Genomic DNA, 144179 nt, shown 5'->3' on the forward strand with positions numbered 1-144179 from the left:
TTTGACAGATTCGTTATCTAAAACTATTAATAGATCACCTCACACTCGGTCGTTTTATGCACAGGAGTCCGTATCTAAAAATAGACGCCCTCATGCATATTCATGACCATCTCCACAAGCGAGCCCGAAGGGCGTGTGGAGATGGTCATGAATATGCATGAGGGCGTCTATTTTTAGATACGGACTCCTGTGTTTTATCACAGGAGTCCGTATCTAAAAATAGACGCCCTCATGCATATTCATGACCCTTCGGGCTCGCGTGTGGAGATGGTCATGAATATGCATGAGGGCGTCTATTTTTAGATACGGACTCCTGTGTTTTATGTAATGGCATTATTATATGGCTATCAGTATTACCAATTAGTAATACAGGTTATCGCCTCGCGTCGTTCGGGTACGATCTAGGTCAGTGTGGATTTTCTTTGCTTTTTTTTGTTTAAAGCCGCCCTCGGCAGTTTTCCAGGTATATGACATCAGGGTCATCGATCTACGCAATTGGGATCGATGACATGCATTAACAAGTCAGCATTTTTGTGTTTAACGCCGCACTCAGCAATATTCCAGCTATATGACGGCGGTCTGTAAATAATCGAGTCTGGACCAGACAATCCAGTGATTGATATCATGAGCATCAAACCACGCAATTGAGATAGATGACACGCATCAACCATGTCAGCGAGCCTGACCACCCGATCCTGTTAGTAGCCTCTTACGACAAGCGTAGTCGCCTTTTACAACAAGCATGGCGTGTTGAGGACCTTTTCTAACCCGGAATCTTAACGGGGGAGGGCAGTATGCAATTCGTACATAAATCTATATTTTAATGGGTATCGTCACATTTGTTACACAGCATAGCGCATGGGTGAATTCACCTTAGATCATCTGTCTCTGACATACAGATCTTTTTTTATGTTTTAAAATTCACAGACATTAGACTTACCTTTATTCTCAAATACACATATATAAGCACTGAAACAATAGATGAAAACATTTCTACTTGAATATATATAATAGAACCCCAATGTAGAATTATATTTTGTTTATTATCTGACATACATATTATGAAAATATTAATGTTCTTAATATTCATAGAAATTATATTTATTTTGATGCACTAGTTGTTAGTAACACACATAAACTTAACACCTTTAATATTTTCTTTGAACTTCAGTGTTAATAGAAGTGATATTTTCATTGCAGTTAACATTACACTTGATATTTCACTACAGTGAACGTAATACTTGATATTTCAATGCAGTGAACATAAGACTTCATATTCTACTGCAGTGAACATAACACTTGATATTTCACTACAGTGAACATAATACTTGATATTTCAATGCAGTGAACATAAGACTTCATATTCTACTGCAGTGAACATAACACTTGATATTTCACTACAGTGAACGTAATACTTGATATTTCAATGCAGTGAACATAAGACTTCATATTCTACTGCAGTGAACATAACACTTGATATTTCACTACAGTGAACATAATACTTGATATTTCAATGCAGTGAACATAAGACTTCATATTCTACTGCAGTGAACATAACACTTGATATTTCACTACAGTGAACATAACACTTGATATTTCACTACAGTGAACATAATACTTGATATTTCACTACAGTGAACATAATACTTGATATTTCACTACAGTGAACATAACACTTGATATTTCACTACAGTGAACATAACACTTGATATTTCACTACAGTGAACATAACACTTGATATTTCACTACAGTGAACATAATACTTGATATTCTACTGCAGTGAACATAACACTTGATATTTCACTGCGGTGAACATAATACTTGATATTTCACTACAGTGAACATAGCACTTGATATTTCACTGTGGTGAACACAACACTTGATATTTCACTGCTGAGAACATAACACTTGATATTTCACTACAGTGAACATAACACTTGATATTTCACTACAGTGAACATAACACTTGATATTTCACTACAGTGAACATAATACTTGATATTTCACTGTGGTGAACACAACACTTGATATTTCACTACAGTGAACATAATACTTGATATTCTACTGCAGTGAACATAACACTTGATATTTCACTACAGTGAACATAACACTTGATATTTCACTACAGTGAACATAACACTTGATATTTCACTACAGTGAACATAACACTTGATATTTCAATGAAGTGAACATAAGACTTCATATTCTACTGCAGTGAACATAACACTTGATATTTCACTACAGTGAACATAACACTTGATATTTCAAAAAATTGTAATTTCAAAATACAATCTTATAATTGTGGGTGTTCTATAACTTGTTTTGAGTAGTATATGATGTAACAGTGTGTCATACTGTTGTCCGTAAATATTCCTTTTGACATTTGATGTATGATCAACTTATATTGTGTCTCCTGTCTTGTGCAAATCTACAAGTATGTGTACTTGCATATAGTAATTTGATAAACAGTGAGTGAGTGAGTGTACGTTTACGTCGCTTTTAACAATAATCCAGCAATGTCACGGCAGGGAACACCAGAAATGGGCTTCACACATTGTAGCAATGTGGGGAATCGAACTGGGTCTTCGGCGTGACGAGCGAACGCTTTAACAACTAGGCTACCCCACTGCCCCCATCGCTGTGGCGTTATCACAGTTGATATGTGTACGTATGTAAACTACACATAAGGAGAGACATCCTAAATAGTGTGACCACATAGTTAAAGTTGATGCGAGTGAGTGATTGAGTTTGGTTTTACGCCGCTTTTAGCAATATTCCAGCAATATCACGGCGGGGGTAACCAGAAATGGGCTTCACACATTGTACCTATGTCGGGATTCGAACCCGGGTCTTCGGCGTGACGAGCGAACGCTTTAACAACTAAAACTCCTAAATAGGACCAGGGCTATAAATCAATCACCAGAAAGTTACTACAAAGGGTTACACCCTCCCTGGACTTTAAAACCTCCCAAAGTTGACACTGCTTTAACATCAGAATCACTTAAAGAGAAAAACCAACCCTACTACGATCAGTAGCTATCACTAAAATTCAAACTACCTGGGACAGCTGGGCCCATATATACATGTGCTTGTTGTAAGAGGTGACTAACGGGATCGGGTGGTCAGGCTCGCTGACTTGGTTGATACATGTCATCGATCCCAATTGCGTGGATCGATACTCATGATTTTAATCACTGGATTGTCTGGTCCAGACTCGATTATTTACAGACCGCCGTCATATAGCTGGAATATTGCTGAGTGCGGCGTTAAACAACAAACCAACCATCCAATATATACACATTCAGTTCGCCTGCCTGATGGTCAGTCAGTATTCACGGCTGAATTGGAGGCAATTCATCATGCACTCAAACTCATACCGGAACTCCCGGAAGCAAAGACAGTCGTCCTATCAGACTCGCTAAGTGCACTTCAAGCCATCAGTGGAAGAAAGTCAAACTCCAGGCCAAACACATTCAACAATATTCTATACGAATATACAAAACTATCGGACCAATGGCAACAGGTGGAGCTGTGTTGGATCCCCTCGCACATAGATATTCATGGAAATGAAAAAGCAGACACTGGCGAAGCTAGCTCTAGACAAAGCGGATATACAGCCTATTCCCTTTAGTAAACTAGAGATAAAAAGCAAAAGCAAAGCGTCCATAGCAAAATGATGGCAAACCCAATGGGACGCAAGTAAGATCGGCAGATGGCTATACAAAATTCAACCCATGGTCCAACAAAAGCCAAACTCATACTCAAATGAAAGGAAAATTGAAATTGCTATCTCACGCCTCAGACTTGGTCACAAAAAGCACTATGACAAGGTTTGTTCATCTTGCAATCAGGCTGAAACCATTGACCACCTGTTACTAGAATGTCAAGACCATGCCCCAGCCCGGGCTAGGTTAAAACAAGAATTGCAGTTAGATCCGCTATCTGTCATAGATCTCCTAAAGCCAAGAGATGCAATAGCGAAGGCCAAACTAACTCTAATTTCTGAGAGATGGACAGCTACTTGAACGCATATAAACAGAGCAGCCAAGGATAAAAATGAAATCATATCAATATAAGAAAAAAGAAATCATTTCAATGCGAAAACAGAAAATATGTGAACACCGAACTCACAATAGATGTGTGTACCCTTCTCACACACAGGTGTCCCAAAGAGGGACAGGTCAGCCGAAATTGCCTAGGCAGAAGGCGACCTCTAAAACACTTAATGCAACAACAACAAATGAACATATCTTGGAGGGAGGACGTCTGTCCCAAATGGCATCAAGAAACATAAATAGAAAAGTGAAGTTGTATTATGATTTTGGGCTTGCACCAACAGAAATATTGTGCTTTCTGGCATTAGCGGACAATGTTGCAATCAGTAAACGAACTCTGAAACGGGTTCTCCGTGGACTGAATCTTTCATTTTGTCAGTTACAGACTTTTCAATGCCCAGTTCATCTAAAAACATCCAAAATTGATTATCCTCGTCCATACTTCTACGTCAGTCCTTCAGGCAATACAGAACTTCAAATGTTTCGATCATTCAGTGAAATTTCACATTTCTAACTCATAATTACACATTTTCAAACATGCTTTTACACCTTTCAAAACTTGTTCTAAACTTGTAATTACGCCTTTAAATCTAGTTATTACACCTTTTTATAAGTCGTAAGTACACCTTCTTAACTTGTAATTACACCTTTATAACTTGTAATTACAACTTTACAACTTGTAATTACAACTTTACAACTTGTAATTACAACTTTTAAATAAAAAATGTTATCAATGAATTTGGCCCTAATAGGCTTTCGTAATTTTCAAAATTTCACGTTCTGAAGTAAAACTGTACACATTATGTTACACGGTTAAAACTCAAACCGCACGGTTTATTTATCATCGCGTTAAAAGGAAAAGCTAGCATTGAAACATCAACTATGCAAGTCGGGACAGGGTTGAATAAGTGAACGCCCTCTATACAAATGGTTCACAATAGTAGGCAGCGCGGATGATTCGAAATCCGGCTGCCTTCAGCGTTATAGTCAGTGCAGGGTGACATGACTACCTCGTTGTTGCGCGCTAAATGTAAACTACACCGCTAGCTTGCTGATTGTGTAGTCTTATCTATTTTGTCTATATTTTTTTCTATACAGGTTGTCTAAAGTTCATGGTGTACAACTTGTAGACCGTACAAGAGGAATTCGATCCAGCTAGACGTACATTTTTTATTCCTACATTACCCGGCGTATATCATGTTGACACAACCCGTCTCTATTGTGGTATGATGTACTTTCAACACACACCCTGTATTCATCAAACCAGGTCGCACGCTCCAGCGAGCGCTGGTTATTTGAAACGACGAGGCCAGGTGAGTTGTCAAGCGCGATCAATTCATAACTGGGCTGACGGGTACGGTCGGTCTATTTAGGGCAGCACGCTATACACATAGCTCTATTCATAACCCTTTACTTTTGTTTTCTTATGAATTCTTTTCTGCCTTATAAACACACCTTTTCATTCCCCCCTTTCCCGACGCGCTGTTGATGCATGAGTCATCACATCTGATCACATGACTTGGATCAGCCAATCAACTTCGGATTCGCCTGGATCAACCGGATCAACCAAAACTACCTTCTGCGGACTGAGACTATACTACTGATGATAAATCTAAAAAATCTTATTTTGACCTCCACTACTTAATAATAAATATAATGTCCCAGATGTAATTTTTTACACGTTGCTGTTTCACGAGAACCTTTTTTATATAATTTTGGACAAAAAGGGATTCTTCCAACTTCATCATTAATCATGCAGTTTGGGGGCACAGTACTATTCTTCATTCTTTATTATTCAAATTTAATTCCTCAATAATTTCAAATCTTCACGGGGCGGTCGGGTAGCCTAGTGGTTAAAGCGTTCGCTCTTCACGCCGAAGACCCGTGTTCGATTCCCGACATGGGTACAATGTGTGAAGCCCATTTCTGGTGTCCCCCGTCGTGATATGGCTGGAATATTGCTAAAAACGGCGTAAAACTATACTCACTCAAATCTTCATAGGGCGCACAGGTGGAACTGTTGTCTTAGGCGCCGCATTTCGCAGTTGTGTCCCTTCGACATGCAAGTAACCTCTGATGTGGGTTCGAATCCCGTTTCGCACCGATTAAGTTTCGGATTTGTTAGCACCATACCCGCGCTGGTGGGTTTCATCGAATTGGTATACAGTACACTACGGTTATAACGAACACAAAGGGACCAGTAAATTTAGTTCGTTATAACCGTAGTTCGTTATAAGCTCATTTACAGCATATATACAGCAAATGGACGGGACCAAGAACAGTTCGTTATATCCGTCAGTTCGTTATAAGCGTGTTCGTTATAAAAGTAGTTTACTGTATATGTCTGAGACCTGCATCAGGTCGGACTTTCATCCCACATCAAGCTGGCATGCCGTTATGTAACTGGAATGCAGTTTAAAGCAAACCCACAGTCAATCAAATGCAACAAATCCACAGATTTCGAAGATGTATGGTAAACTTGGTGTTGTCATGCCATTACATCGAAACCTGAAACAGTCGAGGGGAGGTTGTACCGGCTTGGTTTTTTTAAGTCACAGACTGCGTCCGTGGTCTTTTGGAAGAACCCCCGCCCGAAGAGCGGAAGGTAGAGGGTTCGATCCCCGCCGCGTCATACCAAAAGACGTTAAAAGATGGTACTTGTTGTTACCCTTCCTTGCGTTCGGCATTAGGGGTCTAAAACAAGGACTTATCGGCTCGGAGTCAGTATACTGTGTCTGAGTGGGGTATTCATGTTAAACTGCGGCATGGTATCTCAGTGGGCTAAAACAAGGACTGGTCGGCTCGGAGTCAGTATACTGTGTCTGAGTGGGGTATTCATGGTAAACTGCGGCATGGTATCTCATGGGCTAGCACTTTAAAATCGGCATCAGTCGGGACTAGTACAAGCAGACACACACACACACGTGCATGCACGTCGCTATATCAGTGCAATAATCTTGGACCGACGTTAAACCCCATTTCACCTCACCTTTAAAGTCAAACAGCAGCAAACAACTGTCAACAAAATTCTCTCAGGTCACATTAAGTAAGTTCATGTACATATTTCTTTGTTTTTGTGTCTGAATTAACAAGCATGAAATACTCACATCCCCCGCCAATATGACATGTCGGGTTGTGTGCAAAGCATTAGCTCCTGTGAACTATGTTCACTGGGCCTTTTTGTAAATGGCCTAATTGCAGCACTACAAAAAGTTATTAGTGGTGTTGTTTTGCCATCTGCAGTTTATGATAGAATACGTAACTGAATTTGTAATGAGTAAGGATGAGACATATGGACGAACAACTTCTCTATTCCAATTAGGAGCGACGTTTCGGTGTAGGTTCCAACACCGTTATCAAGCAAGTGAAGTACAGACTATGGTTGACAGGAATATATACAGGAAAGGAGGCAGTGTTTATACAGTTGAGTAGGTTTAAGATCAGTTACACTGTTGTATTTGTAATGAGTTGTGTTATTACTTAACAATAATCAGAGAAGTAAGGGAGTTCCTACTTTACTGAGCGATCATTGAGAGCAGGGGTCACCATGAGGTGTACTGAGAAGTACAGCACCAATCATCTGATGATCTGAGTAGAAGACTGGAGTCTGGAATGCTACAGCACTGGCATGATCAGTAAACAACAAGTCCACTGTAGCTCCAAGACAGTGAGTTGGAGAGTGAATGAGTTGAGTCAGTTTCAGCACATTAAAGAAATCTTCAAGTTTCAGTTTTTCCCCCAATTCACAGTTGAAATCCCCAGTAACTAGGACATGTTCACACTCATGCTGCTTGGAGAGATCCTGAAGTTTCTGCATGAAGTTAGTCAGTGAATGCAACAACCGTGTCCATGACACTTTTGGAGGAACATACACACAAGCAATGCAGAACTTACCAAAAAGAAAGGAAATGTATTTAATACTGCGAGATGACATTATGTGCCAAGTTTGGATAAGAAATGCTGTACGGTTTTCAAGATCTGCTCCGGAAAAGAGGACTAGCGCCATTTTCACTCAAAGTCAAAGTCGTTGCCATGGAAACTCGAAAATATATTTTTTTTAAAATCCCAATCTATCAAAAGGCACCGGTTCAACACTAGAGCTATCTTATGCGCCACGTTTGGTGAGGAAATATTGTACGGTTTTCAAGATCTGCTCCGGAAACGAGGACTAGCGACATTTTCAGTCTAAGTCAAAGTCGTTGCCATGGAAACTCGAAAATATAATTTTTTTTAAATCCCATTCTATCAAAAGGCACCGGTTCAACACTAGAGCTATCTTATGTGCCACGTTTGGTGAGGAAATATTGTACGGTTTTCAAGATCTGCTCCGGAAACGAGGACTAGCGACATTTTCAGTCTAAGTCAAAGTCGTTGCCATGGAAACTCGAAAAAATTTTTTTTTTAAATCCCAAACTATCAAAAGGCACTAGTTCACCTCTAGACCTATCTATGTGCAAAGTTTAGTTAAGATATCTCTCATGGTTTTTGTGTTCTGCTCCGGAAACGAAATGTGACGGACGGACGGCACCCATTCCTGTATCCCCCTTCCACTTCATGGCGGAGGATAATAATAATACCCAAGACCTTTTGTCATCTGGTAGCTAAATTTAACGCCCGCACTAAGAAATATTCCAGCTGTAAGACGGCGGTCTGTAAATAATCTAGTCTAGACAATCCAGTGATTGACATGAGCATCGATCCACACAAATGGGATACGACCACACGATCCCGTTAGTCGTTGTTAAACGCCGCACTCGGCAGTATTCCAGCTATATGACGGCGGTCTGTAAATAATCGAGTCTGGACCAGACAATCCAGTGATTGACATCATGAGCATCGATCCACGCAATTGGGATCCATGACATGCATCAACCAAGTCAGCGAGCCTGACCACCCGATCCCGTTAGTTGCCTCTTACGACAAGCATAGTCGCCTTTTACAGCAACCATGGTTACTTAAGACCTATTCTACCCTGGATCTACATGGGTCCTCCTCTTCTGCAGTCAAAAAATATGTTTCTGTTTGTTAGCACCATACCAGGCTCGTGGGTTTCACTGAAGCGGTAAAAGACCTGCATCACTTCAGGCTTTCCTTCAACATTAAGTTGACAGGCCATATCAGATCACTATAAGAATGCACACATGTGAGGATAAATCAGTTTTATTTGACATAACACACAGCTGACAAAGTAAAATTTCATTTTTACAAATAAACTACAACATGCTTTCAAATATTTAAAACATCAATAAAGTAACTTGAACAAAGTAATATTTGACTGTTCTCACCTATACTACATTAATGTTTAATAATCTTGAAATACTTCCGCAAGTACTGAAGAATACTTGGTGTTCTGTAAATAATCGAGCCTGGACCAGACAATCCAGTGATTGACATCATGAGCATCCACGCAATTGGGATAGCATGACATGCATCAACCAAGTCAGCGAGCCTGACCACCCGATCCCCTTTGTCGCCTCTTTCGACAAGCATAGTCGCCTTTTACAGCCAGAATGGTGAAGACCTATTCTACCCCGGATAAACAAGAATTGTGTTTTCGGTAAATATGAAGTTCAAATTTGAGACAAGAAAATCAAAACGGCAACTGCATTCATGCATTTGGGTCACTTTATTGGAAGCAAATTAGTCCTTACGAAAAGAAATACCAAATGAATATAAGATGACAGATCTTACCTCCTTGTCTACATACTTACTCATACTCAAGGATGGGGACATATTTTACCCAAAAGTGAGCTTCGAGATTTCATTCACACCAAAAGTATTGATTGACATTATTTCAATCGGAATGCAAATATATTTTTAAAATTCACATAAACTTCACTCACAGTTTATTTATTTTTTAACTATTCTGTGTACACGATGCATATTTTGGTAGAATTCTTACATTATTGCACAAAGTATGTTTTATTAAAATACTAACTAGTCTTAACATATGTACTATAACAGAGTAACATTCAACTACTTTCTATTATAAAATTATGAATCCAGATTACATTTTGTTCTAAACATGTTGTACTAGCTACGACTTAAGAATTGAAACTTGGGACAGATTCAACAAAGTGATCTTAAGTTAGTTGTTTAATCTAGGTCGGTTGGTCGGTTTGTTGTTTAACTTAGCAATATTCCAGCTATATGACGGCGGTCTGTAAATAATCGAGTCTGGACCAGACAATCCAGTGATTGACAACATGAGCATCAATCCACGCAATTGGGATCGATGACATGCATCAACTAAGTCAGCGAGTCTGACCACCCGATCCCGTTAGTCGCCTTTTACGACAAGCAAAGTCACCTTTTACGGCACAGCTTAATTTAGGACTCAGAATGTTCCAGCTATAAGGAGGTGGCTTGCATATAATCAAGTCTGGAACAGACCCACCAGTTCTTGACACTGGGAACAATGACGAGACGTTATCAAGCCTGACCACCCAATCATCTTCGATGCCTGTTCCGACCAGCATATCGCTGGGAACAATTCTAACTCGGATTCGCCACTTGGATTGTGATATTAACGCTACAGTATCCCCGTGTGTTTGCTAGACAATGGTTTTGAGATCAATCTTGGCGCGAATATACGTTTCAACATTGGAGCTATAGGACAGCATAAGAGTGCTGCATTTAACATTTCTCTGTCTTATATATATTCCCAACCTCAATCATCCACCATAAAATTCTCCATTCTATTAATGATAATGGACGAGATGTCACGGCGGGCCAAATGGTCATCACAAGACGGCGGGAATCAAACAGGATTGGGTGACTAACGAACGCTTCAACCACTTGAACACCTTCCTTCTGGTATGATAAATACCCGAACCTCTTCATCACCGTTTGAAGTGATGTCACCATCCTAACCTCTCTGATCCTTATTTTACAAGATAGGTTGTTGCAGGATCACAGGAGTACATAGCGTTTGATGCATCCCGCGTTAGATTTATACCACTCGCCTCCGGCTCATGGTTTAAAACCTAACGAGGGATGCAAAACAAAAACTGTACCCCGAGAGATCCTGCTACAACGAATTTATCTTACCCAAATGTTTTAATACGACATTTTACAAGAATTCAAACCAATTCAAAATTGTTAGAAAACAGCTGTTCGATTGAGCTGAGTTTAACTTGCGTTGTGTCAAGCGACATCCATTAACTCGGAAAAAGTGTGCTTCGTTTTGTTTTGAAGCAGGCAAAAAGGGATTTATTTTTTCTCTCAGACATCCACGTGCAGCCTGTATTGCTCATGGCGGGGTATAAGAGATTTATCCCCCCCACTGAGGAATCTATTCTATCTAACCCCGAGTGATCCTGCTGCAACAAATTTATCTTACCGAACTGTTTTCATGTGACGTAAATGACTTAACACGAATTCAAAATTGATACAAAACAGCTGTTTGATGGAGCGGATGTTAACGTTTGCTATGTCACATGACTTCCACTGACTCGGAAAAAGCGTGCAGCTTTTTGACGGGGTTTCAGGGATTTATTCTGCCTCTGCCTCTCAGAAATCCACATGCAACCTCTATTGTTCGTGGCGGGGTATAAGAGATTTATTTCCCCCCTGAAAAATATATTACCCTCAAACGCAGGTTACACAGTATTTTTTCAAGACTATGTGGACCAATCAGATCTCATCATTCTGACATGGAGGTATGATAATCCTGATAGAATTTCTCTTGTGCATGAGCATAAAAGTTTATCCAGACAGCAGATTACTTAATAATACTCTAAGCTGGAAAAGATGTTTTCATGAGTGAGTGAGTGAGTGAGTGAGTAGGGTTCTCCACCGCTTTTAGCAATATTCCAGCAATATCACCAGAAATGGGCTTCACACATTGTACCCATGTCGGGAATCTAACCCGGGTCTTCGCGTTACGAGCAAACGCCTTAACCATGCGGCTACCCGACCGCCCATTATGGAATGGAGATAGGGTACACTGACCCTAAAGTGCTTTGTAACGAGAGAAAAATATTGTAAGTATTAAGTTAATCCTGCTACATCATTTGAGTATTGAACAAAAATAATATTGTGTCAAAATATATTACTCATAAAAAAATAATTCTTCAAATAAGAAAAGAGCATACATTTTTTATCAATCAAAAGTTGTAAACTTTTGAAAACAAACTTGTGATATTTCTGAAATATGTATTAAGTGTATGATGAAAGAATGTAATAATATTGTATGTCATCAGAGATCAGAACATATTTAATGCATATACTCTCAAAGTAATTTTTGCAATATTGATACAAGCATTGAGTTACCTCCCTTCCCTAAGACTTCTCCACCTTTTGCCACGACTGATGGACATCAAATGATATGGATAAGAAAATCTGAACTTGCACAAAAGTTTTAATAATTTTGAAATAAAGATAAGAAGCCTTCATGTCATATGTAGTACTGAACTGAACAGGAGTATTTTAACAAAATAATATAACATTGTTTCAAAGTGACAGTAACATATCATGACTGAAGATGTATGGTACGTGCCTTGTCTCCCCGACAGTGGAGCCCAATCTTTTTGCAACAAAAACAGCCTATATATCTCTAACACAAAAACAAAGGTATGACTCTTGAAGAATTGGGTCAAATCTAAAAAAAGAGTAAACAATTCGGACACAGAATCCTACAAAGAGCAACAACAGCTAGCTAGCACACCTTCCCTAATAGTGAGTGAGTGAGTGAGTGAGGGAGTGAGTATGGTTTTACGCCGCTTTTAGCAATATTCCAGCAATATCACGGCGAGGGACACCAGAAATGGGCTTCACACATTGTACCCATGTCGGGAATCGAACCCGGGTCTTCAGCGTGACGAGCAAACGCTTTAACCACTAGGCTACCCGACCGCCCCCCTTCCCTAGACAATCATGCTGCAACCCTTATTTAATACTTAGAAACAATATTTACTTGAAATGTACAATTCTTCTACAAATTCTTTTTCCATAAATATTTTGGCAATTCGTTTTTAATTGAAAACAACTATAAGGAATACACACATCTGAAATTTTTAACAATGTGTAAGATTATTAAAATAAATAACTATCTAGTATGTAAAATTCATCATTATATCTTTTTAAAAAAAATTAAATATTAAAACTTCTTTATACATCGTTAATGCATTTGAATAACCAGCACTACAGTTTAATAATTCCATTTTCTAAGAAAGTTTAAAAAATTTCAAGGCTGTGAAGTCTGTCCGCAGGAATCACTTCAATTCATCTTGTTGGACTCCTTACTGAAATCAAAATTGAGAAAGCTGAGCATAAAAAAATCTCAAACTCAAATCTTTTGCTCCAATACGATACCTCCATACGAAGATCTTACGATAGCTGGAGGAGGTAGTTTCAGGTAAAGTCTTATTATCAGCCAATTAGGTCTTCTGAATTAGATCAGCATATCTGATTTCTGCATTGCGACAAATCAAGAGCATTGATCCACGCATGTCATCGATCCCAATTGCATGGATTGATGCTCATGTTATCAATCACTGGATTGTCTGGTCCAGACTCGATTATTTACAGACCGCCGTCATATAGCTGGAATATTGATGAATGCGGCGTTAAATTCTTTATGGAGGGTTGGGTCAGATCTTCATGCAGACCGGTAACGTACCAGAATAAAACATCACATTTACTTTCCCAATCTTCTCCATTATTGAAACCATAGAGGTGATAAAGTGAAAATATACAACAAATATGTTAACCACAAAGAACCAGAGACAGGTTGCCCCTTAGGAAGGATGGTCATGTGACTGTTCACCTTCTAGGGCCTAATGGCAGCTTGGGTTGTATACTACCCAGGGAGCTGAGAATGAAACTCAAGTGCACACTGATCCATTGACCATGGTAGCAATGGCTTCGCATTCAGCTATACACATATGGAGTTCTGGGCCATATTATTATTATCATCATCATCATCATCATCATGACATTGATGATGCTGATGATGATGACGACGTTGATGACAACGATGATGATGATGATGATGATGATGACGTTGATGATGATGATGACGCTGATGATGACGTTAATGACGACGATGATGATGATTAAGATGATGATGACGTTGATGATGATGTTGATGATGACAACGTTGATGATGATGATGATTATTATGATTATTAGTGAATTAGAGGGTTGTACCTGCTGTGGGCTGGAGACTTGAGAGGTGACACATCAACGGCAATTCTCTTCACAACTTTAGGGCAAGTTTCGGGTACACACCTGGTAAAATAAAATTTTAATTTCCTCAATTCAGAACAATATACTGCGCAAGAGATCATGCAATCACAAAACACGTATCTCCTCTCTATATTCTCATGATTCACCTTCTCTGTAGTGACACCTCTCTTCCGGTTTGTCTGTTTGTTGTGTAACGCCTCACTCTGCAGTATTCCGGCTGCATGACGGCAGCCTGTACGTAGAGGAGTCTGGACCAGGCAACCCAGTGACTGATATCATGAACAACGTCCATCTCCGTCACTGAGCCTGACCACCCCTTCCATTTAGGTGTTTCATATGACTGGCATCAGTTGCTAGCAAATAATTCTAACCCGGAATCTCCACTGGGAATTTATCATCTATGATTCCAAACTAAGAGCCCTTTGGCAAGCAAATTGGGAAAACAACAATTATTTTGTTCGAAATTAGGATTATTTAAAAGTTCCTACTTCAGCGGTCTTTCAAAATTGAATGTTAACATTAAGGTAAAAACCTCGACATATTTCTAAGTTCTTAACATGCAAAGCATTTTTTTCTCAGAAAATCCAAATATTGAAATCAAACTTCGCACTGCGCTTGCACTTTGTTTGTTTGTTTGTTGTTTAACGCCGAACTCAGCAATATTCCAGCTATATGACAGCGGTCTGTAAGCAATCGAGTCTGGACCAGACAATCCAGTGATTGACATAATGAGCATTGATCCAAGCAATTGGGATGGATGACATGCATCAAACCAAGTCAGCGAGCCTGACCGCCCGATCCCGTCAGTCACCTGTTACAACAAGCTTAGTAGCCTTTTACGACAAGAATGGGTTGCTGAAGACCTATTCTACCCCGTATCTTCAGAGGCCGATATGCACTGATAAGAATCTAGGTGGTAGTTTTCAAGTTATAGGTCATACAAAAAATGTCCTCGGAAGGAAGACTTTGGGTCGAAAATCTGATGTTTGTATGTTTTTAAGTGTCAAGAATATTCCAGCTATATGTCAGCCTGAAACCAATCGAGTCTGAAACAGACAATCCAGTGATTGATATTATGAGCAATGATCAACGCCGTCCAGGTTCGATGACACGCTACCAACCATGTAACGGAGTCTGACCTACCGATTCATTTGGTTGCCAGTCATAACAAATCGCCAGCCCCCCACCCCACCCCCAAGCAGGTGTAGAAAAATCCCATTGGTGCTAGCTCTGCTACTGCACGGACACCTACTGTTCGTCATCGGCTGAAACTTGATCAAAGCGGAGACGCTTCAGACTTCTTGGCGTTGAGTGCCGCTTGTATGCTGAAAGACTCTCTGTGATGTTCCTCAGCTTCTCCGACGACTGCAACAACAACATTCATGTTAGTGTCGGGACACTAATACTGTATTCGACGTAATAAGCGCCCCCGCTCTAATAAGCGCCCACGGCGATATTTGCTAATATATTGGCTAGTGAACAATCCCAGTTAGCACCCCTTCCGATTGATGAATGTACACAAAACTTAATTATTCGTGTATAATACGCACTCGTGTGTTATATGCACCCTTAATTATGGGCAATTAAATTCTGGAAAAATATATCTGTCGTATATAAACAGTTCAGACCGTCAGCATAAACCACGAAATTTATCTTTCAATGCTGTTTTTTTCTACCAAAATTTTGAGAGCGCCCTGGGCGCTTATTACGTCGAATACGGTACTGCCATTGTATCAGCTCCTTAGTGACAGCAGAAATAAAGTTTTCAACAAAAAATATTAAAAATAAATCCCAAATCATCAAAAGGCACCAGTTCACCACTAGACTAATCTGTACAGCAAGTTTCAATGAGAAATATTCAACGGCTTGGAAGATTTGCTTCGGAAAACGGACGGATGGACGGAATTTCAAACAAGAGAGATAACAATGGCTCCAAGACTGGGTTATGGCCACAAACCAACAGATATAATAAGGGTGGTCCGAGGTCTCCAGCACACTTAAATTTTTAAACAGCACAGAGAATTCCAGCACCGTAGACAAATGGGCCTACCTCAAAAATAGCATTAAGCAACCCTGTATTTAAAAAAAAAGCTAATATAAACAAGACAACAAGAGTCATCAGAAAGATGACATATCCCCCCGGCAGCTGTCTGTAAAGTAACCACTAGTAAATGTGCAATTCTGTATGTAATGAGTCAACAGTTGAATGTTCTTTAAGGAGCATACATTGTTTACCAACAAACGATCCACCATGGTCGCATCCATATGAAATGGAAAGTAAAACGTTTGTTTCTGTGGGTTTTTTTTATGCAAACAAATGACAAATTACAAGAAACAAGCGTATAGTCAACGAAGTCATCTATATCCCCCACCCATTTTAACACGTTATGGTCCCAAACCAGGTAACTGACCCAACATTTCTCTTAGCCCATGTCAAAATAGCTGCAATGGAAATTCTAAAATAAACATTTCTAAAACTCCTTAATATCAAATGGCACCTGTTCAGTATGTACTTTATATATGGACATGCAATGTTTGGCTAGGAAATATTTAACAGTTTATTTGTTATACTCCATAAGTAAACTAATCCTATATGAAAACTTAAATCCAACTTGTTGCCATGGAAACGTAAAAAAAATCATTATTGAAAATTCCTATATAGCAAAAGGCACCAGTTCAGTATGTGCCTGGTAGACATGCAAAGTTTTGTAAGAAAGTATTTAACGTTTTTTGAGTTACGCTCCGGAAACGAACACCACCCTTATAGAACCTAAGTCCAACTTGTTACCATGGAAACGTAAAAAATAAAAATTTCTAAAAATCCTTAATAGCAAAAGGCACAACTTCAGTATGTGACTGATAGATATGCCAAGTTTCAATCAAATACACAGAATTATTTTCGAGTTCTGCTCCGGAAAAGGAAATGATTACGGACGGACAGACGGACAGACAGACAGACGGACAGACAGACAGACTGGCTGATCGCTATATCCCCCCGCATTATATGCCGGGGGGATAAAAAGTGCGCATGGCTCACAAATACCCACAGCTTTCACAGAAAATTCACTTATCGAAAACAAACTTTGCACTGCACCCCTCCTATTGCTATTCCTAAATTTGGAAAAGAATTCATGGTGTAGTTTTCTAGTTAAAGGTCACACAAATGTTTCAGTTAAAAAATTCAAGGTAAAAAAATGACAATCCCTAAATATGATAAGAATCCATGCAGTAGTTTTCAAGTTATAGTTTGCACAAATATATATATATAAAAAAATAATAAAAAGCTGTTTTTACAGAAAAAAATCAAATATTGAAATCAAATTTTGCCCTGCACCTCTCCTTATTCGATGTAATAAGCGCCCAGGGCGCTCTCAAAATTAGAAATAGGCTCTTATTGGAATATTATTTTGGTGAACAAACTGGGTTGAAAGATCATAAATTTCGTGGTTTATGCAGACAGCCTGAAATGTTTAAATACGACAGATATATTTTTCCAGAATTTAATTGCCCATAATTAAGGTGCATATAACTCATGAGTGCGTATTATACGCATATAAATAAGTCTTGTGTAGATTGATCAGTCGGAAGGGGTGCTAATTAGGATTGTTCACTAGCCAATATATTAGTAAATATCACCATGGGCGCTTATTAGAGCGGGGCACTAATTACGTCAAATACAGTAGGTATAAAAAGTGTTAACTAAGCTTTAACAAAGAGTCATCAGAAAGATGACATATCCCCCCGGCAGCTGTCTGTAAAGTAACCACAAGTAAATGTGCTATTCTGTATTCTGTGGGGTTTTTTTTATGCAAACAAATGACAAATTACAAGAAACAATGACTAAACAAGCGTATAGTCAATGAAGTCATCTATATCCCCCGGCCATTTTAACCACCCTATATTAAAACTTAAATCAATCTTGTTGCCATGGAAACGTAAAAAATAAAAATTTATAAAATTCCTAAATAGCAAAAGGCACAACTTCAGTATGAGACTGATAGGAAAAGGAAATGATTACAGACGGACGGACGGACGGACAGACAGACTGGCTGATCGCTATATCCCCCGCATTATATGCCAGGGGGATAAAAAGAATCCATTTAGTAGTTTACAAGTGAAAAAAGGTCCTCGGACATTCCTTTAAGGTAGGAGGCATAATAATTAAAACGTAGAAAATACAAAATTTCTTAGTGAGTGAGTGAGTGAGTCAGTTGGGTGAGTGAGTCAGTTGGGTTTAACTCCACTTTTAACATTATTCCAGTTATATCGCGGCGTGTCAGCTTAATGTGGGAGGAAAGCCCGAAGTGATGCAGGTCTTAGACGTTTACCACTTCGGTGAAACCCACGAGCACGGGTATGGTGCTGACAAACCTAGAAATATAATCGAGGCGAACCGGGATTCGAACCCACAATCATAGGTTTCTGACGTGCCCAAGGGACGCAACTCTGCACAGCGAATCGCGGGGCCTTAGATGACTGGGCCACCCGTGCCCCCCTGAGTAAGTGAGTATGGTTCACGGCGGGTGTTCTGGGAAGGTATTTAAGACTTCTAAGGCAATTAAACATAGGGCTTACCTTGTTAACTATATTGATATGAGAATGCCATAAACAATCTTTTCACCAAATTCATTAATAAAAATTCCTTTCATTTTAAGAATAGGTTTTGCACTGGATGAGATTTTACTTGCATTCAACAATTCGGTAATTTTCTCGGCATCAATATAATATTGACAACCTAGTCTATGCGTGTACAAAGTTTCATGAAGAATACCTAAAGTTTTAGAGATATGGTCAGGACAAACACACCAGTATGAACGAAGTCAAAGTCAAACTTGTTGCCATGGAAATGGAAAATATAACATTCTAAAAATCTCTAAATAGAAAAAGGCACCTGTTGACAACCTTGTCTTTCTGTACAATATTTTAATGAAAGAATACCTATTAGTTTCAGAGATATGATCGGACGGACCGACAAGACAATTACTATATCCCCCCATATTACATACAGGGGGGATTAAAGAAATATATTCTCAGATTTCCGAGCATCTCACTTACTCCAAGACCCTCCCCGAAACTGTACAGTAAGCTGCTTCTTGGCGTCAGCTGACTCGGTGAGGGCGGCAACTTGAACGGCGACTCCTTCAGCGGCGACACATAGAACCTCTTCCTGCCAGGGATGCTGCAACAGCAAAAACAAGTCCGGACTAGCATCATCAGTAGTGAGAGAGTGAGTGAGTTTAGTTCAAAGTAGTATTTAAATTGCGCCACAGTCTGCCAGCTTACTGTGTGAGGAAAGCCCCAAGTGAAGCAGGTCTTAAGGTATTTGAACACTTGACCACGGAGGTGGTTGAGTGAGGGAGTGAGTATGGTTTTACGCCGCTTTTAGCAATATTCCAGCAATATCACAGCGGGGGGCACCAGTAATGGGCTTCACACATTGTACCCATGTCGGGAATCGAACCCGGGTCTTCGGCGATAAAGAAAATTATCGTGCCTTATTTAATACATATATTCTGAGTTTCTCATGCGTGTGTGCGTGCATGCGCTTGTACTACATCTAATCCGGACTAATGCTGATTTTTAAGTCCCAGCCCGCTAAGAACAAGTACCATCTTTTAACATCTTTTGGTATGACGCAGCCGGGAAAAGAACCTCCGACCTTCCACTCTCCAGACAGACCTGTAATCACCAGACCACAGAAGCGTTCTAAAATGTCCAGTGAACCCAATGTCCAAAAACTGGACCCCGGTCAAAACTGGACAGACCAGATAAACCCTGCCTACCTGAACACGGGTGAAGCTGTTAGGGGCGACGTCATCTGCTTTGGAACTGGAGATAGTGTAGGGGCCTGTGAATATAGACAGTGGTCAAGATAGACACATGGATAACAACTTGTTTAATACTGTGAAAAGCGACGTTTCGGTATAGATCCTAATACCGTTGTCAAGCAAGACTGAATGAGGGTTGTTGTTCTTGCATTAAGTGTTTAAGAGGTCGCCTTCTGCCTAGGCAATTTCGGCTGACCTGTCCCTCTTTGGGACTCCTGTGTGTGTGAATGAGGGACATAGTACAGAATATATATAGTAGGTGGAGGATTAACAGTAGAGGATTAACAGTAGAGGATTAACAGTAGAGGATTAACAGTAGAGGATTAACAGTAACAACAATTGCATACGGGAGTGGGATAACATTGGTAGGTGTGACAACAAGTGAGTGAGTGAGTGAGTATGGTTTTACACCGCTTTTAGCAATATTCCAGCAATATCACAGCGGGGGACACCAGAAATGAGCTTCACACATTGTACCCATGTCGGGAATCGAACCCGGGTCTTCGGCGTGACGATCGAACGCTTAACCACAAGGCTACCCGACCACCCAGTGTTGACAACAAAGGGATGATGCTGTCCCAACACGCTGGACAGAGAACACATAGGTGGAAGCCAATAGGGACATGAAGCCAATAAACAGGATAAGTGATTATTGTTTGATGAGTTCATAGTTGGCAGTAAGACAGTGGTCATATTGAAATAAATCACTAGTTAGTTTATTTGTTTGTTGTTAAACGCGCACTCAGCAATATTCCAGCTATATGATGGCGGTCTGTAATAATCGAGTCTGGACCAGACAATTCAGTAATTGACATCATGAGCATCGATCTACGCATTTGGGATACGATGACATGCATCAACCAATTCGGCAATCATGACCACCCGATCCTGTTAGTCGCCTCTTACGACAAGCATAGTAACCTTTTACAGCAAGCATGGGCTGCCGAAGACCTGTTCTACCCCGGATCTTCACGGGTGCAAATCACTAGGAAAGGGAGATGTTTAAACGTTTTGACAAAAAATCATGAGCAATCACAATGACAGATCATGAGAAAATGTTCAAAGAGGCCGTCCCCCTGAAAGGGTCTTCCCATTTGTCAACTAGATTTGTTTTTGTTTGTCGTTATGCCACATTTTGCAATATTCCAGCTCTATGAGGGCAGCCTGTAAACTCTTCATGTTTTGAGCAGACAATCCTATGATTGACATCATGAGCAATGGAATACAATAACATGCATCAACCAAGTCTGCGAGACGGACCAACCGATCCCATTTGTCGCCTCTTATGACATGCATGGGTTGCTAAGACCAGTTCTAATCCAGATCTTCCTAGGGGACAAGGATGGATTGCTGAAGACCGATTCTAACCCGGATCTTCCTGGGGGACAAGCATGGGTTGCTGAAGACCAGTTCTAACCCGGATCTTCCTGGGGGACAAGCATGGGTTGCTGAAGACCGATTCTAACCCGGATCTTCCTGGGGGACAAGCATGGGTTGCTGAAGACCGATTCTAACCCGGATCTTCATGGGGTACAAGCATGGGTTGCTGAAGACCAATTCTAACCAGGATGTTCATAGGGGACAAGGATGGATTGCTGAAGACCAATTCTAACCAGGATGTTCATAGGGGACAAGGATGGATTGCTGAAGACCAGTTCTAATCCAGATCTTCCTAGGGGACAAGGATGGATTGCCGAAGACCAATTCTAACCCGGATCTTCATGGGGTACAAGCATGGGTTGCAGAAGACCAATTCTAACCTGGTTCTTCATGGGAGAAGACAAACATGGGTTGCTGAAGACAATTCTAATCCAGATCTTCACGGGGTTAAAACATAACTAATTCTAACCCGATCTTCAAGGGATACAAGCTTGTTACTGAAGATCAATTTTAACCCATATCTTCGACTAAACTGACGCTACATACCATAGGTCTGTTGACGGAGAACTGTAGAATGTAGGTCTTCATATTTTGCATGAAGACTTTGTTGTAGAAGCCGATGATGGAGTCGAACTCACTCCCGTGAATGAAGGCACTCTTATACACCTGCAGCAGAGAAAACAGCACGAATATAACTTATTATTATGCCTCAAAGTGAGATAGACCAATCAGAGAGCAGAACTACTGACCCCACATGAGCCCGTTTACCGTCAGTAAAAATCCAAGATGGTTGTTACTGACCTAATATGAGACCTTATACCGTCAGTAACAACCATTTAGGATTTTCCAAACCCCACCTTACACATTTCACACAGTGGTAGAAACGAACATTTTTGGTCCAGTGTCCTTATAATGATAATATATAGCCAATCTCATTAAAATCACATCTTTGTTCTTGCTACCGCCAAACAAAGATCTGAGGACATCCCATTAGGGTCACGTCAGAACGAACTTTCATCCAATCAATCAGAGCGTCGCTTACCAGATCATGAAAGTGACATTCCGAATGCGAATTCTAATAATGCAACCCTCGAAAACTTTAACACAGGGTATTCCGAACGATGGTTACGGGTTTAACAACCGAATCCATACAATGTAGACCGTCTATTAGCCATTCCAGAATGTTCTTTTGTTCAGGTTTCAAATTTGTAATCGAGAATTTGTCAAGATATGTTTCGAAACGTAGTCGCCAATTTGAAATCAGTGCCGTAAAGCGCAAGAAAGCTGCATTCTGATTGGCTAATGTCGACTTCTTGTCAGTCCTTCTATCGGTCGGTCAAAGTTCACGCAAGGTCGGTCTGACGTGACCCCTAATGGGACGTCCTCAGATCTTTGTTTGGTGGTAGCAAGAACTAAGATCTGATTTTAATAAGATTGATATATAGCAAAACCCTTAAAAATGGCAAATATGCACCAGTCCTTATGATACCATAACTATTTGGCAGTTTAGCAAGGACTGTAGGACTAGTGCCAATTTCTTGACCTGTAACATGAAAATTCTGGCACAGAAATTCATTATTAGACACTGTTTTGTGTTTTAATATCATCAATTTTTATGTGCAAGGACGTTGATGGTTTTTTGGATCACGTTTGTGACTTGAATAAAGATAATATATCAACAAGGTTTGAAGAGTAGTCTCCCTTTGACCCTTATGTCTTAGGTTGTAAGGTAAAATTTTGAGTTTTAAGTTTTGACATAACATGTGGGACAAAGATACCAAATAGTGTCAACTTTTCGGCATAATAAATTAGTTATGGTGTCTTTAGTTGCCGTATACGATGTCATATTAGGTTAGCGGAAAAATAACCCAAAGTCAGAAAGAATCACTGTGGGTGCAACGACAAGGTTGGTTGGTTGGTTGTTGTTTTTTATTCCAGCTATATGACGGCAGTCTGTAAATAATCGAGTCTGGACCAGACAATCCAGTGATTAATATCATGAGCATCGATCCACGCAATTGGGATCGATGACATGCATCAACCAAGTCAGCGAGCCTGACCACCCGATCCCGTTAGGCGCCTTTTACGACAAGCATAGTCACCTTTTACGGCAAGCATGGGTTGCTGAAGACCTATTCTACCCTGGAATCTTCACGGGTTGCAAAGTCATCATAATACATATCTCAACACACTGCTCACAATACGTTACATATCTCTATACGCCAGAATAACACATAGGCCATAAACTGAAATACTTGTGTATTTCACACGAGTGAAACATGGCGACTGATTGTTTATTCGTTGTTTACTGTTCACAAATAGTACAGGGAAGCCAAAATTATCCCAAACTGTGCGATCCGATACAGATCCGGATACCTTGCTCATGATCCGATACTTATCACGATACTTGCAGGTGCTCTTATCTGTGGTGCGTAAGCCATCTTTTTCATAGACAGGACGGCTAAACACCTGGCACACTGACCATTTACAGTTGGCAGTGAAGCCCATTTCTGGTGTCCCCGTCGTGATATTGCTCGGATATTGCTAAAAGCAGCGTAAAACCATACTCACTCACTCACTCACTCACCTCACCTCACCTCACCATGTTCCATAATGTCCACAGAACAAGTAGAAGTGACAACATTTTTTACTTTTCGACACAAACTTGGGATCAAAGTGGCACACTTAGTGAAAAATATTGATTCTCACCTTAACTGTTTGCTTTAATAAATGTTACACCAAACACTTATTACTAGTGAAAACATACATATTTTGGCGCAATGGGTGAAAATATGTGATACCATGCAGCAGTTTAACATGAATTCCCCACTCAGACACAGTATACTGACTCCGAGCCGACCAGTCCTTGTTTTAGCCCCTTAATGCCGAGCGCTAGACAGAGTAACAATAAGTACCATCTTTTAATGTCTTTTGGTATGACAGCTGGGGATCGAACCCCGGACCTTCCGCTCCCCGGGCGGACGCTCTACCACTAGACCACGGAGGCTGTCATCATGGAACATGAAGAATTGTAGGCAAATACACTGCAAACTTGCAAAATTCATTATAACATCAGGTGGGCGTATGACATCACTGGGTACATCTATACAATGGTTGCTCTTACCGCTTGATCGACATGTGCCAAGTTCCTGTACATGTGGACAATCGTCTTGAACTTGATCTCCTTCTCAACGACCTTGCAGATCCCGTACAGCGAACACATCATAATCTGAAACATCAACCACACCATCACAACATGTCCGTCATGCCGTCTAGATGGCCAGGCAAAGTATTTTCGAATCCTCCCTTGACGAGTTTTAAACAGAAAAAATTGAAACTCGTATGATCTTTTTGACAAATGTCCAGGAAGATTTATGTTAGCAGTCACTGAAAACACATGTCTGTCACACCAACCTGGTCAGATTCTACATCGCATCATCAGTTTCAAAGATGTAAAGTACGAGAGCCTCTTCATTGCATCTTCCCAAGGCAAGGGAGTTAACTGACTATAATTTTATAATTTGAAGTTTACACGATATACAGCTTTTCCATTGGACAAGAGGTCGGTCACGTGACCACGAAATTGACTTTCATAAGTGTCTGAACGACACAATTTGACATTCATACGTTTTTCACGAGACCGTGTTCTTGAAATGACGTAAACACTGACGGACTACTTCCACATTCCATGGGAAACCCCTGGGAATTCTCTAGCACGAAAACATACATAAGCGTTCTTTCTGATCATTTAGAACTTTTATTCTTGGTCTCAGCGTTTCAGTATACATTGAGAAATGTCAGAGAGCGTGACTGCATGATTGTTCACGACTATCCTCCATGCAGCGTATCCTAATGAACAAACGAAGAAATGCACATCTAAACTATCGTAGTATCGACTCAATCCGTGACATTGACCGTCTCCAGCAATCTATGAATTTACCTTAGTGTCTGTTTGACGCATCTTTATTCACCATCTTTATGCAAGCTCCGAAGTTCATACAGTTCGGCCCTAACTCTATGAAGGTTCATACTCCAATGAACTCACACAAAGTGAAGGTCAATTCTTAAATAAAAGTCCAGTTTCCACTCTTACCGACATTGGCTGGAATTATGGAGGTACATTTTGCCTGGACATTTTGGCTGGACATTTTGCCTGGACAATTTGGCTGGACATTTTGTGTAACAAAATCAACATCTGGTTTGTTAAATGCAGTGCAGATTTCGGTTGATTATAGGATTTGCATAGCATGAAGTACGTCTACTGGGCGTCAACATATATTTTCCAAATGATTTCATATTTCTAATCCAGGTGCTGATGTGATTTGATGCACTTCACGAAGTAAGACCCGTTTTTTTCACAATATAGATATTGATTATTGATCAGATTGTCTTGATTGGGCGTCGCTATTTTGTTTAAAGCAAAAGCAAGTGATATGAGAGGTGGAATCTGATTGGTCAATAGGAGGGACATAGAAAGGGACGGAACTCATAATAGCCACTGGTGGCGCTACGATCGACCCCAGAGAATCCAGCCTATTTCGGCAAGAGTGGAAATTGGACTTTTGCATTATGTCTCCAAACTGACAATGAACAATAAGACGGCCTCACTGCACACTTTGGACAGCGGAAATACCAACTTGAATATAAACACAAACACGGTTGATTGAGCAGCAGTTGTAACAAGTACATAGCAATGTCAATTAAGACGTGACCCTTGCAACACTTGAGGCTTCATCACACTTCAAGTTTGTTGACACCTACTCCACATACCAATCAGTGAACTGTTATTGGTTCAATTATTTTATTGCCTTTGAACTTCCTTAATGCCAGTCAACAGAACAACAAGAAAGAAGTGAGCAAAGCTCAGATACCCCCGTTATCCCCGCTGGTCAACAACAAATAGTAAATAGTTTGTTAATTAATGAAATATTACATATTTCTAACTGATTTTAACTTCAATGTTTTAAAAACTAAGATTGAGATCCAGTGACAATTGACCCCCCCTCCAAATCTCCCATGTTACCAGTGTTCACTACGAGGAAGTAGATCACCATGAACACCTTTGAATAAAAATTTGATTGAGGAGTTACATAAGAAGAATTATCAAAAGGACCAAAAATTGTTGATATAAAAACACATAAAAAGTGGAACAATATCATATGAGAAAATCAATAAATAAATAATTTCCATCTAGCCTTAACAAATATGGTAAAGAATTCATAAATTCAAACTATCACAAAGCACAGATACTTATGATGATCTACATGTGTGGAAACAATTTTTGAAAATATATTAGCTATACAAACAAAACCAGTCATCAAAATTTCTAAATTCCATCATGTTTCCATGAAAACAGCAAAAGAGAAAACTTTCAGAATCTTATAAAAGATAAAAAACAATCATAGCGGTTAAATGTAGCATGTTTGCTGAAGCTAGGATACATAATATTGTAAACATGGATCGTACAAAAACTCTACCGAAAATTTATGTTTCACCATGATTCCATGGAAACGGCAAAAATAAATAAATTAAACTAGCATAAGGCACAAGTACTCATTGTGGTAAATGTGTGTAGCAAGTTTGGTGAAGCTAGGGTGCATGGTTAAAAAGTTATGGGCCTTACAAAACACCCACCCTAAAAGTTTAAGTTTCTAATGTTTCCATGGAAACGGCAAAACTTAAAAAATTCAGAATCTTCAAACTAGCAATAAGCACAAGTACTCATTGTAGTTAATGTGTGTAGAAAGTTTGGTGAAGCTAGGGTGCATAGTTAAAAAGATAGAGGCCGTACAAAACACCCACCCTAAAAGTTTAAGTTTCTTAATGTTTCCATAGAAACGGCAAAAATTAAAAAGTTCAGAATCTTCAAACTAGCAAAAGGTACAAGTACTCATTGTGGTAAATGTGTGTAGCAAGTTTGGTGCAGCTAGGGTGCATGGTTAAAAAGTAATGGGCCGTACAAAAGCCCAGACAGACGGAAGGACGGACGAACGGAACGCTATATATCACCTATTTACTTCGTAAACGGGGGTTATAAATATATAAACTGTGTGTAGTTTTTAGGGAAACACTGTTTTTTATTTTTACGGAAATACTCTACTCAGCACTTTTAAGTGGTGGTATTTATGTTTGATTGGGTAAATTTAAGGTTGGATTAAGGTAAGATATGTATCATTCCAATGGGGATGGGGTGGGGGAAGTCGTATTGATATTGAGTCGCATTTTTGGCTAAGGGTCAGCAGTCGTATTAATTTGGAGACGCATTAATATCAAGACTTACAGTAGATACAATATGTTGCAAAGGACATAAAAACAACAGGATTATGACAGTAGCCTTGACAAACATGATTTCGTTTGTCTGCCATTCCGTTCTGATTCATACTTTTTATGTAACCACGATTCATACTTTTTGTGTAACCATGTGCTGTCCGTGTGCGTGTGTTGACAAACTGACATGCCTTGCCTACGATGATGAACTAACTGCCATTATAGCTAAAATGGATAGAATTATCAGTAAACCGCCTGCATGTTATCAAGAATCAGCGGGCCACTGTAACTTGATAATGTCCTCATATGGCTTGACGACGGGCCATTATCACGCCCATTGTTAGGTGACATCATAGGGTTGGCATAGGTGACGTCACGTTCAATAGTGACGTCATCTGGTTTGTGCTATGACGTTTCCATATTTGTAAAAGTGGGTCAGTGACATTCGTGTTGATTGCAGTAATTGTTTCAAAACCGATATTGTTTTTTCTTTTTATTTGATACAAAATTCCATCCATTTTAGCTATAATAACGGTAACGCTATTTTTCAGGGCATTATCATTTGCAGAAGCCCTCAGTCTTTTCAACTGCCCTCCTTCGTCGGGCAGTTAATGGAAGACCTCAGGCTTCTGCAAATGATAATGCCCTGAAAAATAGCGTTACTCTTATATTAAATTGCCTTGAATGACCCACAGACTTCTTCGTCTTCTTTTCAACAGGTATACATTGTTATATAGGGTAACAGGAACTGGGATATAAGGTGAAACCGTGTAAACGGTGAACACCAACCTGGTCGATGTGTCTGTTTCTCATTAGGGCTGGCTTGTTAGTGATGCAGTATTCAAAACACGTCCAGATCTTTTGTTGCTGAAGAAAAACAGAAAACAATCTTGATATAATTGTGTTCAATATCTGACAAGAGAGACTAATGGGTTGTAAAGACAGGGACCTTCAGTGTAGGTTTAGATGTGGCAACAAATACTCGGGGTGCTCAGCCTACTTCAAAAACACCGGGAGACCAGGCACTGGGGACCTACACAGGGAGACCAGCATCAGGCACTGGGGACCTACACAGGGAGACCAGCATCAGGCACTGGGGACCTACACAGGGAGACCAGCATCAGGCACTGGGAACCTACACAGGGAGACCAGCATCAGGCACTGGGGACCTACACAGGGAGACCAGCATCAGACACTGGGGACCTACACAGGGAGACCAGCATCAGGCACTGGGGACCTTCACAGGGAGACCAGCATCAGGCACTGGGGACCTACACAGGGAGACCAGGCACTGGGGACCTACACAGGGAGACCAGCATCAGACACTGGGAAACTACACAGGGAGACCAGGCACTGGGGACCTACACAGGGAGACCAGCATCAGGCACTGGGGACCTACACAGGGAGAACAGGCACTGAGGACCTACACAGGGAGACCAGCATCAGGCACTGGGGACCTACACAGGGAGACCAGCATCAGACACTGGGGACCTACACAGGGAGACCAGCATCAGGCACTGGGGACCTACACAGGGAGACCAGCATCAGGCACTGGGGACCTTCACAGGGAGACCAGCATCAGGCACTGGGGACCTACACAGGGAGACCAGGCACTGGGGACCTACACAGGGAGACCAGCATCAGACACTGGGAAACTACACAGGGAGACCAGGCACTGGGGACCTACACAGGGAGACCAGCATCAGGCACTGGGGACCTACACAGGGAGAACAGGCACTGAGGACCTACACAGGGAGACCAGCATCAGGCACTGGGGACCTACACAGGGAGACCAGGCACTGGGGACCTACACAGGGAGACCAGCATCAGACACTGGGAAACTACAAAGGGAGACCAGGCACTGGGGACCTACACAGGGAGACCAGCATCAGGCACTGGGGACCTACACAGGGAGAACAGGCACTGAGGACCTACACAGGGAGACCAGCATCAGGCACTGGGGACCTACACAGGGAGACCAGCATCAGGCACTGGGGACCTACACAGGGAGACCAGGCACTGGGGACCTACACAGTGAGACCAGCATCAGGCACTGGGGACCTACACAGGGAGACAAGCATCAGACACTGGGGACCTACACAGGGAGACCAGCATCAGGCACTGGGGACCTACACAGGGAGACCAGGCACTGGGGACCTACACAGGGAGACCAGCATCAGACACTGGAGACCTACACCGGGAGAACAGGAACTGGGGACCTACACAGGGAGACTAGCATCAGGCACTGGGGACCTACACCGGGAGAACAGGAACTGGGGACCTACACAGGGAGACCAGCATCAGGCACTGGGGACCTACACAGGGAGACCAGCATCAGACACTGGAGACCTACACCGGGAGAACAGGAACTGGGGACCTACACAGGGAGACCAGCATCAGACACTGGGGACCTACACAGGGAGACCAGCATCAGGCACTGGGGACCTACACAGGGAGACCAGCATCAGGCACTGGGGACCTTCACAGGGAGACCAGCATCAGGCACTGGGGACCTACACAGGGAGACCAGGCACTGGGGACCTACACAGGGAGACCAGCATCAGACACTGGGAAACTACACAGGGAGACTAGGCACTGGGGACCTACACAGGGAGACCAGCATCAGGCACTGGGGACCTACACAGGGAGAACAGGCACTGAGGACCTACACAGGGAGACCAGCATCAGGCACTGGGGACCTACACAGGGAGACCAGGCACTGGGGACCTACACAGGGAGACCAGCATCAGACACTGGGAAACTACAAAGGGAGACCAGGCACTGGGGACCTACAGAGGGAGACCAGCATCAGGCACTGGGGACCTACACAGGGAGAACAGGCACTGAGGACCTACACAGGGAGACCAGCATCAGGCACTGGGGACCTACACAGGGAGACCAGCATCAGGCACTGGGGACCTACACAGGGAGACCAGGCACTGGGGACCTACACAGTGAGACCAGCATCAGGCACTGGCGACCTACACAGGGAGACAAGCATCAGACACTGGGGACCTACACAGGGAGACCAGCATCAGACACTGGGGACCTACACAGGGAGACCAGCATCAGGCACTGGGGACCTACACAGGGAGACCAGGCACTGGGGACCTACACAGGGAGACTAGCATCAGGCACTGGGGACCTACACCGGGAGAACAGGAACTGGGGACCTACACAGGGAGACTAGCATCAGGCACTGGGGACCTACACCGGGAGAACAGGAACTGGGGACCTACACAGGGAGACCAGCATCAGGCACTGGGGACCTACACAGGGAGAACAGGCACTGAGGACCTACACAGGGAGACCAGCATCAGGCACTGGGGACCTACACAGGGAGACAAGCATCAGACACTGGGGACCTACACAGGGAGACCAGCATCAGGCACTGGGGACCTACACAGGGAGAACAGGCACTGAGGACCTACACAGGGAGACCAGCATCAGACACTGGGGACCTACACAGGGAGACCAGCATCAGGCACTGGGGACCTACACAGGGAGACCAGGCACTGGGGACCACACAGGGAGACCAGCATCAGACACTGGAGACCTACACCGGGAGAACAGGAACTGGGGACCTACACAGGGAGACAAGCATCAGACACTGGGGACCTACACAGGGAGACCAGCATCAGGCACTGAGGACCTACACAGGGAGACAAGCATCAGGCACTGGGGACCTACACAGGGAGACCAGCATCAGGCACTGGGGACCTACACAGGGAGACAAGCATCAGACACTGGGGACCTACACAGGGAGACCAGCATCAGGCACTGGGGACCTACACAGGGAGACCAGCATCAGGCACTGGGGACCTACACAGGGAGACAAGCATCACGCACTGGGGACCTACACAGGTAACTAGTATCAGGCACTGGGGACCTACACAGGGAGACCAGCATCAGGCACTGGGAACCTACACAGGGAGACCAGCATCAGGCACTGAGGCCTACACAGGGAGACCAGCATCAGGCACTGGGGACCTACACAGGGAGACAAGCATCAGACACTGGGGACCTACACAGGGAGACCAGCATCAGGCACTGAGGCCTACACAGGGAGACCAGCATCAGGCACTGGGGACCTACACAGGGAGACAAGCATCAGGCACTGGGGACCTACACAGGGAGACCAGCATCAGGCACTGGGAACCTACACAGGGAGACAAGCATCAGACACTGGGGACCTACACAGGGAGACCAGGCACTGGGGACCTACACAGGGAGACCAGCACCAGGCACTGGGAACCTACACAGGGAGACAAGCATCAGGCACTGGGGACCTACACAGGGAGACCAGCATCAGGCACTGGGGACCTACACAGGGAGACCAGCATCAGGCACTGGGAACCTACACAGGGAGACAAGCATCAGACACTGGGGACCTACACAGGGAGACAAGCATCAGGCACTGGGGACCTACACAGGGAGACCAGCATCAGACACTGGGGACCTACACAGGGAGACCAGGCACTGGGGACCTACACAGGGAGACTAGCATCAGGCACTGGGGACCTACACAGGGAGACAAGCATCAGGCACTGGGGACCTACACAGGGAGACCAGCATCAGGCACTGGGGACCTACACAGGGAGACCAGTATCAGACACTGGGGACCTACACAGGGAGACAAGCATCAGACACTGGGGACCTACACAGGGAGACCAGCATCAGGCACTGGGGACCTACACAGGGAGACAAGCATCAGGCACTGGGGACCTACACAGGTAAAAAGGTAATCAGGCACTGGGGACCTACACCGGGAGACCAGCATCAGACACTGGGGACCTACACAGGGAGACAAGCACCAGGCACTGGGGACCTACACAGGTAACCAGCATCAGGCACTGGGGACCTACACAGGGAGACCAGCATCAGGCACTGGGAACCTACACAGGGAGACAAGCATCAGGCACTGGGGACCTAAACAGGGAGACCTGCATCAGGCACTGGGGACCTACACAGGGAGACCAGCATCAGGCACTGGGGACCTACACAGGGAGACCAGCATCAGGCACTGGGGACCTACACAGGGAGACCAGCATCAGGCACTGGGGACCTACACCGGGAGACCAGCATCAGGCACTGGGGACCTACACAGGGAGACCAGGCACTGAGGACCTACACCGGGAGACCAGCATCAGGCACTGGGGACCTTCTCAGGGAGACCAGCATCAGACACTGGGAAACTACACAGGGAGACCAGGCACTGGGGACCTACACAGGTAACTAGTATCAGGCACTGGGGACCTACACAGGGAGACCAGGCACTGGGGACCTACACAGGGAGACCAGCATCAGACACTGGGGACCTACACAGGGAGACAAGCATCAGGCACTGGGGACCTACACAGGGAGACCAGCATCAGGCACTGGGGACCTACACAGGGAGACAAGCATCAGGCACTGGGGACCTACACAGGGAGACCAGCATCAGGCACTGGGGACCTACACAGGGAGACAAGCATCTGGCACTGGGGACCTACACAGGGAGACCAGCATCAGGCACTGGGGACCTACACAGGGAGACCAGGCACTGGGAACCTACACAGGGAGACCAGCATCAGACACTGGGGACCTACACAGGGAGACAAGCATCAGGCACTGGGGACCTACATAGGGAGACCAGGCACTGGGGACCTACACAGGGAGACCAGCATCAGACACTGGGAAACTACACAGGGAGACCAGGCACTGGGGACCTACACAGGGAGACCAGCATCAGACACTGGGAAACTACACAGGGAGACCAGGCACTGGGGACCTACACCGGGAGACTAGTACATACACTGGATATTCTACTATGGTGAGGTACGTCTTGTCTACTCACTGATGACATACACTGGATATTCTACTATGGGGAGGTACGTCTTGTCTACTCACTGAGCACATACACTGGATATTCTACTATGGAGAGGCATATCCAGTCTACTCACTATTTCCTTGGTCACTTCCAGCATGGTGCACAGCTTCTGGAGTTTGTGGAAACCTGTCCTCCCCACTGAAACACAGGAACACGTCCAGCATTTCTACTTTACAAAACCTTAGGCTCATCAAACAAAGCTCATGTATGCATCCTCATAGTGAACACAGAGAATCTCACTCGTGTGTCTTATGATATCAAATATATCAGCATGGTTTGTTTGGGTAGTTGTTTAATGCTGCACTCAGCAATATTCCAGCTTTATGATGGCAGTCTGTAAACAATAGCAAGATTGAGGGTAATACATGAATTCTTACACAAGTTTCGTAACACATGCAAGCGTCAAACATTAATTACCCATAATTTCTAAATCTCTTTGAGCTCTCGTTTTGAAAAAATGAACTGGTCACAAGCACATTCTTAGAAAACAACAATTGTCGAATGACGTCAACAATCTTCAGCTATGACATAGTTTCGGGTGTGACAATATGAATCGAATGACGTCACCAATGCCGTCTGGATGACGTCACCAATGCCGTCTGGATGACGTCACCAATGCAGTCTGGATGACGTCACCAATGCCGTCTGGATGATGTAAACAATGCACTGGTTCCTGTGAAGTGATAGTTGCCCTTGTGCACATAAGATATTGATGAACTCGGTTATGTCTAAACCTGTAGGTAATAATTAGGATTCTGTACAAAACTACAGTGAGTGAGTGGTTGGTTAGTTTGTTTAACGCGGAACTCAGCAATATTAAAGCTATATGACGGCGGTCTGTAAATAATCGAGTCTGGACCAGACAAACCAGTGATTAATATCATGAGCATCGATCCTCGCCCTTGGGATCGATGACATGCATCAACTAAGTCAGCGAGCCTGACCACCGGATTCTGTTAGTCGCCTATTACGACAAGCATAGTCACCTTTTCCAGCAAGCATGGGTTGCTGAAGACATTTTCAACCCCGGAATCCTTACGGGTCGTGAGTGAGTGAGTGAGTGAGTGAGTGAGTGAGTGAGTGAGTGAGTGAGTGAGTGAGTATGTATGGTTTTACGCCGCTTTTATCCATATTCTGAGTGAGTGAGTGAGTGAGTGTGGTTTTACACGGCTTTTAGCAATATTCTAGCAAAATCACGGCAGGGGACACCAGAAATGGGCTTCACACATTGTACCCATGTCGGGAATCAAACCCGGATCTTCGACGTGACGAGCAAACGCATTAACCACAAGGCTACCCGACCACCCCAACAAAACTACATGATAGCGTTCACTGCATGTGAATATTATGTTGAATATTTTCTGACCTTTACTGAAGAAAAGGTTGAGAGACTGAGATCTCCGAGGTGCTGGGCGTGAAGTGGACGCCCCGTCTTGACTGCCTGGACTTGCCGCTGCTCTGGGGGAAGCGCTGGAGTTGACGGACGAGGAGCCTTTCGTTGGAGTCGGAGGCAGGATCCCTGACCGAGGATGCATAGGGGACAGATACCTGCGGGGGCAGGATGCAGGGTTGTACATGATGCAAGGTACTGCATCCTAAACATGCAAATTGAGTTAGTGAGTTAAAATTTAATGTTACATCAGCATTATTTCAGCCATGAGAACGGAAACTAACACAGAGGTGCCCTGCCAGTAATATCACAATTTACAAGACCAATTTTCAAATTCAGTCTTGACAAGTATCCCTTAGATAAGCATGCAAACTTTCATTCTTGTACCCATTTCATGCAGTATGCACGAAGTCGAAAATCACAGAGCAAGGGACTCAACGCTGTAAAAATAATTTAAGATACCAATTTTCGAACTATTAAAGCGTGACCAGTAACATCAGTCTGCAAAATTTTATTTCTCCAACTGAAATCGTTAGTAAATTTGTCTCCTCTGTGAAGTGGACGGACAGACGGACAAATCCAGTCCAATTCCTTCATGGAGGGGATAAAAAAGAATTTGAACCGGTCATGCGGGACAAACTAATTTAACCTCAGGTTCATGCCCAGAAAGATATTGTAGATCATTGTGAAAAAATATAATTGTTCCATCAAATTTCAGAGGAAAAAATATTCTGACAGACAAAAATCCCATTCCCCACCTCACTCCACCATCGCCCATTCCAACCCTGCCCCACTCCAACCCCGCCCCACTCCAACCCCGCCCCATTCCACCATCAGCCACTCCAACCCCGCCCCATTCCACCATCAGCCACTCCAACCCCGCCCCATTCCACCATCAGCCACTCCAACCCCGCCCCATTCCTACATCAGCCACTCCAACCCCGCCCCATTCCTACATCAGCCACTCCAACCCCGCCCCGCCCCACTCCAATCCCATCCCATTTCCCCATCGCCCAATCCAACCCCGCCCCACTCCAATCCCGCCCCATTCCACAATCGCCCACTCCAACCCCGCCCCACTCCAATCCCGCCCCATTCCACCATCGCCCATTCCAACCCCGCCCCGCCCCACTCCAATCCCGCCTCATTCCACCATCGCCCACTCCAACCCCGCCCCACTCCAATCCCGCCCCATTCCACAATCGCCCACTCCAACCCCACCCCGCCCCACTCCAATCCCGCCCCATTCCACAATCGCCCACTCCAACCCCGCCCCGCCCCACTCCAATCCCGCCATATTCCACCATCGCCCACTCCAACCCCGCCCCGCCCCACTCCAATCCCGCCATATTCCACCATCGCCCACTCCAACCCTGCCCCACTCCAATCCCGCCCCATTCCGCAATCGCCCACTCCAACCCCGCCCCATTCCTACATCAGCCACTCCAACCCCGCCCCGCTCCATTCCACCATCGCCAACTTCATCCCGCCCCATCTAAATACAATATGGTTGGTCCCTTCAAATAATTTTCAGAATAGTTTTGGCAAAAACCCAGATCCTATCTTGTCCAATCTCAACGCAACATACTCACATGTCAGCGGCTGTGTTTGTGTTGTGTGAGTTCTGTGACGATGCTGATGGGGACTGCGGCTGTGTCATCATTATGTCCGAGTTTTCAATAGCACTAAATAACGATGATCCCTGTGAATGAGAGAGAAAACATATCAAACACTCACATTAGGACATTATCTTATTTATCTCTGAAAATGGTTAATTCTGAAAACTGGACGTCACTTTAACTGGCAAGACAGGGAGAATCAACCAGTTGATTTTCTTAGTAAGTGAATTGGGTTTAGCGCCGCTTTTAACAGTATTCCAGTTATATCACGGCGTGTCAGCTTAATGTGGGAGGAAAGCACGAAGTGATGCAGGTCTTGGATGTTTACCACTTCGGTGAAACCCACGAGCACGGGTATGGTGCTGACAAACCTAGAAACATAATCGGGGCGAAACGGGATTCGAACCAACAATCATAGGTTTCTGGCGTGCCCGAGGCGCAACCTTGCACAGCGAATTGCGGCGCCTTAGACGACTGGGCCACCCGTGCCCCCTGATTTTGTTATGATGTCTACAATCTACCCACCTCTTTCCATGCTATGGTCTCCAGGATCTGTGTCTCCACCCACTGCAGATGCTGAAGGCAAAAATACAACATTGTTTATCATACCTCCATGTCAGAATGATGAGTGAGTGAGTGAGTTGGGTTTAACACCGTTTTTAACAGTATACCAGTTATATCACGGCGTGTCAGCTTGATGTGGGAGTAAAGCCCAAAGTGATGCAGGTCTCAGATGTTTACCACTTCGGTGAAACCCACGAGCACGGGTATGGTGCTGACAACCTAGAAACATAATTGGGGCGAACTGGGATTCAAACCCACAATCATATGTTTCTGGCGTGCCCAAGGGATGCAACTCTGCAAAGAGATTCGCGGCGCCTTAGACGAATGGGCCACCCATGCCCCCTCAGAATGATGAGATCTGATTGGTCCAAATGATCTTGAAAAAATATTGTGTAACCTGCCTTGGAGGGTAATAAATTTTTCAGGGGGGAAATAAATCTCTTATACCCCGCCACGAACAATAGAGGCTGCACGTGGATTTCTGAGAGGCAGTGGCAGAATAAATCCCTTAAACCCCGCCAAAAAGCTGCACGCTTTTTCCAAATCGGAAGTCATGTGACAGCATACGTTAACCTCCGCTCCATCGAACAGCTGTTTTGTATCAATTTTGAATTCGTGTTAAGTCATTTACGTCACATTAAAACAGGTTGGCAAGATAAATTTGTTGCAGCAGGATCACTCGGGGTTAGATAGAATAGATTCCTCAGTGGGGGGATAAATCCCTTATACCCCGCTATGAGCAATACAGGCTGCACGTAGATTCCTCAGTGGATGTCTGAGAGAAAAAATAAATCCCTTTTTGCCTGCTTCAAAACAAAACGCAGCACACTTTTTCCGAGTTAATGGATGTCACTTGACACAACGCAAGCTAACCTCAGCTCAATCGAACAGCTGTTTTGTATCAATTTTGAATTTGTGTTAATTCATTTACATCACATTAAAACAGGTTGGTAAGATAAAATTCGTTGCAGCAGGATCACTCGGGGTTCATTAGGTTTATACCATGAGCCTCCAGCACGGGACGCACGGGACGCACAAAACCCCATGATCACCTCGTGACACTGCTACAACTTATGTTATTTGTCTGTTGATTAACATAGCATCCAGCAATAGTTCAGCTGTATCAGTCCCCAGCATCCTCATCAGGTGAATCAAGGAGAAAGCATATACTCCGAAACGTTGTGTTCCTCATAATAAAGAAAAAGTTGACATCCATAATTTCTCTTCCTTATCATTCTTACTGGACATTAACGAAAATATTTCTGTCAACTAAGATAACTACATTCTTATCAATGAACTGTTTTCAGAATTCAGCATATAACGGACATATTGGTAAGAGTGAGTGAGTGAGTGAGTGAGTATGGTTTTACGCTGCTTTTAGCAATATTCTAGCAATATCACGGCAGGGGACACCAGAAATGGGCTTCACACATTGTACCCATGTCGGGAATCGAACCCGGGTTTTCGGCATGACGAGCGAATGCTTTAACCACTAGGCTACCCGACCGCCCCCAATATTGGTAAGAAATGATACATTTGATATCAAAAGACACTCAGGTGAGATTCTCTATTTAAACAACAGAATATCCATATTTTCACTTCTTGTTAACAACATCTCGGCGACTAAAGGTTGAGCTCTTTGACTCAAGACTTGTGGTCATGATTCAACAAAAACATGCAGGAGTCAAGATGACTCCCAATCTTTCAGGTTAGGTCAGACTCTGGATACAACAAGTGTAAAAACTAATCATTAAAAACATTTGACATTTATCGTTTGAACAAAATGAGCTATGTACAAACTTTGATGATTTCTCGGGTGAGTTTGGGTTCAGCCCTGATGTAGCTCTCCAGCACTTTGAAGAAGTCGAAGGCCTGGAGATGAAAGACGTCCAGAACCCAGGGGAAGGAGAACTGAGAGTCCTCCCGACCTATCTCACTCAGGGATGGATTGCCTGCAACACACACAGAACTCAAACATCTGTACTAGGGGACAACTCCAAGCCTATCTCACTCAGGGATGGATTCCCTGCAACACACACAGAACTCAAACATCTGTACTAGGGGACAACTCCCGGCCTATCTCAGTCAGGGACGGATTGCCTGCAACACACACAGAACTCAAACATCTGTACTAGGGACAACTCCCGACCTATCTCACTCAGGGACGGATTGCCTGCAACACATGCTACAGAACTCAAACATCTGTACTAGGGGACAACTCCCGACCTATCTCACTCAGGGACGGATTGCCTGCAACACACACAGAACTCAAACATCTGTACTAGGGGACAACTCCCAGCCTATCTCACTCAGGGACGGATTGCCTGCAACACACACAGAACTCAAACATCTGTACTAGGGGACAACTCCCGGCCTATCTCACTCAGGGACGGATTGCCTGCAACACACACAGAACTCAAACATCTGTACTAGGGGACAACTCCCGACCTATCTCACTCAGGGACGGATTGCCTGCAACACACACAGAACTCAAACATCTGTACTAGTGGACAACTCCCGGCCTATCTCACTCAGGGACAGATTGCCTGCAACACACACAGAACTCAAACATCTGTACTAGGGACAACTCCCGACCTATCTCACTCAGGGACAGATTGCCTGCAACACACACAGAACTCAAACATCTGTACTAGGGACAACTCCCGGCGTATCTCACTCAGGGACGGATTGCCTGCAACACACACAGAACTCAAACATCTGTACTAGGGGACAACTCCCGGCCTATCTCACTCAGGGACAGATTGCCTGCAACACACACAGAACTCAAACATCTGTACTAGGGGACAACTCCCGGCCTATCTCACTCAGGGACGGATTGCCTGCAACACACACAGAACTCAAACATCTGTACTAGGGGACAACTCCCGACCTATCTCACTCAGGGACGGATTGCCTGCAACACATGCTACAGAACTCAAACATCTGTACTAGGGGACAACTCCCAGCCTATCTCACTCAGGGACGCATTGCCTGCAACACACACAGAACTCAAACATCTGTACAAGGGGACAACTCCCGGCCTATCTCACTCAGGGACGGATTGCCTGCAACACACACAGAACTCAAACATCTGTACTAGGGGACAACTCCCAGCCTATCTCACTCAGGGACGGATTGCCTGCAACACACACAGAACTCAAACATCTGTACTAGGGGACAACTCCCGGCCTATCTCACTCAGGGACAGATTGCCTGCAACACACACAGAACTCAAACATCTGTACTAGGGGACAACTCCCGACCTATCTCACTCAGGGACGGATTGCCTGCAACACACACAGAACTCAAACATCTGTACTAGGGACAACTCCCAGCCTATCTCACTCAGGGACGGATTGCCTGCAACACACACAGAACTCAAACATCTGTACTAGGGGACAACTCCCGGCCTATCTCACTCAGGGACGGATTGCCTGCAACACACACAGAACTCAAACATCTGTACTAGGGGACAACTCCCAGCCTATCTCACTCAGGGACGGATTGCCTGCAACACACACAGAACTCAAACATCTGTACTAGGGAACAACTTTCCTTGTTTGATTCTTCGATTGTTTGTTGTTAAATGCTGCACTCAGCAATATTCCAGCTATATGACGGCGGTCTGTTAATAATCGAGTCTGGATGAGACAATCCAGTGACTGACATCATGAGGATCGATCCATGCAATTTGGATACGATGACACGCATCAACCAAGTCAGTGAGCCTGACCACCTGATCCTCTAACGACAAGCATAGTCGCCTTTTACGGCAAGCATGGGTTGCTGAAGACCAATTATAACTCCACTTTCCTCTTAGCTCTAGCAACATCTAAGGGGTCCATCTGGCTGAAATACCCATGAAATTCAAGGGAAAACTGCCATAATCTTTAATGTTTAAGAGAGTGTGTGTCCTGTTTATTAATATCACAAAAATAGTCATGGCAAAAAGATGTTTTTGTCAATATGGCTGATTCCAGAACAAATTCTCTTTCTCAAAGTTGTTCAGAGTTCAGAGTTCAGAGTTCAGAGTGAGTGAGTGAGTGAGTGAGTGAGTGAGTGAGTGAGTGAGTGAGTGAGTGAGTGAGTGAGGTTTTATGCGGCTTTTAGCAATATTCCAGCAATATCACGGCGGGGGACACCAGAACTGGGCTTCACACTTTGTACCCATGTCGGGAATCGAACCCGGGTCTTCGGCGTGACGAGCGAATGCTTTAACCACTAGGTTACCCGACCGCCCCCAAGCTGAATGGTACGGTTTTTTTATCAAATATCATTATGGGGATGAGATAATATGCATATGCAAGAAGAATCTTAAATATTTCCAGGATCTAATTGAAAGTCTTTCAACCAATCAGATTACAGCATCCTCTCCCATTCACTTAACAACACTCATTCAATTTGTTGTCTGTTTGTTGTTAAACACCGCACTCAGCAATATCGGAGCTATATGACGGTGGTCAGTAAATAATCGAGTCTGGACCAGTCAATCCAGTGATTGACATCATGAGCATTGATCAACACAATTGGGATACGACGACATGCATCAACCAAGTCAGCGAGCCCGACCACCCGATCCCATTAGTCGCCTCTAACGACAAGCATAGTCACCTTTTACGGCAAGCATGGGTTGCTGAAGACTCACTCATCTGCAAACATATCTTGTAAACAACTTACACGAAAGCCCATAAGTCATCAGCACTATCTCCACCGAGGCAGCGAGGAGAGATCGGTGGAAACTGTCCGAACACAGAAGCTTGCTGAAATCATTTGTAGACAACCTGTCATGCTCCTGAAACACAAGAAGAACAACAAATTACGACAAATGACTGGCTTGATCGTTTCTAGTAAATAGCAGCGTTCGAAATACCTGCCTGCCCGACCGTCCGAGACAGTTGATTTCAACTCGGGCTGCCAGATTTTCAAATCCCCCTGCCCGACGGTCGGGTTATATTTCATAGGTGAAAATATTCTAAACATTTCCTGATGAAAAGCATTAATTCACATGTAAAGATGAATGATAAAATGTAACCAAAAAGAAACCCCGTTGGCTTTTAGACAACCTAACATTTAGCGATGCTCTTATGCTTCAAGCAATCAGTTTTCATATTTTTAATTAAATTATCCTGAGAAACATATGATTATAGTGGGCAGGCAGGTTTTGGTCAGGGCTGGCAAGTATTTCAGCTAGCCAGTCCTGTGGTCTGGCTGAAATTTTTGGGAGTTTCATACCCTGTAAATAGTAAGGCTCGGACCATACACCAACTGTGTGATCCAATACGTATCACGATACCTTGTTCACGATCTGACACATATCAAGATACTTATATGTGCTCTTATCTGTGGTGCGTAAGCCATCTTTTTCATAGACAGGATAGTCAAATACTGGCACGCTGACAAATTACAGATAGCACTGTCGAGTATGGCGCAATGGATGAAAATATTTACTTTTTCACTACTAAGCAAATGTTTAAGGTAAGTATGGATATTTTATACTTAGTGTGTGAGTGTTATCGATACTTGTATCGGGAGATAAAATATCGCGATCCACCGATGCATCATCCCACCACTAGTAAAAAGTCGTTAATGGCTAAAATTCCACTCATTTAAACTTTTATAAATTTCTATTCAAGTTCCAGGGTTTTAGATCAGTTGATTGTCTAGGACATTGAGTGAGTATTATCTATTATGTTCAATTATGTCCCAAACATGTTTCAAAGTAGGTATTGTCTTATCAAAAACTGACGAAATAATAGAAAATAGACTTCGTCTGCAGCAAAAGTACTGACGTGACAGTGACGTCCTATTTATTTCAGAAAGTACTCTAGCTGTTTTGAGAATATTGTCCACATAGTCTTAATACAATCGAAGATGTTCCTGCCCCGGCAGATAATTTGAAAAATGTGGACATTAGCAAACACTATCTTTACACACACCTGATGACAGGTATGACTGCATGATATGACATGTATACCATCATACTCTAATACGCTTTTCGAACAGAATGTATTGCAATATTTTTTCCGTGTTGCCGTATAAAGGGTGAAAAATAAGTAACATGTTTCATTATTATTTGTGTCAATAACCTAAAATCAGCACAGAAAATCATTAACAAATGATATTTCCCTTTAAAATTGACTGACAGAATAGACAGTAGTGAGTTCTCTCACATAGTTATCTCCCCTGTATCCATGACTACAAAATAGCAGCAACTGACCAAGCTGACTTTGACATTGTGATCTAATAAAATCCTGGATATTTTATATATTTGCATACTTCGCCTGTAATTTATCTCGGAGTCCAAACAATGTACCCCTGGCAGACAAAGTTGGGAGAAATCGCTTTTCTGTTTAAAATTGTTTATTTTTATTTAAGTGCTTATTTTCCACAATTCAGGGGTATTTTAACAATAAATTTTAACTTTGCATTCAATGCATTAATGTTAAACTAAGCACTAAAGCCTCTTCCTTTAGACTAAAACGGTCGCCAATGCGCCAATTTGTCTACTGTCCAAAATTCTGAGGTCGCCAAACGACTACCGTGAAAAATATCTTGTGGCGACTAAATTCTATTGCTTCACATACGTAGACACAAACATAAATAATCTGATTGACATTTGTGACGCCATTTTCGCAATAGGCAGTGTTTTCACGGTCTCAATGGAATACATATGCCATACTCATCGTCTGTTTCATAAACATTCCCATTGCTCAATGCAGCGTTACAAGGGATTTTTTCAGTTACGTAAACTCTCAAAGCCTAGTGCTATGACTTGTACATATTATAATAGTTATTTAATAAATGATAATTTCAAATGTTTGGGGCTACCTAAACATTTGGCTTCTCTTGTTGATTTTACCACTGGCTACCTGAAAAAAAAAAATAGCCATATGGCTTACTAGTTAAAAAATTAAACTTTGAGGCCTGCTTTATATTAATGTTGTCATTGACAAAAAGTCACTTTTACAAAGCCTTAACACAAGTCAACAGCATGAATCGGGACAGATATTGCTTTACTCCAATTTAGGAATTCTTACTGACATTTGCTCCAGACTTGAGGACGAAGCGGCCTATGAGCAGGTCCAGATAAATACTGTAAATCGTGAAATTAATGCGTCTCCAAAAGAATGCGACCACTGGACCCTAGCCAAAAATGCAACTCAATATGAATGCGACACACACCCCCCCTCTCAAGCATCAGTGGATTTCTATCTAAAGATGTCCTCAGTCAGGTTTAGATTCCTCACTTTAATCCAACCTTACATTGATCCAATCACACACCAAATATCACCGCTTATTAGCTCTGAGTAAAGAACTTCCGCAAAAACAATACATGCGTGTCGGCCTTTGACGCAGTCGCAAAGAACAAAGGGTGGCGTCTGTCTGGACTTGCAGGTGTGATCAGTGATGACATAAGTGAGTAGAACTCTTGTCTTGACCCCAGCAGTGACAATTCACAGGACGTAATTAGTGTTTAGATGACGTTGTTTATATACTTTATATACAAGTGCTGCTCAATGAACAGTGGTGTGGAATACATCAGCGTATGTCTAAGTTTGTATTTTTGCTATCCAAAATGTCTTATTGTTGATATAAATGCGATGTTTAAAAATGCGAGCAAAGACCACTCGCATTTTTCGCATTGAATTCACGCTCGCGTTAATTTCAAGATTTACCTGAACTGTTCCCTATAAATACTCTCAAACACTTAAAACATGCACCCACCATGTTCAGCATCGACTCCATCACTCTGTAGTACAACCTCTTGGCCATGGTGAATCGCTGCTCTGCTATCGTTGTCTGACTCGACGCGAAGTTGGACGTGAACACTCTCTCAAGTTCAATGACTCTGTCTGCTATTGAGGTAGTTGGGTCGATTGCACAGTTCTGACAATAGAATATATCAAATACATCAATCTGTCCAGACTGTAACTTAAACAGACGAATGTCTGTTTTAAACTTGGTTGGTGCCGTGATCGCTGTGCAGAGTTGTGTCCCTTACAATTCGCAGGATCTAACGACTGGGAGTTCAATTGGAAAAAAGGGCAGGTGAGGCCATGTCATTTAAGGTGCTGGTAGTCACTTTTTAGAGTTGCCTCCCTGAGAAGTGCCAGAAACCTATGATCAAGTGTTGGTGGCAAGGTCACATAAGGTGCTAGCAGTCACTTTGTAGAGTTGCCTCCCTTAGAAGTGCCAGAAACCTATGATCAAGTGTTGGTGGCAAGGTCACATAAGGTGCTAGGAGTCACTTTGTAGAGTTGCCTCCCTTAGAAGTGCCAGAAATCTATGATCAAATGTTGTGGCAAGGTCACGTAAGGTGCTAGCAGTCCCTTTGTAGAGTTGCCTCCCTTAGAAGTGCCAGAAATCTATGATCAAATGTTGTGGCAAGGTCACATAAGGTGCTAGCAGTCACTTAGTAGAGTTGCCTCCCTTAGAAGTGCCAGAAACCTATGATCAAGTGTTGGTGGCAAGGTCACATAAGGTGCTAGCAGTCACTTTGTAGAGTTGCCTCCCTTAGAAGTGCCAGAAATCTATGATCAAATGTTGTGGCAAGGTCACGTAAGGTGCTAGCAGTTACTTGGTAGAGTTGCCTCCCTTAGAAGTGCCAGAAACCTATGATCAAGTGTTGCTGGCAAGGTCACATAAGGTGCTAGGAGTCACTTTGTTAAGTTGCCTCCCTTAGAAGTGTCAGAAACCTGTGATTAAATGTTGGTGGCAAGGTCACATAAGGTGCTAGCAGTCACTTTGTAGAGTTGCCTCCCTTAGAAGTGCCAGAAATCTATGATCAAATGTTGTGGCAAGGTCACATAAGGTGCTAGCAGTTATTTGGTAGAGTTGCCTTCCTTAGAAGTGCCAGAAACCTAAACATATGATCAAGTGTTGTTGGCAAGGTCACATAAGGTGCTAGCAGTCACTTTGTAGAGTTGCCTCCCTTAGAAGTGCCAGAAACCTATGATCAAGTGTTGATTCCTAGTTAACCCTGATTATGCTTCTTGGGCTGTCAGCCTAAGGGTTTCACAGTGTGGTAAACACATAACATTGTTTAGATTACCGTATTCGATGTAATAAGCACCCCGCTCTAATAAGAGCCCCCTATTTCTAATTTTGGGAGCGCCCTGGGCGTTTATTATGCCGAATACGGTACTCCCGTGTCAAGCTGACACGTCACGATGTATAACAAAAAATGCAGTTCACATTGGAGATAAACCCAAATCACTCACTCAATTCCCAAATTTCGTTCATGTAATGATCTTTGGTTTGTTAACACTAACTCTCAGCTCTGGGCCAGCGATAGCTGAGGCTTTCATCCTACACGAATCTGGCAGGCATGAAATAACTGAATACTATTCAAAGCTGTGAGAAGGTCAGGGGGCAGGTAGGTAGGCATCTTCCCGAGGCAAGAGAGTTAACGGACTTTAAAAGTCCAGTTTCCACCCTTGCCAAACTAGGCTGGAATTCCTGGGCTCGATCGTAGCGCCACCAGTGGCTATTACGAGTTATGTCCCTTCTATACCTCTCCTATGGACCAATCAGATTCCGCCTCTCGTATTACTTGCATTTGCTTCAAACAAAACGGTGGCCCCCGCTCAAGAGGATACGATCGATAATCAAGATCTATATAGTGATAAAACGAGTTTTTCATCGCAAAGTGCATCAAATCATGTGATCATCTGGATTATAGCTGTCATATAGCTGTCATATAGCTGGAAAATTGCTGAGTGTGACGTTAAACAAACAAACAAACAAAAATTGTGGGTGTGGTGAGTAGACAGATGAGAAGGCCAATCTTTAAAACAAAAGGAGTTTTAAGGAAGCAAGTGGACCAAGCTGAGGAGAATCCCCCGGAGGAGACAATGTACCACGTGAACATTCTTACCTTGAAATAGTTGAGGAGCTTGTCACTGGCCTGATCACTCGCATTGCAGAGAATGATCTTCAGTTGTTGAACAGTGTTCATGGCAGCTCTGTAAACATTCAAACAAACAGAATGTTCTTGTGTCAATGACCAAGGGGGACATCTTTGGCAATCTGCCAAATGTTGAAAACATTGAGAATGGAAATTTCTAAGCCATTGGTACACAGGGATATCGAGGGTTCCAAAGTAAGTTCCCTGGGCGGGCGAACTGGGAAAGATCGCGATTGCTATTTTTTTTTTAAATATTTATTGTCCTACATTCAGAGAGCTGTTAACACTGAATTTAACATTGCATTTAATGCAAGTATATTAAACTAAGCATTAAAGCCCCCAGCTCCCTGTTGGTCCTGGAATCAAGGAGGTGAGGTGAGGTGAGGTGAAATGGGGTTTAACGTCCATCCAAGATTATTGCACTTATATAGCGACTGCATGTACGTGTGTGTGTCGAATCAAGGAAATACAACCTACCTCTACAAAGAAACTGTGATGCTCTAGTTATGATACCGTCCATCGCTGACAGGTTTTTATTCATCTAAATTTATGCATTATAAATGTCTAAGTTCTCGTCACAATATGGCTGAAATATTGCCGATGTGACGTCAAATATTACCTCACTCACATAACCTTAGTTCTAATTATAACAGCATGAATTAGGAAAAGTTTAGTTCCAATTTGGGGATATATTGACAATGGCTGCAGACTTGAGGCCGTCTAGATAAATCCCTTGGGACAGGACGAGAATTATTGTTCTTGCAACTATTCTTTGTATCTCCTAATCTGCGATAAAGTACTGTCATCATTTCTCTATCTGTCTCAGAGCAGAGCCAAATACTTGAGTTCCATTTATATAATGAACAGTTCAAGACACAGCTCTTCACTCCAACTGTGTGTGTAGGCCTGAGTTTGTTACAACAAGAAGAGCACCATTGTATGAAGTGGTTGGTTGGTTGGTTGGTTGTTTTACGCCACACTCAGCAATATTCCAGCTATATGCTGGCGGTCTGTAAATAATCGAGTCTGGACAAGACAATCCAGTGATTGATATCATGAACATCGATCCACGCAATTGGGATCCGTCTTTTACGACAAGCATAATCGCCTATAGGCAAGTATGGGTTGCTGAAGACCTATTCTACCCTGGATCTTCAAAGGTCTTGAAGTAGATGGAGCATATTATCTGGCCATTGTTGTACTACTCACAGCCAATATGACAACCAACCATTGGATCAGAGCGTTTAGCTGTGCTCTTGGATAAGAGCATTAAGCTGTGCTCTTCGATCAGAGCGTTTAGCTGTGCTCTTGGATCAGAGATCAGAGCATTTAGCTGTGCTCTTGGATCAGAGTGTTTAGCTGTGCTCTTGGATCAGAGATCAGAGCGTTTAGCTGTGCTCTTGGATCAGAGCGTTTAGCTGTGCTCTTGGATCAGAGCGTTTAGCTGTGCTCTTGGATCAGGGCGTTTAGCTGTGCTCTTGGATAAGAGCGTTTGGTTGTGCTCTTGGATAAGAGCGTTTAGCTGTGCTCTTGGATCAGAGCGTTTAGCTGTGCTCTTGGATCAGAGCGTTTAGCTGTGCTCTTGGATAAGAGCGTTTAGCTGTGCTCTTGGATAAGAGCGTTTAGCTGGTTCTTGGATCAGAGCATTCAGCTGTGCCCTTGGATAAGAGTGTTAAGCTGTGCTCTTGGACCAGAGCGTTTAACTGTGCTCTTGGATAAGAGCGTTTAGCTGTGCTCTTGGATAAGAGCTTTTAGCTGTGCTCTTGGATAAAGGCATTTAGCTGTGCTCTTGGATAAGAGCATTTAGCCATTATATTAGCAAATATCGCCATCAGATATTTATTAGAGCGGGGCACTTATTACATCGAATACGGTAATATCTGTACTGTGATGCTCGGCCCGTACATTAATTGTAGTGAAAGTAACCAACCTGACAGGAGTCATCATTTGTGGAGATCCGGACACACAGGACTGGTCCACACTGGCTCTGCAAGGAACAACAGTTGTCTTCAGATCATCGTGTCACACAGACTGAGAATGTCAGTCAGTGAGTGAGTGAGTTGGGTTTAACGCCGCTTTTAATAGCATTCCAGTTATATCACGGCGTGTCAGCTTAATGTGGGAGGAAAGCTCGAAGTGATAACATAATTGGGGCGAACCGGGATTCGAACCCACAATCATAGGTTTCTGGCGTGCCCAAGGGATGCAACTCAGCACAGCGAATCGCGGCGCCTTAGACGACTGGGCCACCCGTGCCCCCGAGAATGTCAGTGATACAGACTGCTTGATAAAGGTGTTAGGATCTACACCGAAACGTCGCACTTATTGTAATAAAGAAGTTGTTCATCCATAGAACTCGTCTTACTTCATCACACCAACTTCTAAATGCCACTGAAAGAAGTCAGTGATAGCAGTGGGACGATACACCAATGCATCGGTGGAGCGCGATTTCTTACTTATCGATACATGTATCAATCACAATCGTATACTGAGTAAAAAGTATCGATTCTACCCTTAATGTATTCTTTAATAAGTGTAACTCCAAACACAAAGTACAAGTGAAAATGAGAAACGTACATATTTTCATCCGTTGCGCCATACTTGACCCTGCCAACTGTAAATCGTCAGTGTGCCAGGTATTGGGTGTGTTTGTTTGTTGTTTAACGCCGCACTCAGCAATATTCCAGCTATATGACGGCGGTCTGTAAAAAAATCGAGTCTGGACCAGACAATCCAGTGATTGATATCATGAGCATCGATCCACGCAATTGGGATCAATGACATGTATCAACCAAGTCAGCGAGCCTGACCACCCGATCCCATTAGTCGCCTTTTACGACAAGCATAGTCGCCTTTTACGGCAAGCATGGGTTGCTGAAGACCTAGTCTACCCCGAACCAGGTATTTGGCCTTGTGTCTATGAAAAGGATGGCTTATGCACGACTGATTAGAGCACATGCAAGTATTGCGATACGTATCAGAACATGAGCAAGGTATCATGATACTTATCGGCTCACACAGTTGGTGTATCGTCCAAGCCCTACTCAGTAACATCACAGTTGACATAAGCCAGGATTAAAATCAATTTCTCCTGAAGACTTTTGACAAACAGGTGAGATGCTAACAAGGTGAGGTGAAATTGGGTTTAACGTCGTGTCCAAGATTATTGCACTTATCTATATAGCGACGCGTATGCACACGCGCGCGTGTGTGTGTCTGCTTGTAGTAGTCCGGACTGATGCCGATTCATAGTGCTAGCACACTGAGATACCATATCGCAGTTTAACATAAATACCCCACTCAGACACAGTATAATGACTCCGAGCCGACCAGTCCTTGTTTTAGCCCCTTAATACCGAGCACCAGGCAGGGTAACAACAAGTACCATCTTTTAACGTCTTTTGGTGTGATGCGTCTGGGCGGACACTCCACCACTGGACCACAGACCACTGGACCACAGACCACTGGCCCATTGAAAAATCACCCTTACAGGGTCACCTAAGCCTTACTTTTCAAATCGGGACCGACCATTTGATATTCTGGGAGGGGTTAGGCTGGGATATTTTCCAAAATAACATACTGTCTTATATAAAGCAACTTGCCATGGGAAAGCTGGATAGTGAAACTTTCAACTTCTGTTACAGTGAGTGAGATGGGTTTAACGCCGCTTTTAACATTATTCCAGTTACATCACGGCGTGTCAGTTTAATGTGGAAGGAAAGCCCGAAGGGATGCAGGTCTCAGACGTTTACCACTTCAGTGAAACCCACGAGCACGGGTATGGTGCTGACAAAACTAGAAACATAATCGGGATTCGAACCCACAATCATAGGTTTCTGGCGTGCCCTAGGGATGCAACTCTGCACAGCGAATCGCCGCGCCTTAGACGACTGGGCCACCGTGCCCCCCTCTGCTGTTCCAAGCTGACCTGTTTTTGTTATGATCTGATGGTATGAGGTGACTGTCATGTCGAAGAAAAAGCATCTCGTTGATATCCCCTTCCTTTTTATGTCGCTCGTCGTACTGTTCCATCAACCTCTCCAGCTGAAATATACAGCAGACGCATTGTCATCGAAAGTTAACAAACTCAACGACACAACAATCTGAATTCCAGATGATAATAACATCATAATAACGTGTGTGAATACACAATGCCATCTAGAAAGTGGTCAAATGTATAATGAATGATATTTGTGATTGCATCCTCTTAGGACAGTACAAATTCTAGCATTTAGGGGGGTTTGAGTCCCGTCCGGGATTCGAACCCACACTGCCAGAGTGAGGCACCTAATCGTCAGCAAACCAAGTCAGGGAGCTAACCCACTCAGCCACCGAGGCTTCCACAAAATAAAAGTCCGACAAGTGGTAGTCTAGGTCACGCACATTGCGTGCTGGCGATTAGGTGCCTCACTCTGAGCGTGTGGGTTCGAATCACGGATGGTACCCGCAAAAAATACTAGAATTTATACTTAAGTAAGACAGTGTAATCCCAAATATAACACTTAAATATAATGTGCGTCAGTTTTGATCAGCAAAGAGAGTACATGCAGAAACTACAGGGTTCATAGCAGTGCGTGTCAATTATGAATGGTTGAGGATGGTAGTTCTTCAATCTCATTAAAATCGGATCTAAGTTCTCGCTGCCGCTAAACAAAGATCAGAGGACATCCTATTACAGGTCACGTGAGAACGAACTTTAACCGACAACTAAAACGACTAACAAGGAGTCAATATCAGCCAATTAGAAAGCAGCTTTCTCGAGCTTTACGGCACTCGTTTCAACCTAGAGACTTCCATTTCAGACTATGCTTGAAAAATATGTTGACACAGTTCTCGATCAAAATTTTGAAAACTGAACAAGGGAACATTCCGGAATGTCTAATATATGGTTGAGATTGTATGGCAGTGCTTCCCGCGTAGTGTGCAACGCCTCCTCTATTCAAATGTTTGTCCCACGGAAGCGAGAGATAGACGATAATTTTGACGGAATCAAAGGGTTGCATGATCAGAAAACACATTCCAACTGTCACTTGCATGATCTGGTAAGCCATGCTTTGATTGGTTGGATGAAGGGTCGTTCTGACATAAACTTTAATGGGATGTCCTCAGATCTTTGTTTAGCGATAGCCAGAACTAAGATCTGATTTTAATGAGATTGGTAGTTCTTAAGAATATGGGATCGGGTTCAGTCTGACAAAAGATGCAGAGCTCTGGAATTTGAACATTTGCCACATGGTGTCACATGGCCTAATTTCATTATAATAATGAGGTCTGGGCCAGACAAACCAGTGATTGGTATTATGAGGTATGATGACAAGCAGAACCCAGTAGTGTACCAAATTTGTTTGTTTGTTTGTTGTTTAACGCCGCACTCAGCCATATTCCAGCCACATGACGGCGGTCTGTAAATAATTGAGTCTGGACCATACAATCCAGTGATTGACATTTATGCATTTGGGATTACAATGACATGCATCAATTAAGTCATCGACAACCAGATCCCGTTAGTCGCCTCTTGAGGCAGGCTTAGGTTGCTGAAGACCTTTTCTACCCCGGATCTGAACAGATGTGAACCAAGTCAAAGAGCCTGCCCTTCCCGGTCAGTTAAGTGTTATTGAGTGCTGGGAACCTATTCTGTCCTGGGTCACCATGGGGTGACCTCATTCCATCACATGACCTTGACTCACGGACACTGAAGGTCAGGGTGTGGTACTTACATCCAGGTCTCCATCGATGTGCGGCAGTTCGTGGAAGAAGGGCTCCGTACAGTTCTGTTGAATTACTTGCACCTGGGAATACAAGGCACAATGTGATCAATACAAGGCACGATGTGATCAATACAAGGCACAATGTGATCAATACAAGGCACACTCCTTTCAATACAAGGCACAATGTGATCAATACAAGGCATGATGTGATCAATACAAGGCACAATGTGATCAATACAAGGCATACTCCTATCAATACAAGGCACGATGTGATCAATACAAGGCACTCTCCTATCAATACAAGGCACAATGTGATCAATACAAGGCATACTCCTATCAATACAAGGCACGATGTGATCAATACAAGGCACGATGTGATCAATACAAGGCACAATGTGATCAATACAAGGCATGATGTGATCAATACAAGGCACACTCCTATCAATACAAGGCACGATGTGATCAATACAAGGCACGATGTGATCAATACAAGGCACAATGTGATCAATACAAGGCACACTCCTTTCAATACAAGGCACAATGTGATCAATACAAGGCATGATGTGATCAATACAAGGCACAATGTGATCAATACAAGGCACACTCCTATCAATACAAGGCACGATGTGATCAATACAAGGCACTCTCCTATCAATACAAGGCACAATGTGATCAATACAAGGCATACTCCTATCAATACAAGGCACGATGTGATCAATACAAGGCACGATGTGATCAATACAAGGCATGATGTGATCAATACAAGGCACACTCCTTTCAATACAAGGCACGATGTGATCAATACAAGGCACGATGTGATCAAAACAAGGCACACTCCTATCAATACAAGGCACACTCCTATCAATACAAGGCATGACGTGATCAATACAAGGCATACTCCTATCAATACAAGGCACGATGTGATCAATACAAGGCACACTCCTATCAATACAAGGCACGACGTGATCAATACAAGGCACACTCCTATAAATACAAGGCACGATGTGATCAATACAAGGCACACTCCTATCAATACAAGGCACGATGTGATCAATACAAGGCACACTCCTATCAATTCAAGGCCCACTCCTATTAATACAAGGCCCACTCCTATCAATACAAGGAATGATGTGATCAATACAAGTGTGCATTAAATTGCTGGCAAACGTCTAAAATAATTCACCATCATAATTTCTTGGGGAAATGAGTGACAACCAATAGGGCCGAATCATGTAGTATTTTCTCTTCCAGGGGACAGATGTCCAATATTAACAACAAACCACCACAGAGAATGTCCATTGAATTTCCAGCCTAGTTTTCAAGTCAGTGAGTGAGTGAGTGATTGAGCTTCAAGCAGTTTTGTTTGTTTGTTTAACCCCGCACTCAGCAATATTCCAGCTATATGATGGCAGTCTGTAAATAATCAAGTCTGGCCCAGACAATCCAATGAGTGATATCATGAGCATTGAGATACGCAATTGAGATACGATGACATGCATCAACCAAGTCAGTGAGTCTGACCACCCGATCCCTTTAGTCGCCTCTTACGACAAGCATATTCGCCTTTTACGGCAAGCATGGGTTGCTGAAGACCTATTCCAACCCAGGTCTTCATGGGTCAGTATGTCAGTTATTTACACAAACTTAGTGTAGAAGGAAAGCCCATGTAATGCAGGGGGAGAAGTGTACGACTTTGTTGAAACCTAAAAGCTGACATAGCTCCTACAGCAGATGGCAAAGGGAGACAACTCCACATCTAGATTCTGATACCTCAACATGTTCAAGAACAGTTCAGCTCAAAGTTCATTTAAACGTATATTCATTCACTGCTACGGAACTCTCACCTCTTCAATGCTTGTTTTGACCTGTTCAGCAAGTTTCAACAACATATTTGTTGTTCTGCTTTCTGTTGTTTGTAAACAACCAATGCGGATCACATCTAAAACAGATGAATACAAGAGTCATCAGAAAGATGACATATCCCCCCGGCAGCTGTCTGTAAAGTAGCCACAAGTAAATGTGCAATTCTGTATGTAATGAGTCAAGAGTTGAATGTTCTTTAAGAAGCATACATTGTTTACCAACAAAAGATCCACCATAGTTGCATCCATATGAAATGGAAAGTAAAACGTGTGTTTCTGTGGGTTTTTTTAATGCAAACAAATGACAAATTACAAGAAACAATTACTAAACAAGCGTATAGTCAACGAAGTCATCTATATCCCCCGCCTAAACTTAAATCCAAAATGTTGCCATGGAAACGTAAAAAATAAAAACTTCTAAAATTCTTAAATAGCAAAAGGCACAACTTCAGAATGTGACTGATAAATATACAAAGTTTCGATCAAATACACTGAATTGTCTTCAAGTTCTGCCCTGGAAAAGAGAATCAATACAGACGGACGGACAGACAGATTGGCTGATCGCTGTATATAGATTATATGCCGGGGGGATAATAAGTGATGAGAATAATTGCAGAATATGAAGTACAATTTATCATTTTCTAAATTACAACATTTCTTTAGGTTAGTGAGTGAGTTGGGTTTAACACCGCTTTTAACAGTATTCCAGTTATATCACGGCGTGTCAGCTTAATGTGGGAGGAAAGCCTCAAGTGATGCAGGTCTCAGACGTTTACCAGTTCAGTGAAACCACGAGCACAGGTATGGTGCCGACAAACCTATAAACATAATCAGGGCGAACCGGGATTCAAACCCACAATCATAGGTTTCTGGCGTGTCCAAGGGACGCAACTCTTAACTGGGAGTTTTCTGATACAATGTTGTTTGTTTCTCACACCACACTCAGCAATCTTCCAGCTTTGACGATGGCCTATAAATAATCAAGTCTGGAGAAACTAGTGATTGATATTATGAGCAAAGATCCACGCAGTGGGGGAATGCTGGCCCGGCAAGCCCAGCACATTCCCAGTCGTCTCTTGCAACCAGCAAATATTAAACGGGACATTTTCCAATCCGAAATCCCCACACTTGAGACTGCCTCCACGGTCCGGAGAGCGGAAGGTCTGGGGTTCGAAGACTGGTCGGCTCGGAGTCAGTATACTGTGTCTGAGTAGGGTATTCATGTTAAACTGTGGCATGGTATCTCAGTGAGCTGGCACTATAAATCGGCATCAGTCCGTACTAGTACAAGCAGCCACACACACACACACACACACACGTGCATGCACGTCGCCTGATAAGTGAAAAAATCCTGGAGGCAACACTTGAGCACCCAGTCAGAAATAAATATTGAACATGTTCAATAAGTATTCTGGAAGTCGTAAATCATCCGATCCCGAGGGGTACATGGTGCGACATTCATACCAACCGGAATCAATGTTTACACTTGTCTTGAATAAAACCAAATCAGAGTTACTTCCCTTTACCCAATGCATTTGGAAAGACATCGGTTCAATCAGAACCCCGCCTAAGATCGGGCTGAAGGGAAATGCTAGCATTTAATGTAAGGTAAGATAAACAATGTTGATCTATTACCCATACATACATACAGCCCAAACACATATCTTTTTGGATAAGCTAAGGAAATGAGGCACTGTATACCTCCTGGAAGACAAATAAGCCCAACCATCCTGCTTGATCATTTGTTTGTTTGTTTGTTTGTTTAACGCCACACTCAATATTCCAGCTATACAACAGCAGTGTGTAAATAATCGAGTTATTTACAGACTACCATCACATAGCTGGATATTGCTGAGTGTGGCGTTAAACAACAAACAAACAAACAAACAAACAAAAGATAGAAATCTTGCCACACCATCTTAAGACCTTTTTAAATCTTACCATATGGGGGATTCAGCAGAAACGACGGCGTTGTTCGGAGGACAAACTCTAAACAACACATGAGCAACAACACAGCATGATTCAGATCTTGGTTGTCAACGAGGAAGTGATCTGAAAGACAAACACTAGTTTAGACACTTATGACAACTGAACAAGGTAAATTCAGAGGGTCTTTGAAATTCTCTGAAGACAAAGAAGGTAATTCACTAATATATTTTATCCGAAACAATACCCTCGGCATCTAAGTGTCCGGAACTTATTTGAACCAAACCGTAATAATCTTAACCATGCCACTGGCGCTGTCAAACAGGATTCAGTGGTCCCGCTGGCTTTTGAAACTAAAAATTACCAGTCCCCCCTAATTTTTGCCAGTCCCAACTTTCAACAAATAAAAAAATGTCTGAAAATTATATGGTTTTAATTCTTTCAACATCATGTTCAGTGCAAAGATGTCATCTCTGAAGTAAGTAACTTAGTGAGATCTTTACGTCTTTCACACAAACTTCAGTCACAATTTTCTCTCTTTTTTAATATTTCGAGACCAAGTTGCTACAAATGGATATTTAACCTAGAAATAGACAAGGGGAAACCCTGATGGTAACCATGGTAACAGACAAGCTGACTTTGTTCGAATAATGTACTTATATCAATATCACCGATGTTTTGTTCAACAACAAAGATATAAGGTACTTTATTTGCCGGTACACAGGGACTGGCAGTCACATGAATTACCGCTCCAAGCCTAATTTTACCTGTAAAAAAACAGGTAATTACCGGTAAAACAAGTATTTGTCACAAAGTGACGAAATGTCCCCCGCCTGTATATACACCATAGTACCAAATATGAAGACAATTTAGTTCTTGAGATATTGCGGCAACACCGTTTTCCAACTCCAAAAACAGATTTGCCTGCTGTGACCTTGAAAATGGGGTCAAGGTCACCAAAACCGACTGGTGTCTGCGGTGTCTGTATATACACCATAGTTCCAAATATGAAGACAATCCAGTGTTTAGTTCTTGAGATATCGTGGCAACACCGTTTTCCAACTCCAAAAGCAGATTTGCCTGCTGTGACCTTGAAAATGGGATCAAGGTAACCAAAACCGACTGGTGTCTGCGGAGTCTGTATATACACCATAGTTCGAAATATGAAGACAATCCAGTGTTTAGTTCTTGAGATATCGTGGCAACACCGTTTTCCAACTCCAAAAGCAGATTTGCCTGCTGTGACCTTGAAAATGGGATCAAGGTCACCAAAACCGACTGGTGTCTGCGGAGTCTGTATATACACCATAGTTCCAAATATGAAGACAATCCAGTGTTTAGTTCTTGAGATATCGTGGCAACACCGTTTTCCAACTCCAAAAGCAGATTTGCCTGCTGTGACCTTGAAAATGGGATCAAGGTAACCAAAACCGACTGGTGTCTGCGGAGTCTGTATATACACCATAGTTCGAAATATGAAGACAATCCAGTGTTTAGTTCTTGAGATATCGTGGCAACACCGTTTTCCAACTCCAAAAGCAGATTTGCCTGCTGTGACCTTGAAAATGGGATCAAGGTCACCAAAACCGACTGGTGTCTGCGGAGTCTGTATATACACCATAGTTCCAAATATGAAGACAATCCAGTGTTTAGTTCTTGAGATATCGCGGCAACAAACAGGTGGGACGTACGGACGGACAGTCGTGAATACTATATCCCCCGCTTCGCGCTTTCGCGCGGCGGGGGACAATAACCCAGAAACATTGAAGGTAGAGGGTACAATTATATCTCACTTTTTGTATGCAGGAAGATCGTCCAACACAGCTTTTTCCTGAATGAAACTCCTTCAGTCTCAGGCACCGGCGGCATCACATTCTCACGGAAATATACATTTTCTCTGAAAACAAGAACAATTGAAATCAGGGCTCGACGAACACTCTTGCAAACTAGACAAAGGCTTGTAAAAATTTATACTTGCCTCGAGGACAAGATATAGGACGATACACATACCAAACAACTACCTTTATGAATTATGTGTTAAATTTGGGGATGAAAAATCTAATCGAGAAATCAATAATTAGGTGCGAGCGACAATTTGTGATTATAAAAAATTAATGTTGACTAGTTACTTCTTTCTTATATCCAAAAACTCTAATGCTGTAAATAATACAGAAACATGATCAATGTTTTCAAAATTGTCCATTAGTGTAATGAACATCGGTCCTACGAATGTCCTACCATGGAAGTCAACAAAATAACAGGAGATTTGCATATTTCTGTTTAGCTTTAGCCGGATTTAACCTGGCCTGCTCTGAGGCCAATATTCATCCCCAAGTCGGAAATATTCCCAAATTGTAAGATTACTGTATAACCATATACTGTAATACACTTTTCAAATGCATGCAAGTGTATGTGTGTATCTTCTTGTACTAGTCCGGACTGATGCCGATTTTATAGTGCTAGCCCACTGAGATACCTTGCCGCAGAGACCTGTGAAGATTCCGGGGTAGAATAGGTCTTCAGCAACCCATGCTTGCCGTAAAGAGAGACTATGCTTGTCGTAAAAGGCGACTAATGGGATCGGGTGGTCAGGCTTGCTGACTTGGTTGATCCCAATTGCGTGGATCGATGCTCTATGATATTAATCACTGGAATGTCTTGTCCAGACTCGAATATTAACAGACCGCCATCATATAGCTGGAATATTGCTGAGTGCGGTGTTAAACAAGAAACAAACAAACAAACAAACAAATTCTAATGACTACTCACTCATTGGAATCCTCATCGGTCTTGGGATCTTCTCTAAATACAGACCGGCATAGTCTACAACACAAACATCACACATACAAACTGACTCGTCAGTAAAACCCAGGCGCATAACTCCTCTGACTAATAACTGTTTAATTGTCATTCTCAAAGTGGGTGACTTAATATAAAAACGTACAACTTTATGGATAACAATTTCTGGTTCATTGCATTTAGCGCCATTTTGACATAGATTCTTGCAATGTGCATTCTGATTCCAGCTTGATGACGAATCTACATAGAAACATCACTGAAGGCAATCAGCCAGAAGCTGTTATCCATGAAGTGAGAAAGGTGTTCAGACACAATTATCTTAATATCAGAAACCTGTGCACCTTAACTATTCCCAAACATATAACATTAAGCAAATTTATTTCATATAATTTTTTATCGTTATAATCCATTTTGTCTGGGTTTGCGATCTGGTTCATTTGTAAATATTTTTTTTATTTGATGTTTACACAATATACGGCTTTTCCATTGGACAAGAGGTCGATCACATGACGTTTATAACTGTATGAACGACACAATTTGACGTACATATTTTTTTAACGAGACCGTGTTCTTGAAATGACGTAAACACTGACAAACTACTTCCACATTCCTGGGAATTCCCAAGCACGAAAACATACATAAGTGTTCTTTCCGATCATTTAGAACATTTAATCTTGATCTCAGCGTTTCAGTATACATTGAGAAACGTCAGAGAGCTTGACTGCATGAATGTTCACGACTATCCTCACTACGGCCCATCCTAATGAACAAACGAAGAAATGCACATCCAAACTATCATAGTATCGACTGAATCCGTGTCTATAGGCTGACAGTGACCATCTAAAGCAATCTATGACTTGACCTTAGTGTCTGTTTGACGCATCTTTAATCGCCTTTCAATGATCGGCCAGTTGATCAATGATGACTAACACATGTAACCGCCACAGGTTCATTAACAACTCCAGAAATCTCTTGCGTCACGTTTATTGTGTCGGCCATTTTGACATCTTGTACTTGATGTAAATGTATTACGACGCGCTGCCATTGTGACTGACTTACTGAGGTAGTTCTTTACAGACCTTTCTCATCTAATGGTGATATAATTTGAACACACGTGTTTCCCAAGATGTTTCTGAAGAGCAAGTTCTGCATCCATATGCTCATGTCACCTCTATTTTTGAGGAACCATTTTATTCCGCGGTATAGCTGGTTGTTGTATGGCTGTCAGTGTAAACATGACGTCACAAGGTTCATACAGTTTGGCCCTCACTCTATGAAGGTTCATACACAAATGAACTCTGTCTGTTACCTTTGTGTAACAGCTGTGAGACAAGCATGACATCACTCTAGGACTAGGACAGGATTTGACTGGAATGTCATTGATTAGGACAATTGATTGCGGTCATCAACTTTTGATACAAGACTCCTGGGTAGCATCAGCACTTCAACACAACCTTCCCAACATTGTGAGTCCTGGAAAAATTAACTGGGCCCTGTTCCACAAAGCAATCTTAGCGCTAAGTCTGTCGTAAGTCTATGTTAACGGATGTGAGCAGGTTTTCCCCCCAAAAAAAGAGGAAAAGTCTAGGGGGGTCTGGGGGCATGCCCCCCAAGAATTTTTTTAAACATTTGATTGCATTTTAAGCAATTTCTTGCAGTTTGGACAACATTCACACCAAGAAATGTAATAAGTCCATGGCAAAAGTCAATAAGTCAAATAAACAAGATGGCAGATGCAATAAAATTTCGAAGTTAAATCAGTACTTTTAAAAAATCGGGCATAGCTTCCGCGCACCTGGCTACCTGCCAGAACTGGGAGCAATACTGCCATAAACTTCAACCCCCATCCCCCAGACACGAGGACAACTGTCACAAGCGTGCAATGTCTGACCCTTTCCCCACGTTGAAGCATATTGAAAAAAACATACCTTGTACTTACTTACCTTTTGTTGAAAAAAACAAAACACCATTGCAAACATAAGACATTTATACAACGTATATCCCATGTTATGGGTTTTTTTAAGCTGAAGAAGCATTCACAGTTTCTCGCTAATCACATGAACAACTTTAACACATCTCATTCACTTACAGGCTAAAAGACAACTTTATCCCCCCCAAAAAGCATACTGAATGACAGGTGTTTCAAATTTTGGATATACCTGTCAAGAAACATATTTATACCAGTGCAAAGTCCCCAAGTATGACTTTTGTTATGAATAAGAGCCTATTTTGTCTTTTTTTTAGATATTGTTTTTTAAACTGTTACCTACTTTTCAAATGTGTGGAAGAGGGCAGACACGATCAAATAGTTTTTCTCCAGACTCAGTAGATGCAGCCGGACCGACTCGCTGACGGCACAACTCTCCTTCAGCACCCGCATCCTCTTGAAGAACTCGGTGATGCTGGAACAAGTGATCCGAACAAAGCTGTTTACCATGTGTAACAGTTTTGGTTGGTTTGTTGTTTAACGCCACACTCAGCAATATTCCAGCTATATGACGGCGGTCTGGAAATAATCGAGTCTGGACCAGACAATCCAGTGATTAATATCATGAGCATCGATCCACGCAATTGGGATCGATGACATGCATCAACCAAGTCAGCGAGCCTGACCACCCGATCCCGTTAGTCGCCTTTTCCGACAAGCATAGTCGTCTTTAACGGCAAGCATGGGTTGTTGAAGACCTATTCCACCCCGGATCTTCACGGGTACCATGTGTAACAAGTAGAGGTGGGACGATTCACCGATGCATCGTTATTTTTTACCTCTTGACACAAGTATCAATCACAGTGGCACGGGGCGGTCAGGTAGCCTATTGGTTAAAGCGTTCGCTTGTCACGCTGAAAACCCGGGTTTGATTCTCGATACGGGTACAATGTGTGAAGCCAATTTCTGGCTTCCCCCGCTATGATATTGCTGGAATATTGCCAAAAGCGGCGTAAAACCACTCACTCACTCACAGTGGCACCCTAAGTCAAAAATATTGTTACATACCTAACAAGTTTGTTGTTATAACTGTTTCATCAAACAATAATATAGTATCAAAGGTTAGTAGTGCAAACAAAATTATTTCTTCCGTGCGTCATACTTGACACTACCAACTGTAAATCGTCAGTGTGCCAGGTATTTGACAATCTTGTCTATGAAAAAGATGGCTTACGCATCACCGATAAGAGCACATGTAACTAGCTTGAAACATATCTGAGGTGAGGTGAGGTGAAATTGGGTTTAACGTCGCGTCCAAGATTAGAGCACTTATATAGCGACGTGCATGTACGTGAGTGTGTTTTGTGTGGCTGCTTGTACTAGTCTGGACTGATGCCGATTTATAGTGCTAGCTCACTGAGATACCATGCCGCAGTTTAACATGAATACCCCACTCAGACACAGTATACTGACTCCGAGCCGACCAGTCCTTGTTTTAGCCCCTTAATGCTGAGCGCCAGACAGGGTAACAACAAGTACCATCTTTTAACGTCTTTTGGTATGACGCGGCCGGAGATCGAACCCCGGACCTTCCGCTCTCCGGGCGGACGCTCTACCACAAGACCACGGAGGCGGTTGAAACATATCTGATCGTGTAGAAGGTATTGTGATAGTATCGGCTCGCACAGTTGGTGTATTGTCCAAGCCCTGGTATTAAGGGAGAGCGCATCCTCAATCACCCATCTCTGTTGGGGGTGCCGGGGGGTATCGGGGGGTGCAGAGGTTGGGGGAGGTGGGGAGTGTGGTGAGTTAGTCCAGAGCTCCAGATAAGCTTTTGGGGTTGTGGGTATTTTACCCATGCATTTTAAAACCATTGGGTATCATTAATTCTATCTGGGTATTCAAATTTCTGTTTCCCACTAGTTTTTACACATGTGGGTATTTAAGTTAAATGTTTAAAAACACTATTCATCCAGTCCCTGCAAACTGGTGTCGTGTGGGTTTGAGAGCTTTATAGGACTCAAAAATACCACGATACTTCCACAAGAAAGTGTGATGGCAAATGATCATGATGTGACTGTCATCGTGGAGTTTGGCAAGGTTGACAAGGTTTATAATTTCAAAATAAGTTGCTGATTTGCTAATCGAATACGCAGGGTTACTTCACAATATTTTGATGATACACACAAATTTTATTTGTATTATTGTATCGTATCTGTAATGTTCGTTGCATATTTGATACGCTTGGATTTTATTTGACTGCGTATTTCTGCATTTCTGATGCATATTTTACGCAGATACGCAGCTTATCTGGAGCTCTGTGTCCACACTCGGTACTCAGTACATCCTTTCTACCTCTTGGATTCACATTTCAGTAAACCTACACAACCCCCGGATCCCGTGGTTCTCACCATCTCCAATTACCTGCCCTTGGTTTTGATTGGTCATGCTACTCAGTCTAACGGACCAATCAGAATGCAAGTTACCAACCTGCCTCAATGCTGGGTACGGGATATCAACAACATGGCGTCCAGTCCGGATCATTAGCCATATTGAAATTGCAAATACAAAGCCCTGAATAACCTTGAACCCCTCATTCATATCAGTGTTAGAAATTGGCACTACAGTCTGTTTGACTCCAAATGAGAACGATGAATTACAAAATAACTCGAAATCCAGAAAAGTGTATGAAACATCAATACGGTACTTGACCATGAATACCCTGTACTGAATTTTGTTTATTTTAAGACCCATGACGGATGAAGTTCTTTAAGAAACTATCATGTAATTTTGTATAGAAACGTGTACATGACACGTAGGGGGGACAAACCGTGGAAGGAACAGCGCAAGCACGCATGCACTGCACGTTCTGTGGTAGGGGAAATGACAGAGCGTTAGAGTCCTGTAGTCCTTGCCAAACTGGCCAATAGCTAAGGTATCATAAGGACCAGTACAAACTTGCCATTTTTAAGGGTTTTGCTATGTGTTATCATTATAAGGACTAGTGGACTAAATATGTTAGTTTCTAACCCTGCATATCATAGTAAAATGTATCTGAACAAAATTTCAGCTTAATCCATCAAGCAATTTCAAAGAAGAAAAGAATATTAAACATTAATGGACGATGACAGATGACTGGCAGTGACGTAAGTATGTACAGCATGTCAGGTCAGGTGAGCTAAATACTGCAAGATTGAGTACAGAAGCTTGTGAGGGAGACTTACTTGAGGTTGGTGTGTTGCAGCAGGCTAGTGAGGGTGATGCAGGGGTTGCCGTCCAGGTAGCCACACTGCAACTGGGGGTCCAGCGGACCGTACGGCATCCTGAAATCAAGGATGCAACTTAAAATAAAATGTTTATAATCCGGAACAGTGAGTGAGAGTTTTAATACCACTTTGAATTGTATTCCATTACAGTTCTATTATGGCACATCAGCTTAATGTGGGAGGAAAGCCCGAAATGATGCTGTCTCAAAACCAATGTTTGTTTGTTGTTTGACATCGCACTCAACAACAATCCAGCTATATGGTAGCAGCCTGTAAATAATCGAGTTTTAACCAGACAATCAAGTGATTCATATTGTGAACGATTCATGCCATGAAAGTGATGACACCATCAATCAAGTCAGCAAGCCTGGCCTACACTCCTACAACCAACACCAGTTGCTGGGGACCTATTCCACCCCGGAATGCCTATCAACTATGTCAGCACGTCTGACCTCCACTCCTACAACCAACACCAGTTGCTGGGGACCTATTCCACCCCGGAATGCCTATCAACCAAGTCAGCAAGCCTGGCCTACACTCCTACAACCAACACCAGTTGCTGGGGACCTATTCCACCCCGGAATGCCTATCAACCAAGTCAGCAAGCCTGACCTACACTCCTACAACCAACACGGGTTGCTGGGGACCTATTCCACCCCGGAATGCCTGTGGGTTGTGAAATGTATGAGTGTAAGCACTGTGTGACAAACTTGGTGAATCTGTGATCTGAAGGCGACTATGCTTGCCGTAAAAGGCGACTATGCTTGTCATAAGAGACGACTAACATGATCAGGTGGTCAGGCTCGCTGACTTGGTTGATGCATGTCATCGATCACAATTACGTGGATCGATGCTCATGATATCAATCACTTGATTGTCTGGTCCAGACTTGATTATTTACAGACCGCCATCATATAGCTGGAATATTGATGAGCGTGGCGATAAACAACAAACAAACAAACAAACTGTGATTTGAACTTGGAATCCTGAAGAGACACAGCTCTGCACAACGAATTGCGTTTGCCACCAGCCCAAATAACAATAAAATGTAAGGATATCCTTTAAGAGCTAGAATTGCTATGACTTGCCTGGTGGACTGAACCCGCTGTAGTATACACTTATATCGATGGGCTGAACCCATAGAGATGTTGACAGAACTTACCTGGTATCCACCATCGCCATATACAAGGCACATGTAAACAGGTCGAAGTAGGAAGACTGAAAAAGAAAGAGTAGGTCAATCAGATTTGGTTTAACATGTTTAAATAACACAACTATAGCTCAAGCATATATCTCATCTTTAACTCAAGCATGCCTCATCTTTAACTAAAGTACTTCTCATCTTTAACTCAAGCATATATCTCATCTTTAACTCAAGCATGCCTCATCTTTAACTCAAGCATGAGCCTCATCTTTAACTCAAGCATGCCTCATCTTTAACTAAAGTACTTCTCATCTTTAACTCAAGCATATATCTCATCTTTAACTCAAGCATGCCTCATCTTTAACTAAAGTACTTCTCATCTTTAACTCAAGCATATATCTCATCTTTAACATGTTTAACTCAAGCATGTCTCATCTTTAACTCAAGCATGTCTCATCTTTAATTCAAGCATGTCTCGTCTTTAACTCAAGCATATATCTTATCTTTAACATGTTTAACTCAAGCATGTCACATCTTTAACTCAAGCATGTCTCATCTTTAACTCAAGCACGTCTCATCTTTAACTAAAGTACTTCTCATCTTTAACTCAAGCATGTCTCGTCTTTAACTCAAGCACGTCTCATCTTTAACTAAAGTACTTCTCATCTTTAACTCAAGCATGTCTCATCTTTAACTCAAGCATATATCTCATCTTTTATATGTTTAACTCAAACATATATCTATCTTTAACTCAAGCACTTCTCATCTTTTACTCATGCACTTCTCATCTTTAACTCGAAGCATATATCTCATCTTTAACTCAAGCATATATCTCATCTTTTACATGTTTAACTCAAACATATATCTATCTTTAACTCAAGCACTTCTCATCTTTAACTCAAGCATGTTTCATCTGTAACTCAAATACATCTCATGTTTAACTGAAGCTTGTCTCAACTGTAATTTAGGCACATCTCACCTGACCATCCTCAGAACTGCTTCCAGTCATCAGACTTTTCAGCTGGACGAGCGCCTTTTTCTTCACTTCTTCTGAGAGTTCGAGCTCCTCACACAACTTGAGAAAGTCAGTATCCATTTTCTGAGCTGAAGGCACCTTGATGTTTTCTTTAGTCATATTTGTGTTCTGACTGTAAACAGAGAGGTGTACAGTATGAGTTCAATGTTTGTTTGTTGTTTAACGCCGCATTCAACAATATTCCAGCTATATGATCATGATGAAGGTGGTCTGTAAATAATCGAGTCTGGACCAGACAATCCAGTGATTGACATTATGAGCATCGATCTAAACAATTGGGATATGATGACATGCATCAACTAAGTTAGCAAGCCTGACCACCCGAGCCTGTTAGTCACCTCTTGTTACAAAAAATACAAGCACGGGTTGCTGAAAACCAATTCTAACCCAGATCTTCAAGGGTCTGGAGTTTGATAATCACAAGACACTAACTTTCGAATGGTTTCAAAATAAAATCCTACGCCATTTTCTACCAACAAACAGTAGAATTATTAAAATGGTCAAAATGGACTAACGCATGTTTTGTTTGTTTGTTGTTTAACGAGATACGATGACATGCATCAACCAGGTCAGCGAGCCTGATCACCCGATCCCTTTAGTCGCCTCTTACGACAAGCATAGTCACCTTTTACGGCAAGCATGGGTTGCTGAAGATCTATTCTACCCCGGAAACTTCACCGGTCTAGCTATTGTTCAGGCTCTACCCCTAAAGACACCACTTCACACCTATTTCAGATTGTAGCAAGGCAATGCCTATATTGCAAGAACTTCAAAGTTGGGTTCAAGATAATATTGAATTTAAACTTCATTTTTCCATGTGCTTGCACCTGTGGTCTAGTGGTAGAGCATCTACTCGGATGGCTGAAGATTGGGGGTTTAATCCATGGCCGTTGACCAAAAGACGTGAACGGTTCATTCCTCACCAGTCGATATCGTGTAGATTACGGAAAGAAACGAGTGTGTCAAACATCATCGGGATCACCCGTAAGTTTCTGTAGACAAAACTTCAGCGACACTATGCCTACCCGTAACCTTTATAAGGTATAATTGCACTAAATTTAGCAATGTGTCCGTAGCTCAGTCGGCTAGCTGTTGGACTGACAATCAGAAGGTCACGAGTTCGCGTCGGAAAGATTCCACACAAAATGGTTGCTTTTCTTCAAGACATGTGACCTACGGCAGAGATCGTCCTCACGAGAAGTTGTGGTGCTGTATTCTAAACGTGCTCCATTATCTGGAACCCTGATCGACGTAGGACGTTGATGTGTTCTGCTAAATTTGATTTTTATGAACAAGGAGCAAGATCGAGTGCTCATTTCAGAGCATTGAAAAGTTTGAGTCTAACTCCAGCAAAACAGTTTGAACAAATCAATCACAAGAACTTACCAATTCATTCATCCACAATGATCCTTGGATGCAGAATCTGGGATGAAATTCTTATAACTTATGACACAGACAGTAATTTCACACACTCAAAATACCCAAACTCTCAGCTGATTGCTGACATAGCATTCATCAACTTGTAGAATTTAGGTTTTTAACACTGTAACAGTATGATTTCTGATTAAGCAGGCATAAATAGCTACAGTTATGTACATAAATCGAGTTGTTTTGTCGTCTGTCCTTTTAATTTTAAACTTATAAACATAAATTTCAGATAGTGAGTCATTCAAAGAACGTATGTAAGTGCACTAGGCTATAGGCCGAGTGCAGTGTAGCCAAACTGTTTCTGGCCTAGCTTTAACTCTTTGTCCGAATAATCAAAACCAACCCGTCCAGAAACTGACAAAATTCCCTACCTTCAGCAATCAGATTCATTCTACACAGGGTTAGAATATTCTCTTCCAAGTTGAATTATTTTTTACAAAGAGATCGGTGAAAATTTGTCAAAACAAATAGGGGAAGTAACTCTATTTACTAGGAAGCGAAAGAGTTCACTCGATCTGCGGGTTATTATTTTGTCCCTTTTAAATTGCAACTCAAAACATAGACGATCAACGTTAATTAGTAAAAATACAAGATAGGCACATAAATAAAACAGATCAGAATGAAAGCCTATTTCTGAAGCGCACTCGGCTATTTAGTAATATGATGCAAGCAAAATATTTAGTTCACAGCAGTGGGATACAATTTTCACCAACCCAAATCCAATAAAACGGAGGCTAGGGATATACGATCGCGATCGGCTTACCTGCTGTTGTGAAGACACTGAGACCGTTACATAATCACTCGGTTTAATACCAGTTGATTACAACTTGATAACCGGTTGTAAAAACGACAGGTCGAAAGTGGGCAGGTCACATATCGACAAGGGTTGTGCCAGAAAATCAACAGTGCTCGCCTGGGATAAAACCTACCCCGAATCCTGTGGACTAGCGTCTCTCTCTTCTAATTCAGTCGCCATATCGATGACTCGTACTACAATCAATCATACGAGGTTCGATTTCGTGCATCTGATCATCGATTAGTCCGAAATGTTTACCGTGAATCGGCACATCACAAACTTCATCCATGAAAGATTACCCGCGAAATTGTGGGTTACTACAGAAATAGGACATTTTGATTGGCTACAGCTGACCCACGCGTGCGGGGTCTCCTGAGGTCAAAGTTGATTTCGCGCTATAATCGAGATTCTGGAAGCTGATTGGTTCATTTTTGTTACTGTGTTTACTACGTTGAACAGAAACAGGTCGATACATGCACATAGCCTGCGACGTGGGTTTGTAACTGTGAAGCCGTTGTTTTGTTGCTGCATGTTGTCTGATACTTGTAATATTTAGCATCATCAAACGTTTCATATTTTATTGTCTTTAGGTAACATCATTGTGAGTCTGAACAATTTGTTCAAACAAGCTCGTCATAGTAGGTTTCGTTGGCCTTTCAATTTCAAGCTGCCTTAACCTATCGATTAGAGTCACAATTAATATGAATTATAAGTATATGATCCACAATGTAAAGTGAACTTTTATACTTCAATCGTTTCCTTCTGGTAACTGGATATTTAGTCCTGCTTTTTCTGATTCAATCGTTCATTCATTCTTTCTGATTGCATTGTTTTTTTAGTTTGTTCACCCCTTTCTCTCTCGCCATTTTACTATTTACTGTTTTTTTTCTGATGTTTTACATCAATAATTTATTTATTAATATCAATAATTCGATTTCGTTTTTACATGTTTATCAAATCTATGTACTTTTTATTAATATCAATAAATCGAATTCTTGAATATTGTCCAGCTAGGGCGTTAAACAAGAAACAAACAACCACTCAAATCAATAATCGGTCCAATACCCACTTGGTTGTCAAGGAATTCAAGGTGAGGTCACGTTGAGACGATGTCGTATTGACCAAAGTCGGATTATGCATGGACATCTGCCGAAACCCCACGAAGATGAACCTCCTTAAATGCATCTCTTGTGATGAAAGTTTCAATGTCAAGCATATTTTGTTTGTTTGCGTGGATTTTGAGGTCAGTCGCAAGGGATTCGTATTATAAAGCAGCCAAATTACTTTTACTTAACATTTTATGGGAATAATCAGGTATGACAGGGAGTACTCTACTCAGCGCCAATAAACGGTTCTCTTTGCTGTTAGACTGGATTAATGTTCGATTAAATGCATCTTGGGTAACCCTCACGGAAGCAATTTTCTCTCTCTTAAATACCACTGGCAGGAGGTCGCATTAATTTGGAGACGCTTCAGTTTTAATTAAGATTGACAGTATTTCATTCTATTTAAATATACGCTTAACAGATATAAAATATCCTTATCAAATGTGAAGTGGTATAATTTGTTCTCTTCGCTTTCTACACTCTTCATAAACATCCTGTGACATCATCTCCGGCCGGGTTATTCTTCATCGTAAAAATCGTCCTTACACAAAATCCAAGGGGTATTATGGGTCTAATCCCTAAATATATTATATCTTCTCATAAACTTTCTTAAAATATTTTCCGCAGTTGGGATTCGAACCCTTGTACGAGGCATCACATTTCGCTATTGATTCTCTAGTCGTTATCGCTCTGGCCACGGGGATTATGAATATTCTTTGAAGTCTTACTTTGGAGTGTTAACCATAACTCCCTGTGTGTTATATGTAAACTTTTTTTTAAATTAGCAAAATAAACGGATATGTGAAATAGCATCTGAAAGATTCAAGCAAATGCACGTTACAGCCCATGACACACCAGGTAAATTTTTTCGGTCAACTTCTTGCCCCGTGTGTCACCCTCCACGAGAGAGAGAGAGAGAGAGAGAGAGAGAGAGAGAGAGAGAGAGAGAGAGAGTTTGGTTTAAAGCCGCTTTTAACAGTATTCTGATCAGTCATCACGGCGTATCAGCTTAATGTGGGAGGAAAGCCCGAAGTGATGCAGGTCTCAGAAGTTTACTTCTTCGGTGAAACCCACGAGCACGGGTATGGTGCTGACAAACCTAGAAACATAATCGGGGCGAACCGGGATTCGAACCCACAATCATAGGTTTCTGGCGTGCCCAAGGGACGCAACTCTGCACAGCGAATCGCGGCGCCTTAGACGACTGGGCCACCCGTGCCCCCGTTTTTAGTGTGAACTTGAAAAGCTAATTACAACACATATTGCAATATTTGACTGAAAAAAACGCTGGGGTGGGGGTCATTAAACGAGTAGCAAATAATTTATTCTAGCAAGTCTACGTCTAAAATCGATACAGACAAAAACGAATCGTGTGTCGTATCGTCATATGAAAACTCACGATACACCGGTACACCGATCGTTTCACCTCTATAATTCCAGGGGCGGTCGGGTAGCCTAGTGGTTAAAGCGTTGGCTCGTTACGCCGAAGACCCGGGTTCGATTCCCGACATGGGTACAATGTGTGAAGCCCATTTCTGGTGTCCCCCGCCGTGATATTGCTGGAATATTGCTAAAAGCGGCGTAAAACCATACTCACTCACTCTATAACTCCAGGCCGATATCTGTGCACCCAGAAGGTTGGTTTGTTGCTTAACATTTAAAATTGTGCTGTTTTATTGACATGAAAAAGGCGCTCGATAATGTAAACAGAGATTGTTTATGGTTTAAAATATTAAAAAATGGCATAAACGGAAAAAAATAATGTTTGAAGCTGTTAAAAGTTTATACAGCGATGTGAAGTGCGCTGTGAGATTAAATGGTTTGTTTTCACCCTGGTTTAAGGCCCCACGGGGACTAAGTGAGTGAGTGAGTATAGTTTTACGCCGCTTTTAGCAATATTCCAGCAATTTCACGGCGGGGGACACCAGAAATGGGCTTCACACATTGTACCCATGTAGGGAATCGAACCCGGGTCTTCGGCGTGACGAGCGAACGCTTTAACCACTAGGCTACCCGACCGCCCTCCACGGGGACTAAGGCAAGGATGTCTTGTCTCTCCATTATTGTTCTCTATTTACATTAACGACCTGGCGGCAATATAAAAAAAACGTGAATTGTGGTATTGACGTCAATGATTTAAATATTGGTATTATGTTATATGCTGATGATATTTTATTATTGGCGCCCGCGGAGGATAAACTGCAAAATATGTTAAACGTGGTCAATGAATGGTGTCAAAAGTGGAGACTTGCATTTAATCCCACAAAAACTAAGATTGTTCATTTTAGGCCTACAAACACAAATTGCCCCACAACTAACTTTTTAATTGGTGAAACCCCTTTGAAGTACGGTAACAATTATAAATATATATGCAAGCAGCGATGTCGGGCTTCGTGCGTTATTGAAATATAGTAGCAGATTCTGGTTTACATTCGTGGAAGTTCATTCACAATATCTCACTTGTGTTACACAGACAACTAAAACAATGAATTCGAGTTCTAATTGTCGTAGCTTATAAGGCATTTCCTGTTGTCTTATAAGTCACTTCCGGTATCAGGAAGTATATGAGCACTACTGTATCTGATTATTATTATATGGTGTTTATTAGCAATGTGATACTCAACTGGTCCGTTTTGAGTGAGAAAATATTGTCAGTTTTGGCAATGCTCCAGTTTGGAATTTTTAAATGTGGTAAGTCTATTTGCTTACTTTGCAATTTGAGAGCGCATTAGCCACCAATACGACCGCCAGTAGGAACAGCTGCATCATCCCATTAGTTACACGTCCCATTTGTCATACACATTAAAAGAACATAGGTCCTGGCTGCAGGGATTCGCTGGTCAACCCAAATTTAACAATGGGAGTGATCCAAGAAAAGTAGAAAATTAATCTTGAAGGGTGTGTACTTTATGTACTTATATAAAGATATATACAATAGACTACGGTTATAACAAACTTTAAGAGACCACTAATTTTAATTAATTATAACTGTTCTGGAGAACTATAGCCAGGAACATGAAATGTTCGCTGGGAATACCACTGGGAGTTAACTGGGAGCATTCGTGCGAACGCTGAGTGCTTCGCGGATTTTGTAGTTCGTGTAAATCGTGCGGCACGTGAAATTGCCTATGTATAGCCAAGCTTTGTGAAAATAAAGTCAGTTCGAAAAAAACTGCGTAACAATAACCGTAGTTTGTTATAAGATATGTACAACATATATGCAGACAATTAACAGGACCAAGAACTAGTTCGTTATATCCTTCAGTTTTTGGTAAGCGCGTTCGTCATAAACGTAGTTTATTGTTCATAAGATACTGTAGAAAAGTGAACTTGTAGTTTATTTATATGAAGTAAATGCGCACAAAGACATATATGTTATAAATATTCTTTATTAGCACTGATTGCTTAACTGAACATGAGCTAGATTTGTATGGTAAGTTTGTGTACGCACGACCCTGCTTCCAAGAGGTTAATAAACGTGCTATAGTGCTATGTCACGCTATACTGTTACTGTGGCTCATGCTCCAATATGGACACGATTGACACATAGTCATGGGCACAGGGCACAGGGCACATAATCTGATCGTAGACGTCACATTGTCCGGTATTAAGTTATGAAATAGATATGCCTATTTGAGAAGGCCTAGATCTAGCGGAGAAGGTATTTTTGGAACAGCAATCATCAATATTCAGTCGATTGAAATGCAGTGAACGGGGCTTATTTGTAAATTTAACAACCGCTTCTTTCAGTGTCTTTATTGAACGAGGTTTGCAGTGTCATAAAATCGCTTTGTCTCCCCTACAAAATGGCATTTTCAAAACATGTCAGATCACAGTTTGGCGTACAAAGGACTTGAGATTTGTAACAAAACTTCTCACACAACTTAATCAACAAACGGGCCACAAACAAAGTTAAACTGTAATTCAGCTTGGGGACCTGATAAATGAATAAATCATTCAGAATTAGATGTTGTAATCATTATCAATCGGGATGGACATGGTTTGGGTTCTATAAAAATATCTTTGATGAAACTGGTAAAGAGATTAGACATTAGACATAGGTGATTTGTGTATGGTTGAAGCGGGTAGTATATTTATACATGGAAATCCTGCATTAAATCCAACTGAAAACATTAATCCTCTTCCTACATTTGGTTGTACAATTTGTCTGGTTCTGTTATGCGTTTTACAACTGCCAAGTGGGTGAAAAGATAATTCGAGAGTACAGCGATATAATTTTTTCAGTCACAAACTCACCTAAAATCCCACTGTCTGAAGAGGATTTATGGAAGAAGACGTTCTCATGCGTGATGTTGGGTCATGTGTTTCCTGAAGGACCCAACATGTGGGCTCTCGGGTGAACCCGCTACCAGAGGCTTAATCAACCCGCTACAGCGCTACTTCTGTTTGGCTATATCACTACCGTGGCTCAAGATCTAATAAGCACTCGACTGGCCCATCCGAATGGGTCAAATGCAAACTGACACGCCGCAAGGTCAACAGATACATGCGCAATTATTGGTTTATTTAACGATGGTTAGGTATTGGCACTGCTTTTTGTGAATTTCCGCCAATTCCTGCTACGCAGATATGACATCATATAAAGAAGTCACATCAATCGTGCACGAGAAAAGCAGACACCTTGTCGCCTTCTGTAGAATACCACGTTCAGCTATAGCCGCATCAGATAAATTGCGCGTCGGTGATTTCTATAGTCCGTTTCTCCAGGAGTAAAAATTAGGATTATGAACCTCTCATGGCTACTTCTGAAACCATTGCTGTAAAATAGTTGCAGTTCACACGGGAACATGACACAGCATCACATCGCAGACGTCACAGTCCGCTTATTAAGTTAATTAATAAATAAATATGCCTATTGGAGAACGCTTTTCCCGAAAACAAAAATCACGATCTTTGAAATGCGGTGAACGGGGCTTATTCCAATCTTTTACTGCAGCTTCTTTCACTGCTTTATAAAATATTTCTGTTTCTTCTTGCGTTGTTTACTAGCAGTATGTAAAGTATATCTCACTGACAGTGACAGCTGATCTTGGTAGTCCTTAGCGGATAAACACAATCGCAGTTCGCTGCAAATTATATACAAAGGTCACGTACTAATTTATGAAATATGAAACCTATAATTCAGATCTACTGACAATACTGTAGCGTATAACGTCAAGAGCAAGAACGGTTCTTTCAGTGTCTTTACTGCATGAACATGTTTGAAGTGTCGTAAAATATAATTGTTTTCCCTACAAAATGACATTTTCAAAACATGTCAGATCAAAGTTTGGTAAATGTAAAGAAAACAAAATGGTTTGAGAGCAATGCGTATGTATATACGTTTCTTTATTTCCTTTTTTCGTTTGTCTCATTTAATTTATTAATTGTAAATAAGCATACATGCAAATCTATGCATGAGAGCTTTCCAAGTTGTGATAACTTGTGCTAAATCCTTTTCACGAGAATAAAATATGTTTAAACTAAACTTGTATGCAGAACTGTCTCGGCCACATATTAAGATTATAGTCCGTTTCTGCAGGCGCTCAACTCTACTTGCGTTTTCGATTTTTACGGGATGTTAACAACGCCCTTGCGTCTATTGTTTAATCAACTAGTGTTTGGGCATTTCTCCTGATACGGGCTATCCGACGTACTACTAACTAGGCTGTAGCGGTTTCTCAAGTATCTCAGTATGAATTATTGCTGTTTTTAAAAAATCCATATACTTATTACTGGTACATACTGCCACATTGGGCCAAGATTTGTGTAGTGCTCTTAAGCCAATGGGCAGGGAGGGAAAGGCGGTTATTCGTATATTTGGCAATACTGTGGCCTAGTGTTAATACACACAAAATTTGATCAGAATCGGACGAGTATTATACGAGCTACAAGTGATTATACATACAGCGTGAAAGAAATCCATACAGAAACAGACTATAGAAATCTAGTGCATGCACACACCATATTAAAATGTCCATCAGCCGAAGATACACTGACCCTGACAATTAATGTTTGTAGTCCATAGGGGATAAACACAAACGGAGCTCCCCGAAAACTATACACATTTTCATTATCACTGTATTCTGGTTTTACTGGGCACGGTTGGGTAGCCCAGTGGTTAAAGCGTTCGATAGTCACGCTGAAGACCCAGGTTCCATTCCCGACATGAGTACAATGTGTGAAGCCCATATCTGGTGTGTCCAGCCGTGATATTGCTGAAATATTACTAACAGCGGCGTAAAACTATACTCACTCTGGTTTCACTGACACACCTGACCACTGAACATAGGTCCTGCATAACTTGAGCATTGTTATTTTGTGGAATCTATGAAGCGAGAGCCACTGTCGGCAGCTTGAGCCAATCGGCACTACAGTAAGCTGCGATCGGTAAAATGCATTGTTATCATTATCAGAGTTGTTTTTTAACGTCATTAGCGAATGACCACAAAGCTTGATCAAATTACTTGTAAGTTGAAAGTCAACAAGGCACATATGAGGAGTAAAGCTCCTTAACAGCGCGCGACAGCTGCGTGCTATCGTTGTGAGGAGCTCAGGTATGACTTTGATGAGCTGCGAGACACTGCGAGCAAATCTCAAAGAAAACAGAAGCGTTGCAAGGACGTCTAAGACTTAGAAAGGTGAGATGCTCCAGGTTTAAAATATGGTATGTCAAATATTTAAAGGTTATTTATTGTTGCACTCTGCAGCGGCAATGATTTAGCTAACTTAAGCATCGTCGTCAGCGAGACTGATTTATCGCCACTGCATGGAACTGTTCGTGACGTCACATAATGTTAGTGGTAGTGGGTACCTGGGTAGGGTAAGGTAATAGGGGGGCGGGTACGTGGGTAGTAGATTTGGACTGGTCTTAGTCCTAAAGTGGTTTAAATAGACTGTGGATGCTCAACTAATACTCTGGCAAATATAGCAAGACTATCATTTGTTTGCACTGTGCTGTTTTTCTTAATTATATACAGTGAGTTTCATCTTAATTGTTATGAAATAACTAAAGTAATATTTTTAATTTTACGTTAAACAAAATAACCTGAACAGTTACTAAAAGAAAATTATATTCATGTATGTCACACATCAAAATCAACAGAAAGACCAAGAGACATTTAACCATTTATTCATACTTCAAAATTATGGAGCCAGATCATGGATGTATTATGAACATTAGGTTCTCTTTGTTCTTGGTTACATAATACCAAGGTCAGCAATATTTCAGCTATGCTTTGTAAATGATCTATGTTAGAACAAGACACAAAACCGAGTGATTTATGGTTTTTAGCAGTGATCCTGACTATCAGTGTACAATGGCATGCAATAAACCAAGTGAACACGGCTGATGAGTTGAAATATAACAAAATAGTGACAAGCACAGTAGGTCACTGTCACGGCAATGCTGTGCATTGGTGGCAAATTACATAAGCTCACATGACTTTTTGTACTATGTGAACCAATTTCAATTCTGGTAAAAGGTTCTATTAGTTTAGCTAAACATGAGTTTTTATTTATTTATTTTTTTATCGCGACATTGAGCAATATTTCAGCTATATGATGGCGGTCTGTAAATAATTATGTATGGACCACACAATCTTGTGATTGATAACATGAGCATCAATCTACCAAATTGGGATAGGATGACAACACATGAACCAAGTCAGCGAAGCTTACATCCTCATCCTGTTAGTCGCCTCTTACAACAAGCATAGTAAAATCATAAGTAAATATACACACACATATTATCGACATGAAATATTGACTATAAGAGTCACAAGAAAAGTTTTGTTTATGAAAAAGAAAAGAAAGACATTGTAACACAATGTAACATGTATGTTTGCTTGTTTAACGCCACATTCAGCAATATTTCAACTATATGATGGCGGTCTGTAAATAATTGTGTCTGGACCAGACAATCATGAGTTTGGTAACATGAAAATCAATTACCAAATTGAGATAGGATGACATGCATGAACCAAGTCAGCAAGCCTGACATCCTGATCCTGTTAGTCGCTTCTTACAACAAGCATAGTAATAATGTTTCAGTTGCAAAGGTTTCTTTATTCACTACAAAGTAGATCCAATGTACTTAAACAAGTTCAAAAGAAATGACTTGTTTATTTTGATGAGTGACCTTAAGAACATCACAAGCCAACAAAGCTTCTTCCAGTTGATCTGTATCACCATCTGTGCAGTTAAAAGATGTAGACAGTTCTTTTAACACATTTCCTTCAGCCTGGAGCTTAAACACATCTCCGGATTCTTCACACTTCAGTGTAAACTTGGATTTCAGGTTTTTCAGAATGTTCTTGGTCTTTTGTCTCATATGGCATGATTCACATTTGAATGTTGTGGTGAGCGGTTCAGTGGCAAGATGTGCGTTACAGTTTGCACAAGCATTTGTTTTTGTTACTTGCACCGTTTCTACTGTTCCAGTTGTGACAGGAACAAATTGGGTAAGCTGGACGTCACAATCAACTTCTTCAGCTGCTTCAATCTGAGATGTTGGTGATGTAGTTAAATATTTCTCCTCTGAGAATTGTTTCACTACCACATTAGAGAACGAAAATTATTTGCCTTGTGTTACTTCATTACATAGTTTGTCCCATAGGACTAGGGCAATGCATCCTGTAGCATCGCAGATTAGAACTTTCTTCATCTTCTTCATGTCGCCGTATAGCAGACAGTCTTTTAAAATGAGTATGCTGACTACTTTGGCGGTAATGTTGATCTAAAAATAAAAAGAAAGATGTTTTTAATACAATGCATCAATTACTGCACCAACTCAAACAATCACATTATAATAGTACATTTGTACCCTTGAATTTGATATCATCAACAAGTGATGTTGTAGAATATCTTACAAAACATGAAGTGTATTTTGTCTTCTGCAAGTAATGCTATTCTACATTCCAGAATGATTTATTTACTAAATGATAGATTGTATTTACTATTGGTATATGTTGAGTGCATTATCTGCAGTAACCAAAAACACTTGATGTTTCAGTTATTGAATGTTTATAAACTTCTATTCAAGACTCAAATTATTACAAAATTACGCAATTTATGTGTTGAAACAGAACAAATAGGCAGTTAAGTTATAAAAAGAGGCAGGGACATGGATTCACTGTGACAGATAAAATTGTGTCCTCCGGAACAGATTAGAGTGAAAAGGAAACATTGCGACTGTTGGTGTAATGGATTCAAAGGACATTATGTTTGCATGAGTGCGTGTATGAAGAACCATTTTGAATAATGTATGAAAGTTTGTAAACTGAAGATTCTTTCACTGCCATGTTGAAACAAAATGACAGGAACAGAAGGCTATTCAACATAAATTTATATCATCTGTTTCAGAAGTGATGAATTTGTTTTGTTACATCTGTGATTACTGCACATGGTATTGCAAATCATGTGTTACGTTAAGTATATACACATAATGTTTTGGATGGCGTTTATCACAGAAATAATGTCACTAGAAATATGGACAGACAAAGTTTATCCATTTGATAGAGTTGTGAGTTGTAAATAACTGTATTTGCATGAATGTACCTTAGTGTTGATGTCCATTGACATCAGATCATTTATTGTTGTGTCAATAGCAGGTTTGACATCAGCATGTTGAATGACGTCTTTGAATTCAAAGTTCAGCTGATTCATGTACGATAGTTGGGAATCCGACCCAAAACGCAGATCCATTTTGGCCACATCTGTCTGACTGGGTAGTACTGAGCAGTTCAGAAGCTTGACTGGACTTCTGAAAACAGATAAAGACAATGTTTCTGTAAGATTTACTCTTTTGAAACTATATTATCTAAGATGTCAGAAGTTTCACTAGATTATTAATAATAATGCAAATTAGCTGTGAATTTGTTATTGATGAGGAATCCTTACAACCCATTAATAATGTATAATAATTGAACTTTATGAATCTAGTCAATTGTTCATCTAAAACAACAGGAGACATTTATTTGGGCACTGTAGGTTAATGCTTTTTGTCAGCACAAAAATACAAATTAATACTGTTAAGCTTTTTGGTTAAGATAGAATGGCAAATAGTTCCACAGTATTAAATAAACAAAATTATCTATGCCAGGTGATTGATATACATTCAAGATATTTATTAACTTTCGAAAACGAGGACCATAGTTTGACTTGAGCAGGTTGGGCTTAAGCTGCTTTTAACAGTATTTGAGTTGTATTGCAGAGTGTCAGCTTCATTTGGGAGTTGGGCTGAAGTGATGCAGTTTTGAGACGTTTACCACTTCGGTGAAACCCACAAGCAGGGGAATGATGCTGACAAAGCATGAAATATAATAGGGACTATTCAGGATTTGAACCCACAATCATAGGTTTCAGTAGTGCGAAAGGTATGCAAGTCTGTACAGAAAATCATGGCGCCTTAGATGACTGGGCAATCTGTGCCTCCTAGATTGACTTGAATGAAAACTGATGAAACACATATTGTAATAATAACAATATTGTACATCTTATAAGTAGTAAAGCTGCGTAGAAGAACTGTACTCTTTTTACATGATGTTGAACTATTGCATTGCCCAAAAAATCAATTATTTGCATGAAGATTGATGGGGAGCAGACAAGTTTCACCTGTGTTTTATTTGTTGCAAGTAGATGAATTCTAGTTACCTTTGCTTTTCTGCATTTGCAAATGCAGCATGGGTTTTGTCATTGAAGATGACGATGTCCCTGAATTCGTCATTTTGACACTGTTAAATACCGTTGAAGTATATTAGATTCTTTTTACTTGTCTTCACAGGTGATATATTGTGGAGATATCCAGCGTGGTCTGTCTTTTCAGTTCTGTCATCATAGGTTCTCTTTTTACCAGCTTTGATTGAATACGCCATGATTCTGAAACTGAAACATAATAACATTCACAAACTTAATATTTGGAGCATGTTTGCACTGGTCGATTTTGTCAACAAGGATCTTACATTGACAGAGAAACCAGGGGTTCAGGGTATGTGCAATAAGTTGTTTCAAGGCTTCAGGGAAATATTAGGTAAAGTAATGAAATTGTGTTGTGTAATGAATTGTAAGATTTGTAACTGCTTAATACTAGAATCTGTTGTAAGCTTTGTTGAAGATATTTAACATGATGTACATTATAATTTGAGTATGGATTTAAATCAGAATAACTTCACAGGAACTACAATGCAGCTGTATAACATAATTTTTGCACAAATTTGTTTATCAAGACCATTCTGAAAAACACATAAAAATGGAGTAATAATAGTTGGTAGCGTATGTCAGTTATACATTTTTTAAATCAAGAGTTTGATGTTGGACAAAAAGAAGAGTTTTTAGAATTAAAGACATGAATTTTTCATCTGACCTCTTGAACTGCGTATTTAATAACGTGTGTGTGTGTGGTGTGTGGTGTGGTGTGTGGTGTGGTGTGTTGTGTGTGTGTGTTGTTTGTGTGTGTTGTTTGTGTGTGTTGTTTATGTGTGTTGTTTATGTTGAGTGTCGGTGAGGATAAATGCCCTTCTGTGGGTTGTGTATGTGTGTATGTGTGTATGTATGTGGGGGCGGGGGGGGGGGGGGGTACTGACCAGGAGAATTCGTTCAACAAAACTGAATCCATCAGAGACTGATGTAGAGATGAATATGTGCCAGAAGCAGGGTGTAAGTACGTGTCGGAGTCATCATTAAAGATGCATAGATCATTATCGGAAACAAAATCCTCGATCACTTTTCCTTTCTGATTAATGACTGCACTTCCCCATAAAGGATTATGCCCATTTAGATCACCCATGATGTCACAGGGCTTTGGGAGTTGTTCGTATAGTTTTTGTAGATCACTTTGCTGAAGACTCGAAGAAGGAGGAAGGTATAAGGAGCAAAATGTGAAGGCAATATGCAGTGTAAGTCTAACTGCAACTGCATGCAGATTTGTGTCAAGCGGAACAGGACTGTGAACAACGCCCCGCCGCATCATAAAAGTCAGTTTACTCTCTTGCCTCGGGAAGATGCACCAAAATAGAAGCACCTCCAGTAGCTTTATCTCCTGGAGGAGAGAAGGAATGATAGGAACTATACTGCCTTAATTCAAATTTATGTGTATTTATGCGGTAGGTCTCTTGTAAACAAATTGCTGATGGACAAATATCCGTTGTGAATAACTGCAGTTAATTCAAATTGTGCCTAAGTCCTCTGCAATTCCATTGAATTAGATTCGAATGATTCATGGTGGTTCTATTGGCGATCGCTCACGTGAATGTGAAGATGAGTCACCACTATTGTTGTGGTGTGAAGATGGGGTAACATCCATCTCAAGAGGTTCGAAGAAGTTATGAACATCTACAGATGTTTCAGTGAGAGTAGGGATCTTTGTTGTATTTTTTTTACTTTGTTTTTTCTTTCTTTTTTTTTTCATTTCCGTTGATGGTTTGTTTGTAGCTGACATTACAGAAGCTGGTATTTCAGGAGTTGGTGTAGATGGGGCCACAGCCTGAGTCACAATTTGAGATGCTGAAGATAAACTGACGTACAAAAGAAACTTTACCAACTGAAAAAATAAATTTCAGACAAAGTATAATTTTTTTTCGATGAAGTCTATCTAAAACACATAACCTAAATACAACAATAGTGTATGCAGAAAATGTTAATCGTCTGTTACATATTTGCGAGATAACACGCAAAAAAGTGAAAAACACGTGCACCACGGACAACTGCAAATGCACGTGCGGGTAAGGGTATAAAACGATTGCAACGGCAAGTCAGACATCCAAAGTGATAAAAAACACACAAAAGAAATGCCACGACTCACAGTCGAACAACGTGAACGAGCCTTGGGTATGGTACAGATGGGAGCCACCCACGCCCATATTGCACGAACCTTCGGTTGCTCCCGTGTTGATGTTACCAACTTGATGCAACGTTACAGACAGACAGGGCGGACTGCTGACAGGCCAAGAACAGGCAGACCCAGCGTGACCACGCCCCATGATGACTGGTACTTGCGTACCTTGCAACTCCGAAATCGCTTCCTGACAGTGACGTCATCGGCGACAAATGCCTTAGGTCACAGGGTTAGTCGACAGACAGTGGACAGGAGACTCAGGGCTCATGGAATCAGGGCTTTTAGACCATATAGAGGACAGACGTCGTTTCTTGTCATAGCGGTTCGAACCAGATTGATTGTGAGCCATGATGAAATCAATTTATTCAGCACCCCTGCTCCCCACCCCCATGGAGTGCCATAAAGAGCGATGTTTTCCTGCACCGGATCTCCAAGATGCAAACATCAGGGATACAGCGGTGGTATACTCCAGTAAAAACAACATGAATAGCAGTATTTGTCTATGAAATATAATACCAGGCTGGTTCTGCCCATGACAAGACATTGAAGACATACAGAACTCAGATGTCGAAAGTACCAGATTGGTCCATGAGCCACTGCCTTCTGGCATGGGACTCTAGGCAAGTTGATAACAAAGAATGTATATGTATAACATTCATACCCAACATTCACGTCAATCAAAAAATTATAATATGAACGTGTTGCATACACAGGACATGGCGTGACCAGCCGATTGATAGAATCGGGCCAATTCTACCACCCGTCTAGGCGAAGTAAGGGTCGAAGTGGTGTGTTGGGCAAAAGGAACACCGTCATGGCTCCAATGCCCTCAACCACCAGAATCCCGTCCTCCGCCGACACAGGCTGCCCAATTCGGTCGCCTTTTACGACCAGCAATGGGGTGGTGTGGAAACATTCTGCCCGGTAGTAAAGTACAAATAACAGTATCACCCATTTCTCCCGCCCGCAATGTAAATGGTGCAACAAAATAGTTTATACTGTCTGTAATGATTGTCACTACTTGCGTTCGATTACAAAACCCTGAAGTACCCAGACGAACCTTTGTTGACCAAGGTATAACCCAAATTAACCTTGTTTTAACAATGTTAGCACATATTAACTGACTGACGTCATACTTCGATTGACCTAAGTTGCCCATACCTTTTGAACCCCTGGAGTGCAGTACTCTGGTTTAGCAGCCCCCAAGTCAGCGTTAATGCAAATTAGTTTCATTTGTTGATTCAGTCATGAACAAACGCATTTTTAATGAATAATATTAACTAGGTATTGTTTGTGTGTAATGCCACACTCGCACACTCAGGGTAATAGCATGTGCGAACGGTTTAACCGGACACTTCTCAACATGCTTGGAACACTTGACTCAGAGGGCAAGATGGATTGGAAGAGCCACGTTGGACCTTTGGTACATGCATACAACAGCGCAAGGCATGAGGCTACAAATTATTCACCATTCTATCTGGTGTTTGGGAGTGCTCCAAGATTACCAGTAGACTTGGCATTTGGTTTAGAAGAGAAGTCGAGATCCATGTCGAAATACACCAGGAACCTCAAGGACAATCTACAGCAGGCTTATGAACTGGCGTCTGTCAATGCTACGAAGCCTCAGACAAGGCTACAAGTCAAACTATGGCTACCGAGCAAGAGCAACGCAAATTGCAGATAGGGTATTGGGGAAAAAGGTGGCATCCGATGGGAAAAATTAACTATCGGACAAGTTGAGGAGGATGTGTATATTGTAGTTAAACAGCCAACCCCCAGTTTATGTGGTACAGAAAGATCGTGGAGATTGAAAAACCAGTACACTCCAGAGGAATCTGCTTTTCCCCATCAGTTCCTTACCATTGGAGACACCGATTCCTAAGCCAAGACATTCAGACAGGACCATGCTAGGACAATCCCCCAAGGAAGACAGGAGTCCCTTGTCTGACGAAGATCAGGACCAGGAAGAAGAAACAGATGACATCACCATTGTTGTTTCTAGTGACCCAACAGACCCGTCAGTGTCAACTGATAATCCAGATGGCAGGCCGACTGAGGGAGAAGCACAAGACAGTGCTGTTCTGGATGAGGCCGTGACAGGAAGTGTGAGTGAGTGAGTGAGTCGGGTTTAACGCCGCTTTTAACAGTATTCCAGTTATATCGCGGCCTGTCAGCTTAATGTGGGAGGAAAGCCCGAAGTGATGCAGGTCTCAGACGTTTACCACTTTGGTGAAAGCCACGAGCACGGGTATGGTGCTGACAAACCTAGAAACATAATCGGGGCGAACCGGGATTCGACCCCACAATCATAGGTTTCTGACGTGCCCAAGGGACGCAACTCTGCACAGCGAATCGCGGCGCCTTAGACGACTGGGCCACCCGTGCCCCCCGACAGGAGAAGAGGAAGTGGTAGAAGCTGCTGAAGATGTCCACAGCTCTGACGCCCATGGGACCGAGCAGGATGCAGACTCCTCACAAAATGAACCACCGACTCCTGAAGACGGTCCTGGTGACACACAGACCCAACTCAAGGTAGAAGTACCACCCAGACCAGCACCAGGGAGATCTACCACACAGAGAGAGAGAGAACAAGACCAGCATGGCAGATCAGAGGAGATTGTGTAATGTCTGCATTATCTCCATCATCATCATCACCATCACCATCACCATCACCATCATCAGACTGGCTTGGTCGCGCAGAGTACCTAAGCTCCCTTATGGCTAAGGTTGTGTTTGCAGCCAGATAAGATTGTTTGGTTGTTTTACGCCGCACTCAGCAATATTTGCAGATAAGAGATACGCACTGGATGCGTTGGTCACCTTGGCAGCTGGTAAGCAGGAATGACGAGGACATCATTAAATGGGGAGGGTAAGTGTTTGGCAGTCACAGATTTTGTTAGACTGTGTCAACTAACCAGTAAATCACTTTGTGTCAGTATTAGAGTGAGTGAGTAAGTGAGTTGGGTTCAACGCCGCTGTTAACAGTATTCCAGTTATATCGCGCCGTGTCAGCTTAATGTGGGAGGAAAGCCCGAAGTGATGCAGGTCTCAGACGTTTACCACTTCGGTGAAACCCACGAGCACGGGTATAGTAAGGTTTAATTAGTATTAGTATTAATATTAGCATTAGTTATAAGCATCAGTATTAGTATACCCAACAACAGAAGTTCCTGTGACACCAATATTTTAGTGTGTTTTTCAAACAAGTAAAGTTTGGTTTTCAATATAATAGTACATGTATGGAATCAAGTCACAAAAACGCAACTGCTTCAGAAAAGCATGCATCCATGCAAAAGTTGACTTTTAAGCAAGCCCCATGCATTTCACTACCCAAGAATGGATATTAAAACATGTGCGGGATTCCATATGCATTGTTTAACATCGTGCTGACAACCACTCAGAAAAACAACAAAATTACGCAATTATTCAACATTACGAAATGCCACGCCTGTTTGAAAATGAGCATCTGCGAGGCATTGGTATGCTTGACGCAGGATCGAGTCAACGTGATGTTGCAAGACAATTTAACGTCCACAGAAACACCATTTGGAGTTAATGGCAACGTTTGAAACACACGAATGCATCCTCGGAGTGGCAGGCCACGCGTAACAAATAATCGACAAGACAACTGGATTCGAACAACACACCTACGAAATCGATTCCAGCCAGCAACAGTGACTGCAAGAAGCATCCCTGGCCTTCGACGAATATCTTCACAAACCGTACGTCGTCGCCTCAGATGTGCAGGGATTGTCGCCAGAAGACCCGCCAGACGTCCCATTTTGACAGGAAACCACCGTCAAGCACGTCTACAGTGGTGCAGACAGCGTCTACGCTGGACGGCCATGCAGTGGGGACAAGTTCTATTCAAGTTGTGTCAGCCAGGGCAAATGTTCTGGTTGAGTGGTTGAGTGGTTGACCCTGCACTCCTAGGGTCAGCTTTGCATGCTTTTTAACCCTCACGTGCACCTCAGTCACTACACAGACAAGTCACTGACAGGCGACAGCAAGTGGGCACATGTTACAGAATTTACTGTCAAGGTATGTTTCCAATTAAATACGTAAACATATGTAAATCTATATTTTCATAAATTAGATTATAAAAATAGGTGTACGTTAAATAAGGTATTGGTTATGATGTGTGCGAGATTTAGTCAATGTCAGATTCTCCTGGACAGAATGTTATTTGAATATGATTATGAGGCTATTATCAGATATGTGTTAAATGTATTGTAAGTGTGTAGACATTTATGATAGTTTTAGGATGTTTGATCATTTATTGTGTTTTATGATAGTGCTATGTTCAGATCTGTAAATATGTATTAACAGTAGCACTGATTTGATAATAATGTCCACACGTGCAATAGCTTTGTGTAGGGAAGCTAGTTTAATTGTACATTTAGAATCATTTCCATATTTGTAGGTATTTTGATGTCACTGTAGCCCTGGCCATGTAGTCGTAGGAGACTTAAGTGTAACCTACACCTAGAGGCCAAACGTCTGGTATGTTTACTTATCACCACATGTGAATATATATTATTATTATTATGTTTATGTTTACCTATTGATTACGTTTTACACGACCTAAGAAGTGTTTTGATTTGACGTATGCATATACTATATATATGTTTAATGTAATTCTAATGAAGTATCATGTTCTCATTTTAGTTGTTTTAATTTACAAGATTCTTATTGAGTGTTATTGTGCATTTCACGGTGTAAAGGTATAACACACTACTTGTCATCAAATCAAACGAATCACACCCGTAGTGTCGTCACATCATTCAGCGATGCACACACATTCTGCTTTAATGAATAATATTAACTCGGTATTGTTTGTTTTTTGTTTACTGTACTGTTTTGTGACCTTAAAAGTATTGTTTTGCAAGTTTTTTTCGACCAGCGACGGAATGTTGACCCATACACCAGGTAAGAAGAAATGAAGGGCTCATGTGATGTTTACTTATAAACCTCTGATGACGTCACACAACAGTAAAGGAAGGTTCTTCAACATGTTGGTAAACTTCCAAGGTAGGCGATGTCAACAATGCCCTGGGCCTGTTGAACGTGATACCGAGGTTTTACGATTAACCTTTCATAAACTTGCCTCTTGAAGAGTGATCGAGTGAGTTGGGTTTCACGCCGCTTTTAACAGTATTCCAGTAATATCACGGCGTGTCAGTTTAATGTGGGAGGAAAGCCAGAAGTGATGCAGGTCTTAGACGTTTACCGCTTCGATGAAACGCACGAGCACAAACCTAGAAACAAAATCGGGGCGAACCGGGATTCGAACCCACAATCATAGGTTTCTGGCGTGGACGCCTCTTGAGAACACAATTGTGTTTGATGATTAGTTTAAAGTCACATTTCTTCTTTTTACATGAAAATCCCATGATGTGTGTCGAACCTGCAACCTCACATATCGTTTTAAGTTTCTGTTTTCCCACAGAGCTACCTGGGCAGGAGACGAGTTTATCATGACATGACTCCAGCTTGTCCATGCTGCACGTGGTTTATCTCTCGCTCGCTTTGAGCGAATTCCTTTCATACCGCGAGTTCTTTTCTGGCATTTCTTGCATTTAGTCCGTTCATCAGTTGAATAAAACACGCCTCGTCGATTTCGCTCGGGCTTTTCCCTCGCTCGCGGTTTTACATTTTCAACCAAATCCTCGGACGCGTGTTTTGTCCTGAACATATCACAAACTCAGTGAAGATCAGGGTTAGAATTTACCTCCAGCAACTCATGCTTGTAAGAGGCGACTAACGGGATCAGGCGGTCAGGCTCGCTGACATGGTTGATGAATGTCGCCATATCCCAATTACGTAGATCGATGCTCATGATTTCAAGTTTTGAATTGTCTGGTCCACACTTGATTATTTAAATACCGCCGTCATATATCTGGAAGATTGCCGAGTGCGGTATAAAACGACAAACAAACAAACAAAAGTAACCAAAACGGACGTAAAATATGCACATAAACAGTCCTTCAAACACGCATAAACTTCCAATCTTCCTTTTCTCCAGGTATTTTCTGTGGTTGATTGATAAGAAATGTGAGTGAGTGCGTTTGGTTTAACGCCGCTTTGAGTGAGTGAGTGCGTTTGGTTTAACGCCGCTTTGAGTGAGTGAGTGCGTTTGGTTTAACGTCGCTTTGAGTGAGTGAGTGCGTTTGGTTTAACGCCGCTTTGAGTGAGTGAGTGAGTTTGGTTTAACGCCGCTTTGATTGAGTGAGTGAGTTTGGTTTAACGCCGCTTTGAGTGAGTGAGTGAGTTTGGTTTAACGCCGCTTTGAGTGAGTGAGTGAGTTTGGTTTAACGCCGCTTTGAGTAAGTGAGTTTGGTTTAACGTCGCTTTGAGTGAGTGAGTGAGTTTGGTTTAACGCCGCTTTGAGTGAGTGAGTTTGGTTTAACGCCGCTTTGAGTGAGTGAGTGAGTTTGGTTTAACGTCGCTTTGAGTGAGTGAGTGAGTTTGGTTTAACGCCGCTTTGAGTGAGTGAGTTTGGTTTAACGCCGCTTTGAGTGAGTGAGTTTGGTTTAACGCCGCTTTGAGTGAGTGAGTGAGTTTGGTTTAACGCCGCTTTGAGTGAGTGAGTGAGTTTGGTTTAATGCCGCTTTGAGTGAGTGAGTGAGTTTGGTTTAACGCCGCTTTGAGTGAGTGAGTGAGTTTGGTTTAACGCCGCTTTGAGTGAGTGAGTTTGGTTTAACGTCGCTTTGAGTGAGTGAGTGAGTTTGGTTTAACGCCGCTTTGAGTGAGTGAGTTTGGTTTAACGCCGCTTTGAGTGAGTGAGTGAGTTTGGTTTAACGTCGCTTTGAGTGAGTGAGTGAGTTTGGTTTAACGCCGCTTTGAGTGAGTGAGTTTGGTTTAACGCCGCTTTGAGTGAGTGAGTTTGGTTTAACGCCGCTTTGAGTGAGTGAGTGAGTTTGGTTTAACGCCGCTTTGAGTGAGCGAGTGAGTGAGTGAGTTTGGTTTAATGCCGCTTGAACAATATTCCAGATATATCACGGCATATCAGTTTAATGTTGGAGAAAAGCTCAAACCTTCACCACTTCGGTGAAACCCACGAGCACGGTTATGTTGCTGACGAACCTAAAAACATAATCGAGCCGAACCGGGATTTGAACCATTGTTCCCAAGGGACGCAACTCTGCACAGCGACCAATGACGTCACCGATCTTGATCACCTGATCCATTTGGCCACCTTCCACGACACATACATGTGGCTGGCGATTCGCACGGCGGATATAACTTATTAGAAAGCTATGTGTTGACATTGACACTGACATACCATTTACATTAAATTGTTATCCACCCACTAAATAGCTAAATCTTTTGTTTCTTAGAACTGATGAGAACTCCCTATTTTTAACAAAATCATATTATCTAATCACTGACCTGGTTGGTATATGTTTGAAATTTGGAATGTCCTTCTTTGGTAGTTTCAATAGGTCAGTTATGTAGCCCATACATATATAAGCTGAAGTCAAGATAAGTAAGTGAGTGAGTTTTACGCAGCTGTCAGCAATATTCCAGTAATATTACAGCTGGGGGACACAAGAAATGGGTTTCACGCAGTGTACCAATGTGGGGAAACAAACTCGGGCATTCGGCATGAGTGAGTGAGTGAGTGAGTTATTGTTTAACGTCACATGGGCAATATTTCAGCCATATCGTGACGAGAAGTTATACAGTTATGATACATTTATGATACATATATTTAGACTAAATAAAAAGCTGTCAACGATGGACAGTAGAATAACTAGAATATCACAGACGTGATTTAAAACTAGTTGAGAATATTAAAAAGCAGTAAGCATTAATGAACACCACAATATAAAAATGGGCTAGAAATCGTCAGTCACTGAAGGGAGATCACAATACTGGGGACCATGGGGACTTACAGTACTTTTGCTTCCTGCATGGACCCCGGCAGGCATTCGGCATGACGATAGCTTTCACCACTAGACCCACCGCCCAGTCGAAATACGATATTACTGATGACATTGGACTGAACCAGATTATAGTCTTGAATGTGTCAAAACATAATTTTATTTGTTTGTTTGTTGTTAAACGCCGCACTGAACAATATTCCAGCTATATGACGGCGGTCTGTAAATAAGTGAGTCTGGACCAGACAATCTTGTGATTGACGTCATGCACATCGATCCACGGAATTGGGATCGATGACATGCATCAACCAAGTCAGCGAGTCTGACCACCCGATCCCTTAAGTCGTATCTTGCGACAAGCATAGTCGCCTTTTACAGCAAACTTCGATTGCCGAAGACCTATTTAACCCCGGATCTTCACAAGTCGTCAAAACATGAACTATAGATATGCACCATCCTACAACAAACCGTCCACAGTCTCCAAACAACCACAGCCCAGCTGCAGACAGACCTACAAACCAGCCAGAATCAACAACAGACAGCAGCTGCTGAAATCTCGTCTCTAAAAGGTGATGTAGCTACCACGAAGGTAGAATTGTGGTCGTCATCAAATGAAATGGCCCTGCTGAAATCGGACCTGAACAACTTGAAAGGAACTAATCCTAAAACTATAAGCCAGTTGAACATGGCGGCGCTGTATTCCATCAGCCAGGATGTGGAGTTGAACACAGCACAGGTAAATGCGGTGCAGTCAGATGTCAGGATGTTCGACAAACAACTAAACCTAGCAAACTCTTCTCTACATGACACAAAGCGAGAAGCAGACAGTTTCATCCAAAATACATCATCTGTGATCGGGGTCATTGCACACAAATAGCTCATTCAGAACATGGAACTTCAATACACAAAGGAGCTTGCCCAAAATTCTTCGAAACAACTGGAACAGTTTGAGAATGACGAGAATGCCACTTCTCGTAGTCTGAATACTGTCAGATCTGATCTGCAGTCGACCAAGGCAGATCTGCAAAAAAAACAGACACTCTCTTAACTTGGCCAGCTCTGAAGTAAAGACTTTGAAAAGTAAAATGGCTGTTGTAGAGAAAAAATCCCTGGACAATAAGTAGTCACTATCACAGGTCGCACTAACACTGATAACCTATTTATGTTTAAATGTTCCAGTTCATGCGTCACAGTGTGTTTCAAATAGAAGGTAACGCGGATCTTAACAGTATTTCAGTTAAATCACAACGTCAGCCTGATGTGGGAGGACTCTTCTGAAAATGATGTTATCCCATGGTATGACACCCATCTAGGTGAAGTTAGGGTCAAAGTGGTGAGTTGGGCAAAGGAACACTGTTCCTGGCTCCAGTGCCCTCAACCACCAGAATCCCTTCCTCCACCGACACGGGCGCAACCCACGGCAAACGGGCTGCCCAATTCGGTCGCCTTTTACGACCAGCAATGGGGTGCTGTGGACACATTCTACCCCGAGTCCACACGGGGGAAGAGCTATTAGCGCTACCCAGCACTCACCACGAGGAGGTTGCTCTTCACGAGTGCCAATAAAGCAATAGAATTATAACGTGGCATCCCAAAGATGAGACAACCATAATCACTAAAAAGGATGAAGGCCAAAGTATACTGTTGATTTGGAAGACGTTTGCCCTTCCTCCAGAAACATTTGGGACTACCAAAGTAAGAAATTGACTGCACCCTGTGCCATGACATTGGCAACGTTTGGTGATGGATGGGTCTACAAGCATAAAGAGTCACAGTATCGACTAGAATTAGAATAAAGAACGGATGTTCCTGAACTTGAAATCAGCAGAAGAAGGAATTATAATTGACGTAACATTCTCAGAAGAAAAAAAATCAGTTTCCATTAATATTTCACCTTTCAGGGAATACGTGCAAATTGTTCCATAAGTTTTTATTCACAATAGGTTGGGAAGGTGATTGGCACGGGGACTGACAAAGTTAGAATCAAAATTTGATATTATCTGAATGAACACATATACATTTATCATCCAAAACTGGCTCCCACAGGAGATATCGCTTGGGTTAGATCAAGTGATTTATTACTTTCCGTTAAGAGACTACCCGTTTAATAAACATACAGCTGTATTACACATTGTGTAATACCAAAAAGGCGTGCTTATGTACTATCGAAACAAGCTTCGCGAAGAAATATTGAAAGCTCTCAACATCCCTTAGCTTATTCAACGACATTGCGTGTGGAGATGATAAATCACTGAGAGGAGCATATGCACCCCCGATGACCCCGGCAACCTAGTTGCTAGGCTGACGTCACATGGCATTGTTTCGCCGATGGATCTTGCAACAAACTTCCACAACTTCGGGAATTGTGACACTCGTTGATATATTTGATATCAAACGACACTCGGGTGAGATTCTTTCTATATAAATACAGTATACACAAACGTAATTCTGATTTGAACTTGACATCTAACATCTGCTTGAAAATCTGCACAGCTGACGCTCAGTTGTTGGAACGAGTGATATCACCCAAGCAATCTTAACTTGTGTTCTTTATATGGACGACTGTCTACCTCTTGGAAAGTTTGCATGTGATAGGTATGTGTTAGGTACAAAGTACTGTCTAGATTATCTCATGTAGCTCAAGAACAAAATGTACCTTTGTTTTGAATTGTTAAAGGTAAGCAAGCATGCATTGACGTTTAGTTATTTACAGTCTTTTTTTAGAAATGATTCCGTTTTAGATTCGAAACTTTCACTAACTTTCAGAACCACAAGTAGATAATAAAGACATATGTAGCAATGTTATGGCCGTTATCTCGAGATGGACGCACCTGTCATGTGATCTTGTAAGATTAACTGTGAGGGAGTGTGCCAACTAAATGCAAGGAGGTGTCATGGCTTTGGCGGTTGTGTTTCTGTGTATTCTGCTGTCTGGGTCTCTTTCTGGGCTCATTCTGCCCATGTCAAAGCCTGACGGTACTGCTGACATGTCCAGCCTTTTGAGTCACGTCTCCCTATTGGAGCAGAATATGGCTATTCTCCAGGCAACCACTGCACAGCTTCAAACAGATCTTCAGGTGACAAGTACAGAACTTGAGAACACGCAGACAGAACTACAGAGTACAATGACAGATTTACAGACCAGCAAGACACAACAGGAGGTAGCAGCAGCTGAAATTCAATCACTGAAAAATGACGTGGAAACCCTGGAGGCTAAAGTAAAATCATCTTCTGAAGAGCTTGTCGCAATAAAAACAGAACTGAAATACATGCCACACGGTAACACTCATGGTGATGTTCCGCTGAACCTGACGCTGCTTGATGTCATCAGTCATGATGTGAAGCTGAACACGGCACAGATAAATACACTACAGGCAGATGTCCTCATAGTGAAGAACAACCTCAGTCTGACCTCGTCGGAAGTTTCAAGTCTGCAAAGTAACATGTCTGATGTTGAGAACCAAACCCTGGACAACAAATGGTCTCTGCGGCAGCTTTCTCAAATGACCGGTGAGCAGGAAACTCTATTATTCCTTTAGAATATATTAAAACATATAATTTATCATTTCGAATGTCCAATGCCTAATCAGTGGTTTATTACACCATTACCAAAGTCAAACATACACACTTCGCACATCATCCATCTCGGCAGCTGTCACAAGTTTCCTCAAAGCCTGTAAAACATATCTAGTCTACATATCCGTGGCCAAGCCCCCACGACCATTGATCAATCAACAGGTTGTCTTGTTCAGTCCAATTGTAAGATTCCGGGGTAGAATAGGTTGTTGTTGTTACAGATACATATATATGTTCTCTACCTCATGTCATTTATTCACCTGATGATGAAGTGTATATTCCTCATAATAAAGAGGCCCGTCGAGACGCCGGGATAGAATAGGTCTTCAGCAACCCATGCTTGCCGTAAAAGGGGACTATTGGATTTGTCTGAAAAAGTACAAACGTTATTAATGCGTTACCAGGCTGAAAAGATGCATTTGCAGCGTTGAAAATTCGCTAAACACCTTTTTTCAGGTACTCGTAAGAACGCACGTGAAAAGAATTATATAAATTGCAATCACAGGTAAAACATCACAGGTAATGGAAAAGCACAAAGATTAACATCACAATAGAGAGGGGGTACTTAAGAAAGAGGGAAATGTGTGCCTACCTCATCCAGATTGCCAGAAACTTCAACTGTACAGACCCGTGAAGATCCGGGGTAGAATAGGTCTTCAGCAACCCATGCTTGCCGTAAAAGGTGGCTACGCTTGTCGTAAAAGGCGACTAACGGGATCGGGTGGTCAGGCTCGCTGACTTGGTTGATGCATGTCATCGATTCCAATTGCGTGGATCGATGCTCATGATCTTAAAAACGGGATTGTCTGGTCCAGACTCGATTACTTACAGACCGCCGTCAAATAGCTGGAATATTGCTGAGTGCGGCGTTAAACAACCAACCAACCCACTAGCTTTCGTTGTTTGTCTAGCATCTTGACATCCAAGTGTACCGCATTTACCTGAGCCATGTTCAACTTGACATCGTGACTGATGGTATTCCACCAATCAATTGTAAGGAAACAAACTACCGTATTTAAATGAGTGACGTGTCCAGAAACGTCAACAAAGGAATTTCTCAGTAGGCATAAACTCTTTGTCTCCATAGACATTTTGAATGAATCAATCACTACGTATTTTACAGCAACAAAGACTCAAGGTGTCGCCTTCCAAGCACATGACCCACCTAGCCATGCACCTGCTAAAACCCCATTGCAATTCACTTTGATCAACCACAACGCTGGCTCTGGCTTTAACATTCACACAGGGAAGTTCACTGCACCAGTCAATGGAACCTACATGTTCTGGACACAGCTTGAAATGGGTGGTGGATCCAACACTGCTTTGTACGTCTATATAAAGAAGACAGGAGGAGTGAACATGGCAGCTGGTTACATGGAAACAGGGTCAGGTATTGGTGATGTGGATACTTCTGCTCAAACTATCGACCATCTGGAGGCGGGGGAACAGGTGTGGGTGGAGATTACTAACAATTATGATATCTACCACAGTGCATCGTATTTCGGTGGCGCCCTGCTATCAGTGGTGTGATCAGCACGAGGCAGCTTAGTGATTGGCATTCATTTTGAATGGCGATAAGAACAACAAATAAATACATATTAACAAAATCATCTTGGTTTTTGTCACTGATGTTGTTCAAAGAAACATCGTATGCTTGTTGTGACTTGAATGATCTTGAATGAAAACTGAGACAGTATGTGCTCTGTCCGTCCGTACTTGACGCTCAAACAACTGCACGTGATTCGCCCTGTCATATAAGATCATGACGATACGTGATAATGACGCATTATGAGATATCATAAAGATTGCATCTCACCTGAAGTGCCTGGTTTAATATCATCCTTCAAACGTTGCCGCCATGATACGAGTGACGATGCACATTGTCTCGTGAGTGAGTGATTGAGTGGTCAGTGAGAGATTGATGTAAATATATGGGAACAAACAGTGAGTGAGTGAGTTTGGGTTAACGCCGCTTTTAACAGTATTCCAGTTATATCACGGCGTGTCAGCTTGATGTGGGAGCTAAGCCCGAAGTGATGCAGGTCTCAGACGAGCACGGGTATGGTGCTGACAGACCTGAAACATAACGGGGGCGAACCGGGATTCGAACTCACAATCATAGGTTTCTCGCGTGCCCAAGGGACGCAACTCTGCACAGCGAATCGCGGCGCCTTAGACGACTGGGCCACCCTAGATCATGTATCAGTGACAACATCAGTGAACATGAACTGAACGTTTCAAAATCTATCTACATTCTTAGAAAAGTTGCTAAGCCTGACGTATGAAAGAATGTTAATAGGGGTCAGTTGTATTATATTACTGCAATGGGGAGTGATGGTGATTGATGTTTGAATTGACAATTGATTAAGAAACCACATTTTATGTCCCAATCGGCGCACCTGTCACAGGATCGTGCATTGCCAAAATTGTGTGACAGCAGCATATTTTATGGCATGTGCCAATGTTAAAAATATTACAACGAAAACGCATCTTGACCATGGTGGTTGTATTTATTTGCATAATGAGGATTGGGTCTCACTCTGGACTCGATGTACATGTGTCACGGGAAAATTTGGCTGGCACACAGGCCTCCGGGAACATTCACCAGTTATTGGTTGTGATACCTGGGGTTAAATAATTCAATCGATCCTCTGCTGGCACATCACACACATTGAGCAACAGTTCAGCTGTCGCTGAAGCAGGTTATGTCTCTCATGTTTGGAATATTTTGCTGCATTCCGCCTGTGGTGACATTTCAGCTGAAGTCGAAAGAGGTTGAAACCGAGATGATTAATATCCTTAGCATCAAATTCTATTACCTTTTTGGGGTGGCGTCTCTATCGGGTTTCAAACCCACACCCGGCACTCGTGAAGAGCAACCTCCTCGTGGTGAGTGCTGGGTAACGCAAATCGCTCTTCCCCCGTGTGGAACCGGGGCAGAATATTTCCACAGCCCCCCATTGCTGGTCGTATGAGGCGACTAAAATGGGCAACCTGTTTGCCGTGGGTTGCGTCCCTGTGTCGGCGGAGGACGGGAGTCTGGTGGTTGAGGGCACTGGTTCCAGGAATAGCGTTCCTTTGCCCAATACACCACTTCGACCCTTACTTCGCCTAGACGGGTGGTAGGATGGGCCCGGTCCTATCAATCGGCTGGTCATGCCGAGCCCTGAGCACTTATTGTGTTTGTGATATATTGCCGATGTGACTTTATTGTTCTTATATCACTTTTGATTGAACTTTCTACTTAAGGACTTGGCCAAAAAAAAATTGTGACAAATCTGGTATTTTGATTGTGGAAAATATAAATTGCCTAGAGTCGTATGCCCAGAAGGCGGTGGCTCATGGGCCAATCCGGTGGATTAATTGAATTGTCGTTAATCTACTTGAGTATACCATCCCAGTATCCTTGGTGCTGCCAGTTGGAAATCCACTGGCTTATAGCATTGTCCTTGTGATACTCCATGGTGGGTGGGGAGCTGGGATGGTGAACCATATACAACTTCACCATGGCTCAAAACAAAAAAACAAAACGTTCTTTAGATGATTCCTCTGATGAGGAACATGCCATTCCAAAGAATCTTTCTAATAGTTGGTCTCGATTTTTAGTCGTTTCCGCTGCTGATGGTTCACCATTGAAACTAAATCCTTTTGCCATTTCCAAAGCACTTTATGGCATTGCTGGTGATGTCAAAGATGTTAAAAAACTTCGGTCTGGATTACTGCTTGTTGAATGCAAGACTCAAAAGCAGTCTACAACATTACAAGCTGCTAATCTTTTGGTTTCTACTGCTGTACTCATTTCCCCACATAAAAGTCTTAATTCCAGCAAAGGGATTGTCAGAGATAGGGACCGTTGTCTCTATGATATGACTGAAAATGAAATTGCTGATGAATTACAAGATCAAGGTGTGACACATGTGAAACGTTTCACATACAAACGAGAAGAATCAATCTTTAAATCCAACACTTATCTGATGACATTTTCAAAATCAGCTCCTCCAAAACATATAAAAGCAGGTTATTTTCACATCGAAGTGGACAGGTACATCCCAAATCCACTTCGTTGTTACAAGTGCCAGCAGTTTGGACACGGTGCACAATCTTGTAACAACCGCAAGATATGTCACCAATGTGGAGAACATGATCACGAAAGTGAGGTGAGGTGTACCAAAACACCTAAATGTGCAAACTGTTCAGGAGACCACGTGGCTTCTTCGAAGTCCTGTCCCAAATTTAAAATCCAGCATCAGATTGTGAAATTAAAACATGAAAGGAATATCACCTTCCTGGAAGCTAAACGGCTAATCATGGCTACTGTCTCTACACCTGCAGCTGTATCCTACTCAGCTGCTGTGTCTCGCACACATCCCAAATCCATGGCATCCGTTCAGTGCCAAACAGACATCACTTGGGTTTCCACAGCACACTACTCCTTGATTCAATCCAGTTCTTCTACTCAAACTGATACTTCATCACCATCAGCAACTGTGTCAACACCGTTAATGGTAGCAGCGCCGGAACTTGCTCCGGCTCCAAATCCATCCCCTGTTGTTAAAAATGCCATAAAAAAGGTTGATTATTCCAAAACTTCAGATCGTGTCTCAAAGGGTCATCGGGACCCGATTCAGATATACAATCGTTTTCAGACTCTGGAGGACATGGATGTCTCTCCTCATCTCCAAGGGCGCAACAGAAGTAAGTCGCCACGAAGTGGGAGAAATAGATCTCCCGTTCACCCACCAGTAACATGACCATTTACCATCCACTAGTACAGTGGAATTGCAGAGGTCTCAGGACCAATTTTAACGAGTTACACCTTTTAATACAAGATTTTGCGCCATCAGCAATCTGTCTCCAAGAGACGTATCTCAAAGAAACCGACACCTTTGATTTGCGCAGGTACAGTTCCTATAATTCATTTTCTCCACCAGGTGTTAAAGCTACTGGAGGATCTACTGTTCTGGTGAAGCAGGGAGTGATCCACAGCCCTGTTTCACTTCATACTAATCTTCAAGCTGTTGCAGTGCGACTGACTTTACACATAACCTTTACTTTGTGTTCTCTGTATATCTCTCCTTCCTCTGTGCTTCAGAGATCAGAGCTTCAATCCTTATATGATCAGCTCCCTAAGCCTTGCATTATCATGGGTGATTTAAACGGACATAACCCTCTGTGGGGAAGTGTTAACGTTAATCATAAGGGGAAAGTACTTGAAGATTTTATTTCTGACAATAATTTATGCATTTACAATGATGGATCAAATACTTATTTACATCCTGCTACTGGAACCTATTCCGCTTTAGATCTGTCACTAACAGATTCAAATCTTTTGAACGAATTTACGTGGTCGGTCCACGATGACTTGTGTGGCAGCGACCATTTTCCTTCCATCCTAACAGCAAATAATCCATCTGACGTTCCACCCACATCAAGGTGGAACTTTACCAAAGCCAACTGGCCTTCCTTTCAGGAACTCTGTACTGACAGGTTGAAGCCTGATGTGTTCAGGAATATCACTGATCCTATTCAGCTGTTTTCTGATATTTTAAACGAAATTGCCAACATAACCATTCCAAAGTCCTCTGTAAATCCACACATTCGAAAACCATGGTTTGATAAAGAATGCAAACAGGCTAGGAAGTGCAGGAAAAAAGCGGAGAAATATTTCCGCAGACATCCAACTGTACATAATCTAGATCATGTTAAAATAACAAATGCCAAGGCACGCCGTACATTCAAACAGAATAAGCGTAGGTCTTGGAGAAATTATGTCTCTAAAATTAATTCTCGCACGCCGATATCCAAGGTTTGGAACATGATTGCTAAAATTAAAGGTAAAGGCTCAAAATCGACTGTCCACCATCTCAAGGAAGGTGACCATTTATTAACTGATAAAGTGGACATTGCTGATAAATTGGGTGAGACGCTGGCCAAACACTCTTCATCGACGAATTACGATCCCAAGTTTCAAACATATCAGAAACAGCAGGAAATGAAGAGGGTTGATTTTACTTCTCAAAATGGAGAAGATTATAATGAGGTATTTTCGCTACACGAGCTAAATACTGCACTTGGTCAAGCGCACGACACTGCAACGGGAGATGATAATATTCATTATCAGCTCCTAAAGCATTTACCTAATTCATGTTTAGAGACGCTTCTTGATATACTTGATCAGATATGGACGTCAGGAAATTTTCCTCCTTCATGGCGTAATGCTATAGTTGTCCCCATACCTAAACCTGGTAGGGACCATAGTGATGCTTCTAATTATAGACCAATATCACTAACTAGCTGTGTGTGCAAAACCATAGAGCGAATGGTAAACAATCGACTGGTGTGGTACTTGGAAACTAACAATCTTATAAGTAACATACAATGTGGTTTCCGTCAGAATAGAAGTACCATTGATCATCTGGTACGTTTAGAATCCTTTGTCAAAAATGCAATTGTCAATAATCAGCATGCAGTATCAATCTTTTTTGATTTAGAAAAAGCGTATGATACCACTTGGAAGCATGGTATTTTAAAAGATCTACATAATCTGGGGTTAAGAGGCCGTTTGCCTCAATTTATATCCCAATTTTTAACAGACCGACAATTTCAGGTTCGTGTGGGTTCCACCCTGTCTGACCATTATGATCAGGATCAGGGTGTCCCACAAGGCAGTATTTTGTCTGTAACTCTGTTTAGCATAAAGATTGATAGTCTGTCAAAGGTTTTAAATGATTCCATTGATGGTTCACTTTTTGTGGACGATTTTAATATTTCATGTCGTGGTAAAAATATGCGTACCATCGAGAGACAGTTACAGCTATGTCTCAACAAAATCGAAAAATGGTGTCTTGAAAATGGTTTTAGGTTTTCAAAAGCTAAGACCAATTGTATTCATTTTTGTAGAAAATACAAGCACCACAAAGATCCAGAACTATTTTTACATGGCACACCTATCAAGGTTGTAGAAGAGGCCAAGTTCCTGGGTCTCATTTTCGATCACCATTTAACTTTTAAGCCGCATATTAACTATCTTAAAACTAAATGCCTGAAGGCTCTAGATTTGTTGAAAGTTGTTGCCAACACGAAGTGGGGAGGTGATCAGTCAACTCTCCTACACTTGTATCGGTCTCTAATCCGCTCTAAATTAGATTATGGCTCCATCGTTTATGGTGGAGCCTGTAAGAGCAATTTACAAAAATTAGATTCTATTCACCATCAGGGCCTAAGACTATGTCTTGGCGCCTTTCGAACGTCTCCTGTGGAAAGCTTATATGTAGAAGCTGATGAACCATCGTTAAAGCAGCGCCGTATCAAATTATCGCTTCAATATATTGCAAAATTACGTTCTAACCCGTTAAACCCTGCATATAACTGTATATTTCAACCCCATTACGACGACCTTTTTCATAGTAAGCCTAAGCTGGTCCCACCACTAGGCATTCGGATTAAACCCCACATTACAGCTGCACATATTGATTTAGATAATATTTCTCCTTTCAGGCTTCTGTCTTCCCCTCCTTGGCAACTTATCAGACCGGAAGTGGACTTGACTCTCACACAATTTAAAAAACAAGACACAAATCAATTAGTATATCAGCAAGAATATTTACAAGTTAGAGCTAAATACGAATCCCACCGTTCTATTTTTACAGATGGATCCAAGGACGGCAGCACAGTCTCCAGTGCTGCTGTCATTGGATCCAAAACCGTCTCATCTCGCTTACCAGACCATAGCTCCATTTTCACTGCTGAAGCCAAGGCAATATTAACTGCTTTGGAATATATCCAAAAACAGTACAGTTGTAAACGGTTCATCATCTTTTCAGATTCATTATCGTGTCTACAGGCAATCAAATCTAGCTCTTCGCATAATCCATTCATTTTAGATATTTTAGAATTGTATAATGACCTTGCTACTGGCCAATACGACATCGTCTTTTGCTGGTTGCCCAGTCATGTTGGAATCACGGGTAACACTATGGCTGATGCTGCAGCAAAGGCAGCTCTCAACAAATCTGTGACACCACTTCTACTACCATATATTGACTATAAACCTGTTATTAGATCCTATATCAAAGACCTAATGCAGAAGAAGTGGGACACTCAAGTGGGTATAAATAAATTACATGCAATCAAAGCAACTATCGGTTATACCTACTTGGGTTGTCAGTCCAGATTTGAAGAGGTCATTTTAAGACGTTGTCGTATTGGCCATTCTCGTTATACTCATGAACATTTACTAAAAGGTGAGGATCCTCCATTCTGCATCCCTTGTGATGAAAGAATCACAGTCAAGCATGTCCTGCTTGACTGTATTGATTTTTCCATCACAAGGGATAATTATTTCCAGGTTTCATCTATGAAGGATCTTTTTAATATAGGTACTCATTTAATTATTGATTTTTTAAAAGAAATAGACTTGATTGATAAATTTTGATATGTATTGTTGTAAAAAGTATATTTTTAATTTGGAAGAATGAATTAATAACTGAGATTGTTAGTGGCTGTACCTTCAAAGGGGGTTGAAGTAACGTAAAATAATTGTCCCCCTGAGAGGGTACATAAGTCCTATTTCATTCAAAGTATTTCTCATTTTTCTTGGTTTTAATCGCAGAATACTTGTTTGTTTTTAAATGCTTTGGCTTAAACTTACTACTAATCACCAGTGACCAGAGGGATGGTGTAAATCCTGCAGGGGTACCATGCAGGAAGCAGATGCACCGTAAGTCCCCATGGTCCCTTGTGTGGTGGCCTCACTTTGGTTGCTGGTGATCTCTAGCCAACTCTTATATTGTATTGTATTGATTAGTCCAAATTTTATAGTTACTTACTAGTTTTATATTTATAGCTGTGATATTCTAGTTATTTTACTGTCCTTTGCCGACAGATTTTATAGGTTATAGTTATGTATTATTACTGTACAACTTGATTTAGTCACGATATGGCTGAAATATTGCCGATGTGACTATAAATCTTAACTCACTCACTCACTCACTCAAACCCACACCCTCAAAGTAAGGCACTTACTAAAAGTACTAGTGTAATATCAAATATCACATGTTACATTTCAAAAATTTCTTAAAGACATTGTCTAAGACATTGACATTACTAAAAGTACTAGAAGTGAGGTTTTATCAACTATAGTGCAGTGCTTATTATCTCGGGGCACCCATCCCACAAGCGTGCAAAGACGAAGAGGTGAGACAGCACCATATCTTACACAATGGGCTAGTACAGACTATCACCACCACATGGTATAATGTCTAGGGCGGTATTCCTTATCATGTTGCAGCTAGTTTTAAATATTAATCTGTGATATTCTAGTAATTTTAATGTCCATCGTTGACAGCTTTTTATGTTGTATACATTTATGTATTATTAATGTACTTCTCGTCACGATATGGCTGAAATACTGCCGATGTGACGTTAAATCATAACTCACTCACTCACTATCATGTTGCAGACTGGGTGTCGCCTTGAACTCATCTTACCTTCGACATAGCCATGCTACTTCTGCTCTGAATACACAATGCTATTTAGAAAGTGGTCAAATGTAACAAATGTTATATTTGGGATAACACTTTCTTAGTAAAGTACAGGTTCTCGTACTTTTTGGGGGTTGAGTCCCGTCCGAGATTTGTGTGCTGGCGATTAGGTGCCTCACCCTGGCAAGTGTGGGTTCGAATCCCGGACGGGACCCAACCCCCAAAAGAAAGAGAATCTTTACTTTACTATGAAAGTGTTATCCCAAATATAACATGCGTTACTTCTGCTTTGTCAAGGCTTTTGAGTTAGGTATCGCTGCTGGAACAGACTGTGTCAAGTCTTCCGACAACACCATTGTCAAAATAGACAGAAATACATGTCACACAAACAGTCCAGCAGCACACAGAGACACAGGCGGTCGGGTAGCCCAGCGGTTAAAGCGTTAGCTCATCAAGCCGAAGACCCGGGTTCGATTCCCTATATGGGTACAATGTGTGAAGCACATTTCTGGTGTCCCCCGCCGTGATATTGCTGGAATATTGCTAAAAGCAGCGTAAAACCATACTCACTCACTCACTCACTCACTCACTCACTCACTCACTCACTGTTGTTTGGTCAGGGTTACAACATTCAAGGCCTTGATCCAATGCAATTCCCTATTTTCCAGTATAATATTGTGTTCTTTTCAGGTGAACACTTAACTTGTATTGCATAGGTTTGTAACTGGTGCCACCAGTGGGACAGGATACGCTGACCTTTTCCCAAACATCTGGTATCACCACTAATTTACAGTGAGTCATAAATATATTCTTATGATATGATGTGTATCGAACAACGGATTCTGCCTTTAGCCTTACATCACTTATAATTCCAGAGATACAAATTCATATTTATTACTTAAAAATTATCCGTAAATATTCGTTTCTATAGTTTACTGAATTGCATGTAACGGAAGAAGGAATGGAGCTCCAGTCTACAAAGGTGCTAATACAAACTACAACTACACGAATCGACAAGCTTGAGAAAGATATAAATTCAACGTCTTCTGATGTGAATGTCAGACAAGATCTACAATCGGCCACGGGAGAGCTCCACATGGTGCAGACTAATCTCAGTATTGCCACCTCCGAAGTTTCAACTTGGAAAAGTAACATGTCTGAACTTGAAAAGCAATCCCTGGACAACAAGCAGTCTCGGTGAGTTGAAATCTTTCGCATTGTTTTCTTTAAAGGCCCAGTCTGACTTCCAATAGCCCACAACAAATTGTACTAATCGAAAAATAACGTTACATAAATGTGAAATGGACGTTGCATAACTATTATCGACAAGATTGTTTCAGTTCAATCCGAATGACGTAGATAGTATAATTATAATAATATATTTCATACAATATAATAATTATAGTGACAAAATACTTTCCAGAATGATAAGAAATCTCTGCTAAAAGTTTCAGACTACTGTATAGACTGGTAAAGCCTGGAATGTTAACCCTGATCAAACAACTTTTGAGTCGAATGATGCTCTTTGAAACCTTCGTAGAAAGACTGCTCGATTGCCACTCAAACGTTGTGAAATGTAGACACTAAATGCTATAGTTGCTGGAATATTGCTAGCCATAAAAGGAATGCAGAAGTCATCCCTCTTGTCATACAGTCTTCTCAATCAGCTAGTGTTTTAGATTAGGGCCCATTTGAAACACCAGGAGTTGCGTCAGTAGTCCGTACCTTGACAACAATGATCGAATGTGTCACAAGCATTATCATAACATTGCACATAACCCACTGATAAATTTGTAATAATAAACGAGATTTTTTTATCCAGATAAGCAAGCTGTTGGACACACGATAAACGAAAACTCCAATACACATCTTCCTAGATGGTATTAATGACGGATTGCCTTTTCTTTCAGGTAAGGGGCGGTCGGGTAGCCAAGTGGTTAAAGCGTTCGCTCATCACGCCGAAGACCCAGGTTCGATTCCCGACATGGGTACAATGTGTGAAGCCCATTGCTGGAATATTGCTAAAAGCAGCGTAAAACCATACTCACTCACTCACTCACTCACTCACTCACTCACTCTTTCACATAAGTCGGATGTCATAGGAAAGCTTATTGTTCATTGTGTGTTGTCATCTGGAATTCGTTTTGTACAATATGAAAGATAACGTAGAACGTTCTAAACGTACACAGATAACCTACACAAGTTGGGAATTTGTTTCGAGTCATACGTCAATTTATGATTGTCATTGTGACATTGTGTGTGATTTTGCCAAGGAATGTTAGGGTGACGTCGTAATTAATTGACCAGGAAGTAGATTTTCTGCTTGACTTGGATTGAGAAAACATGCAGCTGAGAGCGACTTTGTTGCCTTGAGTTGCGTGACCAAAAGAATGTGATCCTACTGAAGAGTCAACACGAGGGGATAATCTATACAGCGAGCCACATGAAATGCATTGCATTTTAGATTGTATGGCCATCTTGATGAAAATTATGTTGAATAATGCTACATTAAACATCGATATATCTGAACATAGTTATGCTAATGCTACTTGGATTGGGGGGAAAGGGAACGGGGATTTACATCTGAATTGGGACCCGTGAGGACTTCAGGAACCCATGCTTGCCGTAAAAGGCGACTATGATTGTCGAAAGATGCGACTAGCGGGATCGGGTGGTCAGGCACAGTGTAAACACTATGTTCAAAGTAACATGGACAGACACAGCTTGCAGAGTAGTATTGAGTGGAACAGGGATATGGATAATGCCCTGCTTCACCAGGATAGAAAAGAAACTGTAGCTTTATCACCAGGATAAGAACTATACTGACGGATATCAAATAGATCTGTGTTTTTGAGATATGTTTCTTGGAGCCAAAAAGGGTACAGTTTATGATCTTGGATTAAAAGTTGTCGTTCATGACCTCTACATTTTTGTGGATTCATGGTGGTGCTTCAACTGGAGAAATGTCACGCGAACGTGACTCCTATTGTGGTACTTCTATTTGCGTCGTTTGGGGAAGGATTTACCTCCATGTTCAGAGAACCAAAGGAGTTGTGAACCTCTACTGGGATCTCTAAAGGAGAGGTGGCCTTTGGTGTTGAGATTTACAGCTGTTCTTTAGTTGTTTCTTTTTCAATAATTGTTTTCCTTTGTTCGAAAGTTTAACAATTTCTGGTTCTGGCTCAGTAACTGATTTGGGAGTCTGAGACTCAACATTTTTGACAGTTTTTTTGTTTGGGTGGAGTCACAGCTGCTTTTTGTAAGGAAGCGGTAGGCAGTGGCTGAACCAACTTGACCCATGTCAGATCAGTCTGGCAGTTGATAGAGGCAGCAGCAGAGGGGGGCGGGGGAGGAGGTCTGACCAGAGAGTAGAAGAGCTGGCCCAGGGTGATAAACCATAATACTTGAAAGTGAGGTCTTCGTGCTGTCGGGAGAAACTGGCACACAATCAATTAGATCACACAGATCTATGACTTAGGGTTACATAACTGAATATGAGCAAGTTGAAATTACAATATATCCTGATATTTAACAATGACATCACCACACCGACTTGTAGTTTCCAGTGTAACTGGCTCATGTACGAATCAGTGGGGTTTAACATCAAATTTGGATGATATCACGGCATGTCCGCTCAATATGGGGGAACGACGAGCTGACACAGGTTCTAGATATTTAGTGAACACTACAAGCTGGGGTATGGTGCCGCGAACTCCCGATATATGACCAGCATGACTTTGGGCTTTTCTCCCTCCTCAAGCTGACACTGTGGTGTAACTGAAATACTGATCAAACACAACTCGCCAAAGCGCAACTGACTACAGGTTATCAATGCAGATATGAGTGTCTGTCCTGAAGAGCAAAGTGCGAAAATATAGAGCAGCCATTGATAATAAAACCATAGAATTATAACATAGTCTCCCAAAGATGAGACAACCATAATGTCAAATCTTAACACCTAACATCATCTGTTTGCTTGAAAAATCTACACAGCTAACCTCAGTTGTGGGAGCGAGTGATAGACCATGCAATCATAACTAGTGTTCTTTCACAACAAAATATTACGATATGGACAACTGTCTACCCAGTTAAACACCTCTTGGAGAGATTTTGCATGTGATAGGTATGTGTCAGGTAAAAAGTCCTATCCAGATTAGAACCAAATGTACCTCTTAGTGTACCTCTCTTGTTAAATGTAAGCAAGCATTACTGGTTTTTATCAGACGTTTATTTTTTTACACAGTAAGTCTTGTTTTTGAGAAACGATTCTTTTTTAGATTCGAATCTTTCACTTACTTACAGAAATATCAGTGGATAATATACACATGTGTGGCAATGTTATGGTCGTTATCTCGAGATGGACGCACCTGTCATGTGATCTTGTAAGATTAACTGTGAGGGAGTGTGCCAACTAAATGCAAGGAGGTGTCATGGCTTTGGCGGTTGTGTTTCTGTGTATTCTGCTGGCTGGGTCCCTTTCTGGACTCATTCTGCCTATGACAAAGCCTGACGGTACTGCTGACATGTCCAGCCTTTTTAATCACATCTCCCTGTTGGAGCAGAATATGGCCAGTCTCCAGACATCCACTGCACAGCTTCGAACAGACTTAGAAGTGACAAAGAAAGAACTTCAGAACGCGCAGACAGAACTACAGAGTATGAGGAAAGATGTTCCGACCGGCCAAACACAACAAAGTAATGTTCAGGAAATGTTTACATATTGCTGAGATGTCCGTATGTGAGTTGCCCGTATGCTACGTTTGTTGTTAGAAGCGACTAAATGGGCGTGTCGCACTGTTCATAGTTTTCACCGGAGTGTCTCGTTCAGACTATAATTTTAAGGCTGCCGTCCTTTGATTTGTGGCATTAAACAACCAGGAAACAAACTACCGTATTTAACTGAGTATCATGTTAAAAAAACGTACAATCAGACATTTTTCAATAAACATAAGCTTTAATGGCCATTTGTAATGTAGCTAAAACTATGCTATTTTACAGCAACAAGGATGCAAGATGTCGCCTTCCAAGCACATGACCCGCCTAACCATGCACCTGCTAAAACCCCATTGCAATTCACTGTCGTCAACTACAACGCTGGTTCTGGCTTTAATCGCGCCACAGGGAAGTTCACCGTGCCAGTCTCTGGAACCTACATGTTCTGGACACAGCTTGAAATGGGTGGTGGATCCAACACTGCTTTGTACGTCTATATAAAGAAGACAGGAGGAGTGAACTTGGGAGCTGGTTACATGGAAACAGGGTCAGGTATTGGTGATGTGGATACTTCTGCTCAAACTATCGACCATCTGGAGGCGGGGGAACAGGTGTGGGTGGAGATTACTAACGATTATGAAATCTACAATAGTGCATCGTATTTCGGTGGCGCCCTGCTCTCAGTGGTGTAATCAGCACGAGGCAGCTTAGTGATTGGCATTCTTATTTGAATGGTCAACACATAAATGCATATTAACAAATTCACCTTAGTTATTGTCAATAATGTTCTCTTTAAAGAAATTTCGTATGAATGATCTTCAATGAAAACTGAGGCAGTATGTGTAGTGTGCCTCTTAACTGCTGCTCAAACATCTGCGCTTGATGCGCCCTGTCATATTAGAAAATGACGATACGTGATGCATTATGAGATTCTAATATCATAAAGATTGCATCTTACCTGAAGTGCCTGGATTAAGATCATGCTTCATACGTTGCCGCCATGATACGAGTGACGATGCACATTATCTCGCTCGTTTGTTCGTTCGTTCGTTCGTTCGTGATGTAGATATATATGTGACCAAACAGGCAAGCAACATCATGTATCAGTGAAGACATCAGTGAACATGAACCTATCGTTTCAAAATACTGGCTCTATCTACATTCTAAGAAAAGAAAAGTTGCTAAGCCTGACGTATGAAAGAGTGTTAATAGGGGTCAGTTGTATTATATTTTTGCAATTGGGAGTGGTGGCAATTTATGTTTGAATTAAGAAAGATTGATTTTAAAAAATTGATTAAGAAAGCACATTTTATGTCCCAATCGGCGCACCTGTCACAGGATCACGCATTGCCAAAAATGGTGTGACAGCAGCATATTTTACAGCATGTGCCAATTTTAAGAATATTACAACGAAAACGCATCAGGGCCATGGTGGATGTATTTATTTGCATAATGAGGGTTGGTAGTCACTCTAGACTCGTTGTACATGTGTCAAAGGATACATGTGTCACGAGGACAGTTGGCTGACACACAGGACTCCGAGAACACTCACCATTGGTTGTGATAGCTGGGGTTAAATAATTCAATCGATCCTCTGCTAGCACATCACACACATTGAGCAACAGTTCAGCTGTCGCTTAGGCAGGTTATGTCTCTCATGTTTGGAATATTCTACAGCATTCCGCATGTGGTGACATTTCAGTTGAAGTCGAAAGAGGTTGATACCGAGATGATTTATATCCTTAGCATCAAATTCTATTACCTTTTTTTGGGTCGGCTCCCATTCGGGATTCAAACCCACACCCTCAAAGTAAGGCATTTACTAAAAGTACTAGAATATGCACTTTACTAAGAAAGTGTAATCTCAAATATCACATGTTACATTTCAACACTTTCTAAAAGACATTGTCTAAGACATTGACATTACTAAAAGTACTAGAAGTGAGGTTTTATCAACTATAGTGCAGTGCTTATTATCTCGGCGCACCCATCCCACAAGCGTGCAAAGACGAAAAGTTGAGACAGCTCCATATCTTACACAATGGGCCAAGTACAGACTATCACCACCACATGGTATAATGTCTAGGGCGGTATTCCTTATCATGTTGCAGGCTGGGTGACGCCTTGAACTCATTTTACCTTCGACATAGTCATGCTACTTCTGCTCTGTCAAGCCGTTTGAGTTAGGTATCGCTGCTGGAACAGCCTGTGTCGAGTTTTCCGACAACAACATTGTCAAAATAGACAGAAATACATGTCACACAAAAGGTCCACCAGCACACAGAGACACAACTGCAAACTGCCATGAATGATCTACAAACAAGCAAAATACAGCAGTTTTGCAGCTGATACGTCAACTCTTAATGCTTGAGGTTCACCTTCAATCTTCATCAGGTGAACACATCGCAGTTTGAACTAAACCCAACGACATGACACAGGGTAACAGTTGGTTGGTTAGTTGGTTGGTTGGTTTATTGTTTAACGCCGCACTCAGCAATATTCCAGCTATTTTACGGCGGTATGTAAATATTCGAGCCTGGACCAGACAATCCAATTTTTAATATCATGAGCATCGATCCACGCAATTGGGATCGATGACATGCTTCAACCAAGTCAGCGAGCCTGACCACCCAATCCCGTTAGTCGCCTCTTACGACAAGCATAGTCGCCTATTACGGCAAGCATGGGTTGCTGATGGCCTATTCTATACCGGATCTTCACGAGTCTCACAACTGTTAAGAAAGAAAACCGGTTGGTCTGTATAAAACTATAGAAAACATAGCTATTGATAACATGCAACTGACTGGTGTAATCTCTAGGTTGTCGCGCACATCACGTGATCAGACCAGATAAGCATAAAAAAATAATTGTGTAATTTCTCACTGAAATACTTTTAAAGAGGGCCTTTATAATAGGCAATGATAAACAGAATTGTAAATTACTGTCGTTATCTCCAAGTGGACGCACCTATCACATGATCCTGCAAGATAAACATGCGCCTGTTACTTTTATTTTAGTTCGCCTGAGCATATAACCACGACAGGGTCTTATGTATGACACGGTTGTATTTCTATCTGTTTTGCTGGCTAGATCTCTTTCAGGGCTAATTTTACCTCCGACAAAGCCAGATGGTGGCTGACATGTCCAGCCTTTTGAATCATGTCTCCCTGCTGGAGCAGAGTGTGTCCAGTCTTCAAGAAACATCGACCGCCTCCGTGGTCTTGTGGTAGAGCGTCCGCCCGGAGAGCGGAAGGTCCAGGGTTCGATCCCGGGCCGCGTCATACAAAAAGACGTTAAACGATTGTACTTGTTGTTACCCTGTCTGGCGCTCGGCATTAAGGGGCTAAAACAAGGACTGGTCGGCTCGGAGTCAGTATACTGTGTCTGAGTGGGGTATTCATGTTAAACTGCGGCATGGTATCTCAGTGAGCTAGCACTATAAATCGGCATCAGTCCGGACTAGTACAAGCAGCCACACACACACATCCACGTGCATGCACGTCGCTATATAAGTGCAATAATCTTGGACGCGACGTTAAACCCAATTTCACCTCACCTCAAGCAACAACGATGCAGGTGCCGACGGAACTACAGGTCACAAAGACAGATCTGCAGAACACACAGTCACAACTCCAAACTGCCATGAATGATCTTCAGACAAGCAAGACAAAGCAACTTTCAGCAGCTGCTGAAATATCATCTTCAAAGATGAAGTGATATCCATGAAGGCGGAGCTGCGTTTATCACTTGACGAACTCATCACGGTGAAAACACAATTGGAAAACATAGCACAGGGCGACAGTCATACTAATGATCAGCTGAACCTGACGCTGCGGAATACCATCAGTCACGATGTCAAGTTGAACATGGCTCAGGTAAATGCGGTACACTTGGATGTCAAGATGCTAGACAAACAACGAAAGCTAGTGGGTTGGTTGGTTGGTTGGTTGTTTAACGCCGCACTCAGCAATATACCAGCTATATGATGGCGGTCTGTAAATAATCGAGTCTGGACCAGATAATCCAGTGATTAATATCATTAGCATCGATCCACTCAATTGGGATCGATGACATGCATCAACCAAGTCAGCGAGCCTGACCACCTGATCCCGTTAGTCGCCGCCTTTTACAGCAAGCATGTGTTGCTGAATCATGAATCACAACAAAGGAAGTACTCGCTTCTTTAAGCATATGTGAGTGAGTGAGTATTGTTTTATACCGCTTTTCGCAATATCACGGCTGTCGATACCATAAAATGGGCTTCACACATTGTACCCATGTAGGAGATTTTAACCGATCACCTACCGCCGGCGCAGCGGTGACTTAGCATAACACCACTGCCACAGGCTAATTTGCATATCACGTGACCGGACTTTTCTCTTGTTTGTAAACAAACGCGCTTTTTCAGGAATCAGTATAGAACGGACTAATGCAAGTATTCGGGGGCGCTTTACATATTGTTTTGCATAATTATATAGATATGCTACTACAATTGCGTCAGTGAGTTGCATGACAATATATATCTTAACATCAAAGTGACCGTATCGCTAGCTCTCCGTAGGGCTTCGGTGACGCGGAGCCGTACAACCAATATAAATAATGTATAAGTACGCAAACGGAAAAAGAAAATAGGCCATTCAGTGACATATGTTTATTTGGATGTGTACACTTGTCAAACATGAAACAGATAACAAACTTACGCAATATCTTGAATGGACTGTGAAAGATGTGACGATTCGTCACATGGCGCTGGCCTGTGGCAGAGGTACTATGCTGGCCGCATGGAACCCTAGATAGGAGAGTCACATTACAAAAAAAACTTCGTTCATATGTTTTTTGTTTTTTTTAAATCCAGAAATGGAATCAGATGCGGCTTTTTTAGGAATATGTCAAGAATTCTATCCTAGATCATAATTCTGCTTATTGTGAGAAATGTGCACAGTGTGATGACGTAATAGGAGGTGTAAAAACATAAGAAGTAATTAAACATGCAGTGAAGAAACTGAAAACAGGGAAATCTCCAGGATAGGGTGACCTCCCACTTGAAATATTTAAAGCAGCATGTGATATCATAATGCCATATACATATCATAATGACATATATAATAAACAACTGGAACATGGATCTTAAAAGTGAATATTTAATTGTAATTGGATCAATAAAACAGGAGAAAAACTGTATTCTTTCCAAATACGATCATGCAGGCTATTTAGTCGGCTTTGTTATTTGACTTCTTTTCTTAAGGGGCACGGGTGGCCCAGTCGACTAAGGAGCCGCGATTCGCTGTGCAGAGTTGCGTCCCTTGGGCACGCCAGAAACCGTTGATTGTGGGTTCGAATCCCGGTTCGCCCCGATTATGTTTCTAGGTTTGTCAGCACCATACCCGTGCTCGTGGCTTTCACCGGAGTGGTAAACGTCTGAGACCTGCATCACTTCGGGCTTTACTCCCACATTAAGCTGACACGCCGTGATATAACTGGTATACTGTTAAAAGCGGCATTAAACCAAACTCACTCACACTCACTCTTTTCTTTAACATAGCATCAAAGACCAGAAATGTCGCATTCCAAGCACAGATGAAAACGTCCGACCTTGCTGCTGACGTTCCCCCGACATTCAACACAATGATCTACAACGCCGGCTCTGCCTACAACACCACCACGGGGACGTTCTGGACACAGCTGGAATTGAACAAGCCCAATGCTAACATGTACGTCCGTATGTTGAAGCCAGGTAGTGTGCAGATAGCAGCTGGTTACGTTACCACTTCGGTGAAAGCAACGAGCACGGGTGTGGTGCTGACAAACCTAGAAACATATTCGGGGCGAACCGGGATTCGAACCCACAATCATAGGTTTCTGGCGTGTCCAAAGGACGCAACTCTCCACAGCGAATCGCGGCGCCTTAGACGACTTGGCCACCCGTAGAAGTAACACACGTAAGTATATAAGTGCAATAATCTTTGACGCGACGTTATACCCCATTTCACTTCACCTCAGAGGAAACAGAAACACCACGCTGGATCATCGTATTTTAAACTAACATTACCAGGCTGAAAGTTCATTATCAGTCCGCACAGAGGAGAGCGCCTCCGAAATATGATGCTTCATAGTAGATATTCCAGGGGGCACGGGGTGCCTAGTCGTCTAAGGCGGCGCGATTGGCTGTGCAGAGTTGCGTCCATTGGCCACGCCAGAAACCTATGATTGTGGGTTCGAATCCCGGTTCGCCCCGATTATGTTTCTAGGTTTGTCAGCACCAAACCCGTGCTCGTGGGTTTCACCAAAGTGGTAAACGTCTGAGACCTGCATCACCTCGGGCTTTCCTCCCACATTAAGCTGACACGCCGCGATATAACTGGAATACTGTTAAAAGCGGCGTTAAATCCAACTCGCTCACTCACTCACTTAACCCTGCAATGCATGGTGTAAAGAGGAAGCTACGGATTGACTGAATCATGGAGACTCCCCGTGTATTTTTCTAGCTGTGTCACTCTTGACTTGTGTTGCCTTTGACCCGGTGAGTATTCCGGGTTAAATTTGGTCCCCGGATACCTGGCGTTCACTAAGCAACGTCTTAATCAATATGCAAAAGGGGAATGCAAGAAGAACTGATCGCCAGTATTCACTGCTTGTAAGAGTGACTATTGTGGATCGGATAATCACAATTTCTTACTTGGCTGATTGTGTAACAACGCTTGCTCGGACTATAACACCAGCATTGTTAAATTCAATGTGGAAGTGATCTAGGCCCTTAGGCAGATGGTACAATGTGTGAAGCTCATTTCCAGTGTACCCCGCTGTGATATTGCTGGAATAGTGCTGAAAGAGGCGTAAGATCCTACTCACTCAATTGTAGGAGTCTGGAGGAGTGAACATGGCAGCCTTATGGGTGAAAACAGGCTTGGTGAGGTGAGGTCAAATGGGGTTAAGTGTCGCGTCCAAGATTATTGCACTTATATAGCGACGTGCATGTGCGTGTGTGTTTGTGTGGCTGCTTGTACTAGTCCGGACCGATGCCGATTTATAGTGCTAGTTCACTGAGATACCCCGCCGCGGTTTAACATGAATACCGCACTCAGACACAGTATACTGACTCCGAGCCGACCAGTCCTTGTTTAGCCCCTCAATGCCGAGCGCCAGACAGGGTTACAACAAATACCATCTTTTAACGTCTTTTGGTATGACGCGGTCGGGGATCGAACCCCGGACCTTCCGCTCTCTGGGCGGACGCTCTACCACTAGACCACGGAGGCGGTCCGAAAACAGACTCGGGTGTCAAGGACGCTGCTGCTGCATCTGCCAACCTTTAGCACACAAAGCAGGTGTGGGTGATGACATCTAACTCAATGTTGATCTACCCAAGCAGCTTAACATCCCTATTGTATTACAGTCTTGTGGACACTTTTGTCACGAGATGATGTGGTTTCACTGGTCACTGTTCTAGTTAAGTAGCTTGCTTACCCTTTTCGCGAATATGAAACTAGTTAAGTAGCTTGCTTACCCTTTTCGCGAATATGAAACTAGTTAAGTAGCTTGCTTAGTAATACCCTTTTCGCGAACATGAAACTAGTTAAGTAGCTTGCTTATCCTTTTCGCGAACATGAAACTAGTTAAGTAGCTTGCTTAGTAATACCCTTTCCGCGAATATGAAACTAGTTAAGTAGCTTGCTTACCCTTTTCGCGAATATGAAACTAGTTAAGTAGCTTGCTTAGTAATACCCTTTCCGCGAATATGAAACTAGTTAAGTAGCTTGCTTACCCTTTTCGCGAACAGGAAACTAGTTAAGTAGCTTGCTTAGTAATACCCTTTTCGCGAACATGAAACTAGTTAAGTAGCTTGCTTATCCTTTTCGCGAACATGAAACTAGTTAAGTAGCTTGCTTAGTAATACCCTTTTCGCGAATATGAAACTAGTTAAGTAACTTGCTTACCCTTTTCGCGAACATGAAACTAGTTAAGTAGCTTGCTTACCCTTTTCGCGATTATGAAACCAGTTAAGTAGCTTGCTTACCCTTTTCGCGAACATGAAACTAGTTAAGTAGCTTGCTTACCCTTTTCGCGAACATGAAACTAGTTAAGTAGCTTGCTTAGTAATACCCTTTTCGCAAACATGAAACTAGTTAAGTAGCTTGCTTAGTAATACCCTTTTCGCGAATATGAAACTAGTTAAGTAGCTTGCTTACCCTTTTCGCGAACATGAAACTAGTTAAGTAGCTTGCTTACCCTTTTCGCGAACATGAAACTAGTTAAGAACCTTGCTTACCCTTTTCGCGAATATGAAACTAGTTAAGTAGCTTGCTTACCCTTTTCGCGAACATGAAACTAGTTAAGTAGCTTGCTTACCCTTTTCGCGAATATGAAACTAGTTAAGTAGCTTGCTTAGTAATACCCTTTTCGCGAACATGAAACTAGTTAAGTAGCTTGCTTACCCTTTTCGCGAATATGAAACTAGCTAAGTAGCTTGCTTAGTAATACCCTTTTCGCGAACATGAAACTAGTTAAGTAGCTTGCTTACCCTTTTCGCGAACATGAAACTAGTTAAGTAGCTTGCTTAGTAATACCCTTTTCGCGAATATGAAACTAGTTAGGTAACTTGCTTACCCTTTTCGCGAACATGAAACTAGTTAAGAAGCTTGCTTACCCTTTTCGCGAATATGAAACTAGTTAAGTAGCTTGCTTACCCTTTTCGCGAATATGAAACTAGTTAAGTAGCTTGCTTACCCTTTTCGCGAATATGAAACAAGTTAAGTAGCTTGCTTAGTAATACCCTTTTCGCGAATATGAAACTAGTTAAGTAGCTTGCTTACCCTTTTCGCGAACATGAAACTAGTTAAGTAGCTTGCTTAGTAATACCCTTTTCGCGAACATGAAACTAGTTAAGTAGCTTGCTTACCCTTTTTCGCGAATATGAAACCAGTTAAGTAGCTTGCTTAGTAATACCCTTTTCGCGAACATGAAACTAGTTAAGTAGCTTGCTTACCCTTTTCGCGAACATGAAACTAGTTAAGTAGCTTGCTTAGTAATACCCTTTTCGCGATCATGAAACTAGTTAAGTAGCTTGCTTACCCTTTTCGCGAACATGAAACTAGTTAAGTAGCTTGCTTAGTAATACCCTTTTCGCGAATATGAAACTAGTTAAGTAGCTTGCTTACCCTTTTCGCGAACATGAAACTAGTTAAGTAGCTTGCTTACCCTTTTCGCGAACATGAAACTAGTTAAGAACCTTGCTTACCCTTTTCGCGAATATGAAACTAGTTAAGTAGCTTGCTTAGTAATACCCTTTTCGCGAACATGAAACTAGTTAAGTAGCTTGCTTAGTAATACCCTTTCCGCGAATATGAAACTAGTTAAGTAGCTTGCTTACCCTTTTCGCGAACATGAAACTAGTTAAGTAGCTTGCTTAGTAATACCCTTTTCGCGAACATGAAACTAGTTAAGTAGCTTGCTTACCCTTTTCGCGAACATGAAACTAGTTAAGAAGCTTGCTTACCCTTTTCGCGAACATGAAACTAGTTAAGTAGCTTGCTTAGTAATACCCTTTTCGCGAACATGAAACTAGTTAAGTAGCTTGCTTAGTAATACCCTTTCCGCGAATATGAAACTAGTTAAGTAGCTTGCTTACCCTTTTCGCGAACATGAAACTAGTTAAGTAGCTTGCTTAGTAATACCCTTTTCGCGAACATGAAACTAGTTAAGTAGCTTGCTTACCCTTTTCGCGAACATGAAACTAGTTAAGTAGCTTGCTTAGTAATACCCTTTTCGCGAATATGAAACTAGTTAGGTAACTTGCTTACCCTTTTCGCGAACATGAAACTAGTTAAGAAGCTTGCTTACCCTTTTCGCGAATATGAAACTAGTTAAGTAGCTTGCTTACCCTTTTCGCGAATATGAAACTAGTTAAGTAGCTTGCTTACCCTTTTCGCGAATATGAAACTAGTTAAGTAGCTTGCTTAGTAATACCCTTTTCGCGAACATGAAACTAGTTAAGTAGCTTGCTTATCCTTTTCGCGAACATGAAACTAGTTAAGTAGCTTGCTTAGTAATACCCTTTCCGCGAATATGAAACTAGTTAAGTAGCTTGCTTACCCTTTTCGCGAATATGAAACTAGTTAAGTAGCTTGCTTAGTAATACCCTTTCCGCGAATATGAAACTAGTTAAGTAGCTTGCTTACCCTTTTCGCGAACATGAAACTAGTTAAGTAGCTTGCTTAGTAATACCCTTTTCGCGAACATGAAACTAGTTAAGTAGCTTGCTTATCCTTTTCGCGAACATGAAACTAGTTAAGTAGCTTGCTTAGTAATACCCTTTTCGCGAATATGAAACTAGTTAAGTAACTTGCTTACCCTTTTCGCGAACATGAAACTAGTTAAGTAGCTTGCTTACCCTTTTCGCGATTATGAAACCAGTTAAGTAGCTTGCTTACCCTTTTCGCGAACATGAAACTAGTTAAGTAGCTTGCTTACCCTTTTCGCGAACATGAAACTAGTTAAGTAGCTTGCTTAGTAATACCCTTTTCGCAAACATGAAACTAGTTAAGTAGCTTGCTTAGTAATACCCTTTTCGCGAATATGAAACTAGTTAAGTAGCTTGCTTACCCTTTTCGCGAACATGAAACTAGTTAAGTAGCTTGCTTACCCTTTTCGCGAACATGAAACTAGTTAAGAAGCTTGCTTACCCTTTTCGCGAATATGAAACTAGTTAAGTAGCTTGCTTACCCTTTTCGCGAACATGAAACTAGTTAAGTAGCTTGCTTACCCTTTTCGCGAATATGAAACTAGTTAAGTAGCTTGCTTACCCTTTTCGCGAATATGAAACTAGTTAAGTAGCTTGCTTACCCTTTTCGCGAATATGAAACTAGCTAAGTAGCTTGCTTAGTAATACCCTTTTCGCGAACATGAAACTAGTTAAGTAGCTTGCTTACCCTTTTCGCGAACATGAAACTAGTTAAGTAGCTTGCTTAGTAATACCCTTTTCGCGAATATGAAACTAGTTAGGTAACTTGCTTACCCTTTTCGCGAACATGAAACTAGTTAAGAAGCTTGCTTACCCTTTTCGCGAATATGAAACTAGTTAAGTAGCTTGCTTACCCTTTTCGCGAATATGAAACTAGTTAAGTAGCCTGCTTACCCTTTTCGCGAATATGAAACAAGTTAAGTAGCTTGCTTAGTAATACCCTTTTCGCGAATATGAAACTAGTTAAGTAGCTTGCTTACCCTTTTCGCGAACATGAAACTAGTTAAGTAGCTTGCTTAGTAATACCCTTTTCGCGAACATGAAACTAGTTAAGTAGCTTGCTTACCCTTTTTCGCGAATATGAAACCAGTTAAGTAGCTTGCTTAGTAATACCCTTTTCGCGAACATGAAACTAGTTAAGTAGCTTGCTTACCCTTTTCGCGAACATGAAACTAGTTAAGTAGCTTGCTTAGTAATACCCTTTTCGCGATCATGAAACTAGTTAAGTAGCTTGCTTACCCTTTTCGCGAACATGAAACTAGTTAAGTAGCTTGCTTAGTAATACCCTTTTCGCGAATATGAAACTAGTTAAGTAGCTTGCTTACCCTTTTCGCGAACATGAAACTAGTTAAGTAGCTTGCTTACCCTTTTCGCGAACATGAAACTAGTTAAGAACCTTGCTTACCCTTTTCGCGAATATGAAACTAGTTAAGTAGCTTGCTTAGTAATACCCTTTTTGCGAACATGAAACTAGTTAAGTAGCTTGCTTACCCTTTTCGCGAATATGAATCCAGTTAAGTAGCTTGCTTAGTAATACCCTTTTCGCGAATATGAAACTAGTTAAGTAGCTTGCTTACCCTTTTCGCGAACATGAAACTAGTTAAGTAGCTTGCTTAGTAATACCCTTTTCGCGAACATGAAACTAGTTAAGTAGCTTGCTTATCCTTTTCGCGAACATGAAACTAGTTAAGTAGCTTGCTTAGTAATACCCTTTTCGCGAATATGAAACTAGTTAAGTAGCTTGCTTACCCTTTTCGCGATTATGAAACCAGTTAAGTAGCTTGCTTACCCTTTTCGCGAACATGAAACTAGTTAAGTAGCTTGCTTACCCTTTTCGCGAACAAGAAAACCAGTTAAGTAGCTTGCTTACCCTTTTCGCGAACATGAAACTAGTTAAGTAGCTTGCTTACCCTTTTCGCGAACATGAAACCAGTTAAGTAGCTTGCTTACCCTTTTCGCGAACATGAAACCAGTTAAGTAGCTTGCTTACCCTTTTCGCGAACACGAAACTAGTTAAGTAGCTTGCTTACCCTTTTCGCGAACATGAAACCAGTTAAGTAGGCAAATCAGTGGAAGAGAATTGGCTACATTCACATAATTTGTTTGAGGAAACACCCCATTTTCACTTCGAATGAGGAGAGGTACAAGATATTATTTGATGTCAGATTTCATAATAAATTAGGGCGGTCGGTAGCCGAGTGGTTAAAGTGTTTGCTCGTCACACCGAAGACCCGTGTTCAATTCCCAACATGGGTACATGGGTACGGTGTCCCCCGCCGTGATATTGCTGGAATATTGCTAAAAGAGGCGTAAAACAATACTAACTCACACGAATCTAGGATTTAAACAAAAATAATTATGAAATAGGACAATTGCCAGTCATATCTCCCTGTAGACGCACCTGTCAAATGATCTGCAAGATTATCTCTGAGACAGCCTCATATCTGTGAGACGGAGAACATAGTGTCAACTAAACTGTATTGTACAAGGAGGCATCATGGCTGTGGTGGTTCTGTTTCTGTGTATTTTGCTGGCTGGGTCACTTTCGGGGCTTATTCTGCCCATGACAACGCCAGTCGGTAGTACTGACATGGCCAGTCTTTTGAGTCACGTCTCTCTGCTGGAACAGAATATGGCCAGTCTCCAGACAACCACTGCACAGCTTCAAACGGACTTACAGGTGACAAAGAACAAGCTTCAGAACACACAGTCAGAGCTACAGAGTACGAAGAAAGACCTCCAGTCTACTCAGGCAGAATTACAGACGATGAAGAGGGAAGAAGAAAGAAGACTCGATAAGCTTGAGAAGGATGTAAATACAACGTCTTCTGGTGTGCATGGTGTCAGACAAGATCTTCAGGCCACCAGGTCAGATCTCAATGTGGTGGAGACGAACCTCAGTCTGACCAATTCCGAAATTTCAACTTTGAAAAGTAACATGTCTGGACTTGAAAAGCAATCCCTGGACAACAAGCAGGCTCTGACGCAGGTTTCACAAACGCTCGGTGAGTTGAAAACACTGCACTTCTGTTTAAATGTCACTGTTAACCCAGGTCCATTTCAAATGAATATATATGAACGAAAACATGAATTACCGGCAAAAGAAAGTATACACTTCAAAATTGGATTTGATCAAAAAAGTTCAAACGTTATTATGCGTTACCAGGCTGAAAAGGTGCACTTGCAGCAGTGAAAAGTCGCTAAACACCTTTTTCCCAGGTACTCGTAAGAACGCACGTGAAAAGAATTATATAAATTGCAATCACAGGTAAAACATCACAGGTAATGGAAAAGCACAAAGATTAACATCACAATAGAGATGGGGTACTTAAGAATGAGGGAAATGTGTGCCAACCTCATCCAGATTGACAGAAACTTCAACTGTACAGACCCGTGAAGATCCGGGGTAGAATAGGTCTTCAGCAACCCATGCTTGCCGTAAAAGGTGGCTACGCTTGTCGTAAAAGGCGACTAAAGGGATCGGGTGGTAAGGTTCGCTGACTTGGTTGATGCATGTCATCGATCCCAATTGCGTGGATCGATGCTCATGATATCAATCACTGGATTGTCTGGTCCAGACTTGATTATTTACAGACCGCCGTCATATAGCTGGAGTATTGCTGAGTGCGGCGTTAAACAACAAACCAACCAACAAACCAATCAACTGTACACGTGCGGAAGTTTGGACTTCACAGGCAAACTGGCAGAACACAGACAGGTCAAGATCAACCAGACAACAAGTGATGACCACAGGATGACCGTATTTCGTCACAGCGACAGCATTGAGACGCTGCATAAGTCGACGCACTATGCTGCGACGTTTCTGTTGTGCAGATATTCGAAGCTTTACATCCGTTGGAATGACCTTGACCCACAATCATTGACGTTGAAGACGGCACTGGACAAGGACAGTGTAACGCTGGCAGAGAATGTTTTATGGAATCTGTTTTAGCGGATAACCAAGACTAGCTATTCTCTTGCAATGAGGTATTATATGTTTTTTGACGAAAGCAGATTCGGCTTATTCCATAATGATGATCGAATTCGGGTTTATCAGAAACTGGCGTCAGAAGTGCATCTGTATGTTGGGGGTAGGGTGGTGGTTTGGTGACGATTTGTGGCAACCAACGGACGGAACTTGTCATTATCAACGACCTCAACGACCATATCTATAGGGAGGACTTTGTCAACCCGTGTGGTTACAAATCCGTCGCCGTCAGCAACAGCGAACACTGTTAAAGCACGACAACGTGAGGCCGCACACTCCACCATCAAACATGGGTGTATACGTTCTTTTGTCCGCCGTTTTTGTCATCGAAACTTGAATAGATATTTGGAATATTTCATGACATCAACAATATATTTGTCAACGTCGATCTATCGATCACGGATATTCTCGTACACCAACTATCACTAGCAGATAATACAACCATATAGTTGAATGGCAGCATTTTTGTCAAGACATCAAGAGGAAAGCGAAATAATAATGGACAGAAAAGAGTATCAGATGTGCTTAATGTTTGGTAATGTCAAAGTTCTGGATTGAGAGATAGTCATTCTTAATATGTGGTACTGTTACTGAGTTATCAAACAAACTGGAACATATATAAACATCAAAATCACTAAAACCCTGTGATTGTATATTATTTAGGAAATAAATTAGTCAAGCGTATTGTTGTCACTATGTATCTAACCTGGCACACCTTCAATGGACGAGGGGCGATCGGGTAGCTTAGTGGTTAAAGCGTTCGCTCGTCACGCCGAAGACCCGGGTTCGATTCCCGACATGGGTACAATGTGTAAAGCCCTTTTCTGGTGTCCCCCGCCGTGATATTGCTGGAATATTGCTAAAAACGGCGTAAAACCATAATCAATCCTGAACTTGAGTAATTTTTTAACATTTGTTTGTGACCTCTTTTCCGCACGTTTTAAGATAGTTGGCCTATGTGCCAAGAGAGCAACAACTGCTCTTGTCCTAATGGCAGAATGGTGTTTTTAAATTTGAGGTAATATAACTGTAGATTAGATAAGTCTTATTATAATTTGAAACCGAGTGCTATAATTCTAACATAATTTACATCTTGCGTTCTGATTCGTCGGGTATCGAATCTATGCTAACCACCGGGTATTGATTACACATCTCATCTGTCGAACTTTATGGCGTCATAATAGTTGGTAGGTGAATTAGATTAAAACATAACACAGGTTGCTCCAGTTTCTCGGGGATGTCAATTTGAATACGTAGTCGGTTTCAAATGATAAATTTTACGGTAATTGGACACTGAATAAAACCCGCATATCTGAAAACTTATGTCTATCGACATTGTAAACAATAATAGTTATAAGCCGTCTTCTGTCTGTCTGTCAATTTAAGAACTGTGATTAAGAAAAAATATAAAACGCGGAAATCTGAAAACAAATAATGTTTATCTCTTAGTCGAGTAACTATCCTACTAACCTTGTATGAATCCCCCTCACACACGATGTCTTTAAAGCAACACCAAGCTACCTGAGGTAGAGGTCAAACGAACATATCAAGGCATGGTGAAAACATCTGCTTACCGTTGTCAGCGAGGTGAGGTGAAATGGTCTAAGTCATTTCATTTCGAACCTTCAAATTCTGTTTTCACATGTTACCATGTCTGTAATTCAACGTTCAGGTATAATACGTGAAATTTTAGCATCAAGTAATTGTTCCTGGGATTCAATAACTGTCTATTAATTCGTACATCTGATCGGGTGGTCTCCCATATTCTCCCAGAGAAACCGATAGATCTCTCTTTGTTACCTGCAAGACTGTTTGTAGCGCCAGGTTAAAATAGGTCATCAGCACTCTACTGTCATTTCTCTGAGGCGACAAAATGTATTGGGTAGTTGGGATTTGTTTGTTTGTTGTTTAACGCCGCACTCTGCAATATTCCAGATATGTGACGGCGGTCTGTAAATACTCGAGTCCAGACCAGACTATATCCAGTGATTGACATCTACTAACTTTGTACGAATCCCCTATCACACACGACATCACCCCTGTCTTTAAAGCAACGCCAAGCTACCTGGGGTGAAATGTGGGTTATAAAGCGGGAAGTACAATGATTGCTACAAAAGTGAAGAGCATCTTGCATCCCCTTCAGTAACGCCAGATATAAAGACGACATTGTGCTCAGGCAATCGCACATCATGAGAAAATAATAAAAGATGCACTGAAGCGTGTGCGTGCGTGCGTTGGTTTGTTGTTTAACGCCGCACTCAGCAATATTCCAGCTATATGACGGCGGTCTGTAAATAATCGAGTCTTGACCAGACATCCAGTGAATGACATCATGAGCATCGATCCGCGCAATTGGGATACAATGACATGCATCAACCAAGTCAGCGGGCCTGACCACCCGATCCCGTTAGTCGCCTCTTACGACAGGCATGGTCGGGTTTGTGTTGCTGCTTGTCCTACTGCGGACTAATGACAACACAGATTTATTTACCTCTTCATGCCCAGACCAAGACAGAGTAACAACAGTACTGGATTTTAAAGGCAGGATCGAACCACCGACCTTCCGGTCATACACGTTCTCTATCAGACAACGAGGGTCCATCAGCTATGGCGTGGTTTTCACTGACGTTGTTGATGTACATTTTAATTTCCTATCTTATCAAACAATTTCAAATATAGTTACATTTAGTCGACATTTTTTACCAGCGTCAGTTGCCATTCGGGACTTATATCTGGCTCGCTGACAAGTTGGGTCCTCCCTGCTGACATTTTGTGCATAACCCCCACACAAGTACATGTACCTGAGGAATCTGACACACACCCTTTGTGATCACGTGTTGTTCTGAGACAGGGGGAATGGGTGGCCCAGTCGTCTAAGGCAGCGCGATTCACAGTGCAGAGTTGCGTCCCTTGGGCACGCCAGAACTCTATGATTGTGGGTTCGAATCCCGGTTCGCCCCGATTATGTTTCTAGCTTTGTCAGCACCATACCCGTGCTCGTGGGTTTCACCGAAGTTGTAAACGTCATTTCTTTTCTTGGAAGCAGTTGTTGGCAGTTAGGCAACAATTTGAAAATTGGAAAGAGGCGGACGTGCCAGTTTTAACAAGATTGAAATTTGAAGTGACAGTGGAGGATACTGATTGTCGAATCTGAACCCTGCAGAATCGAAGAATGGTATTTCTTCGGAACGGCCGACGAGTCAGTGTTTTAACTCATCAAGGACTATTGATAAGGACCAGTGAGTGAGATTGATGATTCCACGTGCCTCTACCCCGGCAAGCGACAAAAGTGTGACAGTGGAGGCCCAAACGCAATGATTTGTGTAAATGCGACTAACTTAGGATTCCTTGGAAATTGTTTTCGTCATTTGGGACGGAGGATAGTTTCAAAGTGGTTTAAGAGTGTACCAACATGGATCACCAGCAGTGACAGTTTTGCGGGGAAGCTAGTAGAAAGCAAGGTTCTGGTGGTTCAATTGTGACATGTATTTATTTAACGATGCAATGGGGCACGAGGGAGTACGAGTGGCCTAAATTCGGGCCCCTGGATGACTTTTGGTGGATTCCGAAAGGGTCATTGTGGTGGGGGGTGTGTGTGTGTGTGGGGGGGGGGGGGGGGTGTGGGGGGGGGGGGGGGGTGTGGGGGGTGGGGTGGGGTGGGGGGGGTTGCAAGTTGCACAAAGCGATCTTAGAGCTAAGATGATCGTAACTCCCATACTTTAACATAGGCTTACAATAGTCGTAGCACTAACATCGCTTTGTGCAAGTGGGCCCTGGTGGTATAAGCGTTTTCCAAGTGCCTGTGAATCTGATTTTACATCTAATTTTATTTTATTACACACCTTCTCCAAATCTGACTTACTGCCCAATGATATGTTCTTTATTTAAAACATTTATACATTCTAAACATGTTCAGATTATTTGGATAATACACAATGTCGCATTTTGTCGTTTAGATTAGACCAAATGTATATTCCGTTTAGGATTTATACATATTCCTTAACATATTTATATCAAAACATGTCTTGCTGAACACTCTAAACACATCTTTACAGCATTGATATAATTTCAATTCACTAAAACATTTTTACACGAATATACATTAGGGCTGAAACGATATCCCGGGACACCGATGCATCGCGATTCACTCCATACGATACGGTGTGCGATTTGTGAGGTGCTGAATCTCGATTTTTCACGATACGTTTTTTCAAAGACGTATATATGTACGTCTTGTATTTTGTAATAAACTTTTATCACGAATACGTTTTAAATGTGTTTTAACTCTTTCAATGCCGTAGGCCGGTAAACCGGCCAAGAAGCATCGAGTCCCTAGGGTCCGTAGGCCGGTTAACCGGCCAAGCCGTAGTCACGTCAAAATAGTATATAGTTTTAAGAACCTACCTGTCATACCATTCATTTATTAAATCTATCACATCTCACAATGTCTGAAATACGTATTCTATTTCAATTTATCATTTTTTATCGATAGATTAAAAAGTTATTCACTATTTCCCGCAATGTCATTGAAAATATAATTCTCGGACTCACACTTCGACAACGGGTGCACATCGAACATGTCAAAGAGCAAAACAAAGACGTTTCAAGCAAATCTTTAAATATGTTATACAAAGTGATAAATAAAAGCAATAAAAATATATCTAAAAGTGGTCAAACTTACAGCTAAGTTATTATTTCCATCTTTTCATGCGATCGCGTGTAATGTTAGTCAAATGACATCTCGGCTTTCGTCGCCTCGATTTCAATGCCAAAATATATGCATGAAAAATCTTTGTCACAGCTTTTAACCTAAAATGATACATCCACGAAGCTCCATATTTATAATATAGATCGCGATTTCCTGCTTAAAACGTTCAGAATAACACGATTTAACCAAAATATTTCGTAAAAATCTGAAATTCATCGTACACGAGGATTTGTAATTTGATTGCCTGCCTCAAGTCACGTGCTCAATTTGACCAATCATGAACCTTATAGCAGATTTCGACAAGAAAGCGTCGTTAGAAACAATTTGTTATCCAATGAAATCTGATGTTATAGCAACGAAAAGACTCCAGGCAATGTCACGAGCGTGCAGATGAACAAACAAGCTTTCTTCGACGAACGTGTTATTCATACGAAGCTTTCAAAAACGGAGGTATCTCTTCATGTTACTGAGCGGACAGCCGCTGTTATCCGGAAATGGGTGAAAACAGATACTATTCATAATTCTTTTAAAAATATTTTAAAATAAATAAATAATGAAAATAAAAAAGAAATGATAAGTAGATCTTTTGAAATCTTATATTTGCCCCAAATCGTCAATTTTTCGCTTCTTTGGTCCTTAATTTGGACGTTATGAATGTGTTAGCTTACATTTTTTATAATTTACAACGAACTTAATTAAGTTGTCAATGCATTATTTAAATAATGTGATAAACATAACTTTCATCTTTATAAACACCAGGATTAGACCTTTCAAATGTTGTATAACATGGCTGTTGCTATAATTGTTTTTAATTGTTTTTTGCCTTTATGCATGAAAATGGCAAATCATTAGTTACTGGACACTGGTAAATTTAGTATTTACTCCTACCATCTAGTCACAACTTCCAAATATGTAGGACTGTTACTTTTGTGTTTGCTAGCCATTACATGGAAATCACAGATGATTTATTAAGTTAAATTACTCATTACAGTATATATTTTATGACTCATGAACATTCATTCACTTTCATTTAATTTTTCATTTTAATAAACTAAGTTATATTCATTTATCTCTTGTCTTCTCTTGTCACAATATGTTTCGTAGCGTATCGAGATACGTATCGAATCGTGATGTAAGTATCGAGATACGTATCGAATCGTGATGTAAGTATCGAGATACGTATCGTATCGTGACTTAGGTGTATCGTTGCAGCCCTAATATACATAGAAGCATGCTTTGATAGTTGCCTTATTTTAAACTTCAGTATCAAAGACCAGAACGGTGGCATTCCACCTAAACGAACCCCCTGTCTCAGCCGCTGCTCACAAACCCCTGAAATTCTATAACGTCAACCACAACGCCGGCTCTGGCTACAACAACATCACAGGGAAGTTCACCGCACCCGTCTCTGGAACCTACATGTTCTGGACACAGCTGCAGGTGAAGGGATATAACGAAGGCATGTACGTCCGCATCATGAAAGCAGGGATGGCGCTAGCGGCCGGGTACGTGGAAATACATTCGAGCATGAATACTGCTGATGCTTCTGCTGTAACTGTCGCCCATCTGGACAAGGAGGAGCAGGTGTGGGTGGTCCCATTGTACCAGAACGGGGCCTTGCTTACAAGATCTTATTTTGGTGGCGCTCTGCTATCAGTGGACTAATAATTGACCGTTGTTATGTGATGTGAATCAGTTTCAGTGATAACATTTCGTGATGGGGGTTCACTCTCGATTGTCAGACGTGCCAATCACCAGACAGGCCAGTGAAGAGTAACCAGTATCACTGTCTTACCTACTTATTTAATAAGCATCGCCCAACTATAAGCAGTGTAAGATTCTTCAACTAGTTAGGCGATACAGATTAACCAGATTGTGTAGTTTGTTTGTTTGTTGTTAACGCCACACTCAGCAATATTCCAGCTATATGACGGCGGTCTGTAAATAATCGAGTCTGGACCAGAGAAGCAAGTGACTTACATCATGAGCATTGATCCACGCAATTGGGATACGGTGACGTATCAACCAAGTCAGCGAGCCTCACCTCCTGATCCCGTTAGTCGCCTCTTACGACAAGCATAGTCGCCATTTATGGCAAGTATGGGTTGCTGAAGATTTATTCTACACCCGATCTTCACGGGTCTATTTGACGAAGTACATGATAAGACTTTTACTATTACATTTTAACACCACCGTCATATAGCTGGAATTTTGCTGTGTGTTGCATTAAACAAAACAAACAAACGTTTTCTTTGCAACTATTTTTGACAAGCAGTGGATGATGGGGAACGATTCTGTGTCTATCCTCTCTCTCTCTCTCTCTCTCTCTGCGTGCGTGCGCGTGTGCGTGCGTATGCGTGCGTAAGATTGGGAAGAGGGGAAAGGTGTTACAAAATATATATTTGTGAGTGGGATATTTTGACAGATCCACTGATATTTGTGATTGGTTAAATGTTGTTTAACACAGAAGTCTGGAAGACGTCATGTGTATGAGGGGACCAGTAAATACCGTAAATAACGTCTCGCCCCTGGTGAACACCTTTGCATTAAGATAGACATTACAGTTAACATATAGCTTCACAGTAACCATTCTAATTTGGGCACGCCAGAAACCTATGATTGTGGGTTCGAATCCCGGTTCGCCCCGATTATGTTTCTAGGTTTTCAGCACCATACCCGTGCTCGTGGGTTTCACCGAAGTGGTAAACGTCTGAGACCTGCATCACTTCGGGCTTTCCTCCCTCATTAAGCTGACACGCCGTGATATAACTTGAATACTGTTAAAAGCGGCGTTAAATCCAACTCACTCACTAACTCTATCAATACAGATGAAAGAAGATACCCAAAAGGGCATTTTGTCACCCCAACACCCAATGTATTAATAGCATTGATTACTTCGTCTCGTGGTGGTGTAGTTATCAGAAATATCAATGTCAGCTGTGTCGATTGCCTCTTGAACCGATTCCTCTGCAATGCACCAATGGCTCCAGCGCAGCGGTCGTCAGGGTGATCTTCCTCTAGACCTAAGAAGTCCTTTTGTCAGTGTACTACTGAGAACATCAGAGGGTTTCTAAGAATATACCTTATATGGACAACAGTCGGCTGTCAGCCGGTCAGTGTACCTGAAATTTTCGATTTAAAAAAAAAATATTTTTCGAAAAGACAGCATATAAACTTAATAAATAATCAAAATTTAAAATATAATCGAAGTAATGAGAAAAAACTTCGAATTTCGAAATTAAATAAACGTATAATTGAAATGATATATATAATTAGGCAAGCTAAATGTAGGGATGAGTGAGTGAGTTGGGTTTAACGCCGCTTTAACAGTAAGCGGCGTGTCAGCTTAATGTGGGAGGAAAGCCCGAAGTGATGCAGATTTCAGACGTTAACCACTTCGGTGAAACCCACGAGCACGGGTATGGTGCTGACACACCTAGAAACATATTTGGGGCGAACCGGGATTCGAACCCACAATCATAGGTTTCTGGCGTGCCGAAGGGACGCAACTCTGCACAGCGAATCACGGCGCCTAAGACGACTGGGCCACCCGTGCCCCCGCTAAATGTAGGAGCCGTCCGGAGTATATATACGTTTTATTTAGGAGACGAAACCATCCTTCATCCCCCTGATAGTATTCAGACATTAGTGACGCAGAATACCATGCAAACATGAACACCGTATACTTTGTCTAAACGTCACAAAATATTGCAGCACTGACGCTCATTGGTAAGCTCGGCTAACATTAGTTTGATAAGACCGCAGATTGTCAGCTGCACGAGGGAGAAACCCACAAACGGTGGCACAGGTCGTGAACATTTCTAATAGTTTTGTGAAATCTAAGAGTGCGTGTTTGGTTCAGACTGACCAAGGTTCATAACTTGCGTAATCGCGGTTCGAACTCACAATCTTAGACCCGCGTTACTTCTGGATTTACTACTACATTGTGGGCACGATATGATTGAAATATTGTTGAAGTGATGTACACAACACAACTGACTACAGTGTGGATATGGATTTCGGCTAGGGCTCGGACGAGTCCAAATTCACTACCCGGGTACCCACTCCACTATTACCCGACCCTACCCAGGTACCCACTGTTGGTCTCAAGATATACAAAATGTCCGACAGGGAATTTTCCGCAGCACTTGCAAAACGTATTTAGATACATGTATTAAACAATCTGGTCATTCATACACTGAAGTCGAAATTAGTTATATCTTTATTCAACCATATGAAAAGTCAGAAGGAATGGGCGCATAGTCAGAAAGAAATGCGAACATTAGTGACTTGTAGTGTAAGCATAGAGTTCTAGATACTTTTTGTCATTAAACAATATATCACGTGACCTACCACGGGTCCGGGTAGTCCTGTGGGTACCCGGGCCCTGCTGAGTATCCACCCGACCCGGGTACCCGAGTTACCCATCCCAGCCTAAATTTCGGCACAGATAAACATTAGCTGGTAAACAAAAGCAATCACTTCTGTTTGAGATTTGGCTGCGGTTGGGAAATGGCATTATCGTTATGCTGCCATTATGTATTGCCAGTTGTCAAAAATAAGATTGGGCCAAAATAAATACATCAACTCACTCATTTCATGCGATAATTTTCCGGGGTAGAATAGGTCTTCAGCAACCCATGCTTCCCGTCAAAGGCGACTATGCTTGTCGTAAAGGGCTACTAACGGGATCGGGTGGTCAGGCTCGCTGACTTGGTTGATGCATGTCATCGATCCCAATTGCGTGGATCGATGCTCATGATATCAATCACTTGATTGCCTGGTCCAGACTCGATTATTTACAGACCGCCGTCATGTAGCTGGAATATTGCGTAAGCGGTCATAACATTTATCATTGTCCTGACACATCGGGTCATAATTAATGTCGTGTTTCTTGAGCGATTTATGATTTTCTTCGTAATTCAAAATTTAAATATCGTTTTTGTTTTCAACAAAATCAGTAAATGCGCTATCATGTCACTTGATTTTCTGGTAAACAGGCCGCCGTTGTGTGTCAGAAGTACTGTTGTGTGGCGTCAGGCAACAAACAAACACTTACGTCTTTTTACAAACTTTATGAGTGACAGGTGCTACCGATAGGGCAGGACCCTTTTCGTGAACACCTCGCGTCATCAGTAATCCATTCATATAATGTTCACATTTATTTTGCCTTTCGCCCACAGGAAACACTTTCGACGGATGATCGTTATTCTCTGGCTTTGATATATTATATTTCATATGCACTTTTTTGTTATATCAATAATTTATGCAAGTAAAACCGATTCAAAGTTTAAGCAATTCGGGTGTGCTGAAAATTAATGTTTGCATTTATCAATGGTATTGTACTCAGTTCTTGCAGAAGAGGTGTTTGAGGTGTGTTGATATAATATATATTTCTATGTTCCATTATGTCACTGATCCCATGACATGAGGGTGTAAACACATATGTTTTAATAAATATAATAATAGAGCCACCAAGGCCAGCAGCTCACCTTAAAATTTCTGAATATTATATAATATTAGATCGCAAAAATGGTAAGGATAGGAAAGTGAAATGACAACTGTCGCCATTGAACATTTATTTGTTTGTTTTCGGTTTAAAGCCGCACCCAGCAATATTCCAGCTATATGACGGCGGTCTGTAAATAAGTGAGTCTGGACCAGAGAATCCAGTGATTAATATAATGAGCATCGATCCACACAAATGGGATCGATGACATGCATCAACCAAGTCAGTGAGCCTGACCACCCGATCCCGTTAGTAGCCTCTTACGACAAGCATATCGCCTTTTACGGCAAGTATGGGTTGCTGAAGACCTATTCTACCCCGAATCTTCACGGGTCTCTCCATTCAACAGACATACCACGTAATGTGGATCAACCTGTAATAATGATACATGCAGACATGGCTTAGATATATTAAATTATCATTTTCAAGTTGGATCAGAATTATGTAAGCATATTTTAGAGGCAGCATTGCTGGGGTCACATAATAACATATCATCAACACAGAGGTTTCAGAATGAGGATAACTGAAGGTGAAGGGTCGTTGCTTGATCAAAAATCAAGATATTCCCGAAAACGTTTTTCCACGTCAACATAGGTGTTATGGGCACAAATGACAATATGGCTGTCGTGGAAGCCTTTTAAACTCAGATCGAAATTCTGTGAGCATGTTTTATATTTTGAGACGAGAGAACAAGATATCATCTCAATTGACCTTTAAGTCAGGTGAGCTAAATATATGTTGATAAACTGTCAACTTTTCGTATGGAATACTAAATGGGACATTGTCGCGTTGTCGCATTGTAGCCCTTTCTAAAACAAGCAAAAAGTGTCAAAATTAACCAAAGCGCGACATTTTGGACATTTGTCGCATTGTCACGTTGTAGAATTGTCGCGCTTTGAATAACTAAGACAAAATTGTTATGGATGAGCAACTTCTTTATTACAATTGGGCGACGTTTCGGTGTAGATTCTAAAACCGTTATCAAGCAACATCATTTGCTTGATAACTGCATATACTGTTTCCTTAATGGTGCGTCATATGATCCAAACATCCCTATGTGAGTTGATATTGGTCCCTCTATTCTGTGCGCAATATTGCTGCAACACTAACGTTTAGTTACAAAGTATCAAAACAGTAGATATTCAGTGTTAGAATTGGTCTTCTACAACCTTTGTGGGTCCTACGGAGCGACTTAATGCAATAATGGATCGGGTATTGTCCATAAGTATCGATGAACTGTATCCACAGAAAATCTCCCTCGATGTGGGCGTCGAAAATTGTTTAAAAAGCGAAATGAGACAGCATTATAGCGGTGTACGGAAAACAATCGCCGTGCCCCTCCTAAAGAAACCACTGCCAGATTCAATAAGAATGAGAACGGTCAGAAGAAAATTAACTGATTACGGCGATCGGAGACGTGTTGCCAAAACAAATGTGTCTGTGTGCGAAATCAACTTGAAAACTCGAAATTGTGGTGTCGTGTGAGTAGACAATGGCCTGTTAGTTCACACAGGCATAAATTCAGATTTTCTTCTTAACATCAGATAGCTATTGGCCCGAGGTGAGGTGAAATAGTGTTTAACATCGCGTCCAAGATTATTGCACGTATTTATAGCGACGTGCACGCGCTTGAGTGCGTGCGTGCGTGCTTGTTCTAGTCCGGACTGATGCCGATTTATAGTGCTAGCCCACGGAGATACCATGCCGTAGTGCAACATGAATACCCCACTCACACACAGTATACTGACTCCGAGCCGACCAGACCTTGTTTTAGCCCCTTAATGCCGAGCCCCAGGCAGGGTAACAACAAGTACCATCTTCAAACGTGTTTTGGTATGACGCGGCCGGGGATCGAACCCCGGACGGACGCTCTACCACAAGCCCACGCAGGTGGTCCCTTTTGGGTCGAAAAGCAAAGTCTGTGTCTGTGTCTGGAGAAAAGGTGTGGAAGTTAACCGCCGCCTCTGTGTCTGTCGGCCTTCTGGACGAAGACTGAGTTTGAAGATCTAGGGTGCGTTACATTTAATGGTGTCGGAACATGTCCATGGAAAAATCAATATAAAGTACTAAATTTGTGGCCTGTGGTTGCACAGCATTTCCCCGATACAAATTATGTTTTCAGGGATGGCAAATTATTAAGAGAACATTATTACAGGCATCCAATAACCAGCACAGTCCCCCAATCTCAACACAATCGACAACATATCGGGCTAAAACTAAAGAGAGGGTCACAGCTCATCGCTGCACAAACCACGACCCGTGAGCAGCTCATAACAGAAAGTCGTCGCGACCAGGAAATTTCCCGAAGCGTACATAAAAGGACCATGCAATTCCCATGCGAATACGGGAAGTCATTGTTGTTAAGGGTGAACTCACAAAATAAGTTTAACAAATTGATTACGCGAAACATTATGCATGTTAATGCAGGGTAACTCGACGTTAAAACTGCTACAATCACAAATACGAATTGTGAAAAGACGCAAGTGTATAAACGAGGCACAACTGTACTTATGTCAACTTGCTATTGCTCAATTGCGGCGTTAAGACAAAAACAAACAAAAAACAAAGTATCATCATTGGCAAGAGAGGAATGTCATGGGAACATATGCCCTTTCAAAAGTCATTTTCAATATCATTCAGAAAAAATAATATTTGAACCTATTGAAGACAATATCGCTGCACAACGTTTATTATTTTCTTAAAAATCATTTTTAGAAATCTGTTTTTTCGCGTTATCACCCAACTGGCGCAACTGCCGAGTGAGGACGCAAAGCCAGAGGTTATATGGCCTATACAGCTGCTTATTGCGAACAATGTGCCCGCTACAGAAAATGTTCACAGCAAGAAATTATGTCTGTATGAATAAATTGCAAGTGATTCCGTGGCATTTGATTGGCTAACCAAGCAATCTTTTTCCTTCAATATTTCCAAAAATAATAGAAATCAGGCCACGCCTACTAACGGACTACTGTTCACTGATTGGTTGATAATAGTGAATGCTGATAGACTGGGCGGGGCTTGTGTTGCATTATTCCACTGAACAAATTCTTGTTGTTGTCTATAGTCTTTTGTGTGTTGGTGATTAAAAAATGATGTGAAGTTATTATTGTTGACGTATTTATATATAACAATTGACTTAAATATGTTTTAAAATATCCCAGAGCAATTAACACATTATACGAGGACGTGGCACATCTCAAACAGAGCTAAATATTAGAGATCAATTAACACATTATACTAGGACTAGGCGCATCTCAACTGTAGCTAATGCAATAGAAATCAATTAACACATTATACTAGGAAGTGGCGCATCTCAACCGGAGTGAAAACATTAAAAGATCAACTAATTATACAAAGGAACTGGCGCGTACAGCTAGAGCTACAATATAAAATACCAACTCATTGTAGGAAGAGGCGAATCTCAGCTGGAGCTAAAACATTACGAGACCAACTCATTATAATAGGAGATTACGGGTATGAAAATAGAATCTAAATGTTGTTTTCGGAACACTGCTTCAGTACTGATACGCTGACCGTTATGAACCACTATACCCTTAATTGCTAGACCGGGTGTGCACTACTCAGGACAATGACTCGAAATGTACTCTGCTATATTGATAGTTAAACCGAGACGGCTTATCTATCCTTTTATACATGTAGCTTAGAACTGTTCGATATCAACCAATGTGTAAATATATCATACCCGACTTCCAGACGACCTCAGCTGACACTACAACTGCCTTTCTACGGTAACTGGGGTATCATTGGGTGTGGACAGCACCCGCAACTCATTCTTACACTTCACCATGAATGCGGAAGGTTATACTTTCCCCACTACTCGGAACATTCGGACAAGCAAAACACACCCCTATGTCTACTGACCACATTCTTCACAGGGAAAGTCCAGCAAAGCATGGCTTTCTCAGAATGGAGCCCACGTGACCACGGACAGTTGTAGCGTGTAACCCATGTCCAGGCACCTTGGTCGTCTAGGTGTTACCTATCAGATAGAAGGGCATCTTTACATTCAAAGTCACCGTTACAATCGGTGTTATTTCGAGTTTAGGTCGTGACGTGTTTAAACCATAATACTGAAAACTATTCTGTTTGGATAATGAATCTGCATCGTTTAAATTGTAGCTAAAATACTTAAAAGACGAACTGGTGCATCTGAAAAACCTAATCATTCCCCATTATTCTAAGACGCAACTGATCTCAACAGGAGCTAAAATATTAAAGATCAATTAACACATAATATAAGGACGTGGCGCATCTCAACTGGAGCTAAAGCAATGGAGACCAATTAACACATTATACGAGGACGTGGCGCATCTCAACTGGAGCTAAAACATTAGATATCAATTAAAACATTATACTAGGACGTGGCGCATCTCAACTGGAGCTAAAACATTAGAGAGTAATTAACACATTATACGAGGACTTGGCGCATCTCAACTGGAGCTAAAACATTAGATATCAATTAAAACATTATACGAGGACGTGGCGCATCTCAACTGGAGCTAAAACATTAGAGAGCAATTAACACATTATACTAAGACGTGGCGCATCTGAACTGCAGCTAAAACATTAGAGAGTAATTAACACATTATACTAAGACGTCGCACATCTCAACTGCAGCTAAAACATTAGAGAGCAATTAACACATTATACTAGGACGTGGCGCATTTCAACAAAAGCTAAAACATGAGAGAGCAATTAACACATTATACTAGGACGTGGCGCATCTCAACTGCAGCTAAAACATTAGAGAGTAATTAACACATTATACTAGGACGTGGCGCATCTCAACTGGAGCTAAAGCAATAGAGAGCAATTAACACATTATACGAGGACGTGGCGCATCTCAACTGGAGCTAAAACATTAGATATCAATTAAAACATTATACGAGGACGTGGCGCATCTGAACTGGAACTAAAGCAATAGGGATCAATTAGCACATTATACTAGGACGTGGCGCATCTCAACTGGAGCTAAAACATTAAAAGATCAACTAATTATACAAAGGAACTGGCGCGTACAGCTAGAGCTACAATATAAAATACCAACTCATTGTAGGAAGAGGCGAATCTCAGCTGGAGCTAAAACATTACGAGACCAACTCATTATAATAGGAGATTACGGGTATGAAAATAGAATCTAAATGTTGTTTTCGGAACACTGCTTCAGTACTGATACGCTGACCGTTATGAACCACTATACCCTTAATTGCTAGACCGGGTGTGCACTACTCAGGACAATGACTCGAAATGTACTCTGCTATATTGATAGTTAAACCGAGACGGCTTATCTATCCTTTTATACATGTAGCTTAGAACTGTTCGATATCAACCAATGTGTAAATATATCATACCCGACTTCCAGACGACCTCAGCTGACACTACAACTGCCTTTCTACGGTAACTGGGGTATCATTGGGTGTGGACAGCACCCGCAACTCATTCTTACACTTCACCATGAATGCGGAAGGTTATACTTTCCCCACTACTCGGAACATTCGGACAAGCAAAACACACCCCTATGTCTACTGACCACATTCTTCACAGGGAAAGTCCAGCAAAGCATGGCTTTCTCAGAATGGAGCCCACGTGACCACGGACAGTTGTAGCGTGTAACCCATGTCCAGGCACCTTGGTCGTCTAGGTGTTACCTATCAGATAGAAGGGCATCTTTACATTCAAAGTCACCGTTACAATCGGTGTTATTTCGAGTTTAGGTCGTGACGTGTTAAAACCATAATACTGAAAACAATTCTGTTTGGATAATGAATCTGCATCGTTTAAGTTGTAGCTAAAATACTTAAAAGACGAACTGGTGCATCTGAAAAACCTAATCATTCCCCATTCTTCTAAGACGCAGGTGATCTCAACAGGAGCTAAAATATTAGAGATCAATTAACACATAATATAAGGACGTGGCACATCTCAACTGGAGCTAAAGCAATGGAGACCAATTAACACATTATACTAGGACGTGGCGCATCTCAACTGGAGCTAAAGCAATAGAGATCAATTAACACATTATACTAAGACGTGGCACATCTCAACTAGAGCTAAAACATAAGAGATCAATTAAAACATTATACGAGGACGTGGCGCATCTCAACTGGAGCTAAAATATTAGAGATCAATTAACACATTATACTAAGACGTGGCGCATCTCAACTGCAGCTAAAACATTAGAGAGCAATTAAAACATTATACTAGGACGTGGCGCATTTCAACAAAAGCTAAAACATGAGAGAGTAATTAACACATTATACTAAGACGTCGCACATCTCAACTGCAGCTAAAACATTAGAGAGCAATTAACACATTATACTAGGACGTGGCGCATTTCAACAAAAGCTAAAACATGAGAGAGCAATTAACACATTATACTAGGACGTGGCGCATCTCAACTGCAGCTAAAACATTAGAGAGCAATTAACACATTATACTAGGACGTTGCGCATCTCAACTGGAGCTAAAGCAATAGAGAGCAATTAACACATTATACTAGGACGTGGCGCATCTCAACTGGAGCTAAAACATTAGATATCAATTAATACATTATACGAGGACGTGGCGCATCTGAACTGGAACTAAAGCAATAGGGATCAATTAGCACATTATACTAGGACGTGGCGCATCTCAACTGGAGCTAAAACATTAGAGATCAATTAAAACATTATACGAGGACGTGGCGCATCTCAACTGGAGTGAAAACATTAAAAGATTAACTAATTATACAAAGGAACTGGCGCGTACAGCTAGAGCTACAATATAAAATACCAACTCATTTTAGGAAGAGGCGAATCTCAGCTGGAGCTAAAACATTACGAGACCAACTCATTATAATAGGAGATTACGGGTATGAAAATAGAATCTAAATGTTGTTTTCGGAACACTGCTTCAGTACTGATACGCTGACCGTTATGAACCACTATACCCTTAATTGCTAGACCGGGTGTGCACTACTCAGGACAATGACTCGAAATGTACTCTGCTATATTGATAGTTAAACCGAGACGGCTTATCTATCCTTTTATACATGTAGCTTAGAACTGTTCGATATCAACCAATGTGTAAATATATCATACCCGACTTCCAGACGACCTCAGCTGACACTACAACTGCCTTTCTACGGTAACTGGGGTATCATTGGGTGTGGACAGCACCCGCAACTCATTCTTACACTTCACCATGAATGCGGAAGGTTATACTTTCCCCACTACTCGGAACATTCGGACAAGCAAAACACACCCCTATGTCTACTGACCACATTCTTCACAGGGAAAGTCCAACAAAGCATGGCTTTCTCAGAATGGAGCCCACGTGACCACGGACAGTTGTAGCGTGTAACCCATGTCCAGGCACCTTGGTCGTCTAGGTGTAACCTATCAGATAGAAGGGCATCTTTACATTCAAAGTCACCGTTACAATCGGAACTTATTTCGAGTTAAGGTCGTGGCGTGTTTAAACCATAATACTGAAAACTATTCTGTTTGGATAATGAATCTGCATCGTTTAAATTGTAGCTAAAATACTTAAAAGACGAACTGGTGCATCTGAAAATCCTAATCATTCCCCAATATTCTAAGACGCAGCTGATCTCAACAGGAGCTAGATATTAGAGATCAATTAATACATTATACGAGGACGTGGCGCATCTAACTGGAGCTCAAATATTAGAGATCAATGAACACATTATACGAGAACGTGGCGCATCTCAACTGGAGCTAATATATGAGAGAGCAATTAACACATTATACGAGGACGTCGCACTTCTCAACTGGGGCTAAAATATTAGAGATCAATTAACACATTATACGAGGACGTGGCGCATCTGAACTGGAGCTAAAATATTAGAGATCAATGAACACATTATACGAGAACGTGGCGCATCTCAACTGGAGCTAATATATGAGAGAGCAATTAACACATTATACGAGGACGTCGCACTTCTCAACTGGGGCTAAAATATTAGAGATCAATTAACACATTATACGAGAACGTGGCGCATCTCAACTGGAGCTAAAGCAATAGAGATCATTTAACACTGAATATAAGGACGTGGCACATCTCAACTGGAGCTAAAGCAATGGAGACCAATTAACACATTATACGAGGACGTGGGGCATCTCAACTGGAGCTAAAACATTAGATATCAATTAAAACATTATACTAGGACGTGGCGCATCTCAACTGGAGCTAAAACATTAGAGAGTAATTAACACATTATACGAGGACGTGGCGCATCTCAACTGGAGCTAAAACATTAGATATCAATTAAAACATTATACGAGGACGTGGCGCATCTCAACTGGAGTGAAAACATTAGATATCAATTAAAACATTATACGAGGACGTGGCGCATCTCAACTGGAGCTACAGCAATAGAGATCAATTAACACATTATACTAAGATGCGGCGCATCTCAACTAGAGCTAAAACATAAGAGATCAATTAAAACATTATACGAGGACGTGGCGCATCTCAACTGGAGCTAAAATATTAGAGAGCAATTAACACATTATACTAAGACGTGGCGCATCTCAACTGGAGCTAAAACATTAGAGCGTAATTAACACATTATATTAGGACGTGGCGCATTTCAACAAAAGCTAAAACATGAGAGAGCAATAAACACATTATACGAGGACGTGGCGCATCTCAACTAGAGCTAAAACATAAGAGATCAATTAAAATATAATACGAGGACGTGGCGCATCTCAACTGGAGCTAAAATATTAGAGAGCAATTAACACATTATACTAAGACGTGGCGCATCTAAACTGCAGCTAAAACATTAGAGAGTAATTAACACATTATATTAGGACGTGGCGCATTTCAACAAAAGCTAAAACATGAGAGAGCAATTAACACATTATACTAGGACGTGGCGCATCTCAACTAGAGCTAAAATATTAGAGAGCAATTAACACATTATACTAGGACGTGGCGCATCTCAACTGGAGCTAAAGCAATAGAGAGCAATTAACACATTATACGAGGACGTGGCGCATCTCAACTGGAGCTAAAACATTAGATATCAATTAAAACATTATACGAGGACGTGGCGCATCTGAACTGGAACTAAAGCAATAGGGATCAATTAGCACATTATACTAGGACGTGGCGCATCTCAACTGGAGCTAAAACATTAGAGATCAATTAAAACATTATACTAGGACGTGGCGCATCTCAACTGGAGTGAAAACATTAAAAGATTAACTAATTATACAAAGGAACTGGCGCGTACAGCTAGAGCTACAATATAAAATACCAACTCATTGTAGGAAGAGGCGAATCTCAGCTGGAGCTAAAACATTAGCCAACTCATTATAATAGGAGATTACGGGTATGAAAATAGAATCTAAATGTTGTTTTCGGAACACTGCTTCAGTACTGATACGCTGACCGTTATGAACCACTATACCCTTAATTGCTAGACCGGGTGTGCACTACTCAGGACAATGACTCGAAATGTACTCTGCTATATTGATAGTTAAACCGAGACGGCTTATCTATCCTTTTATACATGTAGCTTAGAACTGTTCGATATCAACCAATGTGTAAATATATCATACCCGACTTCCAGACGACCTCAGCTGACACTACAACTGCCTTTCTACGGTAACTGGGGTATCATTGGGTGTGGACAGCACCCGCAACTCATTCTTACACTTCACCATGAATGCGGAAGGTTATACTTTCCACACTACTCGGAACATTCGGACAAGCAAAACACACCCCTATGTCTACTGACCACATTCTTCACAGGGAAAGTCCAACAAAGCATGGCTTTCTCAGAATGGAGCCCACGTGACCACGGACAGTTGTAGCGTGTAACCCATGTCCAGGCACCTTGGTCGTCTAAGTGTAACCTATCAGATAGAAGGGCATCTTTACATTCAAAGTCACCGTTACAATCGGAACTTATTTCGAGTTAAGGTCGTGGCGTGTTTAAACCATAATACTGAAAACTATTCTGTTTGGATAATGAATCTGCATCGTTTAAATTGTAGCTAAAATACTTAAAAGACGAACTGGTGCATCTGAAAATCCTAATCATTCCCCAATATTCTAAGACGCAGCTGATCTCAACAGGAGCTAAATATTAGAGATCAATTAATACATTATACGAGGACGTGGCGCATCTGAACTGGAGCTCAAATATTAGAGATCAATGAACACATTATACGAGAACGTGGCGCATCTCAACTGGAGCTAAAATATGAGAGAGCAATTAACACATTATACGAGGACTTCGCCCTTCTCAACTGGGGCTAAAATATTAGAGATCAATTAACACATTATACGAGAACGTGGCGCATCTCAACTGGAGCTAAAGCAATAGAGATCATTTAACACTGAATATAAGGACGTGGCACATCTCAACTGGAGCTAAAGCAATGGAGACCAATTAACACATTATACTAGGACGTGGCGCATCTCAACTGGAGCTAAAGCAAAAGAGATCAATTAACACATTATACTAGGACGTGGCGATTCTCAACTGGAGCTAAAGCAATAGAGATCAATTAACACATTATACTAGGACGTGGCGATTCTCAACTGAAGCTAAAGCAATGGAGACCAATTCACACATTATACTAAGATGCGGCGCATCTGAACTGCAGCTAAAACATTAGAGCGTAATTAACACATTATATTAGGACGTGGCGCATTTCAACAAAAGCTAAAACATGAGAGAGCAATTAACACATTATACGAGGACGTGGCGCATCTCAACTAGAGCTAAAACATAAGAGATCAATTAAAATATAATACGAGGACGTGGCGCATCTCAACTGGAGCTAAAATATTAGACAGCAATTAACACATTATACTAAGACGTGGCGCATCTAAACTGCAGCTAAAACATTAGAGAGTAATTAACACATTATATTAGGACGTGGCGCATTTCAACAAAAGCTAAAACATGAGAGAGCAATTAACACATTATACTAGGACGTGGCGCATCTCAACTAGAGCTAAAATATTAGAGAGCAATTAACACATTATACTAGGACGTGGCGCATCTCAACTGGAGCTAAAGCAATAGAGAGCAATTAACACATTATACGAGGACGTGGCGCATCTCAACTGGAGCTAAAACATTAGATATCAATTAAAACATTATACTAGGACGTGGCGCATCTGAACTGGAACTAAAG

The 144179-nt window shown here is 41.8% G+C and overlaps 4 protein-coding genes across 7 annotated transcripts; 3 read left to right on the forward strand and 1 right to left on the reverse strand.

The window, feature by feature from the left end:
• Positions 1-9197: 9197 nt before the first annotated feature.
• On the reverse strand, positions 9198-69274 carry LOC124123172 (retinoblastoma-associated protein-like). 4 transcript variants are annotated; one of them, XM_048402284.1, is made up of 28 exons: positions 69096-69274; positions 66682-66850; positions 65721-65776; positions 64517-64615; positions 61636-61767; positions 59336-59389; positions 58360-58463; positions 56582-56692; positions 54623-54717; positions 52788-52859; positions 50999-51114; positions 49001-49057; positions 47041-47128; positions 44889-45050; positions 41841-41955; positions 38964-39115; positions 37125-37175; positions 36573-36682; positions 34957-35138; positions 33664-33728; positions 28511-28588; positions 24579-24683; positions 22001-22120; positions 20030-20094; positions 19302-19425; positions 15499-15611; positions 14208-14288; positions 9198-13300 (listed from the first exon to the last, which is right to left on the reverse strand). In XM_048402284.1, exons 1-28 carry the CDS (start codon positions 69140-69142, stop codon positions 13276-13278), a joined length of 2748 nt encoding a protein of 915 aa, XP_048258241.1. In that variant the 5' UTR covers positions 69143-69274; the 3' UTR covers positions 9198-13275. The 4 variants fall into 4 exon arrangements, with proteins under 4 accessions (XP_048258241.1, XP_048258244.1, XP_048258243.1 ...); XM_048402287.1 differs by lacking the exon at positions 69096-69274 and adding an exon at positions 68930-69074; XM_048402286.1 differs by lacking the exon at positions 69096-69274 and adding an exon at positions 68538-68639.
• A 24319-nt stretch (positions 69275-93593) lies between these two features.
• On the forward strand, positions 93594-95969 carry LOC124123164. The gene is made up of 2 exons (XM_046486437.2): positions 93594-94296; positions 95486-95969. The coding sequence occupies exons 1-2, from the start codon at positions 93666-93668 to the stop codon at positions 95890-95892; spliced, it is 1038 nt and encodes a 345-aa protein (XP_046342393.2). The 5' UTR covers positions 93594-93665; the 3' UTR covers positions 95893-95969.
• Positions 95970-108214: 12245 nt separating this feature from the next.
• Positions 108215-109318, forward strand: LOC124123170 (C1q-related factor-like). The gene is made up of 2 exons (XM_046486444.2): positions 108215-108539; positions 108843-109318. The coding sequence occupies exons 1-2, from the start codon at positions 108260-108262 to the stop codon at positions 109247-109249; spliced, it is 687 nt and encodes a 228-aa protein (XP_046342400.1). The 5' UTR covers positions 108215-108259; the 3' UTR covers positions 109250-109318.
• Positions 109319-121237: 11919 nt separating this feature from the next.
• Positions 121238-129466, forward strand: LOC124123169. The gene is made up of 2 exons (XM_046486443.2): positions 121238-121799; positions 128755-129466. Exons 1-2 carry the CDS (start codon positions 121292-121294, stop codon positions 129153-129155), a joined length of 909 nt encoding a protein of 302 aa, XP_046342399.2. The 5' UTR covers positions 121238-121291; the 3' UTR covers positions 129156-129466.
• The last annotated feature ends 14713 nt before the right edge of the window (positions 129467-144179 follow it).

Source organism: Haliotis rufescens, unplaced genomic scaffold (genome assembly GCF_023055435.1).
Source record: "Haliotis rufescens isolate VD_foot unplaced genomic scaffold, xgHalRufe1.0.p SCAF_25, whole genome shotgun sequence".
NCBI lineage: Eukaryota > Metazoa > Mollusca > Gastropoda > Lepetellida > Haliotidae > Haliotis > Haliotis rufescens.

Excerpts from the sequence above, each read along its gene's own strand:
- LOC124123169 (XM_046486443.2), top strand. The coding sequence starts at position 121,292 with ATGGCTGTGGTGGTTCTGTTTCTGTGTATTTTGCTGGCTGGGTCACTT. Across the intron at positions 121,800-128,754 it reads GCAGGTTTCACAAACGCTCG|TATCAAAGACCAGAACGGTG; the intron begins GTGAGTTGAAAA and ends TTTAAACTTCAG.
- LOC124123164 (XM_046486437.2), top strand. The coding sequence starts at position 93,666 with ATGCAAGGAGGTGTCATGGCTTTGGCGGTTGTGTTTCTGTGTATTCTG. Across the intron at positions 94,297-95,485 it reads GCAGCTTTCTCAAATGACCG|CAACAAAGACTCAAGGTGTC; the intron begins GTGAGCAGGAAA and ends CGTATTTTACAG.
- LOC124123170 (XM_046486444.2), top strand. The coding sequence starts at position 108,260 with ATGCAAGGAGGTGTCATGGCTTTGGCGGTTGTGTTTCTGTGTATTCTG. Across the intron at positions 108,540-108,842 it reads GACCGGCCAAACACAACAAA|CAACAAGGATGCAAGATGTC; the intron begins GTAATGTTCAGG and ends GCTATTTTACAG.
- LOC124123172 (XM_048402284.1), bottom strand. The coding sequence starts at position 69,142 with ATGGCGACTGAATTAGAAGAGAGAGACGCTAGTCCACAGGATTCGGG. Across the intron at positions 47,129-49,000 it reads CAAATGATGACTCCTGTCAG|AGCTGCCATGAACACTGTTC; the intron begins GTTGGTTACTTT and ends GAATGTTTACAG. Across the intron at positions 36,683-37,124 it reads AGACCATAGCATGGAAAGAG|GGATCATCGTTATTTAGTGC; the intron begins GTGGGTAGATTG and ends TCTCATTCACAG.